General features: G+C 40.4%; 8 protein-coding genes across 15 annotated transcripts in view; 4 read left to right on the forward strand and 4 right to left on the reverse strand.

The window, feature by feature from the left end:
* The first annotated feature begins 338 nt into the window (after nucleotides 1–338).
* doc2d (double C2-like domains, delta) lies at nucleotides 339–28,996 on the forward strand. Its single transcript, XM_040146845.1, has 10 exons — nucleotides 339–741; nucleotides 1,177–1,256; nucleotides 2,013–2,087; nucleotides 6,238–6,347; nucleotides 13,168–13,294; nucleotides 14,751–14,807; nucleotides 15,533–15,657; nucleotides 24,959–25,040; nucleotides 25,336–25,432; nucleotides 28,857–28,996. Exons 1-10 carry the CDS (start codon nucleotides 354–356, stop codon nucleotides 28,994–28,996), a joined length of 1,281 nt encoding a protein of 426 aa, XP_040002779.1. The 5' UTR covers nucleotides 339–353.
* A 2,453-nt stretch (nucleotides 28,997–31,449) lies between these two features.
* Nucleotides 31,450–37,311, reverse strand: serping1 (serpin peptidase inhibitor, clade G (C1 inhibitor), member 1). Of its 2 annotated transcripts, none has more exons than XM_040144982.1 (11): nucleotides 37,241–37,311; nucleotides 36,791–36,838; nucleotides 36,528–36,636; nucleotides 36,269–36,430; nucleotides 35,818–36,120; nucleotides 35,339–35,554; nucleotides 34,503–34,646; nucleotides 34,147–34,350; nucleotides 33,922–34,061; nucleotides 32,922–33,144; nucleotides 31,450–32,711 (listed from the first exon to the last, which is right to left on the reverse strand). In XM_040144982.1, exons 2-11 carry the CDS (start codon nucleotides 36,836–36,838, stop codon nucleotides 32,464–32,466), a joined length of 1,797 nt encoding a protein of 598 aa, XP_040000916.1. In that variant the 5' UTR covers nucleotides 37,241–37,311; the 3' UTR covers nucleotides 31,450–32,463. The 2 variants fall into 2 exon arrangements, with proteins under 2 accessions (XP_040000916.1, XP_040000915.1); XM_040144981.1 differs by having other exon boundaries at nucleotides 37,189–37,311.
* Nucleotides 37,312–39,568: 2,257 nt separating this feature from the next.
* On the forward strand, nucleotides 39,569–43,508 carry tmem134 (transmembrane protein 134). Of its 2 annotated transcripts, none has more exons than XM_040145084.1 (8): nucleotides 39,569–39,832; nucleotides 40,334–40,590; nucleotides 40,680–40,747; nucleotides 40,862–40,948; nucleotides 41,048–41,124; nucleotides 41,701–41,745; nucleotides 42,998–43,051; nucleotides 43,158–43,508. In XM_040145084.1, the coding sequence occupies exons 2-8, from the start codon at nucleotides 40,378–40,380 to the stop codon at nucleotides 43,238–43,240; spliced, it is 627 nt and encodes a 208-aa protein (XP_040001018.1). In that variant the 5' UTR covers nucleotides 39,569–39,832; nucleotides 40,334–40,377; the 3' UTR covers nucleotides 43,241–43,508. The 2 variants fall into 2 exon arrangements, with proteins under 2 accessions (XP_040001018.1, XP_040001019.1); XM_040145085.1 differs by lacking the exon at nucleotides 39,569–39,832 and adding an exon at nucleotides 39,862–40,003.
* A 3,189-nt stretch (nucleotides 43,509–46,697) lies between these two features.
* LOC120800977 (aryl hydrocarbon receptor interacting protein) lies at nucleotides 46,698–51,689 on the forward strand. Its single transcript, XM_040147505.1, has 7 exons — nucleotides 46,698–46,882; nucleotides 47,454–47,636; nucleotides 47,719–47,907; nucleotides 48,600–48,776; nucleotides 49,005–49,146; nucleotides 50,289–50,518; nucleotides 50,658–51,689. Exons 1-7 carry the CDS (start codon nucleotides 46,784–46,786, stop codon nucleotides 50,661–50,663), a joined length of 1,026 nt encoding a protein of 341 aa, XP_040003439.1. The 5' UTR covers nucleotides 46,698–46,783; the 3' UTR covers nucleotides 50,664–51,689.
* A 228-nt stretch (nucleotides 51,690–51,917) lies between these two features.
* cdk2ap2 (cyclin-dependent kinase 2 associated protein 2) lies at nucleotides 51,918–57,223 on the reverse strand. Its single transcript, XM_040145010.1, has 5 exons — nucleotides 57,103–57,223; nucleotides 55,025–55,180; nucleotides 54,458–54,549; nucleotides 53,193–53,313; nucleotides 51,918–52,628 (listed from the first exon to the last, which is right to left on the reverse strand). The coding sequence occupies exons 2-5, from the start codon at nucleotides 55,077–55,079 to the stop codon at nucleotides 52,561–52,563; spliced, it is 336 nt and encodes a 111-aa protein (XP_040000944.1). The 5' UTR covers nucleotides 55,080–55,180; nucleotides 57,103–57,223; the 3' UTR covers nucleotides 51,918–52,560.
* A 13,609-nt stretch (nucleotides 57,224–70,832) lies between these two features.
* Nucleotides 70,833–79,355, reverse strand: gpr83 (G protein-coupled receptor 83). The gene is made up of 4 exons (XM_040144942.1): nucleotides 78,764–79,355; nucleotides 77,782–77,907; nucleotides 72,471–72,604; nucleotides 70,833–71,550 (listed from the first exon to the last, which is right to left on the reverse strand). The coding sequence occupies exons 1-4, from the start codon at nucleotides 79,214–79,216 to the stop codon at nucleotides 70,833–70,835; spliced, it is 1,431 nt and encodes a 476-aa protein (XP_040000876.1). The 5' UTR covers nucleotides 79,217–79,355.
* Nucleotides 79,356–82,598: 3,243 nt separating this feature from the next.
* On the forward strand, nucleotides 82,599–93,316 carry ankrd49 (ankyrin repeat domain 49). Of its 4 annotated transcripts, none has more exons than XM_040145028.1 (3): nucleotides 82,599–82,714; nucleotides 84,277–84,511; nucleotides 92,543–93,316. In XM_040145028.1, exons 2-3 carry the CDS (start codon nucleotides 84,284–84,286, stop codon nucleotides 93,017–93,019), a joined length of 705 nt encoding a protein of 234 aa, XP_040000962.1. In that variant the 5' UTR covers nucleotides 82,599–82,714; nucleotides 84,277–84,283; the 3' UTR covers nucleotides 93,020–93,316. The 4 variants fall into 4 exon arrangements, with proteins under 4 accessions (XP_040000962.1, XP_040000964.1, XP_040000961.1 ...); XM_040145030.1 differs by having other exon boundaries at nucleotides 82,701–82,765; XM_040145027.1 differs by lacking the exon at nucleotides 82,599–82,714 and adding an exon at nucleotides 82,778–82,913.
* A 16,865-nt stretch (nucleotides 93,317–110,181) lies between these two features.
* si:dkey-117m1.4 (serine/arginine repetitive matrix protein 1) overlaps nucleotides 110,182–124,651 on the reverse strand; it is a 19,042-nt gene continuing 4,572 nt past the window's right edge. The window contains exons 2-9 of one of the 3 annotated variants that reach the window (XM_040146263.1): nucleotides 121,360–121,454; nucleotides 120,942–121,023; nucleotides 119,666–120,035; nucleotides 118,490–118,564; nucleotides 115,078–116,252; nucleotides 113,456–114,282; nucleotides 112,960–113,208; nucleotides 110,182–111,961 (exon numbers count right to left, since the gene is read on the reverse strand). In XM_040146263.1, the coding sequence (XP_040002197.1) occupies nucleotides 111,708–111,961; nucleotides 112,960–113,208; nucleotides 113,456–114,282; nucleotides 115,078–116,252; nucleotides 118,490–118,564; nucleotides 119,666–120,035; nucleotides 120,942–121,023; nucleotides 121,360–121,454 (3,127 nt within the window). In that variant the 3' untranslated portion in view covers nucleotides 110,182–111,707. Of the gene's footprint in view, nucleotides 111,962–112,959; nucleotides 113,209–113,455; nucleotides 114,286–115,077; nucleotides 116,253–118,489; nucleotides 118,565–119,665; nucleotides 120,036–120,941; nucleotides 121,024–121,359; nucleotides 121,455–124,651 lie in introns of all 3 variants that reach the window. The other 2 variants (XM_040146265.1, XM_040146262.1) reach the window with 2 other exon arrangements.

Below are 124,651 nucleotides of genomic sequence, written 5' to 3' on the forward strand. Positions count from 1 at the left end.
TGAAGTGCCAGAAGGTTCTGGAAAATTCTATTTCGGCTTTTGAGAGGTGAGGATTGCATCAACGGGTGAAAAGAGAAGCAGTTTTTTGGTTTTCTCCAGGATGTTTCTGATGTGTTGTGAATTTCAACGTATTGCAAATGTTGACCCCCGCTGCTGCTGCTGCTCTAAAACTCATAGAAATTGGAAAGTTGGAAACTCAGAGGAGGCGGAGGAAATGGCTGTTGTTTTGTTTTTCTCTTCTCGTTCTGAGCCTCCTGTTCCTCCCCTCTGCTATGAGCTGTTATTTTCGGTCTTTCCTTTTCTCTCCGCCTCACCCTTTCATTCTCACCCCGCAGTCTCGTTCAGCAGTCCACATGAGCGTCTCCAAACCCCCACCGCCCCCCTCCACTTCTCACCTGGCCATCCCCCCGTCCTCCACCTCCACCACTTCCTCATCCTCCTCCTCCCCCTCGGCAACGCCCCACTGCACCGCTCCGCCCCCTCCCTCGCCGGTCAAGATCTCTATGCAGGAGCACTTTGCCATCAACGTGTGCCCAGGCCCCATCCTCCCCATCCCACAGATATCAGACTTCTTCCCCCGTTTCCACGACTACCCCTGCACGCCTCCGCCTCCAAGGGAGAAGAAGATCCTGAAAGAGGAGACTTTCAACGGGGAGACGGGTGGGGGATACAAGGATGGGGAGAGGAGGGGGGACAACGATGGAGACAGGGAGGAGGTGTTTGACTCTGATGATGATGACAGTGAGTTCTGTGTGGAGTGAACAAAGTTTTGTGGTAGTAAAGTTGTTCAGTATTGTGTGTTTGGCTTGTGTGTGTATGTTTATTCATGTGAAAACTATAACGCGATACGGCAGAAAAACAACAGTGGCAACTGTGGAACTTTGGAGTGGATAGTCATATGCACAACATATGATCTCGGAGTAATTGTAGATTCAAGCATTTTTCCAAAAGTGTTTGTGACTCTCACTTCACGTGAGACAGCGGCTCCAATGATTTATTAGACAACATTACAATAGTGGGACTCAAACAAAACAGATCAATTCATATTAGGCAGTGTCATGTTTTTAAGACGCCATCTGCTCCAAATATGACTCAGAGCTTTATGAGCGTGTATGTGTGACTGAGTGTGTCTGTCCCTTTACTGGCAGTAATTGCCATGGTTTGTATTGTTTTCAGCCTACCTGGGAACGTTGGAGTTCAGCCTGCTCTTTGATCAGGAGAACAACTGTCTTCATTGTACTATTCACAAGGCAAAGGTACACACAGTTTCCACATCTCCTTCATATAAAGTGACCTCTGTGTGTCTGTGTGTGTGTGTGTGTGTGTGTGTGTGTGTGTGTGTGTGTGTGTGTGTGTGTGTGTGTGTGTGTGTGTGTGTGTGTGTGTGTGTGTGTGTGTGTGTGTGTGTGTGTGTGTGTGTGTGTGTGTGCGTGCGTGTGTGTGTGTGTGTGTGTGTGTGTGGTTGCATAATCCTCCTTGAAGACTACATATAAACGATTCTCCTGTAACGCTTTTACGTTTGCCAAGACGTCAGACTGCTTCCTCTCAACCTTTGTAAAATGACGTTTGCCACACTCCCACGGCAGCTTGTCAATTCAAGACAAAATCATCTCACGGCACCACGAAATGTTGGATTATGTTGCTCCATGGCTGTGGCAGACAAATTTGGTGTGGCCATCGTACAAGGACACGGGCCTTGTATTACATATTGTGTACTGTTACATGATGTTAATTATGTAAATCTCACTGAACATTTCCCTTGAGGACAACACAAAGGAGTTGAGGAGGATAGAAAATAGTGGCATGGAAAGAAACACCCAGAAGCACTATTGAGATGTAACTACAGTAGAGGAGATCTGTCATATTCACTGTCTTTTTCTGACCCTGTCAGTTGTGTGAAGTGTTTGAGGGCATGATGACGTCACCTTTGACACTACAGTGTGTTTGTGTGTGTGTGTGTGTGTGTGTTTGTGTGCGCGTGTGTGCGCGCGTGCGTCTGCTTGTGTCCACAGGGACTGAAAGCCATGGACTCCAATGGGCTGGCTGATCCATACGTCAAGCTTCATCTTCTCCCCGGGGCTAGCAAGGTCACTGCTCCAACCTTACTTCAGTGGCAATTAACGTAACACGCTACCACACTGGGCCGTCCCAGACACTGACACTCCCTCATGAAGTCCCTCATCACACAGAAACTGGTGGTAATCGTACATTATCATACATTATTTAAATATAAAACAATGATTTACTTTTTGTAAATAAAAGTCTCCCTTTGTCAATTCTTGTTTATCAGACACCATGAAAAGGTCAAAACGCTCTTGCAAAAAACATGACATGGCAGCGGGCTAATTTGGTGTGTCGTTTCAAGCCGTTGAGCAGGGAGCATTTCGGTTGGTTACTGCTTAATGTGGCTCGTCCAATACTCCGCTTTATCGAGCACGAACAGGTTCTGGTCTGCTGCGCCGCTCTTGTCTTGTTTTCAGCTCAAGCAGCAGGGAAGATAAGGCTCGCCACAACAGCAAACCCCCCCAGAATGCAACCTGTCGTTGGCCATTTTGGCTCAACGTTGACACCAAATGAGGTTGTGATAAGTGCGGACAGGACGCTTAGCCAAGATAGGTTGAATGAGGCTACTGTTTGAGGTCTAAGGTGCTAACAATAACAACGTCTGGGGGATTTTTGTCCTCCAGCCTTCCCCTGTCTATCTGCTCTCCCATTGTTATCACTCTCCTTTCCCCACTTCCCACCCCTATCTCTGTCTCTATCTCACTATCTGGCTGTGACCCTCTTTGACCTTGAAATACCAACAGTGTACGGAGAGCAGGGAGGATGGAGAGAGGGAGGAAAGGGGGGAGAGAGAGAGAGAGAGAGAGAGAGAGGGAGGGAGGGAGGGAGAGACAGATGAGGGGAGGACAGCAGCAGGTGGTTGTCATGGAAACAGGGAGGATTGTTACACGGCTCACGTCAACAGGAGAGTGTTGACGGGGGGACAGGGTTGGCGGTGGGGGCTGGAGGGGGTGGCACAGAGAGAGCGTCAATGAGTAGGAAAGTACCCATGAACCGCCGTTTGTTAAATACCCACCAGACGGGGGCCACGTCACTTGAAAAGTGGGCGTGTGCTCACGAAGAAGTGCGAATGACAGGCGCACACTCACACACCTACTCTTGTCCACATTCAGACTCAGCATGCGAGCGTTGCCGTGAATAATCCAGAACACAAAAGGTTTCAGTTTCTGCAGAGAATTGAGTCGGCAAAATACTGAGACCAGAGGCGCGTGTCCCCTCGGTCCCATACATTTTCCTCCCTTCTCACTCTTACATCCTCTAGCACATGCTCCTTAACCGGCATACAGTCAAGCATGCTGTCTTGCAGTGTCAAACACACGCTGCAACACATGCGGTGCATGACCTTGCGTATATGCAGACACATGCTAAGGCTTTAGTCACAGTCACACAGAGATGCTCCCTTCTTCCCTCCCTCCTTCTCTATCGCTGCACTCTCTCTTTCTCACACACAGACATGCACAAACACCATAGTTCTTGGTGCCTCTGTGGTGGTCACTGGTATTTTCCTCTGTCCATTCCCAATCGATTTGCATGGAAAATTCACTCATAGCTCTGGGAAGTAGGGACTGAGAGAGGGAGTATGAAGGGGAGAGAAAGGAGGGAGAGTGTGACGGACAGATGCAGGGCTAGAGATAAAACATTTAGAAAAACCGATGCAAAAGCATTGGTGTAGAGGGAAAATTGAGGCAGGGAGTGACAGAGGGCAGGAAGAAGGAACTGAAGTTTTAAATGTTTGTAGATGGAGCATGTGTTAAGATGTGTGCTCAGAAAACCAACCCAATTCAGTCAATAAGGAGGGATGATTATTTGTGAAGTAGTTGTTCTCTTGAGTTGTGCTGGCAGACATACAGTTGTGCAACACCACGGCGAGTCGTGACTCTGCCTGCGCAGGGCTCCTCCTGCACATTAATGAATCAAACAAATGGCATGAATCGAAAACACTTGCCCCGTTCATCGGGCGAGCTCTGGAGGGCTGACTCTTAGATAAGCCAAAAGTTTCCAGTAGAAAATAGAGAATTAAAAAGGGGACAGTGATGGGAGGAAAGGGAGGTAGAGAAGGGAGGCAGCACCGACAGAACAGTGGGATGTAGGGACAAAAACAGACCAAGAGAGAGAAGATGGAAGGGAGAGCTCAGCATCTGGCCCTGAGGCGCTGTAGCAAGAGGCTGACTGTGGCAGAAAGGAAAAGAGAGAAAGCGAGAGAGATGAAGCGTTCTATCAGTGAAGCTTCAGACATGAGCAGGGGTACGTTACAAAATAGGCTACACGCTTTCTCTACCAGCTGGATATTCAGATTATAACATACAGTATAATGTTGCATCACCACCATTGGTGGGAGACCCCTTACTTAAATAAAAGTAGCAACACCACAATGTAAAACTACTTAAAGTAAAAGTATGGAGGTATTATTAGAAAAAATTAAAAGTACTTATTATGCATGCAGAATGTCAGTGTTATATTACTGTATAATGTATTATTTAATGATTATCACTGATGCATGAGCATGTTTGCAGCATTTTGAAGTAGTCATATTTGTACCCACTTTGCATATTGTTGGGTGTTTTAAAAGATAGTGGCATATTCCATATTGTTCCTGTTGTCAACAATTCCCATGAAAAGACCAAAAACAACAACGTGTTAGTCTGCCTCTCAGTAATTTCAGACTTCCTCAGCCTGTCTGTGGCTCCCAGCCCTGAGCCAATTTGTTCCTACTTCCTTCCTCATACATAGTTTCATTAAAAAAAAAAAAAAAAGGAAAAGAAAAGAAAAGGGCGATTTAGTTTTTAGGAGGAGTGAATTTACTATTCATAGACTATTTTCAGATGTGACTTGATACACATTTAGTGGCCCAGCGAATATTTTATGGCTCCAGGACAGTGTACCGTATGTGTAGCTGACTTAAAATAAACTACAGTGCCCATGTTCACCATCAAGAAGGATCATGTCAGCCAGTGCAGTGGTGTGACTCATTGATGCGTTTTAAATAATTTTTTGAATAACAGTGGAGGTCTATGGCACATAGGAAAAAGCTATGTCAAGCTTTGGCTACACAGACAACGCTTGTTCCTGCTCATTGTTGGTTTTGGCTTTATTATATTTTTATTTTCATGACATTAAGAAAAATGTACAGTTACACCAGCCTTATGATGTAGGTCTCACTGCACTGCGTTTCATATTTTCATTATAGAGTTCTCAGTTCTGAATCCGCAAAATAACTAGCAACTACAGCTGTCGAGTAAACATTGTACATTTACGCAGAGTAAAATGTACAATATTTGTCTCTGAAATGTCATGAAGTAGAAGTAAAAATAAAGTGGCATAAATTTGAAACTATCAAGTAGAGCACAGCGAATCAAAATTCTACCTACACTGCTTAAGTAAATACTTTCCACCACTTTCCACCAGTGATAGCCACTCCTGCAGCTAAGAACAGCCAAGTAATTCTGCCATTCGCTCCACAAGGTCTTATAAACCCATATTTAACTTCCTCAGCTGAGCCAGAGGTTCGGCTTTGCGAGATTTGTGTGCTGGAACTTATGTATCTTGGGAGTTGGTAAAAAATAATCTTTATTGGGAGCAATTATTTTTAAAGTGTTTATAAACATAAAATAAATACAAAAGAAAAACTGAAATAAAAACTTAAAATAGGATGAACACATTCTGAAGGCAACTGAGGGAAATGAAGCAGCAAGTGGCTGCAAACTTTATTTATGCATGTTGCAGCAGTTAGGGGCTCATGGGCATTTCCTCTCCTGGAAAGCTTTAATATTTCATGCTGATTGTGTTGTGCAGTTTAATTAGCTGCTGTGTTGCGTTTGAGACACAGTGCTTGTTTTGGTGGTCTGGCTGGTGCTAATGCACTGTGTTATCATGGTAGGGAGGAGACAGACGGATAGGTGAGGCGAGGGAAGCTTCCCGTCCTCTCATACTCCTCTACAAAGTAGGCAGCAGATGTCTGCGATTTCCTGAGGGGCAGAGATAAATGATGCTGCCCCACGCTTTTTCTCCCACCCCTTCTCACTTGATCTTTTACTGTCCCCCGTTCTTGCTTCCTTTTCCTGATCTTTTATTCTCTCAGTCTGATCTGAGGAGTCTGCGCCCTCAACCTTTTAACATTCCTCGCTCTTTCTTTTCTTCTTTTGATCCTTCCCTCTCCATTCTTTTCCTCCTCAGGCAAACAAGCTACGCACAAAAACCCTGAAGAATACGCTGAACCCAGTGTGGAACGAAACGCTGGTGTACCATGGCATCACAGCAGCTGACATGACCACCAAAACGCTCAGGTAGGTGCTCAGCTGTGAATTTCTCTCTGGCCAAGGATTAGCACTATTCCCCAGACAGCCAAGTGACCAGTTTATTATGCGAAGGATGAAGATTCACACTTCCAATCCTCCAGTGGACTACCAGCAGCCGTCCATGCTTCCCAATTGGCTTTTCCAGGTAGTTCATTATCGCAGCCAGGCGACGCCAGCCAACGCAAGCCAACTGTTCCACTTGCTGTCGCTGTGGTAACTGCTCAGGTGATGGCCGTGCAGTGAGTGTCCGCCCCCTCCTCCCCACAGTGCTCTCCATATGGAGCGATTGAGGTCGAGCGTCGCCATCTTGGCCCAAAAAGTCTGACGCACTTGTGTCATCCTGCATGTGTAAGTTGATTCAGAGATGGCATTTTGCACGTGTTTTGTTTGTGAACTTGTGCGCTGCGTACAATCAGTGTCAGTTTGCTCATCAGATTCATAATAGGGTTGGATGGCATTGTTTATCCTGCGGAAACAAGAATACAAACGCACGCAAACAGATGCACACACACACACACACACACAAAATGTAGGCAGTTAGGTGTGTGCTTATCCTCTTATGTGTATGTCAAGGGCAATCACTGGTAGGAAAAAACATGCATGGCCCCCCTCTGCATATAGAGAAAATACACATACACACACACACACACACACACACACACACACACACACACACATATATGCATACAACAAAACATGTCCTTGAGCTATTACAAATGCACACATTCAGAAATAACATTTACTCTCTCTCCGCAAACACACACACACACACACACACACACACACACACACACACACACACACACACACACACACACACACACACACACACACACACAGGCATACATACACACACACACACACACACACACAAACACACACACTGATACACACAAACAGCAGCTTGAGGAGAGACCCCTCAAACTAGAGAAAAACCCAGCTGACCTCTTCAAGGACGTAGCCCACAGACACAAACCAGCAGGGGGGTGCTGGGCAGCCAAAATGAGGCAGAGGAGGAGGAGGAGGAGTGTGACCAGTGTCAAGCAAGAGATGAAGAGAAAGACAGAGGTGGCTGCCAAGATCAACAAAAGAGAGCAGTAGGAAAAGAGTGAGTGATATCAAGTGACAGAGAAGGGAGAGGGAGATGGAGAATTGGCTCAGAGAGAGTAGTGAGATGGATAAAGTGATGAATGAGATAATTCATTTATAAATGAATTAAACTGAGAAAAAATCATGAGCAATGGGGAGGAGTTTACTCAAAGGGGAGCCAAAATACGAAAGAATGAGGACAGTGAGAAATATGTGACACAGCAAACGAGCGGGAGTGTATGAAACACTGTCTGACGGGGGGGGGGGGGGACCAACAGAAGGGGATAGAGAAGGAAGAAAATCTCCTCAAACTCTCTCTGGATGTGTTCAGGCGCCAGCACAATACCTCAGCCAATAGACAGACTTTGCTCTCATTAGTCCGAAGAAAGCAGCGAGCAGTCAGAATATGGAGAAACGCAGAAGGATCCCTGGAGAAATGTTTACTCAGTGGGTTGTGCCCTGCGGCACCCCGCTCCGCACGTCCCAGCAGGACGCAGAGGAGGGGATGCTGTACTCTTTGATCCCTGTGCTCCGTGCACTGCTTAGCATGAGGACACTGACCAGACTCAGCCTCTCTGTAGACCTGCCTGAAGGCCTGGACAGTGCAAAGTTTATCGTTAAATTGGGCCATACTGTGGTCAGACCAAACCAATGTCGGTTTTTTAATTGTAAAAAGAAAGAACATTTCTGAGCACTGAACTTTCATTCAGATGCATTTAAGGAGTTTCTTTCCGTTTGGCACCTCAGCCTAGGTCAGAGATTGTGATAAAGCTGGAATGCAGCCAAAAACCTTTAAGTCATTAAATATTTATTTGGTGACAAGTCCATTCGCCTCTCTGTGTGCTAAAGGATAAACTTAAAAAGAGCCATGTAGTGTGCAAAGTGGAGGGAGAAGCGTGCTTTTGTGCATTTGTTTATATATTTTGCCTTTCACTCACTCATTTGCATTTGCAATGATTATATAAAGCCATCATGCTGAGGTAAAATGCACTTAAATAGAAAAGGGATGGCTAAATAGAGGCTGGCTATGAAATGGCTTCAAGAAAAAAAAAAGATGTAACAGCTTTCATTTTTTAAATATTATGTATTCAACAATTCTATTCCTCAGTGTGCAGTCTTTATCTCTAAGGGCCACTGGAGGTCCAGTCTGTTATTAAGAATGAACCAGCTGAGTAAACTAATAACTAATGTCCTCAATCCAGACTTCACGGTTGGCCACATACCGGCTAATCCTTTAATTGGTGCAGCAAGACAGCCTGAGGTACTAAGGTCTGGAGTTAAACGTAAACCGAATTGCAAAACACTGCTAAAATCTCCATTACGACAAGTTGTTTAGTCTGTTATTAAATCTTAAAATCATAACTGTCTTAGAGGCATTTGAAAGCAACTTTTTACTTATCTCCCATAAAAGTCAGCTTGTTTCAAGACTGATTTTGTGAGCTGTCAATAACTTCTGGAAAATACCTGAAACACAAAAATCTGCACTGGGAACAAGTAGATTTATCAGGCTCCTCTGAAGTGTGAATATCAGACAGCTTGAGTTCCTCTGAAGTCTTTTTATTGCAGTGAAGCAGACAAGATTTTGAGATTAGGTTTAAATTTCTCTATCAGTTGCTGCAGTCTGCCTCTGCCTTTGGGCAAGTTTCAAATGATTTAGGAAGCAGTGACAGTAATAATGTGATGGCCCAGTCCTTTCCCTCATTTTAATGACACAACCCTTTTTGGTGCCTTCTAATGCACAAATAATTGAGGTGAATTTTACATGAACGCATACCTTGGGGGAGAATCTCATACTGTCTCAAGACTTCTTGTTTATCACTAAAAAAGCTGCCAGTTAAAAGAGGACAGATGCAAAATGTGGAGGTGTTGTGATGAGAAGTTGGTATCAAGTGTATGTGTGTGTGTGTGTGTGTGTGTGTGTGTGTGTGTGTGTGTGTGTGTGTGTGTGTGTGTGTGTGTGTGTGTGTGTGTGTGTGTGTGTGTGTGTGTGTGTGTGTGTGTGTGTGTTAAAGGACTACCGACATGATGTCAGTGCCAGGTCTAGGCTCTCTCCGCTCAATTTCTTTCCTCTATCTCTCCATCCCTCTGTCAGGCTTTATAATAGACCCACACTGTCCTCGGCTGTGGGGAGATAGGGACAAATCTAGGGCTTGATTCGATATTGAATGGAGGGTGAGGCTGAGATTTGCTACTGGAAACTCCAGGTGGATGTACAGTCGGGTACTGATATGGTCAGGAAAACAAACAAAAACAAACAAAAAAAAGCTTTGATTAAGTGTTAGATGTTGGGGTGAGAATGATATTTTTAGTTGTGGTGGTTTACTCTTAGCCATGCTTGCAGCACTGTGTTATGTCAGTGGGCAATGTCAGTTGGTTGGTCTACCAATTTATTCCAGTCCTAAAAATCTCAACATTGGATTGTCATGAATTTTGGTACAGACATTTATGATCCCCAGCGGATGAATCCTAATGACTTTGGTGATAACCTCACTGATAACCATTCTGTGTTAACATTGGTTTATGTCCAAATATCTGCATAACTAATGCCATCATCATCAGCCTCTGCTGAACTCTGGGTGATTAGCGCTAATCAGGAAATGTTAGCATGCTAACATGGTAAAATGAACACGGTAAACATTATACCTGGTAAACGCTGGCATGTTAGCATTGTCATTGTGAGCATGTTAGCATGCTGATGTCAGCATTTAGTTCAAAGCACCACTGTATCTAAGTATAGCCTCAAAGAGCTGCTAGCATGGCCGCAGACTCTTCATTTTGCAATAAGATAATTAGTTCTTTTTTGATTTTCTGAAAATATGGTCTGATATTGAAATTAGATCTGCATCTCTAAAAATGTATTTTAAGAAAATGTATTGCTGGGATTTCCCCCCAAAAAATCAACGCAGAGTATGATTTTAAATAGCCATGGAATTAATCTTCACAATATTAAAATCCTAAACATTGTATCTGGCATAACATACATCATTATTTACATTGACTAAAACAGTTCAATTAATATTAGGGAACATGAAGTAATGCCCAAAAATAGAAAACAGAGAGTTAAGCCTTTAATCACACAAAGTCCTTTAATGTGGAATTAAAAGCAAAATGGCATAACAAATCAATGGCAGGCTAGTGGGGATTCATTAAGTATATATAGAGTTTTAAATGCAAGTGAGGTCCATATTTCATGCAAATGATCCTTTCAAAAATACCACAGCAAAGGCCGTCCTTGCTGTCATCAAAGTCTTTTTTTTTTTTTTACACTCTTCCTACTTGTTTGAGAACATTAAATAGATACTTTCACAAGTACAGACATCAAGCAGACTTGCTAAAACACCCTGGTAATCTAATGTAACTCATGAGGCAGATTTTGTCAGCGATGCCACACTAAATTTGGCACTACTGGTTGAACTGATTCCATGAGCATCTGTTGGATTTTTAGAGGAATTCTAGAGCCGGAAAATTGTGGGAGAGGGTGCGAGAAAACGGATGGAGCATTTGCACAGAAGAAGCCAAAAGTCTGGGCGGAACTGGTGACACATTTTCACCTCAGTCTACATCTCCCTCACCGTAGATGTATGAAAGAGCAAAGAGACATAAATCACCTGAAAGCCGTGGTCATGAGTCAGAGTTATTCTGAAGCATCTAATAGAGATACTCATCAGTTATGACTAAAAAGCAGAAACCAGCATGTCAAATGTCCAAATGTCAGAGGGACAGGAAGAGAACAGGAAGAGGGAGAAGGTGTGTGTGTGTGTGTGTGTGTGTGTGTGTGTGTGTGTGTGTGTGTGTGTGTGTGTGTGTGTGTGTGCGTGTGTGTGTGTCTCTGTAAGAGAGAGAGAGAGAGAGAGAGAGAGAGAGAGAGAGAGAGAGACAGAAGGAGGTCGAGAATAGAGAGTGATGAGCAAGGAAGAAATCAAGAGCAACAACAGTCCACCTGGGAATATTCAAGCACAGAGGGAATTTTGTAGCAGGTGATGGGCTATTAAGACTCTACTGTGGCTGATTGAATATTCACCTTCCATCAAACACCACCATCACCAAGTGCTCTCTGTGGAAGAAATAATTTAACTGCAGCAGTATAGAGGAAGATATCGATTTAGTTGTTTCTTTTTAAATTGACTGTGCAACTAAAGCCAGATACAAAGTAGAAAAGAGACAATTGTTGCGGACTGGGCCGGGTTGGAGGTGGAAGTAATCAAGTCATCATTACTGCAGTGAAATCCCACTCCATAATACTTCATGTACGTGAAGGATTTAACGATTTAACCTCTCTTGCCTACTCATATGACCAGGGGACCCTGTAGAACTTTTTACCTGTTGAAACTATAGTTACCGAAATGCCATTAAAATAAAAGTTGTAAGATTTAAAAAAATCTAAATTTTTCAATGAAATTTAGTTTTAATCAACAGCTAAACATCTTCTCACTGCAACTCACCAAAACCGCACTTTCTGGGCTGTGGCTCTTATCAGACGTTCCAACAATACATTTCAACTTTGGAAAGCAAACAAACAACAAAACCAAAAACAGTATTATGTGGTACATTGATATATGGTAATGTAATAATATATGGTACATTATGTTGTTATATGTGATTTTTTAGCAATGCTAGCATTGTGGCTGTAGGGATGGGAATGGCAGTTGGCCGGTTGGTCCACCGCTTTGGTCCAGACTGAGATATGTCAACAGCTGTCAGATGGGGTACCATTAAATTTTGTACAGATATATATGCTCCCTAGAGGATAAATCCTAATGACTTTGGTGATGCACTGATTTTTCCTTTTGCAAAACCAGCAGGTGGACATTTGTAATTTAGACTAAAATGTCTTGACAACTGCTGGAGGGATTACCGTGCGATTTGCTACAGACATTTATGGTCTTTGTGAACTTTGATGACATCCCCTGACATTTAATCTGGCACCATAATCCGGTCTGATTTGTCCAGTACTTCGGTTTATCCACAGAATTTAAAGGTTTTGTTTAATTTTATCTCACACATCCAGAGTGATGGCCAATTCCATGCTAGCATTTTGAGACGAATTAACTTCTATATTCATGCAGGCTACCTTCATCTGTTGGACGGGCCACTGCCAATTTTGCCTTAACAGTGGCTTCGCTACAGAGCACAACACATACATATCCCGGGGGATTAGTCTGTATAATTAATAATTCATATAAAACAGAACTTTGAGAATCACAGTACATCTTCAAACTCATTCCTAACACACTGAAGGCTCAAAAGATGCTTGAAACAACACATACTTGCCAGCAGTCCTTTTAATTTCTTCTAACTGCGTACAACATGCAATCAGTTTGAGCTTTCATCTCAGGGAAGTGCAAAAGGAAAACTGATTACCTGCTTCAAATGATCTCTTTCCTCTTACATGTTTCAATTGTGACAAAGTAGTGCCTGATGGAGCAACAGCCAAGAAGGAAGTGACTGAAATCCTCCCAAACCCCTCAGCAATCATACAAATTCTCATCATTCATGAGGCTGCTCATGAAGTCACTGGGAACTCATCTTGTGTTGCAGATGGTGGAGTTGAATGATTGTTCAGATGTACTTTGGATATATTTGGCACAGTCTACACTTGCTTCTCAATAATGAGCACGGCAAAGCAGTACCAGGGTTCATCTGTAACTTTACACTGACTCACCTGCTTCTCTTCTGTTCCCTTGTTGCCTATTTTTGTGTGTCTTTTTTGTGTATAAAGGCTGTGTGTATGCGACATGGACAGGCTCGGACGAAATGAATTCATCGGAGAGGTGAGAGTGGCTCTGAAGAAACTGAAAGAGGGCGAAAGCAAACGCTACAATATGGGCCTGGAGAGAATTGCACAGGTATGTACATAGTGTGTGTGTGTGTGTGTGTGTGTGTGTGTGTGTGTGTGTGTGTGTGTGTGTGTGTGTGTGTGTGTGTGTGTGTGTGTGTGTGTGTGTGTGTGTCATAGGCTACTTTTTGGTAACAAATTTCAGACTAAAGATCAGTAAGAGAAATACTTCACACTTGAATATTTTTTTTGAGCCATAAACCTAGAGATATGACTGTTCTGTGATAATACACATAAATGCTGGTGGTGACGTTGACGTTTCTTAACAAAGTCATAAGATTCAGAATTTCGTGGGTCTAAAATGGCTCAACACGCCATCTGCTGTTTTAAATCATCCTGAACCTTGCAAGGCCAATGCTGACATAGAGTCAGCCCTTTGGGACATATCTAGACATATGTAGACATATCTTGGGTCATGAAATTTGTTTTTAAAAAAGAATATTACGCCCTCTAATCAGAGGTGGGCGGCCAACCTCCCCCAGCAACTGAGGAGGAGTCCGTGAAATGTGTTCATTTTCAAATATATATATTCATTGAGACTCATCATTCACAGGAGTTTACACTATTTTTTTTGCTAACTCTCTACTTAGTATTTTTCAGTTTTGGTGACTGGTTCGATTTGTGCTTTTGACGGCTGTGGAAGCACCATTGCTGCATTCTCTCCCTTCAGCAGGTCCCTCGAGAGCCACACACTGCTGTGTACATTTGCAATCGGCATTTTCACGAGATTGCTATTCTAACTACATGCTCTGCTCCAAGAGCTCCGGCTTCAGACATTACTGGGGCTGGAGCCAATGGCTCGAATCTATACGGCACAGGACCTCCATGGTCCTCTACTACACTAATGTCTGCTTCAGGGGATTCTGGAGTGGAAAAGACCTCCACCTTGTAAGAGCCCTCTAGCATAGGTGCCTTGTGGTCACTTAGCAACTCCTGCCTCACACATCCACGCCCCCCACACTGTCTCACAGCCTTTTGCCCACTTTTTACCATTTTTTAAAGAATTATGGAGTAGGTGGAGTTAGGTTCAGAGCTCGGGGTGAAGTTACATTTTAATTGGAGCCGGCTTGACAGATGTCCTTGTCCCCAGTTGGAAAAAAAGCAGATTTTTGGGTCAGTGGTTAAGGTTAGGTTAAGGGTGAGGTTTACACAAGTAGTGGTTATGGTTGGGGTTAAGGTAAGTCCCTAGGAAATGAATGTAAGTCCATGTAATGTCCCAAAAGCGACCAAGGTCAACTTGTGTGTCTGTGTGTGTGTAAGTAATACTGCACATGGACTGTTCATGTACATACCGAATTGGTTTCATATATATCAAGATGTTTCCTATTTCCATTGTGCCTGTTTGCCTGGGGTCTATCAGGCAACAATTTCATATACTGCATTAAACTGTGTTATAGATATTAACCTGGACGCTCTGTATGATATAACCATGATGTCTCTCTCTCTCTCTCTCTCTCTCGTTTCAGAATAAAGAAACTAACAATCAAACGGTGGAGCAGGGAGCGCTTGTGGCAGAGGAGGAGGTAATACTATCATCAGCTTTATCATCACCAATCTTATTATTGCCTTTTTCAATCAAAACATGTCCCGCTGTAATTTCCCATTGCTATCCTATGTCTAATTCATTTTCCTATCTTTTCAGCAATTCTAATCTATCCTCTATTTCCACCATCACAAAAGAAAAAGAAAAAGTTTTAATTAGGGGTTTCAGTCAGTATATATGTCTGCGGCATTAACATTGATAGACCAGTGTGAAGACCACATGACCACATCACAGTAACAGTTTGTAATTCACACCAGTGCTGCTAGTCCAGTGTTTTTCTCCTCCGGTGGTTGTTATCCAATTTCTCTTCATGATTTTAGAGACAGGGACTAATAGCTTTTGGTCTCTGATTGGACTCAGTTTACGGTTCAACCTGGATATTAAAAGGAGAAGGGAGCAGTGTCATTTTGCCAGACTCAGATAAGGCTTTTAATTACAAGCTTTAATTTCAATACTCCTGTTGCCCCTGAGAACACACACAATATCCTAGATTGCAAAAATCCCGACTAATTTTTTTTGCAGTCATTACTTTAATTCCATTTTCATCTAGTCTTTATTTTATTTTTGTTTCTATGAGTGAAAAGTATTTTGAGAATCTTGATTGACCCTGCTGTAGGATTCCCCACTGCATGCATTCATTGAAGAGGGAAACGTCAGGGTAAAAACAGGTGCTGTGTCTGACAGTGTTGTTTTTTGTGTCCCCAGCGGGGCCGCATCCTGGTGTCACTGTGCTATAACACAGAGAAGGGCTGCCTGCTGGTTGGTATCATACGCTGTGCCCATCTGGCCGCCATGGACTCCAACGGCTATTCTGACCCCTTCGTCAAAATGTAAGTCACGTCAGATATTCATGAGCGAACCTGGTATTCTACAAATTATGCTCATATGCATCTAGGAAGTGGTGTGATGTTCTTATAGTACAGTGATTATTTAGGGTGTGGAGGTGAGCATGTTGGGTTCACCAGTGTGATGTCTCGTTTCATGACAGCAGTCAGTTCTTTTCTTATTTAATCATGATCACAATCTTTGTAATTATCACCAAGAGATCTTAACATTAACCATATCTTAACCACTAGCTTCCATGCTATGGAATATCCAGTTGAACTTTGCAGATAACATGTTGCCAACATCTCTAGTATATTTTGGCATCTAACTCTGGAAAGCCGTTAGGTGTTTACCTAATCCCACAGTGGCTTTAATTTAGGAATCCTTTACTGTGATTCCACAGCTCCCACTCTGCACATATTGTGTAATACAGAAAACCACAGAAAACCTTGAGTCCCACCCAACAAGTCTTCCAAACCTAAACAACCATGTAGGACGTTTTTCCCTACCCTCTGTTACGAACCATAAGAGCATTTCCTGAATTAGTGCCCCTGCAGTGGCAGGAGAAATGCCAAAGATAATGTGGTAAAGGTTTGGTTAGGTTTAGAGAAAGATCATGGTTTGGGTAAAAATAAGCACTTCATTAAGGGTAGAGGACCTTTGTCACCACGGTTACAATAAAAAACACACTGTTAAGGTTACAGAAAAATCGTGGTCAGGGTTAAAAGAAACAATGCTGACTGTCAGTTTGAAACACGAAACAAGCAGCGGTCTCCAGTGTTAAAGCCCAGTGTTTGGTCAACCCATCCATCCACCTCCTCCTCTTCCGAATCGCTCGTACTTGTTTGGCCAGTCAGGATGGACCCAACACTCCTACTCAGTACAGGTTATATGGTTGTCATATCCCAACCATTCGTTCATATCTGGGAGGACATCGAGCAACGTCCAGGTGCCACCAACAGATAGGACCTGAGCCACATGACCTCCTCTATCCCCGGAAGATCCTGGACAGAGGACAGAATACACAAACATAGAGGCAAAACCAAGAACATCATTCACACGTCTAGGAGAAGGAAACAAATATACAGAGGGAAAGAGACACAAGGAGGAGGCTGGGACTCCGGGAGGACAAAGATCCGGATCCAAAACAAATGGGATGAGGCCAGGAGAGGGAGAGAGGTCCCAGGACCCCAGGAGAGCCTGAGTCAAAAGAGAGGACAGAGAGGAGGACATTTGGGATAGAGAGACAAAGAGAGACAAGGGGAGAGAGAGTGAGCAAGATAGGCACAGAGCCTGAACGTTGGTGTGCTTGAGGGTTAGAGAGTCGCAGTGGTTTTCAGAAATCTCGTCGGCAGGACAACACAGACTATACTGTACATACTAGGTTTGATGGATTAATTGAGACTGAGACCGACCCACCGGCAGGAGAATGGTTAAAGGTACAAGGCCAGAAGTGATCAAAAATTGATTCACAAACTGAAAGTTAAACACATAAGACATAAAGATTTTGGATTTAAATGCCTCAACAGGGTCCGACAGTCTGGTGTCAGCAAGGAGGTTGTTCCAGAGGAAGGGAGCTCAATAATTATTAAAAGACCCTGGATCAAGTAATTTATATATCTATGGAAAATATTATATTGTGTTAAAATTTTTCTTCTAGGGTGTTTTTGGAGCTGTTTACCCACGACTTTTTCCAATTTTCTGTAGCTTGCTCATTTCCTTTGTTTATTGCATTGCGGGACAATAGTGTACATTAAATAGCAAGCTAAAAAATGTTTTTAACATTTTTTAGTCTGCTTACTGACTTTATGAGCATACTTAATTTGGTCTGTTGTCCATTGTGAATACACTATTTACAAATGTGGACACAATTGAAGTGACAGTGTGTAATCTTTGGACTGTTTCACTCATGCTTTGCCATTTAACCAACCGACAGGCTTGAGGGGTTGTAGCCAGATGCCTTGCTCTGACATCTGCATAGCGCAACACTTACAAACTTACAGTAAGAAACACACGTCTACGAGCCACATTCCAGGAACTAGGGACAGGAACGGTAACTCAGGATTGTACAGTACAACAAACAACAAGCAGATCAGCAAAAACAACTCTAAACAGCCTTTTTGAGCTGAAGTAGGATGATTCTGCGGCAATCTCTAAGACACAAGGAAGGGTTATGATAGGCCAGCTGCATGTAATGCCAACAGCATTACTGCAATCCGGGAGATACAATCACACAATGGTCGCGACACCACCAATCACGCTGCAGGAAGGAGGTGGATACGGACTCTCTTTCCTGATCATACTGTACTGCTCGGTGAAACTGTTACTTTTCTCAGCCAGTGCAGGTCTCTTCAAAGTCTAAAACAGAACCAGGGAGAGGCATAGTGTCCAACACCATTCACCTGAGCAAGCCTGCCTGTAAGGCATGGGTGATTACAGACAAGACCTGCCCCGCACATCTCAAACTCCGATCTGCCTGCTGCACTTAAATACCAACAGTGCAGGGAGGGAGAGCTCCCACACAGGACAACCAATCCTGTAATCAACGCCACCTCCAACAGTGGGAGGCTTCGAGGGAGAAAGAGCACCAGGCTGCTGAAACTGATAATAAAGGAAGTTTTAAAAGCTCTGAAGTAGTTTTTATTTTCTTCAGTAGATGCAAAATACTTTGATTGGGATACAGTCTGACTTGGTTTTGACCCCTTTAACGTTTGACCAAGACGATGTTAGTTTATGGAATGAGAATGATGGTAAAAGATGCAGAAAATAGATGGATTAACCCGAATATCCTTCTGACCCTTTGAATGCTTAATGTGGGTTTACAGCTGGAACATGCTTCTGCCGATGGCACTTGAGCGAATGTGCACTGGTGTCATTCAGAGATATTCGTTTGGCTGTTTTCTTCCATTTTTCACACACACTCACACCATGTTCACATTTATCCTTCCATGTATTTCTTCTCTTTCTTGTCAGAAACTAGCCTCCTGAAAGGACGTTAAAATAGCCAGTCGGCTTGTTTGACACACAGAGTTGCGTGACACATTGTTTGAGATTTTGGATGTGTGCATGCCATCTACTTTGTGATCTATGCACCCTACAGTTACCTTTAACCCCCTTCTCTGCCTAGAGTTGTAGAGAAGTTTATATTTGGTTTATATGTGAAGTTTATATAGAATTACATAAAGGAATGGATGACCCACACTGTTTTTTTTTCAGTACTTTGTACTTGTCCATTGGTACTTGCTAGAATTACAGACATTTTGATCTGATGTTTTCAGTAGGTTGTACAAGTGGGCAAAACTTTCCAATACAGTTCAATTCAATACAGTATTGGGATTTCGAAGGTCTTCTGAAGAGAGAGATGAGAGAAATAAAAAGCAAGGAGGAAGCTGGTGTCATGTAAAAAGGAAAGAAAGTTCTGTCTTTCTGTCTCTCAGAAACACTTGCGGATCTTTTTTCTTTTTTCTCTCCGAGGTATTGATTTGTTTTAAAAGTGACGCCTTGTGCTTTATCAGCCTATTATGATGCACAGTGTTTTTGAGTACTCTGGAAAATGCAACATATTTCACTCTTTTTTCCTTACCACATTTGTTGCATTTTATTCGCTTTTGTCGTGTTTGTTCTGCATCCTTGCGCTGGCTGTTTCTCTTTTATCCACACTCCTTTGGTTTGCATGGTTTGTTTAAGCCACTGCTCTGATCTCATTCTTGTTTCTGGCACTTTAGTTATTTGGATTTTTCATGTGCCTGTCTGCCAGAGTTTCCTTTTGTTCTCTTCAGTTTTTTTGTACCAGCGACTCTCTGTATCTATCACAAAGAGCCTTGTATAACTCAGTTCAGTGGATGGTCTGCAGAGAATGTGTAGCTTTTTTCATGCACCCTTAGTGGTTTCCGCCATAGATCTAAGCTAATTAAAGCTCTGAAGTTTTAGTGAAGGTAACCATAAAAAAAAAAAAAAAAAATGTCGGTGAAAGTATTGCTGGCACAGGTGAATTACATCTCTAGAGTATCCTGAGCATTTAAGTCGACATAAGAATTAATTTGCTTTGCAAGTTTCTAACTTACTTCACTGTCAGTTTGGTGATGGCCCACAGCTGTAACACTAGCAATCCTCTTTAGGAATCTGTAACTAAAGCTGTTCTTGATCCCATTCGTTCTTTATCCATGCTGTGTGTGTGTGTGTGTGTGTGTGTGTGTGTGTGTGTGTGTGTGTGTGTGTGTGTGTGTGTGTGTGTGTGTGTGTGTGTGTGAGTGTGTGTGTGCGTCTGTGTGTGTGTGTGTGTGTGTGTGTGTGTGTGTGTGTGTGTGTGTGTGTGTGTGTGCGTCTGTGTGTGTGTGTGTGTGTGTGTGTGTGTGTGTGTGTGTGTGTGTGTGTGTGTGTGTGTGTGTGTGTGTCCCTGCATTTGTCCAGAAGGCTTTTCAAATTGGTCTTTTCTCTCTCTGACTCTCAATCAGCCTTTTGAAGCCATTCAAGTGACACAAGGTCAAAATTATCTCTGAACTAATTTGTCTCCCATTAAAAGTACAAGTTAGCATTTTAAAGGAGAGTTGACATCCTTCAGAAGGGCCCACATTTCTCCCTTTCTCCCCTGCTTTTCACATATTATGTAAAATGTGTATATATATATATATATATATATATATATATACCGTATATTCTGTCAGGAAAAAAGACATGTGAAGGCAGAAAAAGTGCAAAACATGTCAGATATTTCCTGCTGACCAAGCACACTGCCATCCTTTACAGTTCTCTCTCTCTCTTTTCCTCTGAACACTTGTGTGAAGTGAGAATCATAACTCTTCTCTGCAGCAGGCATATTTTTAGCTCTTCTTTTCCAGTTGTCACTCGTCTTCTCTCTCACATTTTTTTTTTTTAATTTTTGCACATCTGTGTCATTACTTCTTTTGTTTTGTGACTGTTTTTATCTCCAGCTCCCTCTAGCTCATCTCTCCCTGCCGCTTCTCAGCGTTTTTGCTGTTTCTTTTTCTCATTTACAGGGATGCTGTTGTTCCTCTCTTTGCTTCTCCCTAAGATGAACTTGCTGTCAGGATGGTTTTAGATATCAAACCTTCATGATCCAACCGGTTAGAGAATTGTCAAATTGTCATGTGGCTATGCGATGAGGCTCTTATGTCATAAAGGGGTATTTTGGGCAAAGACCAATGAAAGGTGAAAAATATGTTATGTGCCACTTGATAGATATGATGTAGAATATTGAGTGTTACCGCTGTTGTTATTTTTTCAGGTTTTGTTCAACACTGTCCTGTTACAGGACTTGATACTTCATTTCATTTCATTTGCACATATAAAAAACAGCATAAAAGGAATAATTTGACATTTTGGGAAATATGCTTATTTTCGTTGCTGAGAGTTAGATGAGAAGATGGATAACACTCTCATGTCTGTGCAGTAAACGTGAAGCTACAGCCTGCAGCCAGTTAGCTTAGCGCAGCATGGAGACTGAAATCATGGGCAAACAGTTATCCTTGCTCTGTCTGAAGGCAACAAAATCTGCCTAACCCCACTCATTTTCTTATCTACCTCTCAGCAAAAAAGCATATTTCCCAAAATGTAGAGATATCCAATCAGAAAGCCAAAGCCTTACACAGTGGACTTCCCCTCCCAAGTTTAAACAAACAATAGAAAAACAAACTGATTAAAGGATAGGTTCCTTTTTTCCCAAGTCTAGCTGAACACATTTCTGACATGCTCATATCTACTGTATATTGAAAGAGTTATTGGTCACTGTAATCATTCTCCATATTGGCTTTTAGGTGATCCTAAAGTTTAGCTGAAGTTAATATGAGGCCTCAGAATTAATAGTTAGTGAAACCAAGTGGATATCTTCCTAAAGTACTGTCGTTTTAGTATGAAATTCAGCAGGGAAACTCCACTGCAGTGAAGGGATTGTAACACAGAGAGTGAATCTCCCACTAAAAGCACTGTAATGTCAGAAGATACCTACTCAATTTGTCCAACTCTGAGTGCTTACGCCTCACATTAGCTTTGGCTGAACTTTGAAATGCATTTTACAAAGAACGAGGACTGTAGATCTTTTACAGGGTAGTCAAGCTTGGAAGAGAGTGCTTCATAACTAGTATGAACACGAGGAATGATTACAGTGACCAATAACTCTTTCAATGTGATTATTGTATTACAGTAAGATAGACTGAATCTGAACCTATCATTTAAAAGAATAGAAAAAGGAAGAAAGAAAGGAAACGCATCATAAATACAAATAAGATCAAAAAGTGAACTGGAAAAATCTGATTGAAAAGACTCAAAAGTTAAGAGTTATGTAATGTACAAGTCAGCTACTGTAACGAAGTCTAGTTATGTAACGACAGCACAGTTCATTAACACATGCAACGCATGTCTACCACATACAGCAAGCCCTGCAATAACACTACCATTTCGAATCTAATAATCTAGCATGTAGGTGTTAATTTGGAGGCTGCAGTGGTGTTGCTGCATCAGATTTCATCATATTATGTGTACATGTGGGTGTTACTGTTATGTTTTCCATACCTTGTATGTCATTCTCAACATGAGTGGTCCTTGCTTGCTCATATTGCTCCATATGAGAAAAACACTTTGTCTCATGAACGGCATTTAAACACCATCATGATTATTAGAGAACAACAGCTGTGAGTCCCCGTGAACCTTATCAGTCAGTGGAAGCTGGTGACACAGAGCTAAAATGGCAGAAGAATACAGGACAGAAATGTATGGTTAGTTTACTGTATTCTGCAGTGAACAACCTACTTTTTAAGGGAACCGCTAACAAAAAACTGAGGGGATAATCCTCTCATATCTCTGTGGACCAGCCTCCCATTTTATGAGTTATTCTTCACATTGAATTTTCTACGGTGATTCAAGCATAGTGTGGTTGCTGCTGTACAGAATATGCTTTTATTTATGCCATCATTGTTATGAATGTTGCTGTCAAATGATGAATTGTTATTCTGGAAATTGGAACTCCCCTTTCTGAGCTGCCTTGGAGCCGTATGCAAAATGGGATTTGGCACAGATCAGACTGAGATATCCCCCGGGCTTTCACCTCACACTCTCACATGTTGCTGGTCAAATAGAGGCTTTGTTTGAATGACTCTCTCAATTCATTCCTTCTTTTCTTCCAGTTTACCTTTTCTTTTTTCTCTTTTTGTGAAGACAGGCAGACTGTTGTATAAGCACCAGGTATTTTGGAGGATAAATGCTGATTCGCTTACGGAGAGAATGACCTTTTAAAATGCAGTAAACACCAAACTGAGCCTGTGACTGTTGACAAGACATTGTTTGGTAACAATGCATGAGTTGTAATCTGGGTTTTAATGGGTATTCAGTTAGTTTATAACTTGTGGATTCTTCTTTCAATATGATCAGTTTTAAAAGAAATGTATGTTCTTTCTCAAAGAGCAGAGACAAAGGCTGTGAATCCTCTCTTAGTTTAGAGTTTCAGATGCAGTCTTATCTATTTTCTCCCCTATGCATTTAGTTCAGCAGTTATTGAGCAAAACATAACGGTGACAGAGAGAGTTAGCACCACTGTCCATATCTGATGTGCAAAACTGGACCATCAGTTCCCTAGAAGCTTCCTCAGAATAATGTGTTGAGCCAACTTGGAGATAGTTTTCGCAGTTTCCCTAAGCTCTGCAGAGTATTTTAGAATCTTTCAGCTCATTGTTTTGGTTTTTATGGCCTGCAACTAAAAAAAAACAGCTAAAATTTGAGAAAAGTCCATTCAGTGAACTTGTGATCCCTCAGATTTATCTTCCCTCTCCTGGCATCCTGGCACCTACGGTACGCAGTGTCTCTCCTGCCCCCTAACCACTATTGTAGGATACCAAATAAGGCTGTAAACATCAGGTAAACTCTGAGCTAGAGGCTCCTCTGTTGAATGCTGGTTAAGATTGATTATAAGTTATAACGGTGTGAGTTTTTGGGTTTTGTTTTTTTTAGCTGAAAACAAAAAGAAGGACTGAAGTCATAATTGTCTCTGGTAACTACAACTTTGGCAGATCATTTCATATCACGAATAATGACACTTTTACCTCTGAGAGCAAACTCGAGTCTTTCTGCCCCCACCTTGCTTTCTATCAATTCCTCCTCCTCCTCCCATTCCTATTCCACCTCCATCCCTCCATCCTTCTCTTGCTCTGATTCCGGCTCTGCAGCAACAGCCCCAAGCCCATCTCCTGCATCAGCTGTCAGGCCAGGATTTGTCACTGAGGGGGGGGGGCGAGTGGAGCAGTGAGATATCTCACTACCTGAACATCTTGACTTGGAATTTATGCTGATGATGACTCCCATTGCCCCTTAGCAATCCTTCTGTTGCCTCTTTGCTGGAGCGTGGACTCCTCCATCCTAGGCATGATTGTGATCTTGCTGTGGTCTGCTGTCTCTCCCTCTCTTTCTCTTTCTCTTTCTGTTTCACTAGCTCACTGTCCCCGCCTTTGTACAAAGGACTTCTGGGTCACAATTATCTCAACAAAAGATTTTGCAAACTTTCTGTCTCCCTTTGTTTCTGCCATTCAGCGAGGGCTACTGTCACAGCAGGGCAAAAGATAATAAATTCATGGATTGAATACTTGGATCTCAGAAATAATGAATGTTCTGACCCACTTTGAACGATAAAATGTATTTGAGGATCTCCATTTTACAAACCTTGTTTTTACAGTTGTCCTTGCTTAGCATTTGCTCCATTTCTTTACAGACGCATATCAATAGGCTACAACCAGACTGGAACCACAGAAATAGTTTGACATTTTGGGAAATACACTTGTTTACTTTCTTGCAGAGACTTAGATCAGGAGACTGATACCCTTCTCATGTCTGCAGGATAGATATGAACCTACAGCCAGCAGTAGTCTTTTTGCTTAGCTTAGCTTGGCACAAAAGCTTGAAACAGGGGGAAACAAGTAGCCTTACTTTTGTGTCAAGGTAACACCTACGAACACCTCTAAAGCTCTCTGAGTAACACAATATTTCTCATTTGTTAATTTGTGAAAAAAACCAAAGCATAACGTGAGCACTTTCCACCGTTCCCAGTCTTTATGCTAAGATAAGCTAATTGCTGCTGGCTGAAGTTACATTTTTAATGCAGGAAAGACATGAGTGGTAACAATCTGAGAAGATTGTTACCACTCTCGTAAATAGCGAATGAGCCTATTTACCAAAATGTCAATCTACTCGTATAAGTTTAAGCTATGTGTTGTCCTGAGGTTGGAGAAAACTTGAAGAGTGTACAAGGTCCTGATAATTTTATGTCTTCTTTAGCTTTTGCTCTCTCTTTTCTGTCTTTCTCAGCATCTTGCAGCCAGATATGGGGAAAAAGTCCAAGTACAAGACTTCAGTGAAGAAAAAGACTCTCAACCCTGAATTCAATGAGGTAAACATGTCTCTTGCTACGCAAATAACCACAATAAACTTGGAGTGGGGGACTGAAGAACGATGAGGAATTCATTTCTCAACTGAGCTCCACATGACTTTCTGTCATGTAGAGCAGTCAAATTTTAATACCTTTTTAGAAGTACTTCAAATTTGACATTTCCTGGAATGTGTTCTCAGCATGAATCTGCATATTTCTACTAAAAAATGAACTAGATTACAAATTCAGTTCCTTTCAACTCCTGTGTTTATGAATCATTGATATAAATATGCTCTTGTGTGCGCCACCTGCACAGGAGTTTTCATATGAAGTACCCCTGGACCAGCTGGCAAAGAAAACCCTGGAGATCTCAGTGTGGGACTACGACTTGGGAATGAGCAACGACTTCATAGGTAGGCTGAGAGAAACTGTGGTGTGGCGGGGAGGACAGCAGCAGTACCACCAAAGTAGATGACTGCATAGGAGTGTTTGAATGAAAGCGATGCAATTGCGGAAAACATAAAAACAAGGCCAAGCGTGGGCGGACAGAGGAGTAAAAAAAAAAAAAAAAAAAACAAATGCAGCGAGATGAGGGGTAATCATGAGGCATAAAGAGAACAATTAAGCGGGCAAAGGAGAGTTTTATGGTGTGCAAAAAGGAAATGTTTGGATCCCCATCCCTCATGGTCTTGGCACATCAGATCCCTGCTGCTTCATCAGACTGCTAAACAGCTTTGGCACGGCCTGGTTTGTATATCACGGCAACGGGAGCTTAGGGAGTGGGGAACTAGTGGGGATGCACATTGAGAATGGATTACCGCCCTGTGAGCTTGAAGACCTTCAGATCAAAGCGTTTTACTCTGTCTACTGTGTGCGTGCTCACATGTGTGTGAGAGACAGCGGCAGGGTGGGAGGGTTGGTGGAAAACACCCGGTGTTTAGATAAGCCCAGTGAGTTATTAGCCCTGCTGGGCGGATGGCCATCAGTCTAACGTAGAGCTGCAGATAACAGTCATTCTCTTGACCATTATCATTACAGGTTCAGTTACAGCACCTTACGACTTATGTTAATTGAGGCTGGGAGAAAAATGACACTGAGACAAAGAAGAATGGAGAAAACGAGTTGATAAAGAAGCCGAGGGAACACAATGACACTGCACTAGTGTAAGCGTGAGAGCAATAACAAGCAGACTAATAGGCTTAGCAGAAGATATAGAGGATGCCAAATGGTAAAAGGTGAGATTTCAGAGATACATTGAGGAGAAAACTGAACAATGAGAGAAAAAACGGGAGGGCAAAAATACACAAGAAACACAGGCAATAAATCAAGTGGATGACTCGAGGGAGCAATCGATAGACGAGAAGAGATGGGAAATTTCATCTTCACCCTGAACTAAATCTAAACCTCTGGTTTTGAGTTTGCCATGTTGTGTTTTACATTTACAATGTCTAATGTCATATTACAGGAAAACTGTTAAACCTCACAGAAAACATAATACAACTGCTAAAGAAAGAGACACTATAGATAGTACCCGTTTTTAAGGCTTTTGGTGCAAGTGAAGTCTGAGGATGTGTAAGTGAGGATGAGCCAATCCAATACACCAGATCAGTATCAACACCGATATTGATCTTAATAAGCAGATCAGGTATCGGCCATGTTAAATACAATTATTTCGTCAATGTTGTTATAAAATTCAATGATTCAGCCATAAGTTACGTACATTCATTTAGTCACATTAGGCCGCTGCCTCAGTTTCAAGTGGTACAGCAATCCCTGGCCTCATGTTACCTTTCATAAAAATGTCTAATCGGTTCCATGCAGTAAGGTAAATAGATTCATGCCTTTCCGCATGGAAATGGTGTTGGATCGGTACTCGGAAGACAGCCTGAGTTGGGTTATCGGATTTGGTATCAGACAAGAGAGAAAAAGTTGGATCGATGTTTGTTTTGGGGCAGGTAAAAGTCAAGTCTCAAGTCAAACGAGACAAGTCCATGTCAAATGTCTTGAGTCAAAAGTCTTGTCAAAGGAGGTTCCAATCCAAGTCTCAGGTCCTTCAGGACAAGTCACAAGTCTTAGTTATAAGTGTTTTAGGGCTGTCAGTGCTGATCACCAAAATGACAACTCATTTGAACAGGTTGTATTCAAAGCTGTGTTAATAGAATTTCTAATGTACTGGTTTTTAATGGGTTTCGTATGCTTCAAACAAAATGGTTTCATCCGAAGTGTTATCTGCACATGTTTAAGGAGGATTTTGTGTAAAAATAAGCAGACAGAGAACAGGATAAAACCTGTGCGAGTGCTTGTGAACATCTGCTCACCAGCGCATCAGCCTCACCCTTGTCTGTGTCATCTCATCCGGCTCCGGTTCCTCATCCTTCTTCTGTCCCCCATTACGTGTCAGGATGGCTGTTCGTTCATTCGTCACTAGCAACCAGCCGGCTCTGGGAACACTCCATCGATCTCTGTCCGGAGGTGGTGGGAGTGTTGTGGGGGCGGAGGTGACAAAGTGTTGTGTGTGATTATCCTGTTGAAACTCTATCAGAAGGTTTAGACCTGCTCTCCAAGTCATGTGTCTGCGTGTGGGAGAGGAAAGGGAAGGAGGATACAGGCTACGAAACCCTTGAAGGCTCCTCCCAGCAGCAGCATCTCAGGCAGTGCGCACTCCCGAGCTCAGATGAGCCGGCATCGCCAAAATACCTTGTTTAAAACGTCACGCTCCATTAACTGTGCAATCACAACCAAGGGAAATGGCTTTGCAATAAGCTCGGTGCAATGACTGCCTGCATCTCTCTGTCTCCCAGTCTGCCTCTCCACCAGCGCCTCTATCACCTCCACTCACTTTCACCTGAGTCATTTCCTGCTTCTCTGCATATTTATTCCCCCCACCCATCACATTCAGCTGCCATGTACCATATCTAAATCTCACTTTCTTGTAATTCCCCAGCTACCTGTCTGTTTCTTTTTCTCTCTGCCTGGAGGAATTTGTCTTGAGTGTCCGTTTATTTCCTACCTTGCTCCCATGTCTATCTGCCAGTCAAAAAATAATTATCTTTATTAGCCTGAATGTTGATGTACATTATTTCCCTAGCTCAGTTACATATTATGGAATTTTAAAAGGAATACAAAATGTCTGTCCTCTTATTTGTTGCTATTTTATGATGCCACCAGTTGTGGCAGGAAAGTACTTTTATTCAGGTACTGTACTTGCAGTGTTTACTTGGGGCTCCTTGTTACACTTCAGACACCTATGAGTTGCTGCGAGAAAGCTCTAAAGAGCCACTGTACTATACGCTACCGACTTAGCACCAAACAGCAAACAGACACAGCTAACGACTAGCTGAAAAAGAGAAGTCCAAAAAATAAAAAACATTAAAATTTGCTTTTTCTTCTTCTCTACCTATTAATCATCTCACATCCCTCCAGATTTCTCTTATGACCCTTTTAAACCCTTGGCTGAACTACTGCACTGTAAAATAGTAGTAGTAGTAGTACTGTAAAAAGTAGTCAAAACTAGGTTCACATTGACCAGCTACAACAATAAAATGCTACATGTGCATTGATGCATCAGTATTAACAATTTAATAATGTGATATATAATAATTTATCAGTCACAGAGACATTTTTCTTTAGAACTTTTACTGGTAATGGAGTATTTTTACATTATTGTGTTGATACTTTTAGTTAAGTAAAGGATCTGAGTGTTTCTTCCACTACTGGTCTTTCTTTTTGTCATTTCTTTCCTGACTTCCTCTAAAGTTCTCCTTTCGTCGCCCATCTTTCTCACCCACTACCCTCACCTCCTGACTCTTCTTCTCTGTTTTCCGCCTCTGGTTTCAGGTGGAGTGGAGCTGGGCATCAATGCAAGCGGACAGAGACTCAGACACTGGTTCGAGTGTCTCAAAAACAAAGGGAAGAAAGTGGAGTACTGGCATACGCTCACACAGCAAGGAGCCCCGAGCAGTGACAAACCCGACTAGACTACACAAGACATTCATGCATACATATACATTTAAACACACACACACACACACACACACACACACACAGACACACACACACAGACACACACACACACACACACACACACACACACACATACGTGTCTCACTGAGTGATGTTGGAAACATGGACTAAGTCAAGCAGTAAAAAGAGGATAAAAACATGCAATAATAATAATGTTGAAAATGAAATCCATTATATAATGCCAGTAATTACAGCACCAAGTATTAGTATATGATATTCATACTAATATCAGTGATGGTAATAAGGTGTAATCTGAATACATTTTTTTAAAGGTGAACCAAATTGTGATAATGTCCTCATTAAAGTCTTGACGTAACAAAACAATACTCACTAAATTGTGGTTTAGACCTTACTGTATTGTGGAAGTTGCTCATACTCTGTCATTCAAATTTACACCTAATGAAAAGATTCGAGACGAACTTACTCAAATTCATTAAGTGAAAGGGGCCAACAGTGTGTGCACCCTAGTTACTCATGATGTGGTATATAGTTACAGAAGCGGGGATGTTATAAAAGGGGGATTCTGTTCGGAGAAGTCTCTATTTTAGTGGTTGTTGATCTGATGCAAAACAACACACCGTATTATAAAGCACAAAATGATCCATTTGGTGGATTTGTACCTTTACTGTTTCAGTGTTCTAGTTTTTATGTCTTTTTGTTGACTTTCAGTGACAGTTGCTCCCTATATACGTTCGTACCAGACATTAACATGTCAGCATATATGTGCATGTTTGAATGTTTGTGTGTGTGTGTGTGTGTGTGTGTGTGTGTGTGTGTGTGTGTGTGTGTGTGTGTGTGTGTGTGTGTGTGTGTGTGTGTGTGTGTGTGTGTGTGTATGTGTGTGTGTGTGTGTGTGTCTGTGTGCGCGCATGAGGGCTATGAGAATATGAGTGCCTACATTTACTGTCTTTTTAGTGTGTGCCTCTCTGTATCGCATCATGCCCCATTCAAAATGCCTCCGTCCAACTTCGGAAGCACAGAGGTGTGAAGAAATAATAACAAAGGACGAGAAAGACACATACAAGAGAGAAATCCTCCGCCACCGCCACAGGCATCAGTGGTGCGAATGTTCCCGGCTGGAGGACACTAACAAGCTGTCAATCATGTGTGCCAGACCTTTGCCATCTCTCTCTCCCGTTGCCAGACAGTCATAGGGCAACTTGAAGAATAGAGTATGTCTTGATACATAACCTCTGGCCACTCTTTCGGACTTTTCTGCTGAACGGCCGAAGTTGTGTCCATGGCACGCAGGACGGATATTGCTCTTGTAAGGTACCGTTTGTACCTTCACTTAACTCCAGCATTAGGAACCAGATTTCAACAGGATCGAAGCATGTTCACCTCAGTGACTCCAATTCTGCTCCAGCAGAGTCAGACGATGTAACATTTTCTTCCTGCAGGGCAATATTATCCCAGTAATATATTCATTTGAAAATTCAGGCATTTGATTGGTCCTGTTATCTGATCTAAGAGAATAGGGACCCCTAATCCATCTTTACACACCCCAAGTACCTCTCCTTGTGAGGACTCTAAAAAAGTATGTGGGAAAAATTTGGCTGAAATCTCCATCACCCATCAGAGGGAGTTATTGCTGTGATCAATGTTCCGTTCATCCCATTATTTCTGACCTATTAGATATCAGGTCTGTAGCGGCATATATTTAATTCTTTGGAAATGAGACAGGACCACTGGGGCTGCTGTGTCCATGTCTGTGAAACATAGGATTGCCTGCTGAGATAAACTGTGTGCAGTTAGTAGAAATGCAGACATAGAGAACGGACCCCCCCCCCCTCCATGATTTAACCTCAGGAGATAAAAGGAGATTACAACCTGTATGGAAACATATTTGGCAGTAGGAGACAGTGGATTATCACAGACCAGGATCCAAGATGTTGGGAAGCTATGCTAGATTGCACACTTATTACCCTACATATATGTTACCTGTCTCGATGCACATATATCTGCATATTGATTGTGTATATGTGCTAGCTTGTTGCTGAATTGTCTAAATGCCTGCCAGGATATCAAATGTATTTCCACGGTACATCTATCACCACTTCTCTGGCCATACGCCGGTTCACATAAGCATACCCACCGTCAGTCAGTGGCCCCCGGAAGTTTTCTGACTGTTGAATCGATCCGGCTGCTCATACGCTTGGTGTCCTTCGACAACCTTGTGAATGTCTCATCACTGACGGCAAAAAATGGACCCCTCTGTGGTGCATTCGGTTTAGAATAGAAAGGGCATGGGCATTATAAAAGCTTGGAACTAAACTATGTGTTATAACAGTGAGCTTAAACACATTTTCAGTAAGAGCTTAAATGACCTTAAGATGATGGTTGGGCAAGGATGGTGGGTTTATTCTGTACTTTCTCTATGCACATTAAAACTCCCAGCACGTCAGCAGTGAGATAATCAAACCAAAACAATAACATTAATCATGTTATACAAGCATCAAAGATGCATTTCTGGGAATACCTTGTGTGGGGTTAGGCTGGGTGAAAGGGACCTGATAGAGTCCGCAGTTCTGGCTGGATGGTTGCTTGTTCCTGTCTGTTGGTTTTGTTTCTAGCCACCAAATTTTCTAGCTCTTGTCTATTGACCCCGCGTAGCTTATGTGATCATTTTATCTGAAATGCAGCTGCATGTTTAGCAATCACCGTCAGCTTGTATAATAGATCATTCTGAATGCCGATGTGTTTACAGTCTATGCCATCCATTCAGTCTCTTACCATCAGTGTGTATTTGTTTGTGAATACAATGATTCAGGGTATTTTTTGCTCAGTTGCTGTGCTTTACCAAGCAAGTTATTGCTTTAAAAAACAAAACCTTTACCGTCACTGATTTTGACACATGTCTTCCTTAAATTGATATCAGTGGTGATGATGCAGCAGGGCTGAGATGGGAGTGAGATGGGAATTCACTACTGCAGTCCCTGTGTATTCACTGTCAATGTCAGTCACACAGTATGGCTGCCATCCTGTGGTGGTTTTGTGTAACTACTTCGCAAAATAAACTGAAGTTGTTTCAGTGCTCGTCTGTCTTCCTTTGAATGATCCACATTGTGCTCAATTCTTCGAAAACATAAGACAGGCAGCATATGTCCATATGTGTTTATTCATCATCATCTTTGAAAACATCCAAGCCTGTGTATATGTTTTTGTAAGGCTCACTTTAGTGACAACGTGGAACAGCGCTGATATTGAATTTATATTGTTTTATATCAAGTTTTGAAAAATCAACTGGATTTTCTGAAAAAAAAAAACATAGTAACATAATGGAATGACTTGTGTTTCAATCAGGCAGCTATTTTTTTACCATATCTTTGTTTCTTTCATGCTCATCTGTTACATATCCATTCCCTCTCTCTCTTTGTGACCCCCACCACTACCTCCACCCCCACATCCCCTTTTCTCTTGCTCACGGGTCAGTTACTCTGCCAATAAAGAGTGGCACGTTGGCCTGGTCACTCCACAGCAGCAGGATGAAAGGCCGCATGGCAGAGAAGGAAAGGTAGGAGCGAGAGAACGACAACGAGCTGACGGCGCCAGCCTCTACTCCATCTACGGTCAGTGCGAGGAAGGCTCTGTGTCTGGCATCGTCTAGAACCACCTTGTCTTCAGAGTAGAGGCCACACAGGTTGGCACCCTCAAACAGTGACGACAGCCCTGTTTGGGGAAAAAAGAGAAAAGTCCAGAAATATGATGGTGGGAAATCAAAGAGCAGATGCGAAGGCATATTTCACAAATGGAACCTATTGGCTGTCTGCTGGCCGCTAGAAAAAAAGTAAAACACAAGATGAAAGCATGGGTGGTATTCAGTGTGTGGTGTTAATAATAGAATTTGCAGACAGAAAAGCCTATGAAAGAAGAACAAACCTAATTTCTTGATAAGTATGTTCATGTCTGGCTGGACATCCAGCTTGATTTGTGGCAGAGTAACCTCGATGTGCTGAGTAGCTGTAGTTTTCATCTGTTCAATCATTTGACGCACAGCTGTGTCCGTCATCTTCTCCTCCACCTGCTGCAGCTCAGTCACATCGTTGGAGCGAGGCAGCAGGATGTAAAGACTGCTGTCACCTGAGAGAGCAAACCTCGCTACCTGTTGGCAAAATTTAAAAAAAACAAGTGTTCTCAAAGTCTGGCACTATCTACTGGCTTGATCCCTGTCTCCTTTATAATCTAAAAAAATACTGACGATGCAACATGAAAAAAGGTGAATATTAATGGATTCTGTTACTCCTAAGATAATTCTTTTACTCACTGCGATTTGGGCGATAATCATGCTCTAAGTTTTGGAACAGCAGTTTCCATAATACTGTGGGAGCTGCAAACAGGAATTATAATGCTGCCATGGGGCACAGCTAGCTGTGGGCAACAACTAGAGCACCATTTTTTTTAGCCAATATTTGTTTATATTTGGCAAATTGCCGCCATTAATAGTATGCTGAATTAGCTATAGTTATAGCTGTTTCTGTTTGCAATGTACCTATGGATACACTTACGACTATCACTGTATTACTTTGATACTAAAGAAAACTTAAAAACATGATGATTCTCAGGCAAGTTCTGGAGTTAGAATTAACATCTTTTTTTCTATGATTTTTAAGCAGATTTGTGGGTGTTTATTCAAGATGGACATTGAAAAGGATAATATCCTAAGAAACAATAAGTCACACTGAATATAAAAATATGTGTATTATGCTTGAGTTATTCCTCTGAAAAGGAGTTCGAATGTTGAAGCTTATTGTGGCAATCAGGCCCTAAGGGTTTAAAGTGCCTTAATTGCCTTTCATCTAGTGCAGCATCTTTGCCTGACGCGGCTCACAGCTGCTGTATATAGTATGTAAATGGGCGGGTTAAGATGGGTGTTTGTTACCTGTGCCTTTAGCTCAACCACTTGCGCCATAGCCGCCATGTATCTCTGTTGATAAAGGATAGGCACCTTTACCAGATCACCGTTCAGTTTTGTGAAATGACCCTTCTTTGGTTTCATATCAAACTTGGCCTTCCATTGACCTGATGCAATCATACACACAGTTTATTAGTTTTCTACTGTTTTCACATGCACATATTGGCACTTGTGCACACACAGTTTACTGACCACTAAAGGAGACAGCGTTGAGCAGGATCAGCTGTGTACTGGGCGGAATGGAGTCAACCAACTGTGTGATTTTATTTTTAGTTTTATTTGCCACCCAGCTGTTGATCATCTGTACGTTTTCCTCGCTGGTTTCCAGCAGCCTGGTGGGCTCCGCTTCATAGAATTGAATGGACTGGTTAGTAAAGGACTCACTCGGATTCATTTCTATGGAAAAGAGCAGAGAAACCATGATGAGCTACAGAGATAAAGATCCTTTTAGCTTTTGTATGCACTCATAATCTCTTTATTTTTCTCTTTGATTGCATTTCTCTACACAGAGTGGCCAATTTTTGCACTTCACACTGTGATAGTAGTACGTGGGTTATAGTAGATCTGAGAAGCAATTTGCAAGGAGCTGGCCAACTTCTCTCTTAGCTTTTTCATCTGGAAGTGAACACAGTGGAAGTCGTGAGGTACACAGACCGCCCTCTCAATGGCTTTGCGGGTGTCATCCCTTGCACCTGAAGGTACCACAACAAAGAAAAGACATAATATAGAAAGATATGTACTTCAGAGTGGCATAGAAAGCTGCAAGGTATGTGTAACATTTAATACAAGTAGAGGAAAATAATGTGACATTTCAAAGTGAGAAAAGTTTTATGCAAATTCCAAGTTATATAAATGTTTTCTTGTCATGTTGCTTGTTAGACCAAAGAATCTTAAAGGCAAAAGCTGGCGTCATTCTATATTTTTCTTAATGTCAACAAATGCCATGAAACAACCAAAACAAATGATGAGTTAGTACATCTCTCGATACTCTCCAAATTCCCCTGCCTACAGTATTTCTTCTGACTGAAGATCTACACATCTGAAAACAAAAAATATATATATAAATAAAAAATATTTGTGCAGTAACATAGCAGCATATAACAAATATATACTTTAATTTATTAAAAAGGCGTAATCATTCACTTAAACAGTTGGGCACTGTAGTTTTTAGAAGTATTTTTCAAACTGTAAAATTGTGTCATTGTCAAATATTTTCAGCGCTGGAGTTGGTACACTGGTGAGCATTTCTGGGGTTTTGTCTTGTCATGGGATTTGTCGAAAATAAGAAAAATATAGAATATAACCAGACTTTAAGAATATTTAACAATAATTAAGAATTGTCCAATTGATAAAAGCAAATAAGAACTTGCTTCCCTTTTCATACCTAGCAACAAATGCGAGAGCACCCCGCTGATGCTGATAGGAGAAAAGAGCAAGTTGCTAGAAGGATATGACTCTCTGAGGTAAGAATAGAGCTTCATGGAAAACTCTGCCATGGACTCCTGCAAAACTGGTTCCCCTGTGCGACTGTTCACGTCCTGGCACGGCTCCCATGCTGTGGTGAAGCCCGCGCAAGAGTGAGGAACCGGGGTAGGAGCAGCTGAAAGGAAGTTAAGCAGACAGTTAAAAATGTACAAAAATGTGTCACCTACTTTTTACAACAACACCTCAACATGGTTTGGAAATCAGATCTTTATTTAATTCACTGCATTTTACTGTATATTAAGGCTTCATCGTGCATTTATAGCTGTTAAAGTGAATACTAATTTAGAGCTTGTTGGTTTGCCATTTACTATAAGAATTAATAGTTCCAAATTACATGGCAGTAACACAGCAGCATATCGAACAGGTAGCCAAACCTACCTTCAACAGTAATGTATAAGGTGCTGAGCTTCTCCCCGTCTGCAGATTCACAATGGTAAATTCCAGAATCCTCCATGACAATGTCTTGGAGTAGAATGGTCTGATCACGGTCAAGTGGATAAAGCAGCTCAAGTCTGTTAAAATAATCTGTCGAATCGTCTTCAGGATTCACCCGTGTCCTCTGGCCAACATCCGTCTCTTTGAACCAGAGTGCATTGGCCACGACTTGGATGCCAGGCGGGAAATGGCAGGGGAGGTGCACTTTTGAGCCTTCAGTTACCTTAATGGTATAGCCAGTTGATGCTGTGGCGAGAGACAGAAATGAGTCAAACTTTTTTTGATTGTTACATACTCTATGTCCATTTTAAATCTACACAAAATCAAAATAATCCACTGTGTTTGTGAGTAAACAAAATAAACAATGCATGTAAAAGAGAGGCGTGTAACTCACCAGCAACTGTGATGTTGTACATCCTTATCATCTCCATATTGTCCTCTTTCACCAAACACACATACTCGCCCTCGCTGGCAGCAGTTACAGGGGATATATAGAGATGCAAGCCATCCTTTTTAACTCTAACTGAGCCAGACGACTGTGCATCTATATCTTTACCTGTATTCAGAAAAGAATATAACTGTAAAAATATATAACTGTATACTTCTGCAATACAGTGAGACTGGTGGTGATAGTTACAGAAATGTTGTAAGACCATTGAATTTCCAGGTGATGGCGGCTCCATTGAAGTCAGTTTGGAACGAGAGACATGGCAGCTCCAGAGTGGAACCAGATATCGCCCGGAGATGTGTGCATGACGAATGCTGGACAGAAACAAGCTGATGAATTCAAGAGTCAAGAAGGATGTGGTTTAAGCCCTCTTGATAACTAATTAATGACTACGGAAGATATCGGTAAACACTCTGCCTGAGGCATACAGCAAAGAGCTAATTCAACATTTCAAGTTTACAAGTTTACCTCAAAGATGAGCTGCAGCAAGATGCAAAGTATGGCCTGTAGTCTCATCTATAGCAGAGCACAGAGCAAAGGGAGTCAAGTGAGATTAGCAAATTGATGGAGTTGTTTTGCAAGTGAGGATTTCAAAATGAATATGGCACCATGCCGGAAAAAAGATCAATATGTGACGCAATCTGTGAAACACAGTGATATTCCCGATAAAAAAAAAAAACCTTTTAAAACTGCAATCATCTTCGACTTCCAATTGCAATTAGTACACCTTTGTCAGGGATTAACCCCATACAAACCTCAGAAGGTAATGTAGAGTTGTTTATACCAGTAATGTGTAATACATTGTAAATAATATTGCTTTGGTTCATTAAACAACAAAAAAGTCAGAAAAACATAACATAACTCACTCCTCTTCACTTTCCAAATGTATCCAAATTCAGTGATGGCAGCAGTTTTTACCAGTAATGTCTCTGCCACATCCGACCACTGCTCACTTGATCTAACTCTTCTGACTGTCTGCTCCCGTAAACTGCAACCAACAATGACTGATCAATGACTGTTGGCTTAGAGATGTTTGTTTGCATAATGCAGGTCTTTTGACTTTCTGGAAACCACATGGTTTCACATGTTGGCAACAGATACTAATTGGAATGATTCCTATGCCTGTGGTTACATGTTATGTCTTATTTTTTTAGATTGATATCGTATAAATTATGCTATCAGTGCTTAAGTCCAGGTTTTCTCTTCAATTATACCTACTCAGTCTTGACAAGTGGAACACACAGTAGTTATGAGTAGCTGGGGGTGGATTAGCAGTTTCACTCATTTTTCGTCTCATTTTCAGTTTGAATAATAAAAGGTATTTTCCTGAAGTGTGTTACATAATTTGATTTTGCCAAAGACTGCATGAGGCACTATACACACACACACAGACATAATGGAAGGAAAATACAAGCTGAGTTTTGGCCAATTGGCAGAGACATTTGTGGATCAATCATAACATATCACTAAGTTTCAAAGTGATGTAGGCAATGTGACAAAGGTGAAGTGTTTCATTGGAAACATGAAATTAATTGGTACTTTTTTAAAGTAAAGTTTTTTATTTATATTTTGGAGCGTACTGGCTTCATCACGATCCCAAACTGGAGGTACTTTACCCAATTTGACTTACCAGTAAGTAACATTTAGCCCACTGTCCCTTTACTTCAATGCTTTCATTTTGTGCAACCTACTATTCATTCCAGAGGGCAATATTTGCTGCATCTTTTATGTAAATTCAAACAATTTTTAATTTAAAAATTGAAGAATAAAATCAAATATTCTTCTACCTATAATATCGAGTCTAATTCTACATCTTGAAATTTGTTAATACATTAATAAAATTAACTTTTTTTTGTATTGTCTGCTGTTCAGGATTAGGATAAATTGACTGTAATATTTTTTGCTTGGATTAAGAAGGTTTTTTTAAGCAGCAAAACCCCTTCAAATTTGCAAAATAACATTACAGGCACACAGTACTTTGTACCTCAATTTTTCAATTAGGATGCCAATTCAGGGGCTTAAATCATAGATAAATGAATTTGAATTATAATATATTAAATGGTTAAATGTTAAAAAAAAAAAAAAAAAAAATCCATTAAAATTGACCAAATAACATAATACTCACCTTTTAAGGTTTCGTGTTATTTGGTCTCCCCTTAAACTGTACAAAATCGTAATATATTACAATCTATTCATTTATCCATTACCTGTCTAATTAAATACTAATTCAAAATACATTTATGTCACCATTACTAATGATTACATTATTAATATAACAAATTAAGAGATTCAGTTTGATAGTTTTTACTCAGCTATATATTTGTCTGACAGCTGCATTACTTGTTACTTGGGGTTTAGCATATGATTGCTATAGATTAAATTACCCAACAGTATACGAAGCAGGTGCACAATACCCACCTGTAACATTAAAATACTTTATCTGAAACATTGTTCAGTATGAGTAGCCTAGGTAATTGAAATTCTTGGACTTTTATCTAAGTAAAGTGTTAAGATGCTAACAATTTTACAGTGTTTTACAGTTTGCATGGGCCCCTTTAATCTCTTCATACATCAACTGTCACGTGTACAAATAACTGAATGATAACATATGCATCTTTAGTGATTAATAATTAGTAATGAACTATGTCATGCCACATTTAATCAAATATTACTCCAAAAAAATCTGTTACTTTTGACTTTTTTATAAGGTTTGCTTGGAGAGAGATATAGCCAAAATATGGACAACAAAGCTGAGAAAAGATAAATTAACATATACATATGACTACTATGTACAAGCACGTAGATGAAAAATAAAATAAAAACAAGTTACTTTATACATACAGTAGGTCACTATCTTAATCTTAATTTTCAACAAAGCATTTTGTACTATGAATTTATCATAGTTTCTCTTATGTAATACTCAGAAAACTAATTATATGTATCAGCTAAATGTAAAAAGTAAAATTTTTCAAGTACCTCAAAACTGTACTTCAGTAGCCAACAGTACTTGGTCGTACTCTATCAGTAAGGTCACAATTGCAATGTTGGCTAGTTAGATTCAGTCTTCTTACCAATACTAAACATTTTAAAATTGTACAGAAAAACAAACATTTAATTAAAAGCTTATTGAAGGCCTTTCTACGTGTGGGGCGCGGGGTACTTAGTTCCACTACTCCCCCGCTACTCCCTAAAACTGTACAAGTGCGTCCTCTCGTGTAAATTAGTGGGTCAATCGACAAACCGACCCTCGATTGAGCCGACTGACTCCCGACGGGACCTTTGGGCGTAATCAGTCGTGTGCAATCGAGAGCCGGGTGTTAAAAAAAAAAAAAAAAAAGAAAGGAAGAGGTTCAAAACTTTTACCAAGGCGTTTTTCGCATTCAAGAACAAAACGAAGATTTGTAGGAGGGCTTTATACTGAATTTCCACAGAGTGTACAAATATGTGACCCGAGTCTTAACGACGTGGAGTCGAGTTTCGCCTCGCTAGAGAAAAGATTTACTTAAGACAGTAAGTTTCCCCCCTGGTCATCTGATCGACTAACGGAAAGAGCACAAACAATGGCAGAGACCAACAACAGAGCCAGTTAGCCGGCTGGTTTATTTGAGTCAGCTTTAGTCCGATCTGCTCAATCATGTCGGCCAGGTTGAGGCAGTTTATTGGGTATTTTCCGACTTCATGGTAAACTTCAGTGTTGGAGCTTTTCCTCAGTGTGATTAACTGTATTACATGGTTGATTATGAGCTCCAAACTTGGGCGTACTTAAACCCATTTAAAGAGAAATACCCACGTTGACACCAACAGAAATTAAAATTCCAAGTACCTTGTACTTGCTCAATAATTCCACTTATTTTGCCCTGCAATCCAGAATCCCGTAGTTAGCCTAGTGTAGCAAAACCCGTTGGTGTAGACAGGGGTTGTTACCACTAAAGGACACCATGAGATGTTTCTCTTTCATAGCTCCAAGTGCATGTATTGTGACTAACATTGATTTTATCTCTTTACCCACAGTGAGCATCAAGCTACAGCACCTCGGGGTGTAAGAGGCGATCACCATGGCAACGCAGTTTAGTATCGATGATGCCTTTGTGTTGGAGGGAGATGAGGAGGGAGCTGTGTCAGACGGAGAGACAGAAGGGTGGAAGGGCAAAGACAAGGACAGAGAAGGAGGAGAGATGACATTTGGTCCTCTCACTTTCTCAAAACCTCAGACTCATCCCTCACCCGCTGCTGCCGGCTCCGCTGAACACAGTAACCTGAAGTATCAGGTACACATGCTCCTTCCATGTATGCAGAAATAAAGCTATAAATTGTTTACTTGAAACTGTAACTGTTTAATCGTCTGCTGTTCCTTTAGAATCTGGAAAATGAAGACGCCTTGGGCAGCAACGGCAATTCCTCTTTCAATAACTTCTTCAAAATCAGGTTGGTCTTAGAAATAGGACTACTGACGTGATTTTGTTGTGGGGTTTTTTTTTTCTTACTTTATCTGCATGCTGTTTGAGTGTGAGATGAAGTCTGTTTCTGCTCTCTCCACAGTGACCCGGCGACTCTGTCTTACTGCAGCTCCCAGTGGTCCTTCAGCACCTTGAGTTCTGTCACACAGCTTTCTGCACACTGCTGTGGGTAAGTTCACACGACTGAAACACACATACACACACTCACACACTTGCAGAGAAGAAAACAACAAACACGCTTACTTACAAAAAAAAATGTGTTGCTCAGGTGGGTGTCCCACCCGCTCGTGAAGAAAAACAGAAGAGTCGTTCTTGCTTCATTCCTTCTCCTCATCACTGGAGTTGGTGAGTCTTAAGTGTTTCTCAATCATTAAATCTAAAATATCTAGCCTGAATATTCTGATATGATTAATCTACTTCTTTCAAGAGAACAAATTAATTTTATCCATTTCTTCTGCTCCTGTTTTTGTCTTGTTTTCCTAGGGCCATAATGGCTCTCTCCCTGTGAACTCCTTTGCATGAGTTGGTCGAGATGTAGATCGTTTAGGAATTGGATGAAACACATAAAATTGCAGTTAAATGGCTACAATCTCAAGTGAATATTTAAAAAGCACAGAAACTGTCTTATATGATACAAGGGCACTTTGTATGAAGCTCTAAACATGCCTCATTATTTTAACATAAACAAACTGCCTCAGGTATTTTTCCAGTTTCACACCAGGTAGTTTGTTCAGTGTTGTGTCAATCAGTGACATACCTGGCACTTCACACACTGAACTTTGTCCCCTTTTTGATCCTCTATGTATAATAGATTTTTGCCAGAGTCAACAAATATCATGAAAAAGAGAAGTGTTGAATTTACGTATGCATAAGGGGTTACTCCAAATGGCAATGATGTACCTTTGCACTTTTTCTTTTTAGCTCTTATTTTCACGGGTGTTGTCATACAGCTGAATCCAAATGCAGGTAAGAAAGAAAAACCATTTTGGTAAACTAACTTTTGATTTCTGTGTACAGAAATGACTTAATAGGTCTGTTATTCCAAATCCAAGAGTATTAGTAATAATTTAAGCATTATCAACAAGCACATCATGCTAAATATGTCTACTGGGTATTTCAAAAGAAATGTTACGTTTAAAATGTTAGAAAATTAATTAAAGAAAAGACACAGTAGATTACTGTATGAGCTGATACAGAGGGAGAAAAGCAGTGAAAGAAACTAGTAACCAAATCATAAAGAAATCAACATTTTTCAACAAAATAATTACTCATGAAATAAATGAACGAATCGGAAAAGAAACAACCAATTACAAAACATCTCTATTTAATTATACTAATTCACAAATTACTAAGGATATGTCTTTGTCTTTATTGGAGTCTATGAAGGTCGGTTTTGCACACAAACATAGCTTGGTGGTTCTCTGTGTCATCTTGTCTTTATATTGTCCCTGTGGTACCAGTACACTGGGTTGCTGGTGAAGAAGCATCAGTTTTTCAAGGCCAAAGTTCTTTTGATGACATAGTGCACTGTTTTCCAACCCAGCACTAAAGGCCAATCTGTCCCACTTGTCTTCTAGCTCTGCTTTTACAATTGGTGTGAAGAAATAGAGCTGGAAAAACAAAAGCATACAGTAGTGGTGGGCCTGTAGGTTGTAGATGAGGATCATGATTGTTGATTATCCAGAAGATGGCAAAAGTTGAAAAATGAAATTACTTTTCTTTTAAAAAAGAAAAACACCTTTCTCAAGCGTATGGAGTGTCGTACATGATGTTCCAGACAACACACGTATACAGTAGCAGCATGTTATACAGGTAATATTACTTGATAATTGTCAATGGGAAGGTAAATTTTAGTTTGCAACAAAGTCTGGAACCAATGATTGTATTACTATGATTGACTTGAATTTTTTTGGTAGAAAAAGAAAAATAAAAACTGAAAAATAAATTAGTGTAAATGGATGTCTGTAAGGTTATTTTTCCAAGTCACAGTAGGTGGATTTTGTTACCATTGGACAGGGCCAGGCTAATTTTTTCCCCCTGTTTCCGGTCTTTAGGCTAAATAAGCTAACCATCTCATGGCTGCAGCTTCACATTTACTGTTCAGGCTTGAGAGTGGTATCAATCTTCTCATGTAACTCCCAGCAACAAAGCTTTCTTTTATTTTAACTATTGATTAGTGTTGCTTACTGTGTTTTAACTAATGAAATTATCCTTACAGGGGTTTCAAGTGCTATTTTTTTTGTTCCTGGATTTCTTCTCTTCATCCCTGGAGGTAAACTCATCATTTAGTTCTTCTTTTGCAAGCTTTTTGACTGCACAAATAAACAAATGCTTTGTTTTGTTGACATTAACAATGTCATTTCCTGTATATCCTCCAGTGTACCATGTGATATACATCAGCTGCGCTGTTCGTGGAAGAAGAGGCTTCAAATTGTTCTACCTACCTTATTTTGAAAAGTGACATTTTAAGAGACACAAGATTTTCACTACATTTCTTTATCTTAAAATTAACTGTATTTGTCACTTGTTACAAAAATATTTTGTCACGTTTCACATTGTCATTGTAATGACCACTACTAATTTAAGCACTCGGTGCCAGGAGTGTGTTTCCACTACATGAACTGACATTGTCTGTGTATACGATAAAGAAGGAGATTGGTCTTGCCTGTGATTTCTATCTTGTGTGAATAATGACTTTGAAATTACAATAAAAATTTTGTATATTTTAATTTTGTATTAGTTGAGATAGTTTTTCCAAACAAACTCATACTTTTCTCAGTATGCCTGGCTAAAAACCATGGACTGGGGTGGAGTCAAACCCAGTGAGCAGTTCAAATAAAGGCGCCTACAGACTGTGAGATTTCAGCAATCTTACAAGTTTATTGGAAGCCACACTGCGACATGGATCTAATAAACTTGGGTACGATATCAAGTTTAATGTATGTAGACTGTATGGTGATAACACCTACTAAATTGTAGGCCACAACGCAAGTCAGTATACAAGAATAAAACATCATCGTGCATCATCCATCTGCACTGCTATGATGGTAAACAATTAAGCTACACATAAACTAAATTATACAAACAGGGCTTCTGCTGCCACAACCCAACAAAATTTTCTTATTTGTTGGAATCCCAAACATTTAATTTTTCATGTTTTACCTCCATCTATTAAATTTGGCTTTGGCGCCAGTCTCGCATTAATCAACACGTCATTTCATGCTGCTTTCCTGTTCATTGGTTAGTAGACGTAGGTTGTAGTAGCAGCTACATTGTTAGATGGTCTTTCTAATTTACTGACACTGTACAAATTTTGTCCCAGGATATCTTTGGTCGCAAGACCGTAACAACAACCATCTTTGAAACTCTCTCACATTGCAAATTAGGACCACCATTTAACAAAAGTGTGTTAACTTATTTTTGATTGTCTTGGGTCTAAATTTAGATTTAAATTTACAAAGTTAAAGGTATAATGAATGCTTCCGTACTGATCTTTCAATTATTTCATGATTTTGCCATGGTTACATAGTTTTGTTAGTGGTTGCCGGCTTATGAATTTACAAAAGATATTAAAATTAAACCAAACTACTAGAAACAAGTATTCAACCAGACTATTGTATGAGTTTATGGCCATTTGGTTTCCTAATCAGTTACCACCTCAGTTTGTGAAAATTAAAAGAAAATTATTTGTATGAAAATATTTTTTTAAAGGTGCTATATGTAAGTTTTTGCTAATGCTACATAGCAAATGTTAGCTTTAACAGCTGTTTACTTACTCTAGAAGAAACGTTGTGAGTTCAGCCTCAAACTTAATTTCTTTACTCACCAAGAGCTGTCTCCAGAGGTGGAAAGCAACGCCAATGTTAACTCTTGTTTTGCTTCTATTTCTATCACTTCTTTTGTGGCATGCTAACCAGCTAGTTCATCCCGTTTTGTAATACCGCTTTGATAGTGAGTCACTGTAGCATCCAGCCTACCCTCACTTCAGCATGGGAGGATGAAGAAGGAGCAATGCCCAGAGGGCATATTCTAACCCTTGTCATGTAAATCCAACAATGGCTGAAGTAGACAGCTGTTAGTGTTAATTTCGGCTATGTAGCAATAGCAAAACCTTACATATAGCACTTTTGAGTAAAGCAGCGTACACAGAGTATATATTGGTTTTTATACTTGGTTTAGTAGTCCTTCATGAAAGCCTATAAACACATAGACTGTATATTAAAAAAACAACAACTTATGGCTTGATTATTTATTTATAATCAAGCCACAAGTGTATATACATATATATACTTTAAAGAGGTTATTAATACTAAATCCACAAAGCTGAAGACAGGAGCTGTCCTTTGTAGTTTTTACCGGAGGCAATTGTAAAACTGTGAAAAAACAGTATTGGATAACAAATTTAATAATAGTGATTATAAAGACCAAAGTTATTGTAAAGTACTCAGTACTCACAATAACTGAGTACTTGAGTACAGGAGAAGGAGGCTGAATTCACAGAGACTAGCTGTCAAATTAGTCACATTTTCTCTAATGACACATAGAAAAAAAGTATTTGCTATTTAATTAATCTAGTAAACATAATGTAGAGTCAATAATAGTGAAATCAAAATTAGCAAAATACACAACTGTTAGCCCAGCAGTGAATTAGCCCCAGACAGCTGGCATATTTGCTAGCTTGGTTAACAAGCTAGCAAATAGCACTTAGCACTAAGGTTGTTGCAGGAGCACTGAGTTAACAAAGGACAAAAGAACAGTACCTAAAATCTATAATAAAAAAGAGTATATACAGATAATGCAACAACAAATCTTGGGAGTTGATAAAAAGGTGTCTGTCAATATTTGCTCAGTGACTGATCTGACAAAATGGTGGATGTAACAATCCTAGTGAAACTGAACTGTCATGGAACTATGCCAGCAGGTGTTGCCACTAGCAACAGAATGTTCAACTAAAACGAACTGACAGAAAGACGTAACAGTGTGTAACATAACCGCAGTTAAAAATACTGTAGCATTCATAGAGTATACACTCATGTAGTATGTACAGTAACGTGTTATGTTGAAAATGCTATCATGAGAGAAATAATTACTGCACTAGTAATTATATTACCATCACCAGCTCTGTCAAATGATGAATGAAAACAGTTTGGTGAAATCTAACCTTGAGGTTGAATATTTCTGACTCACTTTATAATGTAGAGATTGTGCTCCTGTATTTCAAATACAGAAGACACAATACTCCTTTCAAATATTCTGCTGATGTTGCTTGTGTAGCCTTGCTCTGAGATGCTATCTGTTTGTTATCTATCTACTTCATCCTTTCACTGTGCTCTAACATTTTGTACATTCACAATGTCTCTAAGACACGGGTAGTAAATAGCACTGGCATTTAGTTTTATGGATCCGCTGAAGTTTCCTTAGCACGAAACTGAACAAATATTTGTTTTTCAACATAGAATTAGCATAAAGTTTTACTTTGGCATTTTGTTTTGCTTTTGGAGGCTTTTTTTTGGGTACTTCACAAGTTTTAAGCTTACACATCAGAAAGAAAAACCTAAAATATGGATAGCTGAAATAACTTAGTCATTCATTTTGTGGTCTCTGATTTATTTCATGCCCTCTGTTGTAACCTCCACTTGAACTAAAAGATGTATTTTCTTTTTTGCATGAATGTGAAAAATGTTCATTCCCTCATGACATAGCATCCATAATATATACACCAATTTTTCCACTCATATCTGTATAAACCCTGAAATAAAGCTATGTGCCAAGAAGTAAGTATTAATGCATTATGTAAATTCTCATGAGTTATTATGCCAAATAGTTGAAAGTTTTTTATTTTGTTTCTGTTATTGAAAAAACGAGTCTAGCAGTCCCTGGCCCCTTCTATACACTTTTACACAGTCTACGTGTAGAGGGCGCTCTGCGGTCTGAAGTGACGTCTAACGAAGCGACTAGCTTCGGCAAACATCGTCATCAGTCGTGAGCTGAGACTCGGAGAAGGATGGAGGAAGAGGCACGCAAGCTTCACGAAGACGGAATAAGAAAGAAATTGGTCAGTCCTGGTAAAGGAGAGCTGTCGACGTTCCCCAATGGAACCAAGGTAAAGCTATAGCGTCGTGGGTTCAGCGGGTTCAGTTATGCCCTCTCAGTTAGATTAAAAAATACGACGAAGCATGTTAGCTAATGCTATCACCAGTTCTATCTTGGCTAACACCTTAGGCTCTAGCAAGCTGTCAGTTAGATTCATGTTACAGTAAAAGCTTTTCGCTCGTATTCAGACACCGCTGTTAAGCTTCTGAGCTTAGCTTTCTTTGTAGTGATTTAACGTTAGATTTGGTTATTTTTGTTTTAGTTAGGTTTTTTTTTTTGTCCTATTTTTTCATCTGATGGAAAAAAGGGGGCGGGACAGGATGGTATGTGTTTATGATTGCTGATTGGTCAGCATACTATGTCATTCAAATTTCTGTCGTTGTGGCTGGTCAGAATATGATGGAGTGGAAATGCTCTTCAGGCCCGTCTGAGAAATGGTGGTTTCTCTTTTGTTTCTAGTAAACAAGTAATCAGCTGCAACGATCTTGTTTCCCTGAAGGGGCGGTGCAACAATGCGTATTTCAATCGGATAGTTCTGTTGAGCAGTGTGTTTTATTTCGCTCCCCTATCTACCTTACCAGGTGATCTTCCACTATCGCACCAGCCTGTGTGATGGCACGATGCTGGATGACTCCAGGACCATGGGGGGGCGCAGCAAACCCATGGAGCTCATCTTGGGCAAGAAGTTTAAACTAGCTGTGTGGGAGAGAGTAGTCATCACCATGAGACGAGGTGAAATTGCAGAATTTACCTGCGACACAAAGGTTTGTGCTACTGGATGTGACATGGTAGCTCTCTTGTTCCTTCTCAGTGCTCACTTTTTCTATCTCTCTCCTCACCCCTCAGCACACAGCACTGTACCCACTCGTGTCCCAGTCATTGAGAAACATCAGTGCTGGTAAGGACCCCCTAGAAGGCCAGAGACACTGCTGCGGCATTGCCCAGATCCACTCCCACCACTCGCTGGGGCACAAGGACCTGGATCAGCTTCAGGCCAGCCCACAGCCTCTTGTCTTCACCATCGAGCTGCTGGAGGTGAGCAGGCAGGGGACAGCCCAGAGTTTAATATGATTGGTGGTGTTTTATTGGGTTGCGTTCAGGGCAGAGCGTTGTTTTAATTTTTTTCTATTATGGCACCAACACAATACCTGAGTTTTGATACCAATACCAATACTTTTTTGATATCTTACTTTGAGAATTATATACATTTTCATGTAATAAAAGAAGCAAAAGTTCTCAAAATGTCAAAAATGCAAAATGTCAAATTTCAAATCCAAGGGAGCTCTACAAGAACTTTGCCTAAATTAAATTGAATTCTGATATAAATCAGTAAGTATCTCTGTAAGTTCTATATATACTTAACAGGTTTACAAGATCACAAATCTTAACAAAAATCTGATGTCAGCTTTGGGTAATTGACAGTTTACACATTGGAAACACCTCTCAGTATAATGCAGTCCAATATGACACCACCATTATGGTCTCAAAAAATTGCTATAGTCCTGGATGAACAACTCTGTGACACAGTTTCAGCAAAATCTGAAATTTATAAGCTCCCCACTAAGACGGGAGGCACTGTAGGCACATTGTAATAAATTGCATTAGCATGTAGAGGTGTACCTTAAAAAACATTTAACGTAATACGGTATATATGTGCGACTACAGTTTTTCTCTCCTACAGTGAAAGCTGCAGCTGCCCCTGATCTCCATTTTCTTTGTCTGCTCAGGTTCTGCCTCCAGGCTCGTTCCAGCTGGATGTGTGGGCTATGACAGATGAAGAAAAACTCGAGTTTGTGCCTCAGATCCACGAAGAGGGCAACATGCTTTTCAAAAGAGGGCAAATTAAGGAGGCCACAGAGAAATACTACAATGGCATTGCCTGCCTCAAAAATCTACAGATGAAGGTTAGGGGACAGTCAGTTCTTTGTTGTTCGGTACAGTAAGCATGAATACACGATTGTCATTTTTCTATATTAAGGATCATATCCATTTTTTAAATTCTTGTGCATGTTTTGTACTGGAATTAGAGAGTCATAGCTTTGATCCTGTCAGCGCTAATATAAATAGTCAATTTGCCACAGTGCATTCAAGTGTCTTCAACTCTTCTGTGTGGCTTTTGTCTCTTCTTTCAGGAGCACCCTGGAGATGAAGCATGGGTAAAGTTGGATCATATGATCACGCCACTGCTCCTCAACTACTGCCAGTGCAAGTTACTCCAGGGCCAGTACTACGAAGTTATTGAACACTGCTCATCCTTGATCTTCAAATATGAGGGTAAGGATAAGTTGTCGGTGCTGCACAAGAACCAGCAGAGATGAAAGTTCTCTATCGCTACTAAAGATTGCAACTATTTGTGATTTCAAAGAGGCAGAAGTCCATTTGGAATTGGCATCGATTCGAAAAAAGTGTTTGTGAAGTTGAGCTGACAAAAAACAAACACGTGAAATACTTCTCATGAAATACTGCTCCACTTGATAGCGTTCTCCACCACAATTGTCATCAAAACACCAAACGAGGGAATATCTTTAGGAAAAATGATGTTCATTCCTCCAGTCGAGTTCACTGAAGCTGTTGGCTCATAGGGGCTCAATACCTTCCCATGATATTTGGCTACACTTTATGTTGTATTTTCCTTTAAGTTTTCACCCATCTATATCTACAGAAAAAAATAGTTACTCTCTTTCCTTGAAACTGTTTCAGGTGTCATTATGGGGTTTTTTTCCCTTCTTTTTTTAGTGTATGATACTTTGGGTCTGATCACTGTGTTAACATCAGCTATTGTTATATATTGTATTTGCCTTTGTAAAACTAGTCTTTTGAGACAGATGATTCCTCTACATCTCAATGTATTCTCTTTAGTTTATTTATATAATGGCTGTTGTAGTCATTTATACCCTAAACTTTGTATTCAACAGCACGATTCAAAATTAAAAGTTGACAGCACAGTTTTGATAGTAAAATACTCCCATGAAAATGAACTATTTCTTAAGGACTAATGGTGTCAGAATGCATGAGAATAAACCACTTAACAGTTACGGCTAGAAAGCAACTATATTCACTGTATAACCATTAGATTAATAAATTATACATAGATTGATATAGTCTATTTACCCAGTCTTAACAGCTGATTGTTTCATAAATTGGCTGTCCTGACATACAGCAATTCAGTTATGTCATGATTCATGAGTATTCCATACAAGTGTATTGTAATGTATTGGCTGCAACATGTGGCCTTTAGTTGCAAAACCTGCAGTGTTATTAAAACGGTCCTACAGTACGTGCTCTTACTTTCATTATCCTGGAAGCTAACATCCCACCTCATTTACAGTACGTCGTGGATAACCCCAGTCCTTAGTCTTGCTCCCAACTTACATACGTAGAATTTTCATTAATTTACTTCTTCTTCTTCCTAACAGATAATGTGAAGGCCTTCTACAAGCGGGCTAAGGCCCATGCTGCAGTGTGGAACGAGACAGAGGCACGAGCAGACTTCGCTAAGGTGTTGGACCTGGACCCCTCTCTGGGACCGTCTGTAGCCAAAGAGCTGAGGGCCATGGAGGAGAGGATCCGCTCCAAGGACAAGGAGGAAAAGGGTCGCTACAAAGGCCTATTCAACAACAACACACCACCAGCCACTGCCACTACAGTCAGTGTGGTTTGAGTTTTATTAATTGCATCTTTCCCCTTTATGGACACCAAATATTAAATTTAAATGAGAGGCTTGTTTTCTATGATTATAATGTAGAATTTTAATGAAGTATCTTATGTCCTCTTCCTCCTCACAGGGTTGAATCTCTCATTGAGTTGGAAACAAGATGATTCCTGTGAATTTCAAGATGGAGGAGAAACAGTAGACACTGCTGGTGTTTATGTCTTATCCACGATGCACCCAAGCCAAACACTCTGCCCTCCATGGTACACGCAGACACATTCTCACACACTGTCAGGTCGTACAAACAAACGCACCCACAGTTCACCAAGGTGCAACTTGCATTCCTGCCTTATTCCTCTACACTCTTATTTGTAAAATTCAGTTTTTGATTAGGACATGCTGACATTATCAGGGTTGACTGTAATGGAAGTTCAAAATATCATAGTAACCTTAGGTCTGTACTGGCCAGCTGCACCAGTAATTCCATGCATTGTGGTGTTCAATCTGAATAGAACTCTGAATTCCGATATCCTGGTGAGCCTGTCAAGATTTCAGAAATGTGAACATTCTTGGTAAATAACTCGGTAACAGTAATGGGCTTCAGCATGATACACTCAGCAACGGTTTCCACAGGGAAAAAAATTACAAAAAATTACAAAATTACTTGTAACCGTGGCGCAGCAGGGAAAAATTGCAATGAATTCCAGACAGAAATGCTTCCCCTTCAGAAATTTTTTTTTTTTTTTTGCACAAGGAACATCATGTCCTCACATGCACATCTCTGCTTTGTACCGTCAGACCATGTTTTCGATCTTGGTCACAGCGGAAGCACGGGAATAGGAGACTTATTTCCTGGTGGATGCGACTGGGAAAACGAGCTGTCTTTGACAATCATTATGTAAAAACACATGACCTTGTTTTGTCTTTGCTTTATCCTTTGTACTGATTTCATATATGTAAGAAATACTACCATTATATTGTTTTTGTCAAGATGTACTCAGCAAAACTATCAGTATCTCTTTCACTTGCTTAGAAAGAGCTACTCATTACTCTTCATGTAAAGCAGTGGGTCATTAGCCTAACCTGTCTGATGTGAGATGTTATTGAGGTTGTGATTATGTAACTGAAAATAAATTTGTTTACCTCCCCAACTTTGCATTTTTAAACATTTGAACCATGCAGACAGATGATTTGAAATACAAAAGGATAATCAGTGTCCTCTTGTACTGTAGATAGATAATCCTGAGTAAAAGATTCAAACTATTTATATATAAAAAAAAAAAAAAAATAGAACAAGGTCCACCTGCTGTAACTTTTCAGAGCTCTTTCATATTGACATTTCTTTGTCAAAATGCTATTCCTGAGTCAACAATGAACATAAAACACATGAAAACTCTTTTTTCCCTGTTATTTAATTAAGATATACATACTGAACTGCAAAAATCTGGTTTACAAAATTTCCGTCCTAACAAATTTACTTGAGATGAAGAGTTCTTGTGATTAAGAAACATCTAATGTGTCTTTACACTATAAAATATGGTGAAAACAAAGCCGGAGTGAATGGAATCAGGTATTTTCAAGATGCACAGAAAATATTAAGTGGTTGCAGAGTGATGTTCAGAATAGAAACTTGAGGACAAATGCAGTTTGAACATTGATTTCACCATTTTTTTTTAAAAGCCAATTTTCTTGGTCACCTGTCATTATTGAACAAATAATACTATAAACATTTCCATCCAGGGTTTTTACCCACAACTCTACTTCAATTTGTGTTGAAATTCCCCACACTCTTATTTCAAAGTAGATACAAAACTGCATGTTGCATACACCCCACACACAGGAAGTTTTTCATTAACAAAACGGGATGTGGTGGAATGCAGGGAACAGTGGAGACAAGAAAGAACATAATGCACCTATAAAAAGCCAGTAGGGAAAGCGCAAAAAGTGGGAGGACAAAAATATGGTGTAAAACAGACAATGATGAGGGCAGACTTCTACGGGGAAACAGTGAAGGGTGAAGGGATCTTTCCAAAAGGTTATGTGCGGGCGCTTCTTTCCGTCTCTGCAAGACATTCCCTGACCAGTGCACGGGCATGGATTATACCTGAACAAGACAAAGAGAAGGTGCAAAGAGCTGTTAAATCAACAATTTGGCAATGAGATTTATTCCAAAAATAATTGGTGGTAATTTTAAAGTCTTTTGTCTGTGTTTACCTCAGACAAATTAGACCCCAGAGGCCTAATTTTCCTGTTAGACTTCTCACCTCACAAACTTTTACAAACTCCAACAACATAAATTCAAATAGACAGCTAATCTCCCTAACAAACAGAATGCAAGGGTTAAAATCCCTTCAATTTCCCATTCATTTTTTACCTAAGTAAAAATATACATTAACGATACAATTCTTCACAGAATAAACTATGTTAAGAGCTGCCTTCACTAAAAAGTAAAAAAGGCTAATTTTATTCCCATTAGTCAATGACCAAGGTCACCACTCATCCTGGGGTCCTAAATTTCCATAATAAAAGGACAAAAACTACAGTAGATAACAACATTCTCCCTTCTTCGGCACTTGGACGACCTATTCACAACACAGCACATCCACACAACAAAAAAGTCATTACTTGTGCTGACAACAGATGTGTGTTTTTGACATGTAAAACATACCTCTCTTTAGCCTCTCCATAGCGCTCTTGCTCCCAGCGTATGTTGGCCTGATCTCACGGCTCATCTCCTCAATGACAGACAGAAGCTCACTGTAGGTGGACCCTTGAGACACTTTGACAGGCTGTTCGTGTATTTTTACAAACATGTAATTTTTGGGGGAGAAAAAAAACCCCATTAAGACTTGTCACAGCACAGGTGAAAAGAAAGAACAGTGACAAGTCTAGACTCTTGCTAATATGATATGATATAGTGTGATACGATGAGGTGTAATGTAAACTGGAACTGTAACTCTGTAAAGGAAAGCACGGCACTTGGGTATCTTTATCTTCGAGACACTGATGGAATCAAAATGATACTATGTAAAACTCCAACGATTCATTCATTTACTTTACAGACAGTAACATAACTTCCCATCATGTTCTCTCTACTTCGCCATGCCCAACTTTCCACTTTTCCAAATTATTCCAACAGCATTGTGACAAAAATATGTTTTTTAGCTTTACATGCATTTCAATCAAACAGCATGTCTGCCACCCCATTCTCAGCATTCCCATGTAGGTCACATGCCGGCAGCTGTCCTGCACTGTCAACCTTTACTGTGCTTCATGAGTACGGCATAGATGTGGAGCAATACTTAAAAATGCATTTTTGGCTGCAGGTACTTTAACTTTCAAACAAAGAAAATCAGTTAACTTAACTGAAGCAGAATCTCTGTTCCATCTTGTTGTATATTTAAATGTTATAACAACTTCAACTCAACTGTTCTATGTTATACAATATACCCATGAACTTGACCGAACCTGTGTTTTGTTGGTGGGGGCGTAGGTACAAAACCCCTATACAAATAAAATTTAACAAGACATGTACTGCCGCAAATTAAGTGAAAGTCCCCTCATAAAACCATCCTAAGTTCAGAAATAAAAGCCGGTTCACAATTAAGGATCAATTTTCACATAACAGCTGGAGAAGTGTTCACCCCGATCTTGGCCAGAACGCATGTTTGAAACGTGTACTCTGTATACTCTGCAAGTATGCAATTTTCTGAGACATCTTTCATTTGCTTTGCAGGTATCATAAAGTTTCCACTCTAGTATGGACTTTTATACAAATTGTATGATAATGCCATGATGTCAAGTACAAGTTCATCCTTTTAACCTACGTAGAGAACAAGTTTTAACAAGCAATTTAGAGCTTGTATGTATATATATGGAATTGCCAAAGTACGAGACACCAAAACAGTCTGGATAGCTGTACTGCACGCATACCTGAACAAAGCCCATGGAGGGTGGACCAAAGTCACTGAAAGCTGGCCTAAAGTTGGACGACGAGGGGAGAGATGGAGAGGGCACAGAAGAGCCTGGACAGAAGAGGAGAACAGATATAAAACACCACAGCCACAACATGTTCGAAACATTTTATTTAATCTCATTACAGTATAAGCAATAATTCACAGTTAGTTTTCCTGATACTCATATTCCAGAGCCATTCATTTTTACACTAAGAGACACCTCAGAATTCTTTACCACTTCTACACCATAGCCACTTAATACAAATAACATAAATATGAAGATAATCAACCATTTCTTTAATGTTCTCTCAGCTAATGTGGAGAGTATCTTTGGTTTAACTATCAGCTAGTTTAACTATTATCACAGCATGATGATGATGTATTGTTGCTATGGTTACCTGTGCTCTAATATTAGCTAGGCTACCGCTAATTTCTAATTATTTTCCACGGCCATGTTGGATAATGTTTTACACCCATAACATGGAGAAATGGAAACTGGCCAATAATTGCATGACAACATTAAGGCTGTGTGGTCTCAGAGTACCTGGAGGAGTGTGGTTGGAGCCAGATGGCGCAGGAGCAATGGGTTTGTAACTCATGGCGATGTCAGCAGGCAGCTCCCCGTACGACGCGCCACTTCCTTCGGTCCCGTCAACCCGGTGCTTATACAGCTTTACTGGTGGTGATGAGCTCCTAAGAGCTGATGCAAACAAAACACACAAAAGAAGATTGTATCAAATTTATGTTCATCCTCAGAATAACAGTTTCAGCTACAGTTTGCAGTTATCAAAGCAGTGAATACTGATGTCAGAGTTGAGTATGCAAAATTCAAGGACATTGGCTCATTTTTTTCTCAAGCATGCCACTTTGTAGGACATACACGAATCTAAAAAGGCATTTCAATATCTAACAGTGGTCCAATGGTCAAGCCTGGATATATTTCTCACTTTACATGGACACTTTATGTTGTTTTTTCCTTTAATTTGTCACCTGTCTGTACATATACATATAGTATACACTCACTGAGTACTTTATTATGAACACTCATACACCAGCTTTTTCATGCATCTATCCAATCAGCCAATCGTGGCAGCAGTCTAATGGAGAAATCCTGCAGATACAGGTCAGGAGCTTCAGTTACTGATATCATCAAACATCAAAATTGAGAAAAAAAATGTGATCTCAGCGACTTTAGGCGTTGCATGATTGTTGATGTCAGACAGGCTGGTTTAAGTATTTCTGAAACTGCTGATTTCTTGCAATTTTCACAAACAACAGTCTAGAGTTTACTAAGAATGGTGCGCAAAACAAAAAATATCCAGTGAGCAGCAGTTATGCGGACAGACATGCCTTGTTGATGAGAGAGGTCAGAGGAGAATGGCCAGACTGGATGGAGCTGACAGAAAAGCTATGGTAGCTTAGATAACCACTGTTTATGGCTGTTGTGAGCAGAAAAGCATCTCAGAATGCATAACACGTCAAACCTTGAGGCAGATGGGTTACAAAAGCAGAAGACCACATCAGGTTCCGCTCTTGTCAGCCAAGAGCAGAAATCTGTGGCTGCAGTGGGCACAGGCTCATCCAAACTGGACAGTTGAAGACTGGAAAAACAAAGCCTGATGAATCTGGATTTCTGCTGAGGCACGTAGATGGTAGGGTCAGAATTTGGCACCAACAGCATGAATGCATTGACCCAACCTGCCTTGTGTCAACAGTCCAGGCTGGTGGTGGTGGTGTAATGGTGTGGGGAATGTTTTCTTGGCACACTTTGGGGCCCTTAATACCAATCAATCATGGTTTGAATGGCAAAGCCTATCTGAGTATTGTTGCTGACCATGTGCTTCCCTTAATGGCCACAATTTACCATCTTCTAATGGCTACTTCCAGCATGTCCCAAAGCAAAAGTCGACTCAAACTGGTTTCGTGAACATGACAACGAGTTCAGTGTACTTCAGTGACCTCCCCAGTCACCAGATCTGTATCCAATAGAACATCTTTGGGATGTGTTTGAACGGGAGATGGACAGCATGAATGTGCAGCTGACAAATCCTCAGAAATTATGTGATACAGTCATGTCAACATGGAGCAGAAATCTCAGAGGAAAGTTTCCAACATCTTGTGGAATTAATGACACGAAGAACTGAGGCTGTTCTGAGGGCAAAGGGAGGCCCTACCCAGGATTAGTACAGTGTTTCCTAATAAAGTGCTCGGTGAGCAGGTTTAGCAATGACAGCCTTTCAATGAAGACAGTGATCACTTGTCATTCAAATCTGATCGATATCAAACATGATTTTTACTTGATTAGTTTCGAGAATACAAAAACCTTTCGGAGCGTGAATGTCTGAATGTGATGAAAGAGATACGAAGGGAGCCGGATGCGCTGAATGAAACAAAAGCCGACGTTAGCTTTAGAGGAAGGTGCCGAGCTAACTACTACTTGGTAACGTTAGCTAGTTCAGCTAACTGTCGCCGGTTAGCATAACATCAAAAGTACAACGCAGAAAGATAGTCGTAATGCAGCGGTGATATTCTACAAACAGAGAGTGAACAATACACAGGTTATATGACCACTGAGAAGACTACAAGAGATTCAAAAGAGTGGTAATTCTTTTTTTTTTTTACCTTTTTAAGGAGAGTTGAAGTCCTCCGCGGACGAGAGTCCTGGTCCTTCCTCCGTGTGTGAGTCTGCGCAGAAGAGAAACGTAGTGTAGTACTGTTTTTTTTTACTTTTGGAGCGAAGTGATTGGCTGGTGGAGTAGCCTATGACGTCTGTTCCAAACGGTGTCGTCACGGGGAATCACCACAGCAACAAACATTACAAATTAAAATATTATTGAAAAAAGAAAATTGAAATTCGTTGTTGATTAGAGATATTTCTACATATTGTACGGTCCTGTCATCCAAAACAGAAGGAATCTGTAGATCAGTCTGTGTCTCATTGTCACTCGGTATCGCGACAAATGTTACCAAGGAGTTGGATAAGATGCTATATGATTATATCAGGTGATAAAAAAATAACAATATCTTAGAAAATAAATTATTAGAGGTAGTAGAGAAAAACGTAGTCTTGAAGTCTTGGATTTTAATATTTGAATAATTTGAGAAGAAATTAATTAATATAATCTTAATTTTTAAATGAATATAATTTTTAAAGAATCCCAACAGTATCTGGAATGTTTTTTCCCATATATTTATTTAATTCTACCGGTGGCATTGATTTTTTTGTTAAAATGCAATTTTTCTGTGGACAAAATCCCAGGCTCTTTTAGCCTGGACTTTAGTATATAAACAAAATTTCAGCCTGCACAGATACTTTATCTAGAATAATAAAGATATTTTATACAAAAATATGGTGTGCTACTGTCATATTCACAATTTCGTAGAAAATTTAAGGTACCGGTCACACTTAAAGATTACACTATTAACTCTGATGCAGTTTCCACGGGTTCTCTCTGCACTTTTTTGTATTTTTAAAAATTATTTTTACATATTGGTTTATTTATTCGCTTAATTTGACCATTAACATTTATACTTTATTTATTATTTATTATTTTCTGTATTTACCACTTTATGTGTATCCTAGTTTTTTCTTTTTTATGACATTTCACGTCCTAATTTAACGCAATGTGTAACTATTGTACATTTCACTTTTTTGGACTTTACCACTGTAGATTTTATTTTTGTTTACTGATATCACGATGAATTAATTTCTGGTTTTGGTTTTCATGTCACATGTGTGACATATGTTAATAAAGAGTTTTTTTTAAGTTTGAAAAAAGAAAGAATCAAAGCAACATGCAAATCTCTATATGATTTTTTTAAAGTATGTTTGTTGTTCCTTTACCTTTTCCTGTTATTGTTTGAACTGGGGAAAAAAGTTTGAAGCAGGCTATACAAAAATATTCAACAAGAGAAAAACACCCATACAGTGTCATTGTGTTAAAGGGGTAAAAACCTTGCTCATAGCCAATGTCTTTCAAATGCCACACCCCCAATTTTTAATGCAAATGTTCTGCTAAAAATTGAAAGTCTCAATCCCAAACCAAGATAACTCCGATTACATCATCAGGGTTATTTTTTCAGATTTGACACAGCTCCTGCAGAGCCACAGAAGGCTGAGTATTACTCCAAATAACAAGCAAACAGATATTAATGTTTAAGATTAAAGAATGCCTTTTTAAGGCAACTTGCAGAGATAATAAAATAATAATCAGTACATGTTATGTCAAAAGTATTATTTTGTATTTATGTGCCAGTTTTCAGTTTTAGCATGCATGGTGTTACTATACCACAGAGCTAGTCTCTCAAAACTAAATTTATCTTTCTTTTATCTGCACATCACTATGCAGTATCTCATTCTGCCGGTTTTGTCACTCTGTTGTCATGGCACCCCTCTGAGCTGCTGGAGCCAGCGACTGCAGGGCCAGAAACCCATTTGCACCTCAGTGACATCTCCACATTTTGACACCAGAATACAATGAAAGGAAATGTCTCTCTAAAATGCATCAAAATTGGCCAGTTATCTTGAAGCAAAGCATTTGAGTTCTCAAGTGTTATTTAGATAACAGCCTTATGTTCAGCATGGAAATCACGTATCAACTATTTTCTGTAGCACTCAATCAGCCACTGAAGAAACTATACATTAGAGATAGAAGGAGAAGACACTGACCCCTAAAAACTTTGTTGTTGAGTGTAATCCAAGAACATTCAGCAGGTTCTCAATGTGGTACTTCTTAACCTTCTTGGGGGCTGGCAAGTGTCTGAAAGGAAAAAGGTGCATCTGGTTCTTAATAGTGTTTCTTTCTGTAGTGTTATTTCCTGCCTGGAGGGACATGCAAGCAAAGTAAGCAAGAGAGAGCACAATGTTCCCTGTTTGACCCCTGAGGGTGGCGTGTACCGTAGAGTAAATTAGCTACTTTCACTTTGTTGCAAAAATGATCCACGCACCATCATCCAGCCCCTTGTCATATAGCGAAATGACTGACATTTCTGTCATATTCACCACCTCCTTGTTTGACTGAGAGGCTTCCGTTTGAAGGCAATGTTTTTAGACATGATGGGATTCATCTAAGGCCTGTTTCTAAAATGTCTGATAAATGTGCTGTGTGTTTTGTTATTCACCAAACATTTTACTAAGAAGTGAGCAGAGAACAAATAATTTACTTCAACAGAGACATATTTTCACTGGGTGTTAGCTACATAGAGCAGTAACTTTTAAGCTGGAAGATGTTCAGGGTTTTGCTCAGAGATACTTAAGCAGACATTTGCTACCCATTGCTAGGTACTGGTTCTTTAATAGTGTCAGGTTTATGGTGCTACATGGTGTCTTGATTAGAGGTCCACTCTCAATTTCCATAATAGCACTACTGTCAAAATGGATTATTAGAACAGTATTGTCAAGTGGTACCCCACATCTAGAACAGTAGGTCACCTGACGTGTATCAGAAATATCTGACAGATTTTTCTAGTTCATTCAGCAGTTCAGTAATGGCTCAGTATGAGCAGTATCACCCTTTATTCAATAATATTGCACAAATGGGAGTTATTTATTAATTAGCACTGGTAGCTTAATGCAGGGCTTTAATCATTATATATATAGAGGGGAGCCCCCCTCACATATACACACGCACATATATATATAAAATTTAATCGTAACTAAACTTAACAAATTGCCATTATTATTACTAGCGGTTGTAGTATTACGGTGTACTGCAGGTCTGCGTGTGTTTTGTCCAAGTGGCGTTGCCGTACCCCAGCAGAAGCCGTCAATTGATTGTTGTGGGTAGGTACAATCAATGTCAAAACACTGTACTGTCTCTCTATTTCATTACTTTCAAACGTACAAAAAAGTGGAAAACTATGACTATGCGTGTTACGTAGGCGATTGTGATAGTTTTTGTAAAGTGTTATGAAAAAATAGTTTTATAAATGTTATAGTCTCACAATGTTAAGCTAAATTCCTGTACGTTAGCTAGCTAGCATACTTTCTGTGCTTTAGCTAGCGAACATCCTACATTCTGAGCATATTCCACTCAATACCTTTGCGTAAAGTTTTCATCCGTCAATGTTCCCATCGGTTGTTGATGAGACACTTATTATTGTCACACCGTGCCAATAATAACGCTTCAATTCAGCCAGGACATGCACGAAAAGGTAACGTTAACGTCAATAAGTCTTTTTTGCGCTGGAACTGAAATTTTGGAAAACAAATGGCCAAATATTTTGCTAAAAAAGTGTCAACCTTAGTTGAATACGCCCGTTTTCATCAAAAACGTTTCCACTCCATGCTATTACTAGTGTCTTTATTATGTTATACTTTTCAGAAAGCCCACGTAAAGTCTGAGTAAAGTGTCAGTCATTTATGTTGCGTTGCATGTGTAGTTTATGTAGACAATAGTAGCTTTCATTTATTGCATATTCGTATAGTATACTGTATAGCTGTACTTTGTTCTGATAAATGGCATTATTAGTGTTTGTTTGATTAAAGTGCAAGCAGTTTTATTACAGTCACAGTCAGGGTCATCATGAGCAAGAGGAGGGGTGGCAGTGACAATTGTCAGTTTTCTGGGCAGCCTCAGAAAAGAAAAAAAGTAAGTTGAGAGCAGTGAGAAAGTGAGTACCAGTCAAATGATAGAAGTATACAAAAGTAGAAATGATGAGTCAATGTTTCTTGATATAATAATCACTGTCATTCATATCGGAAATGGTTAGTAATCCATTCCTGAACATCGTGGCAAGACACACCACTTGTTTACTGATCATATTTCTTTCATGTTCCCTCTGCTGCATTCAGAGTGAATTGAGAGAGGGAGAGAGAGATCCTTGAGGGTGTCGACAGGGCAGGGAGAGCAGGTGACATGGAGGTGAGGGAGAAAAGGAGCAAATATTGATAGTTAGGACCAAATAATGACATCACAGCAGCCCCTAACATACAGACTCCTGTTGGCCTCCATATGTGTATCAGCATTCTTTCTGGTCACTAGTTTACTGATAATATATTTCATGTTCACTCTGATGCGTAGAAGTATTCACATATTTTACTTAAATAAAGGTACCAATATAACAACCAAGAATACCCTATTACAAGTAAAATCACACATTCAAAATCCTACAGAAGTATAATCTGCTAAAGAAATTTAAAGTATCAAATATAAAAGTACTTCTCTGGCGGAAAAAAAAATGTCTCTTGTGACTGATATATTATCATACGTGGCATTATTAGATTTTTTTATACTGATGCAGCAGTATAAACTGGTTGAGTTTTGACTAACTTGAACTACTATATATATAGTTTGGTAGTTTACTCCAGTGGTTTTCCGATCTAGGGGTCGGGCCCAATTCTAAGGGTCACAACATGAATCTGAGGGGTCAGGTGATGATCAATGGGATGGAAGAGAGAAGAAACAAAGTTCAGCGGCACAAATCTGTATTCACTTGGACTTCTACTCACTGCAACTGCAAAGTTAAGGGCAACTGGACTTTTAGGTTCTTGAAGATGTTGATCTTTTAGATGAAATCTGAAAAGAAACTAGCAACCTCAGATGTCAGATAAATGCTCATTCCCACTGAAATGTAGGAGTAGACTTATAAAGAAGCGTTAAATTTAAATACTCAAGTTATTTAAATACTCAATACCCAAGTACAAATACCTCAAAATTGTTCTTACATACACTACTTGAGTAAATAAGAAATGCTCAGCTGGAGCAAGATTACACATTTATTTTAAAAGTGTAATGTATGAATATGTACTGTGCATATCTGTATATTCATTGAATAGTTTTATACTGTATATCACATTCACTACATCCACATATTTAGTTTAGTAATTTTAGATTTCATCAGACGTGACTGCTTGAATGAGGATGAATGTTTATGTGTCTAATGGAAAAAAATGCATCTCTACCAGTGGTGTTGTTGCCTTGGATATAAGGTTGCTCAATCATCATGCATTGGTTATATCATCTGCTCAGGACTTGAACTTGAGATAATGGATAAGCTCCCTGGCTGGCCACTGCTCTTTGCAAAATCTGTACTTTCTTTATTGAACCACTCGGAAAGTGGGAAATTTATGACATGTATAAAGCCTAAGTTATATGCAGTGTAAAAGTCTGGATTCTTAGTTACTCTTTGTTGATACTTTCTCTGAGGCATTGTATTTTTATTTACTTTTTGTTTTAGATCTTAGCAAGATGAACTATTAAAAATCACAGGTGTAAAATATTGAATAACATTATGATAAATATATTCCAATTATAGAACTTCACATACTTGATTTTATTAATAATGGCTTTGATTTCACACAAGTAAATACTGTAGATTGGTCTATATGAATGGGACTACAGGCATCTATTAATGCCTTTTGCTGGCTGTGTAAGAATATACGGTCACCGGCTGGGTGCAAAACTGTCTTTTATAGCTGGCCATTAGAAAAATATTACCCTAAAAACATGTTCTGATGGTGCACTTCTTTGTGCCTCAGTGATGTTTCTTGCTGTGCTGAAAACATGGTCAGCAGGTGTACTGTGATTCAAGAAATACATAATGCGTTCTGTTGCCAGCAAGAGACTGCAGTTCAGCTTAATTGCAGCAGGTCACTGACTGACATAGATTTTTTTCATGTGACGTAGGTCCACACTGGACCACAACAATTTTCTGTGGGAATACAAACTCGGTAGAGCTGGTAGATAATAATCATGAAGTTTCAGAGAGAGCCTGAGATTTTTCTTACTCATATGGGCTTCCAGTTAAAACTGTAAGCAAGCTATTGTGACTTAACAGGTTCACAGTTGCCTTGGCACTTTTAAGGTTATGATTACTGTAGTTAATTTACTCAGGTCAAGTTTTCCATCTCATGTTTATTTGCCACTGGGTCATACATCACTGTTTGCTCTTCTGACAGTCTGCTAAAAAAATATATTCAGTTTACTTCAGCCCATCGGTCCAAAGTCAAAAATGATATCAAATACAGTATTTCCAGCTTTTAAAGAATCTTTTTCCAACAAAAATACATACCCTTTCTAACATATCTCTGTATCTTTGAACAACATATAAAAAGCAGAATTCCAGTTTCTCTCACTTTCTCCCTTTTTTTCCCTAATCCTTCTAATAAATGGAGTAATCTCTGTCTGTCTTTCTTTTTGTCTGTCCTTTGATTTTCTCATCTATATAACTATATATAGATATCTATAGTTACATATACATATAGATATATATACCTAGAGATATAGATACACATATATAGATCTAGATAGATATAGATATACATATATAGACATATACATGTATGTATCTATATCTATATATAGATACTATAGATATATATATATATATATATATATATATATATATATATATATATATAGACACACACACACACACACACACACACACACACAAAGATCACTGATGGTTTGATGAGAAACTCGGACAAGGTTCTAGGAAAAAATAATTGAATGGGTTTTTTTCGGGCAGACTGGAATGTTTTCTAAAAAGAAAATTAGCCAAATTTCACAGTAGGGTGGAAGTCAAATGAAGAACAGTGAGTTCTGTAATAATACTGAGAGCTGAAGCATTAATTTTGATGTTTTATATCTGACTATAGAACACTTGAGGTGTAATTGGCAAGGGCAAGAGGTTTGACATTTGTTGTGTGCCTTAAAAGACACAGCAAGTATTACACATGCAGTACAGAACACTAAACCAGTGACAGTCAAAAACCATTTATTCATTTTTTTCAGTGTATAAGATGTAATTTATAGCAGATGCATCAGGTTGTGGTACAATATAAACATGTACTAATGAGACTGTAAACATTACAGAAACTAATAACCTCCACCAAGAAGGTTATGCTTTCACCTGTGTCTATTTGTCCGTTGGTTTGTTTGTTTATTTGTCAACAGGATTACATAAAATCTACATGGGCCAGGGAAGTATGTGCTCTACTGAGTGCCAGTTAACTCTGCCAAGGAGGTTATGCGATCAACCGTGTTTGTTTGTGTGTTTGTCAGCAGGATTACGCAAAAACTACTGAACTGATTTGCACCGGACTTGGTGGAGGGATGGGGCAAGGCCCAGGGAAGCACCCACTCAAGCAGCTAAAGAGCCTGATTTCTCTCAGGAGTTGGTAGAGACCAAAAACAGAGATAAAACGAGAGTTAGTATTGGACTAACATTCGCCAAGTGGCCAGTAAAACGACTCCAAATGAATGACTATGTTGCTCCATGTTCTTAGACAATCTGTTGGTAATATCCTCATGTCCACTTCTACCCAGGGTCTCCCAAAACAGGATTGTGTATTAATTTGATTCAGAGCATTAGGTTGTGTGAGTCCCAGGAAGTTACCCCTAGCTCCTTTGTTAGAGCAGTTCAGAGAAATTCTCAGTTCTTTTGTGGAAGTGGGAATATTTAAGTGTTGCAGACAGGCTCAATTATAGAGGAGGTGCAGGCACATGCCAACTCCCCTCCCAAAGAAAATTGACAAAAAGATCCCTTTTCTTAAATTGCTGCCCACTCTTGAATTGAGGGTGCTACTGCTTTACTTAATTTCCAAAATTAGAAATTTGAAAGTTTTCTAACAGAAAACAGAATCTCTCAGACTTTGTCTCTCCCTTTGTGTCCTCTTTCAGTTTCAGCCTCAAAAATAGAGGATTTATAGCTTTATATACAGCAATATGGAGGAGTTTAGACTTTGACTCAGTGAGACCCCGGAAACCTATTTCAAAGCCACCATCATAGTAAAGCAAAGAAAGGCAGTCTCTTTTTTGCGTTAACCCATCTCTTCGGTCACTAATTTCAATTTATCCCATTTCAATTATTATCAGGTCACAGTAAATACAGTTCAAGCAAGACTAAGATTCTGCAGCTATGCTAGCAGCTATGTGAGGCAGGACTTGGCCAGTAGTGTTTTGATTTAAATGCTAATGTCAGCATGCTAACATTGTGATTGAATGTCCCTTTGCATCATAATCTTTCAGACTTTAGAGGAACAAACTGTCTCAATGACATAATATCTTCTTTTTCCCCCACACAAAAAACAACTATCATTTAGAATTAGTGAGTATTTTGTAGAATGAGCATTTGATTTGATTAAACACAAGTACGATGTTTCCTACATTCGGTGAACTAGTGCAGAACCCGTTAAAAACATGCTTGTTACCTCATTAATAGTTCAATATTTTATTCAATCATCTAATTATCGTAATCTAATTTCCAAGTCACTGCTGTGTTTTGATAATAATAATAATAGACCTTATCTGTCAGATACCGGATCAGAAAATACTGGACCACAAATGCAAAAGGATTGCGGTGACACATACATTCACTTCCAATTTATTAGGTACACATAGATCAAACTAATGCAGTATAATTTATTTTCATGGTCATTCTGGAGGCTGTAATTTGTGCTGCTGTTGAACTGTACAGGTTTAAACAGAGAGGTGTTTCAAATATTTAATCCATCCCATTTATATGAATTAAGGTTTACAAAATATTCTGTCTGTAACGATAGTCTAACCCATTTTCTTACACATACATGGCCGTTAAAGGAAACCGAAAATATAAACCAGCCGAATAACAAATGTAAGATGACGCCTGGTGTAACATTGTATTACCATAACAAATAAGCCATTTCCACTTTGGAGAGCATGGGTCTCTGTCTAAAATACTCCCACATTTTAGATTATCCTGTGCAAGGGTTTGTAGCTGCAGCTTGTTTTCCAGGGACTCAATGCTTTGACCGGGTGCAGCCTTCTAGCGGTTTCTTTAGAACCGCTCATCATAAAAACTTAACAGTCGACACTGTAATTCCTTGGGTCCTCAAGAAAACACACGTGAAGTTTGAAGTCGGTCGGATGAGCAGTTGTCAAGAAAATCGAAGGACAATCAGACAGATTCCTCCATTTATAGATAGATGGCCCACTCAGAGTTAACTACTGCTGTGGCACTCAAGTCTGTTTGGCAGGTGCCTCAGGTGTGGGTCATGGATTAAAGTTTAATACCTGATTTCACCCGTCGACACCACCAGTGCAAAACAGCAGATAGATCTGTTGTATACTGTATTATCAGCCTGAATCATGCCTACGGTATATACCCCACAGTAGTTTTGTTGACATTCTTTCATTCACTTTGTACTTTGTATTCACTGAGCCTATCTTTATCTCGCTTGATGTCATCTTCAGTACCAACAATCTCCACTAGGTATCTGAAACTGCACAGTCTGCAGAATTATTCTTCCTGGGTTCTTCACAAAGGGGCAAAACCTTTCACATACAAGTAGTTATTGTTGATATAAAAATATGGATACCTTACCATACCTTAACCATAGTGTCAACACATCAAAAAACACGTATTCAGTTTCTTTGTGGAGTAGTATGTACGTATGGGTTGTTTTGGAAGGCACTTACACAAACTCTGGAGTCCTGTGTTCCTAATCGTCACTCTAGTGCACTCTCAATTGTGCTACTTCGATGCCTCAGATCAGAGTGGTCTCAGAAAAATAGTCTGCTAACTTTGTTTCCATGGGACACCTATCTGTGCCAGGCTCTTTTTCTCTGAGCTCTCAGAGCAGCTCTCCCCAAGCCATTATATCTACTATAAGTAGAGAAGTGGCCTCAGGGTTTTTTCAAGGGATGGCATACAGGACAAAAGCAGACACAGAAGGGTCCTTGTAATGTTTCTGGCCCCACGGTTCTTATTGGAAGATGTGTACAGCAGTAGTATATCTAATGAAGTCTTATGTCATTATATCACATGCCCACTCTCTATTCTTTTAAAAGGTTCATTGTGTGTAAAATGCTGAACTTTCAAAGCCAATTTAGAATCACGTTTAGTTGTTTTTATTTAATATATTTTATCTTGTAGAAGATAAAAGGTGTCATGGTGGCAAACAATCACAAAGGACAGCAAAATATTACAAATCACAAACATTTTAAAACAAAGACAAGTACAGAAAAACGCACTTACAGTGTTACTCGCATTCCTGAACCATTACCTCTGGAAGATAAAACTACCTTATTAGAAGACATAAAGTTGGAAAGATTTTGTTTTTGCATTATGGATCACGTCATTGTTGCCCATGAAGCAACCAAAAATAAAGCAACTGATTCATTAGTAACAATGACAAAAAATATTTTACATAACTGTGCACATGTATAACCCACATTGAGACGACACATATTTTACTATTTTCACTTTCTTAGACATAAAATCTATTTTGTTCACAAGAAACACGGAACATTTACAACAATATATTTTCTGTGTATTTCATTGTCATTTTTGCTTTTACTGCATGAATGTGTAAATGTTATGTCAGACATGATCACGTAGAGAAGCCTGAGAGAAAAACTGAAGTCTCCTGTTCTATTTCACTTAACACTGCTGGAGCACAATAATGTCAATCCTTTCAAAGCTGAAAACATATACATAACACATATTTTTCAACCACAAAATTCTTTATTTTCAACCATCAGGGTCATGGGGACATTGCACAAAATCTGTGTTGTGTCGTGCACTCTATGTCCAATATTTTATTAATGAACACTTTTCTATATAATGTTGTGCTACAATGAAATACGCAGTGGATATGTTCAAAATCACAGTAACACAAGCAAGTTTTTAATAAACAGTTGGTATGATTCTAAAATGGTATTATTGTGTGGAAACTTGAGTACTGACGCAGAGCACAACTAATCCCCCTCCTCCGTTCAATGCTGTAGTTCCTCTCTACTCCAGATGTTCTGAAACCCATCTGCAGTACATTTACAGTTTTCCTTTCAACACCCTCCGAATTTCAGTGGACTTCATGTTTCTCAGACCCCTAATGTGAAGTGGGGGCAGCATGTTGCAGTAGAAATGGACCCTGAACTTTCTTTGTCAGTCTTTCAAGAGGAAAGATTGTAGTTCCCTTTTCAGTCTCTCCATGGTTTTCAAAATGAGACAGTATTAAAGAGCAGAAATGAAACATAAAAGATGACCAGCTGGGGAGAACAACTGGCCCATATTTTCATGTGCATTGATTGCGTGGACACACATTTTGAGTAAAATGAGTAAAGCGCACAACACGTAGAAAATGTGCCAACATGAATCAGATCTGTGAAGACATGAAAAAGTTTGAAAAAGTGAAATACGGAATGGTTAGAAATCTGATCGTATTGGTCACAAAAGTAGAGGTCATTCATTTTTACATTTTTCATTGAATTTTGTGCTTACTTGTATTCTGTCTTCGAATGGAAGAGATTGTTGCCCTATGTGTACCCATTATTTATAATTACCTTCTTAAAACACAGGTTTTTGAAGAGTGTTGTTGACGTGTACCTGAGACAGAACAATATATTCTAAATGCACATTCTGCCTCCCAATTCTATAGCATCCAAAGTAGCATAATGGGTTATTTTTCAGCCAATCAAATGGCTAGAGTAAAGCATAATATCAAGATTACATTACATTACATTTTCCAGGGAAATAGTTATTTGGATATCTGGGCCAAATGAAAGGTGAACTAAAACAATCCCTTAACTGCACTCACTCTGCACTTTATTAGAAAAACCTGTACACCTGTTTAATCACAATATTATCCAATCAGCCAATTATGCAAAAGCAATGCAATGCATAAAATTATGCAGATACAGGCCAGGAACTTCATTTAATGTTCACATCAAACATCAGAATGGGGAAAATGATTTTTGGTGCCATCCAGGCTGGTTTGAGTATTTTTGAAACTGCTGATCTCCTGGGATTTTCACACAAAACAGTCCCTAGAGTTTTTACTCAGAATGGGACTAGAAACACAAAACATCCAGTGAGCTGCAGCTCTGCGGACATAAACACCTTGTTGATGAGAGAAGTCGTATGAAAGTACTGGTTAGAGCTGACAGAAAGGCTACTGTAACTCAGATAACCACTCCAAGATGCCTCAGAGAAGCATCTCAGACATCACGATACGTCAAACCTTGGGGTAGGTGGGCTACAACAGCAGAAGACCACATCAGGTTCCACTCCTGTCAGCCAAGAACAGAAATCTGGGGCTGCAGTGGGCACAGGTTTAGATATTTTTACAAAACTGTAAAAATACTGTAAATTGGCTCTGAGAAGATCTGCAGCATAGACTATACCGTCCAAATTATAGAGCATTACGATGAGGAAGGTGAGTCACCTCAACTGCTGCATTATTTTGTCTACTGCATGTTTTTTTTTTTTTGGGTATACTCTATAAACCCTCTGCCGCTATGACAGTGACACAGAGAGGAAAAGAAAAAAAGTATTAGCAGCAGGACAGGTTTGAAGTGGTCGGTGGATTAATGTGAACATGATTTCAGTCACAACATGTTCATATACCCACTGGGATCCTGTCTTCGTAGGGAGAATGGTAAATTGAAGTTGTTAAGGCAAATTTTCTGTGAGCAGAGCCTATCACAACTCACTGATACACTTTTTTTTTTTTTTTTTTTCACAGTTTCAGAGGGATTCTTGGGGATGAATGGACAATCATGCAGGCATGTGAAGGGTATCGAAAGAAAAGACAAAGACAGATGCATCGGGACATCCGTATCAATGCCTGGTGTTTCACAATATATTTTTGGGCAAAGACTTTACATTCTCTGTTGTGTGGTGTGATGAACTGTTGAGGTTTTTTTTTTCATAAGAATATAGTATTGATAGACTACAGTCTAATGGGATTTATAACGAATTCATCATAATGAATGAACCCAGTTTGCATCACATTTCAATCCTTTGCAATGTGACCATTACATAAGCACACTGTGTAAATATCTTACATAATCTTATAAGATGTAAGATAGTCTTACAATATCTTGTCAATGCTGCAACAACATTAAGACGATTTTTAAAAATTGATCAAAAGCTCCAGAACTACTACTAGGAAATGGGCCTTGTGGTGAGACTTTTTTAGCTATCTGCTGTTTCCAATATTGAAAATGTCGATTTCAATTGTCAAGCCAACACGGAGGAGTCATTAAAGTGCTGGAAAAAATGGAAATTTGAACATCTACAATTCCTGATGACGGAAGATCGTGTGATATGATCAAAAGCTCCAGAACAACTTGTGTGTCAACTTAATTCTTGACACACAATGCACCAAAAAAAGGAGAAAAAGCTTGATAAAACCACAGAGAAGTTGTTGTATGATCACAGTTTCTAATGGGAGAACATCATAGTTTCTTCTAATTTAAAGCCATCACAAAAACCATCTCCTCTCGCTGCTAAACCCTGCCATACACTACTGAGATTTTCAGATTTCCTGTCCTTTTTGGTGCATGATGAAATCCTGAAATAGTGTTAAGAACCTCAAATACTGATGCCTGCCCCATCACAGTGTGGCAGATGTAGTTTTTCCCCAATCAGCTCACAGCCACGATGGGCTCCACTGAGAGGATGTCAGTTCTCCCTGTGAGCACCTGCCTGGCAGTAAACAGCACATGTGTATCTTTCAGGTGGTGGGACTGACTGGAAGAAGCGTGACTCCGCTGTGAAGAGGCATGGCCCGGGTGTGGTAAATCGTGGCTTGGCCTCGTGGACTCGTGGTTGTCGGGCCAGGCAGTCCTGTGGCAAGGAGTGCAGATGGCTGCAGGGCGGAGCTCAGGCTCCAACCCTACCACCGCCCTCCGTCCCTTCTGGCACATGTCAAAGAGGAGCCGGAGCTCTTGGCGGAAGGTGGGGTTCAGGCAGCAGTAGATGAAAGGGTTGTAGCAGGTGGAGCTCATAGCCAGCCAGTGAAAGCAAAAGTACAGGGCGTTGGAGGAGTGGATGGCCTGGCTGGACAGCAGCACCACGTAGCAGTTTAGGGGGAACCAGCAGACAGCGAACACCCCGACCACCAGGAGCAGCATGGCCAATGTCCGCCGGCGCTTTCTTCTCTGGGTGGCGTGCTGAGCTGTTGTGGTGTCACCGATGGCATTGTGGCGCCACAGCCGACAGGCCACTGTGGCGTAGGAGGCAGTGATGATAAGGAGTGGCAGCATGTAAAGTAATATGAAGGTCAGGAGGTCAATACACTGCCAGTAGACATCCGATGGCTCTGGGAAGTCTGGGACACACAGGCTGCGCTCCTTCTCCTTACTGGTGAGAGGCATTACAATGCACAGGGTGCGAGAAAGGAAGACGGATTAATGAATGGGGTGAGAAAGTAAAGAAAGTGAGAATTAGGTCACAGGTTAGCCTAAGGCTGCACCTAATAATTATTTTCATTATCAATTATGCTGTTGATCATTTTATTGATTAATTGTTTTGTAAATAAAATGTCAGAAAATACTGACAAATGCCCGTTCTGATTCCCCACGGCTCTAAGTAACTTATTCAAATTAAAATCCAATCAACAGTCCGGAGTCGCTGGAAGGTGGTCAGGGCGTAAAAAACCTGAACCAAGTGCTGTGAAAAATGTACAATTGACTTTGTAATATGTAACAAGTATAATCGTAATGATTAGTAATCGTAATTTTGAGTAATTAAACAAAATGTTAAAAAAAGAGTTTAATAAGTTATTTTTAACTTTTTGTGTTTTTATCCTGTGTCATGCTTTAATTTTATGCAGTGCCCTTTCCTTGTTTTATATGCTGTTTAAAGTTTATTTTATTGTGTTCGTTTTATGTTGTGACATCCGTTTCTTGTGTTTGATTGAGTCTCTGTGCATTTGCTTGTTTGTATTCTCTAATATGTGTAAAATTGTCTAAGTTGTTTTATGACTGAATAAAACCAAATCAAGCCAATCGTGAAATGTGAAATCTGTGGTTGACTTTCTGCTCCTCTCATCTTCTCTGCCACATCTGCGTCCCTCCATTCAGGAATCCTGACACCATCAGAGCTGATCAATATTTCTTCCTGCATTACTCAAGCCACTTACGCCCCCCTGCTTTACACCGATTAGGTGGAGCCCAATCGCAAGTCAAATCTTTCTCAGTTGCTAAACCTCAAAACTCACGTTGCTATACACTTCCAGTTGATCTCTCCTCATTGAAATGTGGGAGAATGTAGCATCTTACCTGTACGTAAAAGTCAGGAGTTTTTGGTAGATTGCATGTGGGAGGGAGAAGCAGGTGGCCATTATCCAGATAACAGCAACCCAAACACCACCTTGAGCTGAGGACATGCGAGGTCTCAAGGGATGTAAAATCATCTTGGGGAAAAAAAAAAAAACAATCACCATACACAGAACAAAGTCAGTGATAACACACACACATACACACAAACCATGGGTCCACACATAAAATACATAAAGCAGCAGTGAGCCATTTTAGATAATGAAAGGACTCATATCCAATTGCAAACCTACCAATGGCAAAGGAATTTGTGCTGAAGTGTTAACATCAGGCCATTCTATTTAATGAAAGCATTTCATATGCAAGACTGCAGCCAGCAGGAAACAGCATACAGTTTCTTAGGCTGTTTATCAACCTCCCACTCTTTTTGTCTCTGCTGTGTCAGAACCCACCTGTATTCTAATACACAACATGGAGAAATATCAAAAGAGGAAGGTCTTTGTATGTTTGTTTAATGTGAAATAGTGATGACCATTAGCGTCAAAGGGGAGACGCAGCGTCCCTGACGTACGGATGATTCAGACTCAGACGACCTTAGGCAACAACCAACGTGAAAAGAAAAAGCAAAACTGCTTCCTCTTAGAGTGCATTAAGAAAATCCGATTTAGTTACTGTCAGCTTAATTTGCTTTACCCACAACTAAAGACACAAGATATTTGTACTTGTGAGAGACTTCTTTGCCATTGTGGGTTTTTGGGTTTTCTGAATTGATATTTAATTTTGGCTTTAGCATCGTATACAGTGCAATACAATTTTAACACACTTTAACACAGTGAGTTTTTCATATTCAGTCTCAAGCTGCATTCATATTTTTCAAAAGGGTATGGATTATGTAATTATGTAGCTCTTTGGGTTTCACTTTGCCATTATCTGCGATGTCTGGAAGTGTTTTGTCAATACTTTCCATCTTGCGGGCCATGGTTTGAGTTGCGGTCCATTTCTCCTTTCATTCATTCAGTCCAGACCCTGCCATTCCCACCTGCCTGCCTTTCCCGCCAGCAGAATCACATGACCTGCTCCTCCTCCCCCACTAACCTGCTCACCTATTCCCTGTTCCCTCATAAGCTGCCTACTTTATCCGCTTGCTCTCTGACAGATTGTCTTTGTGCCATGTGCCTTAGTATTAGCTCCATCCTTTGCCTGTCTGTTATCATCCTGATCATGTTTTGGACCTTGCCTGTGTTTGCTTGGATTTTGCCTCAGCCCGACCCTTTGTACTTTGTGTGTTTGCCTGCTTGGATTTTTAATCCTTGTTTTTTTCAAGTAAAGACTCTTTACTTTTACATCTGCCTCCTGAGTCATGCTCTCGGGTCCCTTTTCTGAGAGCCATGACATTTTCTTTCACATTCTAATTGTTTTTTTGCACTGCAGATGCATGTAATGGAAAAGAGGATCTAAAATCAAGATATCCCTCTACAATGACAACTTACTGCAAAATGTGGCTTCATCTCTCTCTATTTAATAGACTTTAAGTCCAGTTTAAAGATGAACCAGATCCAACTATCTCATGAATTAACCCTACAGTTACACTCCTTCACAAATGGGTGTAGTTTATTTAATGAAGGTTAATTTTATAGCGGTTGTAAGCCCCAAAGATTTGGACTCTCCCAGGCCTCATTGGTGATGACACATGTAGAGTCACGATTCAACAGAGAATAAATGGTACAAAGTCATTTCCACCTTCAGCAGAGGTCCCTTTAGTCATCGGATTTGGCCCTGTATGTCTATGCTGTGGAGGGGACAATTTAGAGAGTTGGAAGTAGGCCTGCGACGTGAGCGAATAAGACCTGATGTACTGGAGCATGAATAGCCACTAACAATCACCAAAACACAGGTAAGACAGTTTGTGATTTGCATCCATTCTGCTTCACAAACCCACCTGTTCATTTTACACACATACTGCACATCAGAGTGCACCAATCAGACGCCTCCATTATGAGAGCATGTGAATGTGTTACTTCTAATAATAGAAGCCTTCTGGACTTTGCGACATTAGCAGCCTAAATGAAGACCTGCATCTACGGCCCTTTCTTTCAAATGAATCCTCTCACCCGTTGCCCGATCGTCAGCCCTATTCTACAGATTTTATTTGCATATGATGGCAGGTAACTGCGTATCCATTATGGAAGTAAATGAGATAAAACAATGCAGTAAATATGGAGAACCACCATGAAGAACCTGGCAGCTAGCAAGGGTAGTAGTACTTTCCCAACTTTGTGAATTTTCTTTGGGGATCTGTAAAGCACAGAGCAAAGCACAGCAGAGGAGGGACATCTGCTGGACCAGAGGGGCACACAGAGACAAAAGACAGGATGTAATGAAATGCACCGAAAGCCTTAGAGGAAATCATCCCAGCAGCTGCGGGTGCTGCGTTGCCTTTTGAAAGCCCTCTTTGTAACTTCATTGCCATTGAAGTACTCTTTGTGGTTGTGGCCAAAATGGCATCCAAAGGTTTTCAAGGCTAAAACTCACCTCAAACACACCTACTGTACGTTCAAGTCACAGCCTTGTCCATTAACTCCTTGCTCGGGTAGGGGTTAATGGACAGGTACACCCACATCTCTGATTTCATGTGATCTCTGAAAAAACATTTACATTCAGTTATTATCCTCAACACTGCCCCGCCCTTCAAATTCAGCACCATGGACAGCGCTGGCAGGAATGCACCATAGCCAAAATATATATTTATTCTGAGCAGGTTTTGAATGTTCACTGTGTTCGCACTGGAAAATGAAAAAAATAAATTATAGGCCCAGTCAAATCCCTCAATATGCCTTCTTACTATGATACCCTTTATTTTTGAGTGTGCTGTGGTGGACACTATTCTCCCTGTATACTGTATACAAGGAGTCGGCAATTGGGTTAATCACCGACTTAACTTCACAGGTGAAGCTGAAATGCAACCCAATATGTTTTTTTTCTTTTGTTTTTAGAGTATCTTATTTCATTTAAGGATAAAACAATTTCAAAGACATGTCGCTTTAGCAGTGTATCAAGGGGCAGATGTCATTTCTCCTATAAGCGCAGAGTGCCAGCGCAGTTACAGCAGCTTATGCTAAAGTTAAAACTCATGCGGTCGAAAAAAATGCTCATATAGACAAAAGATTGCTCGTGTTGCAGTACAACACTTAAAATGTAATCGCGTCAGTTATGACGTTGAAAAAATTAAAGCTGAGTTGAAAAAATGTTTATCTGCACACCACTTCTATTATTATACGGTATATGCTGGTGTTTTTTTGACGCCAGTCACTGATTACACTTGTTGTTACTAGGTCATGTTTAATGCCTGTTAATTAGTTTCTCCCTTCATTAGACTTGTGAAAAATTAATGAATTGATTTACATCAAACTGAAAGTGAAAACTGCATTTATCTATTTATTTTTTGTTACAGTCTCTATCTACTATACCCTGTAGTTTCAAGTCATAGTGCCATGTATTGTGTCACAAACTGGCTTGGGGAGAGTAACAAGGACTCCCTTGCAGGAGATTTAGTTAAATAGTGTCACTGAATCCAACTAAACGTGACCGAAATAAACAGAAGAGTGTGGAAACTCACCAGGGGTGAAAGAAGTGCATGGATGTGTGAGGTATCAGATGTGGAGGTGCCGAGCGGTGAAAAAATGAAAAGAAGCAGAGGGCAGGGTGAATGAGGACAAACAGATAATTGGTCATGGGTCAGCTTTTATTGGATTAAAGGATAATTCCGGTAAATGTGCCTACTGTGGCTCTATGGGTCTTGCTAACTTTGCTCTCGCCACCTTTATTGTTGAGATTGGGGGAAACAAAGACTCGGATATGGAAGTACACCAAGTTGAAATAAACCGGAATTATCCTTTAAGAGCCCAGCTGAGCAGGATCAGCTGATGACCGTCCCTTATCAGCCAGTTGTACTGGGCTTGACCAGGACTCTGCACTTGTCAGAATAGGAGGAAAGTCAAACCTGTCTGTGAAATGATCAAAATGGAGCTAAAATGTGATCAACTTTTAAGCCAACATGGACCCGAAGCCCTTAAAATGCATCTCCATGACAAACGAGCAAACTCAATCTGCCAATGACGATCCTGTAAAATGACTGAAATCTCCAGAACACCTACTGCTCAGAGGTCAACAGTGCTCGTAGCATGCAAACTACTTCCCAAAATGCAAAGCTTTTCTTCAGCTTCTGAGGTAACAGTCCTAAATCACAGTCATGCAACACTGCACCTGCAGCAGTGAGACAAAATGATGATCCATGAGAGTCCGAAATCCCTGTTAACTACTCACTGTGGAGTACCCTAAGAAGGCTAATCGTGTAGGGAGTGCCTGATGTGGGGTTTTTTTCTTTTTGGTTTTGTTTTTGTTTTGTTTTGCTTTTTGTTTTTTTGCATCGGGAACTTTCACTTGTTTTGGTTCATGTAGGGTAGAGTCAGTGAACAAGGGAGCAATTTCGGACACAGCTATGAAACAAGATTACAGTTAAGTAGAGTTCGGTCAGTAAAACTTGCAAAGTGTCCTCGGGTATCTCCACTTTAATTCGCAGTGCTTCAGCTTTTTGTGTCTCTATAACTGCAGCTTGGGTGAGAGCAGCACAGTGGGGAAGTCTGCCTAAATACTTAATTTATCTCTTCCCTCTATAAAAGAATAAAGACACTACAACAAAGCAGATTTCCAAAAGATTTCCATTTCCCACACTGGTGAGGATGTCTTCACATACAGACAAACAAATACACCTTACAGCTTATTTTCAATGTTTTGTTTTTTAAAGGTGGTTTCGTCTAACAAATTCCATTCCCTTGTGCATGAGAAGCAATAATTGTACATGAAATATGTTAGAGATTATTCTGTGTTATGAAGGAGAGCGGGAGATGACCTATTATACAGCCGGGCGGCAGTAAGTGCAAGTGTGGCCACTGTTAGCAGCTTGTAGACTTAAGGGGCCTTGACATCAGGGACGAGGGACCGGATCCGAGTACACTTGACCCCAAAGTCCAGTTCGTTTGATTAGTGTGAACACTGTGTACCGTGGTCCAATTGAAAATGTGGTCTCAAGTACCGTTCATGTGTAAGCTACTCAGACTCTCGGTTCGCATCAGATGTGAAAACTACTGCGCCGAAACGCAGAAGTGTGCCACAGACCCAGTGACAGTGGCTGATCTGATCGGAGGCTTCACTCACTGTTATTACCTCCCTGTAATACAGACGACCAAAAGTCGAACTATGATTCTCCCCGAGGACAGAGGAGCATCACCGCTTGATCCCCCTGGTGTTGACAAACCTGTCGTCGGTCCAGTGCGATGGCGGTCAGTGTGAGAGTGGAGACATGCAGGGAGCAGTACTGCACAAAGCGGCTGATATGACACATTGTCCTCCCAAACACCCAGGTGCTGTTCACGAATCGGACCTGATGGAAGACACACAGTTTTTGGTCATGTAAGGCCTGTCAGTATCCCAACCCTACCCACCCATCCAAGATAAGAAATTACGGTACATTTTTGAAATTAAACTGATCAAGTTCAGGCATGAGACGGTCGGTAGTTTTCTGACCAGTGACACATTTAATTAAACAGAAATGATCAGATGCATGTGAAGTCTCTAAATTAATATTTAACTGGCAATGGTGATACGCTGTCAAGGTTTTTGTTTCAAAGTAAGTCTTACACCCAGGGGAAAGACAAATGGCTTGATAGATACATTTATTAAGTCACCAATCTGTCTCTCCACACACACACACACACACACACACACACAACACACACACACACACACACACACACACACACACACACACACATAGAGAGAGAGATTGATTCCCTCACTTTGTGATGACACAAATGGCACTATCTTTTGGTTTCAGCAATTTTAATACTACAATACAGCCTACTACACTAAACACTTAACACTTAATAATTTAGCAAAGTGTAGACAATTCTAAAAGGGTGTAAGTTAAATTTAAAAAAAAACCAAAGGGGAGAAAACTGTGGGATAAAAAGGGACAATCTTTCCCACACATATTTGTTTTATTGTTTTTATGATGAGAGACAGTTGGGCCTCTTCAAATACTTAACAGTCTGCCTACATCCACAAACAAGTAGTGAAAGTTTGAACACTTTGCTTTGAGAAGTCTAATAGACTCTGTAGGACTGTGCTTAATCTCCATTAGCCTTTGAGTGAGCGAACGGCACACGCACTCGCACGTCAAGGCCACGTGCACCCGCCAGTTCTCCAGCATCATGCGGGGTGAGGGGTGAAGGTCTTACCAGGGTGAAGGGTGTATTGAGGACAGTGATGAAGATGTCGGCCACGGCGAGGTTCATGATAAACAGGCTGGTGGCGGACTGGGCGCGCTTGTTTTTCACCAGCACGTGGCACACCAGGGTGTTCCCGAAGAGGGAGACCACGATGATCAGGGAGTAGGCGGCCACCAGCAGCACCTTCACGCTGCCCACCTGCGACTCCCCGCCGCGGCGCTTCTTGCTGGCCAGGGAGCGCCAGTCCTCCAGCATCCCCTCGTCCAGGTCCAGGAGGAAAAAGCCCGAGGTCCGGTTGCCCGGCTGCCCCGAAACATTGAGGGAACGCTCCTTGTAAGAAAATATCCCCTCTCCCGGAGGTGAGGAGTCGTTGAGTGGCTGTCCCGCACCTGCTGCCGCCGCCACCTTTGCAGAGCTGGCCAGCCAGAGGACCACCCACGCCCACACACACACCGCTCTCATGTTGTCGGTGCCGTCCTCTTCGTTCCCCCCCTTCTTTCTGTGTAAGCTGACAAGCTGTGCGACTGCCAGCTGCAGGCGACACCCGCTCCGTCTCTTGTGCCACTGAGGAGACACCGAGGCGCGGGAGCACCGGCAACAAGTTGTGTGATGCGACTCTGCAGCGCGGCGCCTGTTTTTAAACCTTGAGTGTGCATATCCTAGTGTGTACGTCTCTCTCTCTCTCTCTCTCTCTCTCTGTGTGTGTGTGTGTGCGCGCGTGTTTGTTTGTGTGTTTGTTAGTGTGTGTGTGTGTTCGTGTGTGTGTTTGATCCCATCACGTCGCATTGAGTTATTAATCGAAGTAATCCCAAATTTAAAGTTCAAATAGTCCATAAAAATGTCCAAATACATTTGCGACGGTCAAAGTCAGGGTAAGGGGCCAGGGAATGCATTATGTCGATGCGGGGCCTCCCAACTAGTTCAGACAGACCGATTTCCTCCACAGTCGGAACGCTCCTTACCCTGTAACTCGGTCATGTAGTCGCCCGAGACGGAATATATGAAGGTGCATTCCCACAGGCGGGTTTGCACTTTCATACATTCTGTAAAAGGGATTTACATCCATTTTATGTAACATAGGGGGGGGGGGGTCCCTGTGGAAAACAAGAAATGGAAAACAAGGCTGGATTACCGGATTAGCAAAGTGGGCCTCAACGCTCCGTCTTCACCATGCAGTCATCAGTTTGTGATGATCTGAGCAATTGCAGATGTGTTCTGTAATGGAGCACTCCACTGATTTTAACATCGCATTCCTATATCATTGTTGGACTCACAATTGACAGTTTAAAAAAAAAGGGGGGGGGATCAAAATAGATGCAGAAGAAACAGTGATATCACCTTTTTTTTTTTTTTTTAATTCCCTGTATCCTTCTTACTTGACAAAACCATTCTGCCTACATTACCCACAGTGCAACTCAACCGCCAGCAGCTCAGTCACAGGTTAGGTCAGGCGTCGAGCAGAGAGGAGGAGCGGGCTACACAGTCCTGATAAGCTCACTTCTTTCTGACTCCACACCTTCTGTATTTTTTCATTTTCAAACTTGCAGTCGTCAGCTCCACTTTGGTTTGTGGACCAGGGAGGGGACAGCCCTTTAACAAGTTGCACTCCTCATGTTTGTATAACGTCAACCCTGTATCAAGTTATATACATCTTTTTTTTTTTCCAAGACAGCCTGGGCTATCAGTGTGATGTCACATGAATGAATAAATAATTACCATACAGGCAAAAAAAAAAAAAAAAGCCCTGATAGACAGCCGTGGCATTTGCACTGGGTACTTTTCGCAAACCAGTTGCACAGTCTTTGATTAGTTGATTCTGTTGACACAAAGCCACCTTAAAAGCTTGGGTTTAACCTTTCTCAACTCAGCGTCTTGAAAAATGGGCACTTTTTACTGAAATTACATCTTCTGCCGTACAGCTTAGCTGTACAACTTGTTGATTTTCACAGTCCATTAGTGGACGTGGCAACAATTGCTGTGTGAAGGGACAAATATGAGCTTTAAAGCAGCCAAACTAACTGCAGCTCGCAGCCTGGTGCTCACTGATGATCATTTCTAATCACCATCTGAGTGACAACTGTTAAACACGTCAAGTGAAGAAATCGAAATTTGTGTGAAATATTCATCCAAAGGCAATGAAATGAATAACGGTACATTCATTCACACATTCATTCATCCACATAAATATCTGTCAATTTAATCCAAGGTCATAAGTGATGGATGATGATAAAAGGAAGCGTGGGAAGTGTGAGGACATGGGGACTAGTTGGTAACTAGTCATCTCAGTAATTCACTACTTTTTACCTTTATTTTATAAATCTGTTGTAATTTAAACGTACTTTTAGACCCTCTGCTTACGTATATAGTAACATGTTAGTATAGTCTGTATATAATGTAGGTCCTTTTCTTGTCCCTGCGGTGTCTCTGAGTCTCTATGAGCATGTTGTTATGTGATACATTGCCGCTGGGTTTGTGCTCTGACCATCCTTCGAGTGGGGAAAAACAATAAGACGCTGCCTTAAGAGGGACGAGCAGTATCATTACGACTGCATCAACGCAACTTGTGTATTTTTATGGAGCTCTGTAGTTGCTGGTTTAAACATGATTTATCAGCTCAAGCACAACCCAACACCAGACTACCAAGCCATGCGAGCACCGTGTTTGACTCATAAAATTGAGACAGACACGATGTGCTTACTTTATTTCCACGCTCCTGTCCAGACAGAGTCAAGAGATGTGGCTGATGCAGTAACTAATTTGTGGTTTTTTTTCCTGGCAGGAGATATGAATCACTTATACGCATTTCAGCAATTCAAGTTGTCCTTCTTTTCCCTGCAGCCTTTCAAAAGACCCTTTGTAAAGCCTGTAAATTGTGTCATTAGATTCTGTCAGTTTTTTTTTTTTCTTTTTAATGAGTTTCTCTTATACCTCTGAATCTAATCAGGGTCAATGGTGCTCAACAACTCAACCACCCCTACCCAGCACTACTAACCATGCAGGGACAAGCCCACCTAAATAGTTACTGTGGCTGCTGCTTAAATTAAAAAAAAAGGGTTCTAAAATGAGATGTTTGGAGTAGTTTTGCGTCTTATTTGGTACGATGGCCACAAAGCATTGCCATGTACATCTGGACTATATATTGTTACTGCAATGATTATAATGTATTTCTTTTTATTAGCAGACAAAGATGGACTATATGAGCACTGCATGAACAAATATTTGTCATAGAATACATAAATATTGACGAATCAAAGTTATTACCGGATTGTGGTTGCTCTGTTTATTTGAATGTGTTGCCTTTGGATGATTGCACCAAAATCGTTCGGAAAGTCCCATTAATGCAAAACACACGGTAGGTTGAAAATCAGTCACGTCAGGGCATGCAGTCTTTTACATGTATGGACGTACTGAGATGACAAAAAAAAAGTAATTAGGAAATGAATGGATGGATTTATTTTCATAAAATAAATCACTTTAGTGGGGCAGAAGCAGTGTTTTTACTTTACACCCACGTTGACATGTGTCATAAATTATGACAAAAAACAAGCAACTGAACGGAAGATCATCTATCCTCTTGACAACTGTGTTTTAATGGATATATGGACATTTTAAAAAAAAAGACTGAATTCGGAGGTCTAGATCCCAAAGACATCTCCTGACACTTTTATATAGCTTACCAGAAGTGATGTGATTTTCTGCAAGGCACCATTTAAGGATTCGTTCAATGTAATTGATGGATGGCAGATGGCAGAAACGGGCGGATACAGTGTCTGGGCTACTCGGAATTTAAGTCGAGGAAGAAGAAAAATTAAAAAAAAAAAAAGAAGCTGCGAGTAGTTATGGGTAGTGATGTCTTTTAACAGTAGGTCTCACTGAAGCTAACCTGGAAAAAGAACTACATATCCCATGTGTCTTCACTGCAGTAGGCCGTCGTTTGTTTTGAACCCGCAAAACTAGAAGGTGAGGGTGAAACTGTGTCAGGTTTGATTCCTCTAAGTCGTAAAATGGTTGGTAAGTAGTAAAACTCCCGACTAATAGATCCGGTTCTGACGTGAGCCATATTGCTCAAATGGTAGCCTCAACAGTTACGTGTAACGTCAACTCAGATTGCCCAGCCCAGAACCGTAGGACAGTATGTCACATAAACGCCACAAGTTCGGTAAATACCGACCATAACTACAACTAAATGAACAGTCAGGTGTTTTTAACGATAACGCAAATGCCGCACCGTAAAGCGTTGGAAAATTGTATTTGATGTTAGTCTGAACGTTTGTTGTACATAACGTTAATTTACTCGTCTTGCTTATGATATGCGGTTTGAAACGACCATTTGGGGTTTTCCAAACATCGCCATTTAACTGTCTTTGAGAGAAACGGATACCTCTGTGACTCTGGTTTACAGTATGCTAATACATGATAGGCACAAAATGAGGCTAGCAGCTAGCTAAAACTTACACTACACTACTGTACTACTCTTTTACAACAGCCCCGCAATTAACCGAACCTCGAAGGTTACGATCTTCAGTTTTTGTTGGGACTTTTAACAAAGGTGTTGGTCCGTTTGGAGGATGTAGTACTGTTTGTTGTGCTGATGAACTGTATATCATTAAAGTGAGAAGTGTTTCTAGTTTGTCTTCCCCTTATTGATGTAAATGGAGTGCACAAAATCTTAGAATAGTCGTGTCGTGCTGTTACTTCTTATTATTCCACCTAAAACCAAGTTTTTTGTTCGTTTGTGCAATATATAATAGAAAATGAAATATAAAAAGTCTGAGCAAAATTCTACCACTGCAACTAACAGTTTTCATTCTCTTAATCTGCATCACTGAGGAATATTTTTCTCGCTTAATCACTTGGTCTATAATGTGTCAGAAACTAATGAGAAATGCTCCTCACTGTTTCTCAGAGCCCAAGTTGACTTCATCAGAGTGCTTGTTTTGATGTAGAATTTAGAATGATATAAAAGAAAAGCAGGAAATGGTCACATTGTAGATGCTGGACAAAGATGTCTTTAAAAAAATGACTTAAACGATGAATCAATGATCAAAATAGTTGTAGATTCATTTGCTGTTTATTAATCAACAAATTATTTCAGCTCTACAAAATTCTAAAACACAAGAAAAGGATCGTACATTAGCAACAGATGTGTAGCCAGAGCCAAAAAAGTAAGGAGTTTAAACATAAGGCAGTAAAATTGTAGTGATGAAAGTTTTAAAACTAGATTTTAAAAGACCACTAGTCTGGCCCTATTTAGAATCAAGGTAACAACCGAGTACCAAGACATCCTGAGGCCATTCAGCTTGTCAGGGACTGTGTGAATATTTAAAATGCCTGTGATATGCTGTTTTAAATATTAGATAGAAAATATTAATTAGCAAATTGAAATGATCAGTTTACTCCTCTAAATTGTTCAGTTTTCAACGTTCTCTCATACCCTCTCCTCCATCTATGTTTTTAATCTCTTCTTAATGAGTTAAGTTTTTCTGTTTTTCTGATTTCTCTTTTTCTGTGACGAAAAAAAGAGCAGTGATGGAGTTTCCGGAAGATTTTAATCAGCTGGAGCTTCTCAACACACATGGACATCTGATCCCCCGCGGGGCCAGCAGCCTGTGGTCCGAAAGCAAATTTGAGGAGGAGGAGGAGGAGGAGGAGGAGGAGGAAGTAGAAGACCACAGCGAGGAGTGGTATCTAGAAAAGGAGGAATCTCTCGAGGGCAAACCAGTGGAGCTGATACTATGGGCAGTGGAAAACAATCGTGTAAGTGACCAAAACTTCACTTGTTTTGCCCCGCTAGTGGTAAGCAAGGGTCAAATTGCGTCAGAGGTTGAGATGACTGCTACAGGATCAACCCATGCAGCAAATTATTCTCAAGTAGCCCTACTTCTCCAATCTCTTGCTATCACTCTCCAAACAAGGAAAAATAGCCCATATTTAATGTCAATGACTGCATGAAAAATAATTAGCAATTTACAAAAAGATTCAGAATTCAGTTTGAACAACTGACAGTTATATCGTTGCCATTTAATCAACAACCTCTTGAAACAAGGGCACCCCCTCCTCCCAAATCCAATTTTAACCCCTAGTGGCAAGGGTCAAAAAAAGTTGTCTCTCTATTTTTAATCCTTTTTAACAGTTTTGTTTTCTGGCCTGTAATGAGCAGCATCAGTATTAGGGCTGTGAGTTTCTACTTTTGTTTACTGTAAATAGACTGGTCGTAATTAGGGCCTGGTATCATTTGAAATTATTTGATACAAGGGCTGATATCAACACAATACTTTTTTTCCATACTTTACTTTGAGAAATATACACATTTGTTTGTTTTTAAATAAAGCTCTGACTTTTCTTTTCACAAAACAAGCCAAATTTCTCAAATGTTGTGTAGACTCAGGCAGCCAAACAAGAACTTTGCCTACATAAAATTAAAGGGGAACTCCGGGGAACCCGATTTTCTATATTAATGTGTTTGCAGGTTTTTTTGAGTGCTACTGCATATGAGAAAAAAAAGCTTTTTGCGGTTCCAGATGGAGCTGAGCAAAGTCTGACCTCAAGTGATGTCACTAAGTAAATGCAAATGAACCAATTTTTTGTAAACAGAATATTTTAATAAAATGTGTACGGTTGTAGAGCGAAAAAATACAAACACAAAATGTACCCCAGACACAATTAACCCCTTTTCATACATCGTCCCTAATTTTCAGAGGTTCAAAAGTAATTGTACAATTGACAGTTGATCAGTTTCATGGCCAGGTGTGGCCTGTCCCCTTGTTACATCATGACAGATTAAGCAGATAAAAGGTCTGAAGCTGATTCCAAATGTTGAATTTGCATTTGGTAGCTGTTCATGGGAGCTCTCAATATGCGATCCAAAGAGGTGTTGATGCAAATGAAGGAGGCCATCATTAGGCTGAAGAAACGAAACAAACCTATCAGACAGATGGCAGACACTTTATGAGTGGCCAAATTAACAATCTGGTACATTCTTCAAAAGAAGGAATGCACTAGTGAGCTCAGCAACACCAAAAGGCCTGGAAGTGGATGATGGCAGTTCTTTCCTTGGTGAAGGAAAACCCTTCACAACATCTAGTCAGGTCAACAACCCTCTCGAGGAGGTAGGCATATCGTAGTCAAAGTCTACAATCAAGAGACGCCTTCATAAACGTAAATACAGGGGGTTTACGACAAGGTGCAAACCACTGGTAACAATTAAGAACAGATAGGCCAGATTAGACTTTCCCAAAAAACATCTAAAAAACCCTGCCCAGTTCTGGAACAATATTCTTTGGACTGATGAAACCATGATTAATTGTACCAGAATGATGTGAAGAAAAGAATATGGAGAAGGAAAGGAAGGGCTCATGATCCAAAGGAAACCACATCATCTGTCAAACATGGTGGAGGTAGTGTTATGGCATGGGCGTATATGGCTGCCAATGGAACCAATGCTGATAGAAGTAGCAGGATGAATTCTGAAGTGTACAGGGCTGTTCTATTTGCTCAGATTCAGCCAAATGCTGTAAAACCAGTAGGACAGTGCCTCACAGTACAGATGGATAATGACCCAAAACGTACTGCAAAAACAACCCAAGAGCTTCTCAAAGCAAATAAATTGAATATTCTTTAATGGTCAAGTCAGTCACCTGACCTCAACCCAGTTGAGCATGCTTTTAATTTCCTAAAGACAAAACTGAGGGCAGAAAGATCCACAAACCAGCAGCAACTCAAGGCGGCTGTAGTAAAGACCTGGCAAAGCATCTCAAGGGAGGAAACTCAACTTTTGGTGATGTCCATAGGTTACAGACTTCAGCCAGTCTTTGACTGCAAATGATTTTCATCCAAGTAATAAAATATTCCTTATATTTATAATTATGTTGGTTTGTCCAATTACTTTTGAAACTCTGAGAATGAGGGAATTCCTAAACAGTTCATGCAATTTCCTTTTAAAGGTCTTGAAGCTGAAAGTCTACACTTCATCACATCTTGATGGCTTTGTTTGAAATCCATTGTGGAGGTGTACAGAGGCAAAATTACAAAAAGTGTAACACTGTCCAAATACTTGAAATTCAGGGGTTCCGATAATTTTGACCTGGACTGTATAATTTCCTCAGGAAAGTCATTGCAAAGTCTAGGAACACTAACTCCTTGGCCTCTGAGGAGAGTCATCTGAGGATCTCAGGGAACAGGAGGGGACATAAGGCAACAGAAGGTCAGAAATATAACTTGAGGCAATGCTTCTCTGGGCCTTAAAAGTAAGCAGTAGAATTTTGTAATCAATTCGAAGAGCAACAGGGAGCCAGTGGAGGGAAGCCAGGATTACTCTGCTGCAGTCTGCTCCTCATCTCTCCCTGAGGCTAGTAGCTCCTCATCTCTCCCTGAGGCTAGTAGCTCAAGGTTACATTAACCAGTACTAACATAACAAACTGAAAACTCTGACCAAATTATCAGTGGCTGAGGTGCTTGATGGGTAATGTAGGCATCGGGTTTTGACAAGAAAGAGGAAATTGTGGAACGCATGTGTGCAATTCTAACTCAGTGAAGAACTCTTATAAAATCCATGCGCCGGGATGCATCCTCAGTGCTCTTCCTGGGGTCATAGGAGGTTTCTGGCCTTTCAACATCAGACCCCCTTGCCTGGGTGACGCAGCCGGGGTTGATCAAGTCCTGGCTTGTATCCCAGCAGCAACAAGCCAGGGGTCTGCCCTCTTTATCCAAAGCGGCTTCAGTGATGGAACGTATGGCCCCCGCTTCCGCACAGCTCCCCAAGCTCCTGGTATTTGGCAAGCTTCCTCTCATGGGCCTCCTCCATGTGCTCCTCCCAGGGCACTGTCAGCTCCCACGAGAACACCTGCTTGGTGGAATCAGAGAATATCACCAGGTCCGGGCGGAGTGTTGTTTGTGTGATATGACCAGGGTAGAGTTGTATTCCAAGGTCCACTCTCAGCTGCCAGTCTAGGGCTGTGGAAAGCAGGCATGGTCTTGTAGTCAGTTGTTGGTAGGGTTTCTCTCCAATTTTAAGAAAAGTGATGGACTTATTTCTAGGATGGTGTTTGTTGGATTGTAATGCCGTGGTGACCACTTCTGCAACTGCCTTGAGCACTTGGTCGTGGCGCCAGTGGTCGCATCCACCAGCTAGGGCATTGGGGCAGCTGCTGAGGAGATACTGAAGGGCTCCTCTCCCAGCACAGCAAGGGCAGGAAGGTGTTTCCGCCTTGCCCCATGTGTGGAGGTTTGTTGGGCTTGTCAAGGTTTGTAGACCGCTTGGACCAGGAATTTGATGCGGTAGAAGTCGGCCCACCAAAAATCTGACCAAGCGATCCTCCGCTGCAGTGTGTTTTCCCACCTTGTCCAGGCTCCTCGCTGAGTGACTCCAACCATCTTGCTGACCCGTACCTCCTCTGCAACTGCGCGCACTTCTTCCTGGAGGAGATGTTGATGCTCCTTTCCTTTTGGTTTTACTTGCCTGGCAGCTTGGAAAGTAGCCCAGGCCTGCTCACCCTGTCGCCACTGTTTCGACAACTTTCTGACTCAGTCTTGCCTCTGCCACCTGCAGCTCTCTGGCAGCGCTCCACTTCCTGCCATTGCGGACCTCAATGCTAGCTGCTGCTACTTTGGGTTCCCTGGAGTGTTTGTATTGCATGGCTCCTCTTGGGCGTGTCCACATGAATTCTTCTGTGAAGCCGCTGGAGGTGCTCTTTGCATGGGTCGAAAACCTTGAGTCCGTCCTTTTGGGGATCTCATCCTCCCCCAAGCTCGGGATCCCTTGGGGGTATGCTTCAGCAACAACAGTTACCTAACATGCATTTCTTTTAAGCCATGAGGAAGCACACACACACAAAAGCATACACATGCAAACTCACAGACACAGACAAGCACTGGTGGTGTATGAATGCAGGACCTAACAGTGCTTACCATTTAGCCGCCATGACAGGCAGAAGTTGATCTGATTGTTTGTTTAAAAATTATTATTATTATTATTATTATTATTATTATTATTATTATCATTATTATTAATAATAATGATAATAATAATACAGCTAAATCCAACAGTGGAGGAAGCTGATTTTAATTGAGAGAAAATGTTTATTTGGAAAATCGGGAGGTCAAGATAGGAGGAATGTAATTAGTGATAACTTCAGCTGTTTAAATAATTTCAGGAATTAGGTCTTTCAGCTTTTAGTGCCTTGCCAGCTTTTTGTCAAATAGCTACGTAAACCAGGAGACTCAGAAATAATTTCAGTGAATATTTGAGCATCACGGGTATCGCATAAATACAGTATTTACAGCATGCAATAGAGCATGTGTAATGTGTACGTTATTTAGTCCTTCTGAAGCCACAATTCAAACAAAAACCCAAACTGAAGTCCTATATTAACAGCAGTTTGTCTCTGATCATGTTTTTAATCTTTAATGTGTTTGTCTTTTGTATAAGGAAACCTGAAACCTTGTCATGCTAGTGTTTTAAATTGTGGATCATCTGGTTCAAAATTTATGTCCCATTTAAAACTCTTAAGAATTAGTCAATCAAAAGAAATAATTGGCTAATGTGTTGATAATGCTAAGCATTTGATGCTTCCAGCTTCTCAGATGTGAGGATTGGCTGCTTGTCCTTGTCTTAACTTGGGTTTTGGACCTTTGTTCGGGCAAATCAAAACATTAGGCGACATCAACTTTGGGCTCTATGAAATTACAATGGCCATTTTCCATTATTTTCTTCATTGTTATGGGCCAAATGATTAATTGATTAATCAGAACAATAATCGGTATACTAATCGATCATAAAAATAATGTTAGTTGCAGCCCTATTTTTTTTTAGGGGAGATATTCGCACATCTGACAATCCCAGATGCAGATTTGTAAGAAAGTGTCACGTCAGTCTTAAGATAGAAGTTCCCGCACAGTGCTTTTGCTCAGCATCCCAATTTATTGATCATACTTATGTTGTATGATCAATAAATTGTGATCTTCTTTTCTCAAGACTGAAATTGCAGCCCTTGTGCCATTGCAGTTCCTTCAAAGCAACAAAATGTTGGGCAAAAGGATTTTTCTGTGACATCAGTTTCACCCTACACCTGTCACAAACAAAACCATTGATGGGTAAGATAACCAGATAGGGATGCCTGTTTATCGCTAATCCGATAAATGAACTGACTGACAAACTAAAATGGAAAACATCAGCTATCACAAAAATCATACTAATATCCAGTCGTACCATAAAGTTGTCCTGCTCGTTGATTTGCAGCATTGCCCAAGATCACCAAATGCACCCATTGATATAAAAAGAATTTCTGTCCTAGTATATACGGTGTGATTAAAAACTTTGGTTAAGGACAAAGTTATGTTGTCTCATGGTATATACTGCATTTAGATATCACACATCGCTAACACAAAGTTGTTATGTATGGACTGGCCAAAAAACACAATTAGTGCACAGGCATTTTGCGAAGAACTGGAACATATGCTACCCGCACTGATCATAGTTGTGCCTTCAGGTAGCATATTGTGTTAAGATGTTGGCTGTATCAAAAGGGTGAGATCCCCAGTCGCAAGGATGTACAGTGCAGTCCTCATCCCTCCCTCACTCACACCAACAAGCACAAGGGTATCTAAACCGCATGCAGTTATTATGTACTGCTGGCAGTAACTTGGATGTTTGTGTGCCTCCTTTTTTGATAATATCCATTTATTACATTTAATGAAGCACTGTTAGGGGCTAATAAGTGTGTTAGTAAGAGACTGGCTGCTAAGAATGCTGATTAGGAATATAGTATGCAGCATTGCTCCTTGGAGTCTTAACATAGTGAAGTGATTCTGTTCTGATGATTATTTATCATATGATTAAAAGAATCACCACATGGTCAACCTAGTGCTGGGTGACAAAGACAGAGCTTCTCAGAGCTCACTGCCATGTGCTCAAATGTTGTTGTTGTTGTCTTTATTTTCCATCTGACCGACAGTCCACAACTCAAAGGTATAAAACAGAAAAAAGCAGCGAATGCTCACATTGGAGAAGCTGGAAGCAGACAGTGATTTGAGTTTTTGATTGAATATTTACTGAAACGAATTATCAAAATTGTTGCCATTTTATTTTTTTTATCGATTCATTAATTGACTTATCATTTGAGCTCCAAAAATTAAGTCTAAAAGCATGTTAATATAGCAGATAGCATGACGGATTTAATGTTAGTCATCCTCTTTTGTGATCATTCCGCTCTGTTCAGATATTTATTTTTAAGGTTGATTATTACTGTGTTGAAGAGTCATAAACCAACTATGTTTGTTTTTTAAATTTATATTATGAATATCAAGGTGTAACAAAATCTGCACAGCCAAAGCATCCTATATTACATCTTGTAGCCTTCTCACGATACTTGAGGAATATAGTGCCAATTTTGTAAACATCTAAGAGAAAACTTTCAAAAAAACTTTTCAAATAGTGTTACTGAATCTAAATAAAGTTTGAAGAACAACAAACCAGAAATAAAACACTGCAGCATACACAGCTGACCCTTACAGCAAAGTCAACATTTAGTTGTAAATAAATGTAGAAAATTAGACTGAGGAATGAAAATGCCGTGTGACTTTGCATATCAGGTGGCAGTAATTAACACAGAAGGAGAACAGTTGAAAGAGAGAGAACACATTTTATGCACCCTGAAACCTTTCAAAGGCACTAACGTCATGAAAAACAATGTACCCCGTGGATAATTAAACAATACTTCGCTTGGGGAATTATCAGCCTCAACCTAATTTAATCACAATTGATTATGTACATAGTAACTCTGTTTCTATGTAAATTAGTTACCGTCATAGACAGAAGGTTAATTGAGCAAATTAATTTCATGGTGATAAAATCTCAAATAATTCAAAGTTATTTATTTATGTCTATGCTACGTAATGCTACAAGTATTGAGTCTGTCATCTTAGTACTAAATTTGTCTTGTGTGTAAAGAGTGTTTGAAGTCTGTTTGGTTCTGTATTACAGTTGTGTCGGTCACTGCTTTGTGATTGTTTCTGTCCCTGTGACTTTGCATTTAAATTAATTTAAGACCCACTAGTGTCTTCAAATTACTAATTAGCTATAGTATTTTGTCCTCTTTGATGTGCTTCAGGCAGGATTAGTTTTCCTGGAAAAAATTCCGAATATTTCCTAGTTGCAGCTTCTCAATCATGAGGATTTGCTTATTTGTCTTATTTGATCATAAACTGAATATATTTGGGTTTTGGATGGTTATCGGAGGATACGAGATATTCGATGATATGACCTTGGGCTTAAGTAAACTACGGTGTGCATTTTTCACTATTTTCTGACATTCTATGAACCAGTCGCTTGATCAAGAGAGTAATGGCTGGTTAAATATCACAGAATCGTATCTTCTGTAATTCTGTGACACATTCATTCCAAATGACTGTTGTTTTTCCTGTTTAAGACCCTCTTTACAACATCCAACAAGAGCACTGAGGCTTGCCTCCTTCAGAGGTGGTCAGGATTTAGCAAAGTATCTTCACTGCAGTCTTCATACAAATGTAGATAGAAACTTTGCTCTAAAAGTACTGATGTATGTGTCTACACGGATGACCACCGAGTTTCTCAGAATAGAAGATAATGCAGTATGGAATTTTTAATTTACAGAGAGGTAAAAATTACCCACATGAATGGCTGGAACATGATTAAAGATCATCAGAGTGATGAGTAATAATTCCAAATGCATGACTTCCTCAAGTAAAACATGCTTACAAACTATTAGTTTGTAATTTCCTGACCCTGAGCATTTCTGTGGTTCTTTCTTCCAGCTTTCAACAGTCCAGAGGTTGTTGACTGCTGATCCTTTGCTGGTGCACTGCTGTGATGAGGACGGTTACACTCCACTGCACCGTGCGGCATACAGCGGCCATGTTGATGTTATTTCTGCTTTACTCACCACCGGCTCTAAAGTTAACCCCCGCACCATCGACGGCTGGACGCCCCTTCACAGCGCCTGCCGCTGGAGCCGCGTCACTGCGGTGAGTTTCCTCCTGCAGCACGGGGCTGAACTGAACGCCCAGACCAACGGTGGTCTCACACCCCTACACCTGGCTGCTTCCTACACCAGCTCCTCAAAAACAGACTCCGCCCACACCTTAGAGCTGCTCCTCTCTCAGCGACACCTGAAGCCGGGGCTCTGCAGCAGCAGCAGGGAGACGGCTAGTGAGGTGGCCCGACGTAGTGGCCCGCATCACTTCCTGTTTGAGATGGTAGAAGACTGTGTCAATGTGGTACCAGTCTCATGAACAAAAAGACAGGTGCACTCGAATTCTCCCATTTACAGTATGTTTTCAATCTGGACAGCAAGTACATTAGGGCTACAGCTAACGATTATTGTCATTAATGATTATTCTGCCATTTATTAGTTGATTTATCGTTTCATCTATAAAATATTGTGTTTTGTCAGAACATGTCCCGAACCCAAAGATATTCAATTTATTATCATGTATGACAGAGAAAAGCGTAAAATCTTTACATCTAAGAAGCTGAAACCAACAAGCGTTCTGCATTTTAGCTTAAAAATAAAGCCGTGTTGATGTTGATGGTCATCATTATAAATGAATGCTGTGTCTTTGGCGTTACATTGTCTTGCATCATTGATCTTTGAAAATCAGATGCACACTCGCTTTTCTCTTCAGCTGTCGAGTGGTACAATGATGTGATGCTGAGGGCAGGTTTTACAGACAATGTCTAGAACTTTTATTCAATAAGAAACTCCTTCAATGATCTTTCTTTAACTAGACTTGCCCAAGTTTTTACTTTACCTCTTCACAAATGACTGTTAGATAACCCTTTGTATACATCTCCTTTATACCAAAGTGGCAATTCCGTCGGAGGAACATATGCAGCAGCTATGCACCTCGGCCTTGAAGGGGTTCACAGATGCCAGGTTAAATGATTTTTTTTTTTCAGTGTCTGCTGACCCTATTTGGGTCAATGGTCACTGTCTGTGGATCAATGGCACAAGGTTTTTAAGAATTCAAGCATAACATCACATTTTTGTTGAAACACTTGAAATTGTGTTTTTGTTGAAGAAGTCCTTCACAGTAATCAGCTGCCTGAAATAGGTTCTGACCTCTGCTGTGGGGAGTGTTAAAAGGTAAAACTGGTATAAACTTGCAACAATAAATGCTTTACTGTATTTGCCTTGAATTTGAAATCTGAGGAGGACTGGTGTAAATGCCACCCCAAAATATAACTTTGTGGAAAGTTAGCCCTCATTTTCCAACCTTAAACGAGCCCAGAATGTAGTGTATAATATAGCGAGCAGTCTGTGTAGGATATCAAGCAGTGTATTTGTTGAATAAAATAGTTTTGCGAGAATTAAATCAGTTTAGGAAACTCAATGAAAGCAGAACAGGTTTCACAAAGCTGATCTTCTGAGTGAGATTAGAAAATCATTACTTAGAAAATCTCAGATGTCTCTGAAAGAAATGTATTTTTGATATTAATGAATCAGAATTTTTCCAATTTTGTCAAATCATTTGTCCATTTTTTTTTTGGTCTTCATTACAGAGTCATAGTTGAGTTTTCTTATTAGCTCTGTAATAGCTTCAGTCGCTGTGGCTGTCTACATATAGCTGATGTCAACAGACCTACCGTGTGAAGTGTGTCTCTTTAAAACTCTCAGCTTTCTTGTTTAAATCCTTTTAAAACAAAAGGGTGGTCTCTTGACTTTATGGCTAAACAGAGAAATCTGTAGCAACAGGTTATTCTTATACAATCATTACTATAAGATGTATTGAGACATTGTTTTACCAATTATTTTTCTTGGTTCATCTGAAAATAGTGGAAATCTACTTTTCTACTTATTTTTTACAAGAGTCAAGGTGAAACCTTTCAATGCCTTTTTTTTTCTTTTTTTTTTTTCTTCGTCCAACAGTCCAAAACCCCATGATATCCATTACATAAAACAAAAAGGCATCAAATCCTCATACAGTATTTGTGAAGCTAGAGCTTTCAAATGTCGGCATTTGTTGCCTGAAAAAACAACTTAAATGACTAATCGATGACCAAATATTTGCCGATTAATTTTTTCTTGATCAGCTAATGGATTAATCAGCTAAATGTTTCAGCTCGAGTTTAGCGTCACTGGGTAAACTTGTACTGTGAACTTGGGGAAGAAGCTCAGATATAAGAGAGAGCATTTTTAGAAAAAATGACCTTTGGCCCTTTTGACCTGACAAAGATAGGACTGAGATCGTAATGTCTGTTTTAAAATAAATTATGTTGTTGGGAGGCAGGTTACTATGACCTCTCTCTTGTCCACAGACTCAGACAAACCTTATGAGAACATTTCTGTCAACAGAGATATGGTGATGATCAGTGTGTGAGATCAGCATGTCTTTTCCTGTAATTGGAAAGCTCCTACAGTGTTCTGCTTAGTCAGAGAGATGTACTGTTTCATGGGTCACCACGGGCGCACTGATTTGCTCTTAGTGTTTTGTATTCATGGCAACAAGGAATAAGGATACTTGGTCACAGGGTGTCTGTAAACGCCCTCACTTGAAGCTGATTTTCATCATTCATTCACTTTGCTGCTTGGTTCAGTGTTTTTGTCAGGGTAACATGAACATTTTAACGACAGCAAGATAGTGTGCTGGTCCAAGGACAGCAAGGTCTGAATAGATGAGTACTGGCCCTTCATGGCCCTTTTCCCTGCTGTCCCCAAGTGTTGTTTTTTTTTTTTTTTTTTTTTAAGTAACTCTTTCCTAGAGGAATGGTGATTCTGTTTATCGTGACTCCAATACAATCAGAATGTATCTTCCAAGTAAATCAAAAGCCTTCATGATGGAATTAATTGGCCAACAGTGTCAGCCAGCAGCTAATACTCAACATATTCAGAAAACAAAAGGCTTTTTTAGTAAAAGGCAAAAACCAACGTCAGGCTCAAACATTTAACCATAGGTAATTGAAAAACAGAGTAAAGACATCCCTACCTGCGGGGAAACTGCCCTGTGGGGGAGATTCATGCACCCTCTCTTCTCTGTCATAGTTAATGCCAAAGACAAATTTGCAGATAGCGACTGCTGTGCAGCCGCAGGCTTCTTTTGTTTAGTGTAATTTGATTATATTTAAGAAGTGAAGTTACATAGGAATATAAAATGAAATTGTGTTGTAAGGCTTCAAGGGACAGATAATAGAACATATGCAATAATACAAGTTTGATGTTATCGTATTACATATTGTTAAACATTTTGTTGACATGCATTTGAGACAAATGGGGGGGGGTACTGGTTTATTTTTCTGCTCCCATTGTTTTCTAGTCATTTCTTAGAAAATGAAACTAATTCTTGAGGGTTTGCAAAGGACTGGGAAGCTTGCTGCTTTTTACAACAGTTACAAGTACAGTATTTTTCTTTTCTGTATTAAAATTACCTTTTCATTTAGCCTAAAGTTGGTGTTCACTCTGCGTACTGGCTTAGAATATTTTACCAAATTAGTTCGCCCTTTTCAAGAACCTTCCTAGAAAATTAAGAAAAAATTACACGTCCTGCAAAACAAAGTGTTACCATAAATAGCTCTCGAGGAATTCTAATGGGATATAGTCATTGGAAGATTTTTACTGTATATTGTTTTTTAGGCTTGTAGTGACTTTGTAATTTGATGACTTCAGTAGTAAACAGCCAACAAGTGACTGGTTAAGAAAGTTTTGGCAAATTTAAGTGTGAAGTTACATGTAGAGAAAGAAGTTTCTGTCATCTGGATAGTTTGATTTGTGCCTTTGGCCTTTCCAGTATAATGAACAATTCAGAGAGGAGAGCCAGCCTGCCGGTCGATGACCTGGGGTCATATACAGTTATGTCAAAATTATTGGCACCCCTGAATTTCAAGTATATAATTCAGAATATCTTCAAAAATAAATGCACATGAACCAATTTTTTATAACCAGAGTATTTTAATAAATTGCCCAAGGTTACTGAACGAAAGAAAAAAAATTACAAAACGTTCATAACAGTGATATAATACAAACACAAAATGTACCCCCGGCAACAGTTATTGGACCTGTTTGGATTAATTTAAATTAGTTCCTCAAACAAAATAAAAAAAACAAATAAAACTCTATTTTCAGTGTTCACATGACCTGAATTAACCAATGAATGATGGTTTTACTGCATTAAAAAGGGGCTGATGGTTTCCAGTTTCTTTTTCACAATAGTGAAGACGAGAGCTGTCTGAGAGCATCAGAAATGCTACTATCAAAAAAAAAAAATCCAAAGCTTGAAATCCCTGTTTCAACAGTCCATAATGGCAAGACATTTCACAGTATTAAACTGTTCAGATGCTTTCAGGACGTGTTGCTAAGAAGAAACTCAACGAAAGAAGTCTGTGAAGGTTGATTCGGATTGTGGAAAAAATGCCACGCAAGACATCTAAAGAGCTTCAGGCAGACCTGGCTCAATCTGGAGTGGTGGTTTCAGCCCGTATCATAAGCCGCACACAGCATCAAGTAGGGATACATGGGCGAAGGCCAGGATGAGCCACAGTCTTTCAGGGATAATGTTCTATGTACAGATGAAACCAAAGTAGAGCTCTTTGGGGTGCAGTGCTTCAGTTTGAAGCCCATAAGGAAAAGATCACCCTACCTACAGTAAAACATGGTGGAGGTTCTATCATGCTGTGGGGCTGTTTTGCTGCCTCTTGTACTGGAGGCATTGGATGTATCAAAGGCATGATGAAATCAGAAGATTACCAAGGCGTTTTAGAGTGAGATCTGTTACTTAGTGTTAGAAAACTAAGTTTGTGGTTAAGGCTTTGGGTCTTTCAGCAGGACAATGACCCAAAGCACACATCGAACAGCACAAAATAAAGATTGAAAAGGAAAAGATGGATTGTTTTAAACTGGCCAGCAATGAGTCCAGACCTAAATCCCATTGAAAACCTTTGGAGAGAGCTGAAATCTGCCATTGCATAAAATACTCCTGCAAACTTAAAAGAGCTTGAACAAATAGCAAGGGAAGAGTGGCAGCAGACAGGCGCACAAAGCTTCTAGATGGCTACAGGAAACATTTAGAGGCTGTCATAGTTGCCAAAGGTTCTGAAACCAAATATTAGTCAATGGTGCCAAAAATTGTGTCTGGGATACATTTTGTCTTTGTATTTTTTCACTATTATGCAAGTTTTTTTTATTTATTTTTTTTATTTTGTTCCGTGTCCTTGAACTTTTTAATGAGATATTCTGGTTATATAAAACTGGTTCATTTGCATTTATTCCTGAAAATATTCTGTTATGTATATGAAATTCAGGGGTGCCAATAATTTGGACAGTACAGTACAATAGATTATCCATTGTTGGATGAATTTCAACTCTGACTGAGGAGTTTTGATCTACCTTCAATTAAATTAGCAGTTTATTCCACCTTCCCATGTCATCTTCTGACATCTAGACTAATCTAATAAGAGTGGTTGCAGAATGTTTAAATTTGATTAGATATAGATTTAAAGGCCGGGAAGCAATTATATGTGAATGTGAGAACTGTCCCCAGCTCTCTGAAAGCAGTCTTTTGTAGGGTTTATACTCAGTCCACAATCCAGACGCACTAACAGAAGACAATTTCTCTCTGATCAACATATGCAAGCTTCAAAGGGCTATTAAGCCCTATGCCAAGTCAGTTCTAACTATATTGGTCATTTACATTTAATTGACTATCTTTTTCCTTGTGCACCTGCAGAAAAATGTTTCAAAATAGCTTGACTCAGAAGTGTGACAACCTGTTGACATATCAGAAGAGTCATAGTACCAGATGTACCAGAGGTAACTGAAATCAGACAGTCTACCTTCCTCCTTCTGTCTAAAGTGCCTTAGGAATATATATGTGTGTGTGTGTGTGTGTGTGTGTGTGTGTGTGTGTGTGTGTGTGTGTGTGTGTGTGTGTGTGTGTGTGCGTGTGCGTGCACTCTTCTTTATCTACCTTTGTGAGGACCAATTTGGCTCTTGAGATTGAGGACCTTTTTGAAAAGTGAGGACGTTTTGTCTTTGACGACGATGAAGCTTTTTCCTCACATCTTCAAAGGGCTGTTTGAGAGTTAAGACTTGGTGAAAGGGTTAAAGGTGTAACTACTGTAGTTTTATTTTAAGCTTGAGAAAAGTGTTGATGAACAAGCTTTGTGTTATGGGTTAGAGAATGCACTATTTCAGTGAGGGACCTTAAGAGTACAGTGCAATAATAATAATAATTTTTCCTCAGAACTGCATTACTTGATGTTTTCAGCCAGCCGGGACACTGCACTAACCTGTAAACACAACACTGACATATTACCACCTTATAAAGATGTTTTAGCAACTTAAATTGATTTATCTGAGTTTTTTTTTTTTTTTTTTTTTTTGCTGAAAACAGCTACGTCTGGAACCAATGCTGATGAGAGCAGCAAGAGAGAAAGGAAACAGGGAAGTTGCAGGCCGTAAAACCAAGACAGTGAGCTGAAAGAGGCTAAAATGCTCTACAGCACAGAGGGAGAAAACCAGTCCAAACCAGTTAAAAACTTTGCTAAGGTGAGATCAGGCACGCTATTTCAAAGCCTCAGATGCCTGACTGCAAAGGCACCATTACAGCTGCAACGTGTGTTTGACGAGGCAATAATGAGGAACATTTATACAGTTATTCACTTTACGGAAAAAAAATAGTTGATGAATGGTTTAACATTTAATCAGTGAGGCAGCTGGTAATTTTGCGCCACAACACTCAGCCTCCCACTATCCGTCACAAATGAATCCTTATTCTAGTCCAAACTTGATCACATTGCTAAGGTTTGTCACCTGCAGCTCCAGGCACTGTAAAGACACCAAATCTTACAGATGCTGCAGGAGGAGTTCAGAAAAGCAGAGTGAAGCCAGGGAAGCAGTGTCCTTATTTTATTCATTACTCCCCTACAAATAATTCTTTGAGCTTTTGTCAGTCTCCATTTTATGCACGTAGAAACCTAATTCTAAGTAAGACAAAGATTTCTTTTTAAAACACAGCTTTCTTCCTGGCGTGTTATTTTGCTTAGGTCAATAACTGCAGAGCAGTGACCGCATAAATGTCCTCATTCTTCAGAGTAGCCTTAGCTGTTTTTTAGCCAATTTAAAAAAAAATCACTTAATAGGGTATAGAGACCGCATAGGCATCATTGCAACTAGTTTACGTAAATGACATTGTGTCTACATTGCATTACAGTCGTCACTGAAATGGGCCGAATGTGTTTTTCTCTAAAACCAGGTAATAAAAGAAAGAAAGCAAATTAATAATAAATGATGTGTTAGAATCTCACATCATTCTGTTCACAGCCACAGTTTACGGCTGTTATTGATGTGTGTGATAATTGGTGTTATTGTACAGAGAGAATGTGTGTAGCGGGTGCCACACTTTCTCACATAGAAAAAGAGCCTGATCAATTATCGCATTTTCTGACAGTCCATCACGTTTCGTATTGAATCTTGGAGGCAGTTTGTATGTGTAAACACCAGCAGATCATAATGTAACTTCACATCTTTTACACCATGTGTCCTTCAACACTTTTAATTGCATCCACCTTTTTTTTTTTTTTTAACTCGGCTGCATTTGTGCTTTCTGTTTCTTTCTTGATGAATAGTTGTTGCTTCCAATATTTTTATATAAATTTGCAAACAAAGGAGTTTTTTTGTCCACGAGATAAGGAAAATATTATTTTGTAAATATTGCTTTTTGCAGATGGCTCTACAAAAAAATGACAACCCAAATTACAATGATGTCTCTGTTCTTTGTGGCAATGATTTAGACGTGATACAACTTTTTCTACCCAATTTACTGTAATCGCTGCAGACAACAAATTATTCCCTCTCGTGGTTTAACAGCATTTAAACTGGCAGTTTATAAAACCTTTGTGAACTACACATATCCAGTGTAACTGTGAATCCCAGCTTCCCAAATAGTTTGGCTAAAATGTGATATGGGATTAACGGAATAGTTTGAATTTCAGGGAAATACTCTCATCCGCTTTCTTCTTGAGAGTTAGATGTGAAGGTTGATACTTACTTTAATACCCAAGTACAGAGCTGCAGCCAGGAGGCAAATAGCTTAGCTTAGCATAAAGAATGGAAGCAGGGGGACACAAGAAGCCTCCAAAGTTCAAAAATTAATATGTTGTATAACCTTGTATATCCATACAATTCATAAGCAGGAGACGACATCTTGTCAGTCAGATTAAATGTATGATTTTTCATCTAATGACTGAATGTTTCTTTAAATGTATCTGAAGTTTCACTACACAGCGTAGGAACCAACAAGCAAGTAAAAATGTCTTTGCTTTGATGATGAGAAAACAGCCACGTACTTGAACTTCAATTTCATGGATTTATGAAGTTAACTTTTACATAATATTTGTAAAAGGACAGGGCAAGCAGGAATAATAATTATTTCACTGATAGCTTCAAGGTATTTTCTCTAATCAATATATGAACCAGGGAATAGATACAGTATAAAACCAGGGATTTAAGGTCAATCAAATACACCACGTATTGAGAGGAACACTAGTTCAGCAGAACTGTGTGACATTTTATGATACTGACATAAAGGACACTATTTCACCATAGTGGAGTAGAGCTGCAGTGTACTCGGTGACAAGCACTATGTGCCAGACTGGACTAACGATTTTTCAGCTGGATAGCTCTTGATCGTTTTCATAACATCGCAGCCAGGAATTCGTTTCACTTAGCAATTACATTTATACTGGAGGTAACATAATTGGTTGGCAATTGATTAAGCAAGAGGGAGAATGAAGCGTGTGTTGTGAATTCAAAATTTGTTCCCGCGTTCAAAGCAAGAGGAGGGCAAAGAGGAGCTTCAGGCGGATGAGAACAATGATTTGGTTGCATCGTGGGTACATTTGGCTTTCACTAGAAAGCTGGTTAGATTCTGGTAGAAAGGGAAGTCATTAGGCTTTGTTGTTCGTCTGCAGGCCTGTTTTTTTTCCTGGCCAAGTGTTTGTGTGTGTGTGTGTGTGTATGTATCTGCAGTCATTGACCAGTTTGGCAGAGGCACTGCTCCCTGCACCCTCAGGTCAGTTTGCATGACACTACAAACCCTGGTACAGATAAAGCACAAAAGTTCTTTCTCAGCCTTGGAAATGGGGGTTTCACAAAAAAGCTTAACTCAAGGTCCACTGACAAGCTTTTTTCCAAACATCTCTAACTGCATCTCAGTCTTCAATGTCCCCGTGACAACTGAGGCGACTGGCGACAATTTTGAGGTGCTGTTGAAAGTTCTGAAAAGAGTTATCAAGTAGACCCTGAGTCATTGTTCGTTTGTCCTACTCTGTAAATGCTGTGTGTTGGAGCATATGGCAATTTGGCGTGTATCGACACGTGGTGAGGTTGTTTGACTCACACAGGTTTAGTCAACGTTTGATCAGTGGTGACACTGCATTCATTGGGAATACCGTCTTTCCATGGCCACGATGATGTTTCTTACTCGTATAAAATGAAAACTAAAAGAACTTCGATGTTCATACTGTGTCGGCGTCTTCGTGTTTCGGGTTTGTATCTTCTCATTATCCATAGCAGACGGCGTGTTTCAATGAACTCAGTGGGCCAAATGCAACTTGCAAATGCAAATAAAACATCAGATATTGATCTGGGTGGTAGAGGTCCCACATTCTGTATTATATTAGTTCATTCGGTCTGAATTAAGTGTGTTTATGTCAAGCCTAAATGAAGAGGTGCACAGTGGAGTATTGAACAAGTTTTGTGCTGGGCTTGTCTGTGTTCAACAGCTTGTTTGCAGTGGGTCTTGCGGCCAATAAAATGCTACATAAAGAAGACACAATAACGCTCTTACAAATCTGACCCCGCAAAACATATTGATGTATGTTTGCGCAGGGACACTAAATCAAAATTATGCCTATTGTAATGCCAATTTCTAACATAAGAGTATGGATTTATGTCAGATTTAATTTCATGAAATGCTAGTCTGTCTCTCTAAATATGGAAGTGAATTTCCTCAGGAATAGGGAGAGTTTATTAGATGTACATAAAAAATACATTTTAGACACAATGTTCCACTGAAAGTATCAGCGCGTTTAAAGACGGCTCACTCCTCCACACACACAGAGTCATGACTCAGTCATCTCATGTGAAGACTGCAAACCGTTTGATGCTGAGCCTGTTCGATGTTACATTGGAAAGCAAGTTGTGAACTTCAAATATGTTTTAATCCCAGGCTTTTTATATCAGTATGTGAAGAAGTTGTTTGGATATGGATAAATAATGACATACGTCAGATCATCACTTGTTAAATAAGGGTTATCGTGATAGCACGTGGAACATTTGCATTACCTTGGAGAACTCACATCTCTGAGATTAAAGTGGGGGAGCAGAGTCCCAGTATTAGCTGGGTTTACGCAAGAAACACTCTCCTCTGAGTGTAATTTGCACTTCATGCTGCTACATTTCGTAAACCAGGGTGTTAGTGTTTTTTATCCCATTTCTCTTCTTATCCAGAGGACTAAAAAATCGCGGCCGTAATTTGCATCTTTCACTGCAACCAAACAACCTCTTACAACTATCCTCTTGGAATCCATGTCATGATTTACAAAATACACATTTTACAGCTCCTTTTAATTGCATACATTGCTGCATATACCACCAGCAGATTATGTTAATTTTCTTTGGCCACAGTCTCTCTCAAGGGAAGGAAAGGACACTAGCAATACTGAAGAAATTAAAGTAAACAGAACGGCTAATTAACAGAGCTTCAGAGCTATTTAATGGTGTGTGTGACTGTGTGTGTGTTTTATTTTTGAGGGTATCTAGGGGTATCTCAATTTTGTTTTTTCACCAGCTGACACACAGTACCCTCCTAGGAGCCCTTATCAGTAGTAGAAATTCACAAACCTTTAATTGTGTTTTTGTTCCAGTTGGGTGCGTTGGGAAACAGAACAAATGTAAAAGCTGACTGCTAAAGCACAACTACAACATAACCAAGGGGCCTGAGAAAGGCAACGGCACAATGATATCTCTTGAATGACCGAGGGGCTAAGGGAGTAGAGCAAACACCTGCTTGAAAACGCTGATCTAAACATTTCTTCCTGTCATGCAGTACATCCACTTCTGGTGTTCTGCCTGAATCCGAAGCCATGGCAGGAGAGAGGAGAATACATTCAGAGCCTCCAGGATTGACAGTCAGCGAAGCATAGCCGCTCTGAAGCCCCCGAGACCGGGCGACCAAACAAGAAAAGCCTTGCTGGAGGGTGGCTCAGGGAATGAAAAAGCTAGAGTTAAAAAAAGTTAGAAAAGTTACTGAAATGTTGTCCCAGTCAGTTAAGCATGCACAGCACACCTTTTGGGACATACATTCTCATTTATGCGTGAATTAACATTCACCAATTCACGCGCACACACTCACACATATTACCGGCAGAGCCATCAGGGGCCATTTGGGTTTCAGTATCTTGCCCTTTGACATGAAGACTGGAGGAGCCGCAGATCGAACCACCGACCTTCCGATTGGTGGACGACCCACTCTACCGCCTGAGCTGCAGCCACCTCACGTTTCCACTTATTGTTTTGTTTTCCAGCATCAGGTAAAATCCTTTTAAGTGTATCTGATCGTCCTTGAGGAAACAGCCAGCGATGAAGATAAACAGTAATTAAGTGTAGAGAATAGTTCATGAAAGTGTCTAGATAATGAACTATTAAATTTCAAGTGTCAAGATAAAACCTACAGTAAGTAAACACATTTTCTAAAAGGTAAATCATTTAAACAATGAAATGCAGAGACCAAGTTGCACATTAAGTAAATCCAGGGAGCCTTAAAGGAATTGCTGGACTCATAACATGGGATGATGTGTTAATTAGCGAGCTTTAGAGGTGCTGTTAGGCGGATCAGAGTTCGGACAGAGTCAGGCTACCTGTGTCCCCGTTTCCAGTCTTCATGTCAATCTTAGTTAACCATTAACCAAGCTGGCTGTAGCTTCATATTTATTGTACGGACATGAGAATGTTGTCCATATTCTTCATCTAAATCTCTGCAAGAAAGCGAATGAGCATATTTCTCCAACTGTTCCTTCAAGGTGTCAAAACTGGTCACTGAAATGAATGTTCTTCGGGCATATCTTTTTCTAATTGAGATTAATAACCCATATTATAGCCATTGTTAATAACTTTATGCATTGATTGGCTGTATTATACCTCATGATATGTATATATTTTCAATAATTTGACATCATGGTCAAATTATTCAACATTTCGAAACACCAGTATGCCCAATAACGTAAAGCCAATACTTTTGTTTTCTGTTTTCTCTAACTAGAAGTGTCTGAAGAACATTTGGGTTTTTTTTTTCATCTTCTTCCCTTTCCTTCATTTTAAACTTTGCCAGAGATCTATGCTTTTCAATGCCTTCATACACAGTATATTTTACTCGGAGCAACGTAAGTGTCCAACAATGTGTTTTATCATGCACCTACACCATCAGTCCATTTTCTTAACCAGTTTACTTTGCTCGTGATCGCGGGACCTAGAGCTAGCCCCAGCATTCATCAGTTGAGAAGTATGGAGATGCCCTGGACGGGTCCGTCACGAGGCCGAACCAATTTCATATTACAACAACAAACCAATACGAGCTATGGGCAGTTTCAGTCTTCATGTGTTTGGATTTACTGACGTGAACAAGGGGAAAATGTGCAAAGTCTACAAAGAAAGACTCCAAGCCCGTCCTGGTGGGATTCGAGTCAAGGAACTTCTTTCTGTGAGCTGGATAATAAGAGAAATTCTTATCACCGCAATGGAAAAGTGACCTACGAGCTGTCGGCAGAGTGTGTGCTATAGAGAGATTATATTCCATTCTTTACATTGTTGACTGACAGGCTGAATCTGACACGAGGTTATGAGTCAAGGCTCTGCCCAGCCTGCTCGACAGCGATGCACTTCCAGTCTTTGAATTCAGACGTCAAGACACATAATCCCAAAAGCACCCACCTGATATTCTCCTGGATCTGCCTTTTCCACATGAGAAGTAGAGATGGAACAAGTTTAAATTAGTTTACAGCGATTTAAATCATAGCAGCATTTTTTGCATAACAGAGCTGATTTTATACCTTGGAGTAGTGATGATGAAATGTATTTTAACCGAAGTTGATTCCACTCTAGATAAACTAAAAAAGTTTTGCCTCTAATGAGTAACAGTGATTCCTTCAAGAGTTTGAAAGAAAGTTTTATTCTTTTAGTTTTATTTTTTTAATAGCCACGCTCACATCGCACCTCTAGGGATGGCAATGTTGGCCTGTCAGTTGTTTGGTCAGTCGGTCACTTTGGTCCACACTGAAAGGTTTGCTGTGAGATTTGGTACAGACAATCACGGTTCCCGGAGGATGGATCTCACCGATTTTGTTGATTTCCTGACTTTTGAACAAGCATCACAATCAGGCCAAAAGCTTCAATTATCTTGTGAAGTATCTCCACATTTACTTTTACAAACATTCATGGTTAGCAGAGGGTGAATCTTGATGACTTTGGTGATCCTCTGACTCCAAATGTCTCAAAACTAACTGAATTGGTTGCCATGAATTATTTGCATGAGGAATGAATATAATCACTTTGATCTTCGGACTTCTCCTCTAGTGCCACCATCACGGCAAAATCTAAATTGAACAGCCTTGCTTGTTGTATCACGACTTCCAATGTGTGACTGAGAGTGACACTGCTACCCTTTTTTTTTTTGCTTGCCTGGAACATTAGATGTATAGCGCATGCAGTGACATCCTCTTTGAAAGTGAAGAAGAGTTGATTTCCACTGAGTCCAGATTTCTCACATGCTGTGACGCGTGTATGCCTGCCTCTGTGCCCAGCCGAGGAAGAAGTTCATAGGGTTCGGCATTTACTCATTCGCAGCTGGCCATCGGGTACATGAAAACCCTGATTCTCTGAAAGCTTTAATCAAGGACGGAGTTTCTGGCACTGACATTTGGCCCTAAATAGATAATCTATTGTCGATAATCTTTATTTTATTTGAACCCCCGGTGGCCACTGCACCCTGGATGCCATCCATATGTTATGGTGGATATATAATGGTAAATTGTCTGCATTTATATGATGTTTAAAATGCCTCCCAATACCGCCACTCACGCTCACAATATGAATACATCTCAGACCTTAGTCATATAACTGGTCTGCTTCTCTTCATCTGCATGTTCTCCTCGCTGATTGGTTCAGAGAATCATTCATGAAAATTGGCTTTTAATGTGATTCCCCCCTCAGCGTGATACCTGAAGATTGCCCTATTAAATGTCAAATTCTGTGAAAGGTAGGACTGAAGACCTGCAGCCTGTTATTTGTGCAACCACATAGTCCTGCTTTTAGTGGGCAAATATCAACCTGCACTTTCTGTGTCTTACATAAAATAATACTACTTTGATTATGATGAGATGATGGCCCATTTTGTCCCTGTACTACCATCTTTTGGACAAAGGGAAAAATAGCAGTTTGTCTGCCATTTTCTAAATGAATGTGCTTTTCGAAAATGCATTCAAATAACTGCAATGATTATATATATCCCTATGATTAGAAACAACATTCATTGACAATATTCACTCATTATCTCAAAATATGAACACCTCAGTCCCAAGCTCTCTTGAAAGCTCTAAATTTTAATGAGGAGGAAGAAAGGAATCTCTTGAATGCCAAGGTTCTTGAGAACTGATTAAGTTGCCACCTGCAAAGCCTCTAAATGATTTAAGGGATGATGATATATCTAAGTGGAGCTCTGACAGTTATTAGGGTTTGATCGTAACCACTTAGCAATGCTCACATAAATCCGTATTTGCTGAACCCCTTTAGTTTGTTTTAGTATTCACCTTGTAGACAGCTTTGGGTGAGAACGTTATAAATTCATAAATCATAAAAACAGAAGCAGATAAAAAGGAGTTCCTCAGCTTTGTCTATGTGAACAGAGTTCCCTGGAATATCTCAGCCACTATGCAGTGCTGCAGCTGGTGGAGCCAGTTGTGGTTAGATTGTAATATATGTTGTGTTTTAAAATGTATTCACAAAGCATAGAGAAAATAGAAGATAGGAACTCACACCACTCTGAGTTTGACGACCCGAACGATTAGTTTTTAATGGTTCTTGGCTGCTTTACTTCTTGCTTGGGTGATTTTTTTTATTTTTATTTGCATTTGACCTTTATTTAACCTGGATGGTCTTCAAATGAATCCCTTTCGAGAGAGATTCCTGGCCAAAATGTCACCACATTCATGTCATACAAACCAACACAGAACAAACATTCAAGGAGTAAAGAAGAATACGTACCGACGGTAGAAACTTTTATTAAACCTTCAGTGAAACACAGATGACACAGGCAGGTCATATGAAGTGCCAGTGTCTAACAATCTCCAAAAGGGTTTGAGTTTTCAAGGCAGTATGAGGCAAACAGTCACTCGTAAGAGCCCAAATATATGAAGGCTGTACTGGTCACAAAGAACTGCACATTTATTTGATGTGACAAAACAATCAAGTCAGATTTTTGATGAAAATCCCAATCAGTCACGCTCACGATTTCTCTAACAGTCCTCCAACCTCAATAGATTTGGAGGACTTTACGGAACCACATATGTGCCCAGCTCGACCTCTGTCTGAATACCACCTATTTCCAGTACAATGAAGGTTTCCACGGACGGTGGCACGGCTGTGCCCTGGGCTCACTGGTGTCTCTAATAGTGGCCAATCTCTATATGGAAGAAGAAAAGAGCAGAGCCCCGATCTCCTGGATAGAAAACTGCTTCCAGCTAATGGTTTAGGTACGTGGACGACACCTGGGTGTAGAGCAACACACAAAAAGTGGAAGCCCGCGCAGAACACATCAGTGCAGTGGACAGAAACCTCAAGATCACTCGGGACGATGTCAGTGGAAATAGTCTGGCGTTCTTGGACTGTGAGGTGCCCATCAAAGATGATAGAAGCCTCAACACTGAAGTATACAGAAAAACCCACACACAGGGATCAGTATTTAATCTTTGATTATCACCCCCGACTGGAGCACAAGCTGAGGGTTATCAGAACCCGACATCAGCGGGGGAAGAACATGCCCACAAGGACAGAGGGGAAGGAGAAGGAAAGAAAAGCACATCAGGGAAGGACTTAAAACGTGTGGTTACCCAAACTGGGCCTTCGTCAAAACCACAAAAAGATACAGAAAAGACAAAGGTGGAAGGGACAATAAACTGAACAACATTGTATCTCCTTACGTTGCAGGAGCATCTGAAAAACAAGGGAGGATTTTCAACAAACATCAAATCCCTGTGCACTATAAGCCCGGTAACACTGAGGCACGAGCTTGTCCACCTTAAGGACAAAACATCCAGACATCAGCAGAGCGATGTAGTGTATGCAGTTCAATGCAGGCAAGAATGCACACACACCTTCCAACAGCGGAAACAAAACAACCGCTTCACAAGCACATGGCACAACAAAGGAGACCCAACCCCTCAAGTCAGGACTCAGCGGTCCACTTACATCTGCAGGACAAAGGGACACTCATTTGAGGACAGCAATGTAGACATTTTGGCCAGAGGACCGATGGTTCAAAAGAGGAGTGACAGAATCTATGTCAAACTGGGTCGATCATCACCAAACAGAGGAGGTGGTGTATGACACCACTTCTCGGCCACTTACAGTGCAGTCTTGAGGTCCTTTCCCAGGCAGCTTGACACCCATTCACACAATGACTCATGTGACCCTAACGACTCTCAAGAGTCGGACTCCCCACCAGTCGGCTGGAACTGGCGAAGCCTTTTGGATGAGGGGTGAACCGTCCTCAAGAACCTTGAGTTCGAGTTCAGTTGCCTTCGGTTTAACACTTGTAACCACCATGACCTGGATGACTGAGAATCTTCACAGACATCGCTTCCACTCACACACTGAGATGTTTTCATGGTTTTTATATGTATCCACTAAACTGCTTTACATCCAGGAGAGAAAAACATTCTCTTTAACTACCTGAATAACTATTGCTATTCTCGGAACTATTCCTCACACTGGTCTCTTAAAACGGTTTATGGTTTATGAACTAACACATCCATCTAGTGGTTTTAATGCTGAACTGCATGTGGGACACGAAGCTGCAAATTCTGGGCTTGATGGCGTAATTTACAATAAATTTTCCAAGGACATCAATTCTAAACATTTAAGAAATAAAGTACAAATCCCTACAAAATTTTCACCAAAAAGTAATATTTCAATTTTGTTGAAAGAGGGCCCTAAAAATAAATAACCACAGCACAAAACTTAGAACTTTAAATTTTTATAAGACTTATAAAAAAGAAAAAACATAACACCAAGGCATGTCATACATTGTGTTTTTTCTTTGTTTCTCTGAGGAGTATTTACAAACAGGCTTATGTACAGATAGCGATAACTCAGAAATGGAAAAAAAGCTACATATAGTCTAGCACAAACAACCAGTTAGCATAATGATAATATATTTGTTATGTACAATGTAACTGGCAAGGCTAGAGCAAGAAAGAACAAAGATTCTGCAAAAGGTTTAAATAACTTCAAGTATCTGTCTTGAGGTTTCCTGGAGGTTTTAGTCCGATGGACGCAGATTTCCAGAAACACTGAAGAGAAACCAAAAATCTGGTCGAGCTGCAAACCATGTAGTGTGGCTGGGAAAGGACAGGACGAGCTCTAGCCGTTGGAAAAGACGACACAGACAATGCAACAGACACAGAACAATCACTTCTCTGATAAATGCCCACTTTTTAAGAAACTTTTAACACAACCATGGGAAATCTCCTCTCTCCTCTATAAAGTGATATCCAGCTTATTGGCCTATAGCACCTTTTTTACTTCTCTGAATAACAAATGTGCAACAGGCAGAAAAAAACAACAAATAGGAAACACGAACACACTGTTCCTCTGGGGAAAATGGTGACTGTTGACATCTTGAGTGTGTCTTGTTTATGGGGAAAAAGGACAAGGACAACAGTTCTTACAGTATGTTTCTTGGACTCTGTGGTTTAACTAAACATCTTAGGTATTCAAAAGTAACTTCACAACATTCTGATGCCATTTAATTTTCTCTGTCATGAAACTAACAACTCGAAAAATCATTATAACATTGTGTTCCATTTTGATTAAAAAAAAACAAAAACAAAAACAACAAACAAACCTCATAGTAACTGCAAAAGCGTAACTCATTCATCAGCTAGTACCTTACATGTAAATTAAGGTCCAAATATAATGAAACCATGGTCAGAATTGCACAGTCAGCTGTATGAAAAGAAGAACTAGCTTGGTTTGAGGAAAGATTGGGCTGTTCTTCTAGGTTAGCATTAGTTAGACCTACTCTAATTATAAAGCCAGTATTAAGAAAAGTGTGGCCCAGGCAAAGGCCATTTGTCCTATTAACGTCTCCAAGTGCATAAAAACACTAATGCTACTTCACGACGTTCATATAACAACACTGTAGGGCTCAGTTGCCTCCCTTGTTTACATTTTATTTTAGTTTAGTGTATCTGTTTTGGAAGGAAAAAAACAAAACAAAAAAAAACGTCCATTTACAACAAAACTCAGGCTGTGGCGAGTGCCATAGTCTCTGAAGTCCCCCAAGGCATGTCTCAAACGGCACCCATCCAAGCGCACTGCTTTTGACAAGACTCGCACTGAAACCCTCAAACAGGAGCGCCATAGAGACACTAGTGTAATTTTTTTTTAAGACCTTAAAGTAGAGCAGCGAAAAAGTTTATCGAAATTTCTGTTCTTGTGTGGCTCAAAATGAAAATGCCATCAGGTGTCAAATTAGAAACCATTTTAAAAACAAACCACAATACCAGAAGAGTACAGTGAGATTTATGACCGTCCTCTCAAAATTAGTGCATTTCCTGGGCAGCAGGGTACCATTTGAGAAACTGCTCTGGTCAGCTGCACCACACCAGACATCCCTCTTCCACCCCCCCTCCCTCCCCCGACACGTCACCCTCTCAGCAGACTGTGAGGGGCTGTGGCTCGCTCTCACGCCGCTGGTTTTTCTTCAGCAGCTGAATGCGGTTGTGGCAGTAGAACTTGATGGCTCGCCAGTCGCGGTGGTTGCTGACCAGCAGGGGGCACTGCTGCAGGCAGCGCTCACAGTCGGCCTTGGCAGGGACTCGAAGCTCGGTGATGTTTCGGGTCAGGTGCTCCTCGACCGCTGCACGCTCCGCCTCTGACCAGGGGCGCTTCAGGACGCCTCGCTTTCCTGCAAGGTAGGAGAGATGGATGGAGTTACAGATTACACGTCTTTTCCAGTAGACCTCCCCACCACCTCATGCTCTGAAAACATGTGCAACCTCAAAGGCTGGGACATCAAAAGTCACAGTTCTCGGGAGTCATAAAACATTTCAGTTCTTTTTCTGCTGCCGTTCCCAAATTTACAAATGTGCGCACTGAGCAAGCTTACAAAAAAAATTAACAAATATGTTAGGAAATAGTAAAACTGTAATGTAATGTAAAAGTTATTAATGTAAAGATGGAAATAGTGATTTATACAGTGCTCTCAAAAACCTTATATTTTAGTTTTCAGTCTTTTGTTAAATCGAAGGCAATTTCACCATAGTTACAAAAACAGTCTCACCACAAGATACATTTAGTAGCTGTTCTGGAGCTTTTGATCATAACACATGATCTTCATTAGCAGGTGGAGTTTGCCCACATGTACAGATGTCCAAATTTATGTTTTTGCTGAGCAATTGAAGGACTTCTCGTCCATTAGGGCTTTAAAGCTGAGGTTCATTCAGGTTCAATCTCCTTCTGTGCGCATTTCCTGCAATTCAGCCAGTGAACCTTCTCAGCCTGTCTGACAAACCAACCAGCTTGAACGGCCCCTTTTTAAAATGTTTTTTCTCCTCTCGCTACCTTGATGCTAACGTTGATGCCAGCTAGTATGCACAGACACACAGGGTGACACAAGACAACTAAGCTTATTCTACTTATTTTTCTTTTTTTCACTTTTTTCTTCTCTCTTATACTTATCCTTTTGTTTTCTCTTCATTATACTACGGCTGTTTTTTTTGTTTTTCATTGTCTTTATTATGTCTCATTCTCTTCGTTTTGACTTTTGCTCTTCAGGCGTGAATGCGACGATTTTTAATCTCACCTGCACATTTTTTAATTATTTATTTTGTCGTTTTACTGCTTTTTTTTCCCTGCTGCTCTGCATTTTGTTTTCCTACACTTATACTTCAAACCCAAACAAACCTGATTTGGGCTGACCTGAGCCTCTCCTGCGGTTTGCGGGTGGAGGTGGAGGGGGCGGAGGGGGCGGCTGGGTGTTCTTGAGCTTCTTCGGTCGTCCCACCCGCCCGTTGTTCTTGCCCTTCCTAACATACAGCAGAGTGGGTGTAGGGTTCGGAACAGGAGCAGGGGCGGGCACCTCTGGCTTCTCCTTCACCTGCTCTCCTTCAGACTCTCCTTCTGAGTATGAGTCTGCAGAGTTTCCTGACATAACTGGAAAGAGGGGAGATAAGAAGTCGAAAGCAAGAGCAGAATTTCATTAGTCTCATCTGTTACCAATCTCTGAGTTTCCAATAAAACTCCATTCACACACAAACATACACAAAAACTGGGGGGAGGGGTAAGCCTTTTCCAGCCAGAGTTTGTTTGACAACATAGAGGAAGGGAAGGTACAGCTTGTCTTGAACAACAGAACAAAACATCAGTCTCACTCATTCGTTCAGCCATCCCTCCATCTCACCATCGAGTTCCAGGCAGATGTGGTTCAAGCTCATTCCTCTGAACAGCACTCCATCTCTCTCTCCACAAAGCACGACTCGGCCCACTCTGCCCATCAGGCCTGGGTCTTGGCCGATTCCGGCGCAGTTCTGTGTCACATGGTACTCCCTCTCAAGGAAGTGCTCCAGCCTCTCCACAGCACTGCCTCCTGGCTGCCCAGGCTCCTCTCCTTCTCCCAGAAGCAGCAGCTGGGTTAGGATTGCTACCTGGCGGCGAACCCTAGTCTGGGTCAGTGCACGGGGATTGCGGGTACCGCTGGAGCGGGCCAGACTGCGGAGGAGATCAGTGCCTCGCAGGGGTGTGGCAGGGGAGTGGTAGGGCCTAGCGAAGACATATGGGTTTGCGGGGTCAACTCCTACATCCTGTCTCGTCTGCAGTAGGAGCTCCAGGCATGGCTCACAGTGAGGGGGGAGGATGAGGGGCTGGACGCGTCCACGCTTGCCCTGGACCCCAACTCTGGGGAGATGAGGAAGAACCAGGCGCTCAAAGGGGGACAGGGAGGCCTCCAGTGGGGTGAGAGCCGGAGGGGCACCAGGTGGGACGGGAACGGGGCACTGGGGAGTGACGCGAGCACGATATTCAGCGATGGACAGCTTGGAGACCTCACACTCGCGTCGTCGGTTGTATAAGATGAGGAGAGCCAGGCTGGAGTGGCAGAGAAGGCGCCAGGCCTCGGCTGACTGCAGCTGCCGAGACAGGGACAAGAAGGCCGAGTGCTGCAGCCGACGAAGGTACAGCACCAGCGAGGACAAGGAGGAGAGCAGGGGCAGCATGTGGTGACGCCCCGAACTACTGAAAATAGAGAGACAGTGAGCGATTAGTTCATTTATTCATTTTAATAGTTTTAAATGACCTTAAAATAACTTCATGAGTTGTTTGTTAGAGTATCCCACAATCAAACTTTTAATTTACCAGCTGGCATGTTACCTCAAAGCCAGGCAGGCATCACAGAACTTTCAGATTATTTGTGTCCAAATTTTTTTTTTTTTCTAGAGCTGCAAATTACAATTATTTTCATGATTGATTTATCTACCAATAAATCTGCTTTCTCAATAATTAGGTTTTTCTATAAAATGTCGGACAATACAGGAAAATGCTGTTATATTTCCCTATATATCTAGTTTTGCCTGACCAAAAGTCCAAAACCCAAAATTATTAAGTTTACTATTTGAGAACCAACAAATGTTTGGCATCTAGTAATCTATTCCCATAATCCCATTTCAGCAGTTTACTGGTTATTTTTGAAAAATTAACAGTGATATTTGAGGAAATAGACAATATAGAGTAAATGTCCCTATTTGGTTTAATACAATTTACACTCTGATTTTGGCCTAAAAATACATGAATATAATGAAGGGTTTAGCTGTGAACACAATGTTTTGTTGTTATCTTTGGCATCTCTCAAATATATTTTATGCAGTAATTTCTAATTGATGTTCAATCAAAAGAGCAAATGAAATAATTGCAGGGTACAAATTATTCATCTGTGTTGAAGAATTATCAAAGATTTACCCGACACCCGCTCCATATGTTACACGCTCACAATCTCACAAAGTTGCCTGCTAAGCAAAGAGCTCAAGTTACCTCAGCAAGTCCTTTTCCTTATCCTCTGTCCCACTTTCATCTTCCACCTCCATCACTCCATTCTCCTCTTCCTCTTCCTCTTCTTCCTCATCCTCCTCATCTTCCTCTTCTTTTTGTGGCTCCATCTCTTTGGCCGACTTGCTGCTGAAGGACTGAGAGCACACCACCTCTACATCCTCCTCCTCTTTGGGCCTCTTTACCTCCACAACCTCCACATCTTCATCTTCGTCATCCTCATCCTCTTCCTCCTGCTCCTGTCTGTCTTTCTTAAGCCTCCTCATTGCTCCCTTCCTGGTCTGCGCCACAGCCACCGGGGGTGGGCTCCTCTTTAAGACAGACACGGGCACTGCGTTCTGTCCTCGTGGAGGAGTCAGCACAGGTGGGGTGGAGTTCCGTCCCGAGGAGGCGGGGGATTGGTTGGCTGCTGTGAGAGTGGGTGGAGACAAGGAGAGGTCCTGGGCGCCACTTTGTGGAAGATCTGAACTGCGGCTCTGCCCTGCGACCTGTGACGACCTCGAGTGTTGCTGAGTCTGTGTGTGAGTGGTGGTGGGGTTTGTATTCTGTGCATGCAGGCGTGGCATCTGTGTGTAGCGTTCGACGAGAGCAGAGCACACTTCTGGTTGGTGGGCGTGGTGTTTGTCTAAGTGGCGTCCCAAAGAGCGGAAATGGCGTCCACAGTACTCACAGGTTTGGCGCATGGAGTCTATGGACACTCCTCCTCTGGGGACACTTGTGTTGACGTTGCTTGTGCTGTTGGAGCCCAGTGGAGCTGGAGCTTTGAACACAGGTCTGGCTGAAGAGGAGGAAGACGAGCAGGGAGGGGAGGACTGTGCTGGAGGAGGGGATGAAGGGAGTGGACGGTTGTGATGAGGAACACTGGCAGGGGAGACTGGTGGTGGCCGCCCGTGTGGGATGCGATGGGGGGTCTTTTTCTTTGAAGGAGTGCCCCGACGCTTCTTGCGCCGACGTAGTGCACGCCCGCGGGGGCTGGCGTTGTCTTCATCCCCAGCATCTGAGTCACTAGCATCAGAGTGGGAGATGGGGGAGGAGGAGGGGGAGAGGGACCAAGAGGGGGTGACGTATTCCTGCTGCTGTTGTTGCTGCTGCTGCTGCTGCTGCTGCTGCTGCTGTTGCCGCTGCTGCTGCTGGGCTGTCAGAGAGAGGGGCTCATCCTCCTGGAAGTGAGGGAAAAAAAGAACGTCACCTGCTGTCCTAAAATCATATTTTGCAGCATTAATACGATTTAAAAAAAAACAACTAAACTTGTATGGGTTTGAGCTCTGTTGACATGTGGGGAAAACTAGATTATGTTACTTATTGTAGTGACTTTGTCTGTTATGCCCTCCTTCAGAACCCCCCCCTCCAAAAAAAACAAAAACAAAAAAAAATATTATTTTCCACCCCAATGTAAACTGATTAAAAACTTCCTATAAACCTTAAACATTTGGGAGCAGATCTTGCTCCTGAGCTTTTTTTTTTTGGAGTCTCATGTTTTTTGATTTTGGATTTGAGTGACATTTTTCGCTCAACGACAATTACCTGTTACTAATTCACGTGTCGCTTGCTGTCTGAATAAATCTTACTGAGCTGGATCTTGATGACACTGCCAGAATCAGAACACCCCTATTTAGATATTTTTCTCTGAAGAATCAGATTAATTTCACAACAAATGCGCGCCACATTTTTCCCCTGGTCACCTCTGGCACGCTCTCTGCCACAGCTCTATGCCCCCCAGTTTGAGCACCACTGACTTAATTGACTTGCTTTTTAGTTATTTTTCTCAAACTTGCATTTCATTACTTTGTTTTCTGCATTATAACTAAGTTTATTATAATTAATGTCACCGCTGACTTAACTACATGAGCATTGTCAGTCAGTCAATTAGATTAACAGTCAGGAGAATCATTAAATTTCAAAGCAATAAGCCACGGGTCACCATCACTGGCAAAAGAATCAACATTTAATTGTCTGCACATGCATGATTTACATATCACAACATTTAGTGTGTGACAGGAGGTAGAGAGACAACAGACAGCACTCTGACACTAAGCAGGTTGATGTACTTATGCTGTTTTACTTTAAATTAGTTAAACTTTCTCACATCTTATGTCATTAACACACATAATCAAACAGTTATCAGGAAGAAGGGAAAGAAGACTTTATGATAACGCTTATGTTGAGTCCAACATTGATGTTGTCCACCCAAATCCGGACAGGTGGCATCCCGCAGGCAAAGCAGTGCATCACAACGGCATCAACAACATTTGCTCTCTTAACATTCTGTTTGTATTGAACAGTGAGTCAATGCTCTTTTTTACTACATACATGTTATGCAACAACACTTGTGGGAAATGCAATATATAGCAGAATTAAGTATCAGGTTCAATGCAGTGCAAACTACCTCATTCAGTGAGGTTTCTGTCAGTGTTGGATGAATCAGATTTTTTTTCATAGATAATTTAATTTACGTAACTTCTTTAATACCCCTTTCAGCGGTGGGGCATTCAGTCCAAACGCATACTGTGCAGCTTTTATTTTAAATTCTAATGAAGGTCATGTATCCAAAGATTCCAAATTTGTTGGTTTTAATTTTGGGGAAATTGTGTCTTAAATCTGCAATAACTGATTTTTTGGCTACCTGGAGGCAGCAGAAACAATTTGTGAACACAACAATGACATTATAGTTATAAGTTTGCCAGTAATATGGCAAACCTATTAGCAAACAGTTGCCTCTTTACAAATCCAACAGTGACAGAGCAACACCATTATTCATTTGTAGTCACGTGTCTGGCCGCCAGGTGAGTGTAATTTCAATATTGACTCTCTTTTACTCTCTTTTTTTTGGTCTCCGCTAACTTCTGAGGGAAATATCTGGCTCTTGTAGCTGCTAAATACTCCACAATTTTTTCACCAACCTGCTGAGCAGGTAGAGTACAGTGAGTTTTTATGGCTCTTTCACTGAAAACAGCTGCCTGATGTGGCCAATAACGATGTTTTGAGAGCAGTGAGTGTAAACCAAAAGAGTAAAGTTGTGTGTCGGGAAGCTAAAAATGACCTGAAACCTGCTATAAAGCTCCGTAAAGCCGAAGGGAGCTGCCAAATGTCATTTGATATGATGTAATCATAATAATATTGATTGTAGCCACTTTAAGTGATACAATAATTGTGCTGATAATTAGTATTTTCTATTTATATTTATCTATTATATTTATACAAAAACTTGGATTCCTAGCTTGGTAAAATAACTAGCTAATATTAAGGGAAGTAATTTAGGAAAGTGTAAAATATTACCTTCTGCAACACTGGGTGTAAGAAAGGTTAAATTTGGCAATTGGTGTGCATTGTTCTAGTTGTCACTTTTTAAATAAAAAAATTGAGTGCTCTTAGGAAACAGGGGGTATTTTTCTCTTACCTTTTTGATACTGCTGCTATTCTCAGTGTCAGAGTTACACTCGTGTTGCGCTGGAGACACAGTACCACGGAAGCCCTGTGGGATATAGAGCAGTTACATTAAAGCAGCCAGCACAATGCTCATTAATGTTTGCCAGCACAATCAGCCTAAGCCGTCACACATTGAGCAGGAGGACACCCCTACACAGCTGGTCGTAAGCACAGAGGTTGATTAGGACTCCAAATCTCCCAGTAACAAGCCAAACAAAAGAAGTGAAAAGAGATATGCTTTTAAACACTGTCAACATCTCATCAGTCACAAACTTGGGGTTATCAATCAGGCTGGAAATACTAAGAACAGAACAAATCAATCAGCCAATAATAAAAAACCTAAAATGGTGTGTTTCAGACTTCATCTCAACAACATTTAAGATATTCAAATAAATCTTTCACAGAACTGTGAGCAACCCTGGTCCCACTTAAACCTCTAATGTAAATTTCTCAATCTTGTCAATTTAATTTCCATAAACGGATTCTGGTATCTTCATTTTGTTGAGTAAATTGATCCAATCTAATGAGATCCATTAAATGAACAGATGTCATGTAATAACCATGGTTACTGTTGCTAAAGCACTATAGGTAGAGAGAGAGCTGGAGCTCAGCCATCTCCATGGTAACCCCATGTCTTGCTTAACTGTGTGTGTGTAGCATGAATGTGTGCGCAGTGGGTTGTGTCAGTGTGTGTGTGTGTGTGTGTGTGTACTTGTGACAGACAGTGAGTGTTTGAAGCTGATCAACAGCGTGTGAATACACATATGGCTGCCTATCTGAAGTCGTCAGAGATATACACAGTGTATGAGTATATTTTTGTACGTATGCGGACCAAGTAGCCAAGGACAGACAGATGAAGAAAACCGAGGAGTTGGATCCTTTCCTTGCCTTGACCTACTGAAGCCATTGGCTTAGGATCAGAAATTGAGTTTAGAGTTGAGGTTAAATTTAGGTGTGGTTCAGGTTAGGCTAAGAATTAGCCAAAGGTTAGACAAATTAAATTAGAAAATTAGACTGTAAAGCTTTTAACAGTGTTAAAATTACTTTTCGGGTTAATGGTGAGGGAGTAAATGTCCTCAAAGGTGCTCGCACGTGTAATAACAGTAACATACGGTATGTGAGTGCAACTCTTTTTCAAGGCACTGACCAGGTTCTCTCCCCACTCTGTCAGACTGTAGTCCACAGTGATCTCCTCCCCCTTGGTGATGTCTCGAATGGCGATAACGACCAACCGCACCTGGCTGCCACAGTGGACCTCTCGGATGCGGCAGTTGGGGGAAGGAGGGAAGGAGCTGGCTGTTGGGGCTGGAGCAGAGGCTGTCGGAGCTGTCGGAGCCGTGGATGCGGGGGTCAGAGACGGGGCCAGGGCTGAAGTTGCTGTGGCCGGGGCAGGAGCAGGGACCGGTGTTGGGGTTGGGGCTGAGGAAGCAGCTGGAACTGGAGCTGGTGTAGAGGCTGAGCAGGAGCTGGTCTTGGATCCGGTGGAGACTTTGTCATGAGCCTGCTCCGATGGAGCGCTGGGAGGTGAAGAGGGCGGGGCATTGGAAGTAAAATTAACTACGTTCATCAGACAACATGTAATGTTGGTCTATTTCTATTCAATTCCCACAATATTTTTTCATGCTTTGACAGGAAAGATATTTTGTCTCTCTGTCTGCATTCAGTGCTACAATGATTAGATAATTGACAGAAAATTATTTGATAAAGAATTTGTCAAATAATGTATCAGGCAAAAATACCAAATATTTACTGTTTCTAGCCTTTCAAAACTTCAAAAGTGCTGCGTTTCTGATTTGTTTCACTGTAAACTGATAATATATGGTTTTTGGTTTTGCTCCTATTCCATCGCAAGACACAGATTGCTCTATTGGGAGTAAATGAACAGTAGTGGTAGAATTGTAATTGTAATGTTTTCTCTTTTTCCAGCCACAGGACACGTTTTTTGCTGTAGGGATCTACTGCACCCGAATGAGTGTAAAGCAAACACTACACACATACAAACCCGTGCCAGTGCTTCAGGGCACTGATTCTCAATCCCGGACCACAGAGTGTTGTTGATTTATTTATCCCACTGGCTAGTCAAGTGCGTTCTTGTGACATCTCAGGTGTACATCACTCGTTATTATGTAGCTAAAATGAAAACCTATTGGGTTGGCGAGTCCTGAGGACTGGAAGTCAGAACTGCTGCTCTCAGACAATGTTGTCCTCGAGTGCTGAGTTAAGATCAGCAACCATTGATCCTTTTCTACATCTAAAAGCTGAGCAAAAGGAGAGGCCTTTAGACAGGCCTCCAGGAATTGTTTAGCCATTTATTAGCCTGGTTACACACTGATATCTGTACTAAATGTTCAACATAATATGCGAACAGCAAAAAGACTTTAATCTACTCACAGTAATCTAAAATCACACAAATGTTCACTCACCAGTTGTGAGGCACAGGCTCTGTGTTGTAGAAAGGCCCGTCCAGTGTGGGCCGTTTATTCTCTGCTGCTTCCTTACGATCACCTTAGAGCACAGGAACAGTCGGTATAAAAGGATTACATACAAATGTGCAGGGACACACACACTAAAAACTCACTCAAACACACACACGCACAGGTCATCACCCCATCTCCTAGAGCACATATACAGGTGCACATCACAGCACATACGCAGGCAAGCACTCACACAAACACACACACACACACACACACACACACACATGCACAGAAGTAGGTCACACTCACTTGCACATGCTCCACCCCCAATGCAATGACACAGACACACACATAGACACACACACACACACAGCTGATGGCTGTAAGAATATGGCGTGCAGATGTAACACACACAAACACACACCTGGGCTGAAGCTTTGTTCGGGCACGCTCTCCTCCTCAGTGTGTGTAACAAAGACTTTCACGGGTGTCCCTTTCCTTTTCCTTCCACAGCCGCGCCTGCAGAGAATACACAGACACACACACACACAGACACACACGCACACACACACACACACATATATATACATACACACACAAATGCAATTATCATTTAATCAATCAGCGTACTGGCCAAACTTCACATCAATCAGGTCAGAGAGTGATCAATAAGCTGATGGCCACCTAATTGATCAATACAAACTGCGTTTAGCCATTCCAGGCAAACAAAATACCAGAAAAATTAAAAAATTAAATAAAACACAGAAACGGACACAGTAAGGAAACAATGATTATTTAAAATACTCTTTACTGTGTATGACTGGAGCATGAGTAAAATCTAGTGCATGGTTTTAGATTTACACATTCCCTACTTCACAGTTTAGTCAGAGCCCTGCAAAACTCCCTGCAAAGAGATTCTTGAACATACTGATTTTGAAACTTTGCCATCTTTCCTGACCACGCATCAGGTTCAGAAATTAAAGAGAGCTCAGCACAAACGTACACTTAAATGTTCATAAAATGCCTGAAAAGTTTTAATTAAGAGGCTAAAAATGCCCCCCAGTAATTAGGAGTAACATCTCTTGCATTTCAGACTATTCAAATTTATTTCACTGACCTGTCAAATTTTCATATGTGAATGGGACTATTATCCCCTGTGGACCATCATAGGCGATTCTTTGCAGTGTATTTCTAACCCTTAACCCTTAAAGAAATGTAAGTAATTATATCACTTCTTTATATTGCAAAGAAACTATGTAACACAGCCTGAACCACAAGAAAAAGTTGCCACCACACCCCCCAAAAGAAAATATATACTGTATATACATAAAAAAAATAAACAAATAAAAAAAAAAAACTGCATGAATAGCAATGAAACAACCACTATCATATAAATAGGGCTGGGTATCATTTGAACTTTTGATATTAGTGCTGATAAGATACTGATACCAAAACAAATCCTTACCTAGAGGAATATAAACATGTCTTTCTGCAAAACACTTTTTTTACATTGAAGAAAAGAAACCAAATTTTGTCTAATGTTAAGATTTTGTCCAAACACAAACAGCCATATAAGGACTTGACCTGAATAAAATACAGTATAAAACTGGTACATTTGCGATTTAAATCAGAAACTGTTAGCAGGATTACGCAAAAAGTACTGCACCGAACTTGGTGGAGGGATGGGACATTGGCCAGGGAGGAAACCATTAAATTTTGGGGCATATCCGGATCATTTACTATGAATTTTAATTTTTTTTTCTTTAGTCTGGTGTCTGTTGTTTGACATTGGCCTTGGCGGAGTCCTGCGCTCTGAGTGCCCTTCTAGTTGGTTTGTTAGTTTGTTTATTTGTCAGCAGGATTACGCAAAAAGTACTGAACTGATTTGCACGAAACTTGATGGCTGGGTGGGGCATGGGCCAGAGAAGAACCCGTTACATTTTGGTGTGGATCTGATTAAAGGGGTGGAGGTATGTGCTCTACTAATTTGCAAGTATGTAATACTTCATGGTTAATGCTTAGCACTGTTAAGGTTAAAAGGGCAGACACACAGCAAACTCTAAACTTGTTTTGAGCATTGAGACAAATCAACATACTGAATCCAGCTTGACATTAAGATTATGTAAACAGTAACTTCTGAACAATGACCACACTGACATTAGCAGGATTTTGCGATCTAGTTAGTCTTAATAGTTGAGTGCTCTGACCCCTGGATCACCACTAAGGAGTGTGCCATTGCTCTAGAGAGCTCAAAAGCAGCCACCTGTGTGAGCCCAGAATGGCCAAGCGAGATTATCTTCTTCAGACTAAATCCTTGCCAAAACCACCATGCTCAGAAGAGCCAAACTGATCCTGCCTCTGCCGATTCTGGGCTAGTTCTGTTACCACAGATCTCAATATTGTTTTCCGTCAGTCTATTTTTTACTCGCATGACATTGGAGGCTCTTAAAACTAGGCCATAGGAAGATCGTGCTTTGGATTTTGAAGTGCTCATTACTGTCTGTGTTAGTGTGTGTCTTTGTGTGTATATGTGTATGTCTATGTGCGTGTTTGCATGCAGACAAGAGAGAGAAACAAAAAACACAGAGGAGAGGAAGAAAGGAAAGAAGAAAAAAGGAATAGGAGGGAAAAAAGTGAAGCAGCAGAAAACAGAAAGGGAGAAAAATAGGAAAAAGGAGCAAAAGAGAAAAAAAGACAGAAAGAGAGAGAGAACAGAGTGAGGGAGAGATACTCATTCAGCAGAGATATCAACCAGACCCACTGTCTTTGTATTGATCCACTCCACTCCCATCTGGACTTGTGATACTGTGCGCGCATGTCTGTGTGTGTTTAAGAGAGTGCACAAGAGGAGTGTGCACCTGCATTTATGCTCATACAGTGTATGTACAGATTTTGTTATTTTCCTCATGAAAGTTTGTCTCTGCAACAACTGACCAAACAAACCGTGGCTTTAAAAAATAAAATCAAAAAATCAAACATGATGATTACCAAGAGATCATGATAAAGCTTAAGTATTTAAATACTCAGCAAAGTGCGAGAAAATTCACATGACCACATGACACATAGCTCCACAGTCATAATACACTGATAACATCCTCAGCAACTAGCATCCCTCAGCAACACACACTTGTGTTACAACACGCTGCTGTGTTTCTGATGAATATGTTGCACATTTATACATGAAAATGAGCTCAGTTTTAGATCTGTAGACTCAAAACTAGGGCTGGTTAATAAGGCTTGAAATTGATGTACTCTTACTTACTTACTATTTTGCTAATCCTAAATCAATGTACACCTACTAGCCTTTTACTACAGCTTTCAACCACAACTCCCTTTCAAACTTAGGTAATGCGATGACAACTGAGCAAACTCCATCTGCTGATTAAGACGTGAAAGGCAGTTGAAAGCAATGTGAAAACCCAGTAAGTGGACCTTGAGGTAGCATTATTTTCTCAAATCAACCTTGTGGCCACAGCAATTACCCGTCTTCCACTTCCATCCATAACTTCTAACTAAACTTGTCACACATCACAAAAACTTGAATTTTGGTTAGTTTTTCTGTACAGTACGGTTGAAATAAGTCATTCGTACAACAAAATTTTAACATGGTATAGTCATATCATCACAATACAATTCCAGTGACTGGCGATAAGCGATAATATTGAATTATTGCCTAGCCCAACTGTAGAAAAATAATATTGCAGAGTCAGTCGTAC

The sequence above is a fragment of the Xiphias gladius genome, chromosome 15 (assembly GCF_016859285.1).
Source record: "Xiphias gladius isolate SHS-SW01 ecotype Sanya breed wild chromosome 15, ASM1685928v1, whole genome shotgun sequence".
Lineage (NCBI taxonomy): Eukaryota > Metazoa > Chordata > Actinopteri > Istiophoriformes > Xiphiidae > Xiphias > Xiphias gladius.

Coding starts and splice junctions, on each gene's coding strand:
- doc2d (XM_040146845.1), top strand. CDS start 354: ATGAGCGTCTCCAAACCCCCACCGCCCCCCTCCACTTCTCACCTGGCC. Junction 742..1,176: donor TGACTCTGATGATGATGACA/GTGAGTTCTGTG, acceptor TATTGTTTTCAG/CCTACCTGGGAACGTTGGAG. Junction 13,295..14,750: donor GCCTGGAGAGAATTGCACAG/GTATGTACATAG, acceptor CTCTCGTTTCAG/AATAAAGAAACTAACAATCA.
- serping1 (XM_040144982.1), bottom strand. CDS start 36,838: ATGAGACTACAGGCCATACTTTGCATCTTGCTGCAGCTCATCTTTGAG. Junction 36,637..36,790: donor TGCTGCAGCTCATCTTTGAG/GTAAACTTGTAA, acceptor GTTTCTGTCCAG/CATTCGTCATGCACACATCT. Junction 34,647..35,338: donor GCTCTCGCATTTGTTGCTAG/GTATGAAAAGGG, acceptor TGGTACCTTCAG/GTGCAAGGGATGACACCCGC.
- tmem134 (XM_040145084.1), top strand. CDS start 40,378: ATGGCAACGCAGTTTAGTATCGATGATGCCTTTGTGTTGGAGGGAGAT. Junction 41,125..41,700: donor TCTCCTCATCACTGGAGTTG/GTGAGTCTTAAG, acceptor TTTTCTTTTTAG/CTCTTATTTTCACGGGTGTT. Junction 41,746..42,997: donor ACAGCTGAATCCAAATGCAG/GTAAGAAAGAAA, acceptor TTATCCTTACAG/GGGTTTCAAGTGCTATTTTT.
- LOC120800977 (XM_040147505.1), top strand. CDS start 46,784: ATGGAGGAAGAGGCACGCAAGCTTCACGAAGACGGAATAAGAAAGAAA. Junction 47,637..47,718: donor AATTTACCTGCGACACAAAG/GTTTGTGCTACT, acceptor CTCACCCCTCAG/CACACAGCACTGTACCCACT. Junction 47,908..48,599: donor TCACCATCGAGCTGCTGGAG/GTGAGCAGGCAG, acceptor TTGTCTGCTCAG/GTTCTGCCTCCAGGCTCGTT.
- cdk2ap2 (XM_040145010.1), bottom strand. CDS start 55,079: ATGAGTTACAAACCCATTGCTCCTGCGCCATCTGGCTCCAACCACACT. Junction 53,314..54,457: donor CCTCCATGGGCTTTGTTCAG/GTATGCGTGCAG, acceptor ATACACGAACAG/CCTGTCAAAGTGTCTCAAGG. Junction 52,629..53,192: donor TATGGAGAGGCTAAAGAGAG/GTATGTTTTACA, acceptor TGTCTTGTTCAG/GTATAATCCATGCCCGTGCA.
- gpr83 (XM_040144942.1), bottom strand. CDS start 79,216: ATGAGAGCGGTGTGTGTGTGGGCGTGGGTGGTCCTCTGGCTGGCCAGC. Junction 77,908..78,763: donor TCAATACACCCTTCACCCTG/GTAAGACCTTCA, acceptor GTCTTCCATCAG/GTCCGATTCGTGAACAGCAC. Junction 72,605..77,781: donor TCGCACTGGACCGACGACAG/GTTTGTCAACAC, acceptor TTTTTCCCCAAG/ATGATTTTACATCCCTTGAG.
- ankrd49 (XM_040145026.1), top strand. CDS start 82,889: ATGTCACATAAACGCCACAAGTTCG. Junction 82,914..84,281: donor ACATAAACGCCACAAGTTCG/GTAAATACCGAC, acceptor AAAAAAGAGCAG/TGATGGAGTTTCCGGAAGAT. Junction 84,512..92,542: donor GGGCAGTGGAAAACAATCGT/GTAAGTGACCAA, acceptor TCTTTCTTCCAG/CTTTCAACAGTCCAGAGGTT.